The sequence below is a fragment of the Strongylocentrotus purpuratus genome, unplaced genomic scaffold, assembly GCF_000002235.5.
Source record: "Strongylocentrotus purpuratus isolate Spur 01 unplaced genomic scaffold, Spur_5.0 spur5_contig_833, whole genome shotgun sequence".
Lineage (NCBI taxonomy): Eukaryota > Metazoa > Echinodermata > Echinoidea > Camarodonta > Strongylocentrotidae > Strongylocentrotus > Strongylocentrotus purpuratus.
The window spans coordinates 1525987-1670165 of NW_022145539.1; the positions used below are offsets into that span (position 1 = coordinate 1525987).

Consider the following 144179-nt stretch of genomic DNA (forward strand, 5'->3'; position numbering starts at 1 on the left):
ATCCTGAAATCAAGTGGGAAAAATATATCGTATTTAATGAAAAGGCGCAGCTTAGAACAAAATGAGATTGTAAAACGCATCATTTTAGAATTCATTTAATTAGTGACCATTTTCTTTCTTCTTTTTTTCTGTCTCACTCTTTAAGGAGAAATCATTTCAACAATGAACCTGGAATTGCGACAATGGAAATGATTGTTTTAACTTCATTGACAAATTTACTAGCGTTGATTTCGTTCGTAATCAGATATATTTTTAAAATAAAATATACACTGTAATGTGAAGGTGACCTTATCCAGAGGTAAACTCGAGCATTGCACAATAACATCGCTCAACTCCAACCTAGATTTGCATACAATGCTCATCTATTTAGCATAGAATGGGTCGACCGGCACACAAATTCGGTTTTAGTCTCTGCCTAGCTGTAAGCTCACTATTCTGGTTTTGAAATGTAAAGCCACTTATATGAAGTTAAAATCCCTTTCACCGCCCTTTCATCGCTTTTTCTTCATTACCTCTTTTTTGTTCACTTACCTATTGAATACTCTGCATGGGAGCGAAAGTTCTTTACGTGACAGTTATAATCTTAAGAATTGTCAAAGTCAAAACACATTTAAAGACTTGACCTTTGGTCCTCCCCTTCAGCTGATCTTACGCTCGAGTACAAGCGCACGATAACAAAGATCAGTTAGTTCGTTGACATAGAGGGCTATCCAATCAGAAACGCGCTCCGTACTGATAACGACACATTCAACCAATCAGAATGGGTGATACGTAATCTCATTTGTTATCAGTGCACTCTAAGAGTTAGCAGACGACAGCGGACCGTCAATCTTTCTTTTTCTTTTCTCGAGAACACTCAATTTAACTCTACCAGCCATCATGAAGGTTTCTATGATCCTCGTTTGCTTGGCCCTTGTGCCTTTCGTCGTAGCTCAGGTAATTTTGACCTCCTTACATTGATTTTATTTGTTTCGTTCTAATTTTCTTTTCATCCCTTTCTCGTGTTTTTTTAATTGTGTCATTTATTCACAACCAGGTAGCCATGTAGTAAAAGAAGCTTTTAAACCCATTAGAAAATATTCCGACATGTACAGCGTTAAATGTTACAAGGCACTTCACAGCAAACCTTCTTTAATAAAATAGGTATTATTCTACTTCATAGGAGCCTGTAGTTATTTGTCGACACTATAGAAGATACTCGTTTAGGCAAGTACAACCGGGGACGATGTTGATCAATTTAAATGACACATTGCAAACTTCTTTATTGATTCTGTTCTGATATACGTTTCAGTATACTATCAATGAAAATTGAAGGAAGGACTCAATTTAATTAAGGAACCGTACATTACTCTTGATCTAAGGAGACACGAACGAACGAATGAAAATCTAAAATGTTCCGTTTTTGACAGTTAAGTCGGTGCGCTCTTTATTTAAGCTTAAACCAGTGTGGCACATGCAAATAGGATATATATCACTCTAAAAAACCTAGTCCATTCAATTTATAATATGAACCTACTATCTTTAGAATGATGCTGTAATCATTATTTGTTTTATCAATATTTCCTAAATCAAAGAACTAGTTATATGATATTTTATATCATTCATGTAGAATATTATGTTTCGACGCTTTATGCGTGACGCTTTTATTCTGGGAGTCTAGAACTGGATTTGTATACATTTTTCTATCATCAATTAGTAAAACCTTTGTTTCTCAGTTCATAATTTATTATGATATCGAGAAAAAAATAATTACAAAACTAGCTTAGTTGTATGTGTAATTCAAATCAACTATAAGACTGAAGTGAGAATTACTTTTAGCTGACAAGATAATTGCTTCCGAAACAGATCGGTATTGTTGTAATGACCCCCCCCCCCCCGTCCCCCACTCCGGGGTCGGAGGGACCGCATACGTGTTCCCAAAATCTCCGGTAAATGGCTACATTTCACTCAACAAAGTCCAGCCCGTAATACACAAAAATCCGGTCTGTATTACACACTGGAGATAGAGGGGTGCTCTCAAAGAGAGGGAACATGCATACGCGTACCCTATAACACTGGGTGGGGGTGGTGGGGGCGGGGGGGGGGTAATTAACATACCCTGCCATCTTTTTTGTTCTTCGTTTGTAATAGTACATGTATAGTAAATCCATGGATGTGCAGTGTATATTATTTTGGGACATCTGAGACTTATTGCAAAAGGCAACGCATTGAATGTTCGACCCTATTATATGCATCGGTTAAAGGGAAAGTCCACCCCCAAAATAAGTTTGTTCCGATAGAGGCAGAATAATAAGAAAATCAGGTGAGTGAAAGTTTGAGCAAATTCTGAATGAAAATAAGAAAGTTATGAATTATTGAAGTTGTGATCAATCAAATACAAATTGGCAACTCTGTGACTTATTATACGAGCTCTCCTTCATTTGCTTTGTGCATAATATTCCATAAAATCATGTTTTCTTCGTTATTGATGACGGAATATATTTGTTCCTTGCAGGGGGAGTATAAAAACATATTTGCAATTATTATATTTAGGGTGCATGTATGGTTGAAATTTTTCTTGAGGGAAAATGAAAATTTTAGATTTTTTTAGTACTGAGCAAATGGAAGTTGAGCTCGCATGATACGTCATAGAGTTGCCAATTTGTGTTTGATTAATCACAACTTCAAAAATCCTAACTTCCTTATTTTTAATCGGAAATTGCTCAAACTTTCACTGACTTGTTTCTCTCATTTTTCTACTCCTATTAAAACTAACTTAATTTCAGGGTGGACTTCCCCTTTAATTAGGTGTTCATCTTTAATGACATTTTGTCAGCATTCTTGATTTCCAATAACCCCAGGCAGAGCCGTGCGAAGGGGGGAGTGGTGCAGGACTCGCCGAAGAAGCTATTTTATCCAGCAGTGTTCCTAAATGTGAAGGGCAATAGTTGGTCCGTTCTAATATTCTTGAAATGGACAATGCTTCATAATTATGTATTGTTTGATAACCATTTGATAGCCAACTAACACCCGGACAATTCCCCAGGACAACTACCCCGTAGGATAGTTGTCCGGGGGGTAGGCGTCCTATAGCATGGTTGTCGTAGGGGGTAGTTGGCAGGGGGGTAGTTGTCCGGGGGTAGTCGTCCTAGAGGGTGGTTGCCCTAGGGGGTAGCTGTCGTAGAGGGTAGCTGACTGGGGTGGTTATGCGGGGGTGGATGTACGTCCAGGGGTAGGTGTCCTAGAACCGTTCATGTCATGTGCCGCTGCTATTCCGCTGTTTCAACCAACTTGTTTGTTTGTTTGTTTGTTTGTTTTTATTTCCGAAATCCATATATACATACAAGTTTAAAAAAACATACATAATAAAACACATTTCAAACGATAAGATAGTAAGTAAATGTGTAAAGTATAGACAAACGGTTGGATATGGTCCTGTTCTTCCATGGGGTCCAAAAACTAGCTATTCATAACTCTGTACTATCAATTTACTTCATAAGACGCCTCCAGCGGAGGAAGAAGCCGGCCTCTGGGAATATATCAGCGGCCTTTTCGAAACGGATCCCATCATCACCATCAAAGAAAAGGCTCAGATTGTCATCGACAACGTGAAGGATACCCACGTCAAGGTCAACGATTTTTTCACCGAACTCGAGCTCCCAACCATCCCAGGCGAAGACGAGTATCCCACCATTGAAGAGCTCGATGCCCAGATGAGGGAGCTATCCGAAAAAATTGAAAAACGCATCCAGGATGCTATTGACAGGTACAATCTATAGAACGAAGTAGAACTCGATATAATTATAACCAGTCATCTTATATGACAATCCACGGGTAACCGGGAAGCGGCATTTTTTTCTGCGGCACAGATTGGGGCTTTTTTTAAAAAGAGGTCTTGATTTAACCCTAACCCTAAACTTTCCCATAGGCTCAACACGCACCTAACCCCAATCTGTGCCGCTGGAAAAAATAACGCAACCGGGAAAAGGGGTACGTTCCCCCATCCCATCTGGTTCGTAGAGCCATAGTACTATATGAGATAATTTTTGGTCCAAAATTCTTTTCACAGTTTCCAATGAAATGTGTCATAATGATTTATGGTTTCTATCGCTTGACATTCTTTCCAGAAGTAAGAAGAAGCAACAACAAAAAAACAAACAAAAAAAACAAAAAAAACAAAAAAAACGAAACAAAGTAAAACGAAACAATGCTTAATTAAAGAAGAGAAGGATTTCGAAGTTACTACACCACCCACCCCCCCCCCCCCCCCCCCCAGTCCCTTACGTGGCAAAATTGTATATATATTTATAACGGCACCCAGTTCTTCATGTTGTCTCTATGTTCCGATGCTATAATCACATATTCTTCTCCCTGTATATGCTATCTAACTGTTCAAATTATTGCGTTATTCTATAATTTATATCGAAGTTCAACCCCATAAGTACATGGATTTCAAGATAGCAAATTACGCCTAATATAATGATGGAAAAGGATTTTCCTGAAGCCGACTGTAGATAGATTTGAACAATACAAAATATCTTTACAAAATGTTTGTGTATAATCATGATCGTGAACAAAGTAGGTAAAGTGAAATCCATATTTTATTTAGTTTGTATGGTAGGTGATAATGTATTTATTTTCTTATTCTTTCGAATCCTTTACTTGTGTTTATCTTTTTAGCATCGACTTTGACGCATTCAACCTGGACGGCGAGCCTGAAGGCGAGAGCGAGCACGAAGCCGAGCCAGAGCCAGAACCAGAGACTCCTCCCCGTGCGAAGTGGTATCAGTGGTGAACATTCAATGATATTGACCACCACAGATGAATTCCCATGAACAGTGATTCCATTCTCAAGAAGAATATCTCCAAACGCCCGAAATTTCCCGCGAAATTTACCCTGATTACACCTCCACACAATCTGATCGCGTTTATATTGCAAACTCAACAAAAATTGAGATAAACGGAGCATTCTCAAAATGCATGATGAAGAAGTATTTTCTAGTCCTCATTGTTGATATATCTGTCATAAGGAGAATAAAATGCTGTCATTTGTTATTATGACAAAACATTATGACGTCACAGGGTAGAATTCGATTAATTCAAACAACCTGTTTTTGTCTCTGTTTTATATTTCTTTTTTTCTTAATCTATTAAACGTCGTTGCATTAGCTACACGAAAAGAAGATTATTCATATGCTTATTAAATTATTGTGATAACGGTATTCGATAAAACGTGTAAATTTGTTTCTTATTGAGTAAAATGTTGTAAAATCTACCACCCTTCCATATATTTGCCTCTCTTTTGTCATTGTGATGTTATCTGAGTCACTTGTGAAAAATAACACATTCGGAAACGACATAGGAAGTGTAACCTTTCATATGACTATGACGTAATGAAAGTGCTGGATAATGGATAATTTGAAAATTGAATGCTCGCATGAATGCTAAGTAAGTTTGACATCACGCATGGTGCCGATGAACCGATTGATTTGTGAGTGGATTTGTTGATTTGTTATTCAAAATTCCATTATTAAGTTGTTTACTAATTGATTGAATGATTGTTGTTTGTTGAGACTTTTGTTGGATGGATGCTTTCCTGATCGACCCAATTGTTAACAGATAAATTAAATAGTTAATCAATTAATTTATCAATTGATTGAGTTATTATTGGTTGGTTGGTTGGTTTATTGGTTTAAATGTTGATTGATTAGTTAATTGGTTGATTGTTTGTTTGCTTGTTTGGTTGGTTATTATTAATTGTTATAGTCACTGATTATGGTTGCTTGGTTGGTTGCTTGCTTTGTTATTAAATTAGTTTAGTGATTCTTTGACTGATTGATTGAGTGAGTGGGTGAGTGAGTGAGTGGATGAGTGAGTGGGTGAGTGGGTGAGTGAGTGGGTGGGTGAATGAGTGAGTGATTGGGTGCAGTGAGTGAGTGAGTGGGTGGGTGAATGAGTGAGTGGGTGAGTGGATGAGTAAGTGGGTGAGTGAGTGAGTGGATGAGTGAGTGGGTGAGTGGGTGAGTGAGTGGGTGAGTGGGTGAGTGAGTGATTGGGTGCAGTGAGTGGGTGAATGAGTGGGTGGGTGAGTGAGCGAATGAGTGTGTAGGTGAATGAGTGAGTGAGTGAACGAGTGAATGAGTGAGTGGGTAGTTGAATGAGTGAGTGAATGTGTGAGTGGGTGAGTAAGTGAAAAGGTCTCTTCGCAAGGCAAGTAAGTTTTAGGATGAAAACTGTTTTTTGAATATGTGTAATGAACTGTTATATGATGTGATGGTGAGGGATGAGGTGAACGGTTCGGGTTGGACGTGGTGCGGATAACAGGATTAGAAGGACACATCAACGTAGATATCGTCATCATAGTATTCATTTCCATTAGCAGATTAAACACAATATCATCATTAGGTCCAAATCACAGATTTTTTTTAAAGGGAATGCCTAAATTATCTCTGCCGACAAAGACAACCAACAGTAAACCCTAAATAATATTCTTGAATGCTATGAAACCAAACCTCCAACCAGCTTGATTTGTCTGTTTATTCCCGATAGTGATTTGCCCATGCAGGCACATGATTCCGGGAAGTGAATGATCCAGAATTCATGACCCGTTAGTGGAATTGGGAGCAAAAATAATTTTTCCCGGAAACGTTATTTTTTCATCTCGCAGGAATCCCGCCGGTCATCCCGATGGTAAGGGTGTGGGGAGGAGTCATGTTTTTTTCCCTTTTCCTCAATGGGAGGGGTGGACTTTTCGTCAGTGTCTTATTCTCTCTCTCTCTCTCTCTCTCTCACACAAACACACACACACACACGCGCGCGCACACACACACACTTGCAACCATATGTATCGATCACATGGTTTTATATCCATCTTTAAGGAACTGAAACATCCCAGTCTTGTTCTTCTCTCAAATAACTCTTCAATGCACTCCCATTTAATATAGGCAATGAACAGTACGATCTAAATAAAAGTTGAACTTTTTATTAGAATTTATACAATCTCAAAATGAAAGCATTATACAAATGTATAAATGTACACGACGTAGCTGTACACATTTACCATCGACAGTACAACATTGCATTAGCACGATAATCATCAATTCCTAAATCATTGATTAGTTAGAGACAGTCAACTGTCATTTTCCTCATGATATAACGAGACACCAACACTAAATTCATTACTTTATATCCTTGTTTACAATCATCCAAGTATTTAACTGGCCAAATAAAGGTTTCCACAAATAAATTATAGCTTTTTGAAATGATATATGAAAGTAAATTTCTGTATATCGGCCTTTGCTTAGTGAGGTACAGTAAATAATGAGGTCTATGTTGCATAAATCTGGTGACTGCAAAGTCCGTAATTAGATCACTGAGATTTTCTGTGTAAAAACATCCTCAAAAGGTGATATGATTTGTTTTCTTCATGCAGACGTTCTAGATAATTGTCATTCTATATCTTATTTTGTTGCTTTGAAGCTATTGAACATATTGAATAATTATACTGAGTTAGACAGTACCACCTTTGCACTTAGATACACCTGTATAAAGCACCCTATAAATGTAATTATTATTATCATTATTCTATGATCTGGTGTTATTTAAGCACATGCCTGCCACGTCAAACGCTACTGCTAGAATACCCACAAACCCAAACATGAAAGAAAAAGCTTATAAAAGCATATAAATACCAGAAACCTTCAGAATATATCCTACGACCTGGGCCCTGTATTATTATAAAGAGTTGCGATTGATTCCAATCAACAGCAACTTGAAATTAATGGCAGCTGTATAGTACTTAGGAGAAACGAGTTGCGATTAATTTCAAGTTGCGATCGATTTGAATCAATTTTGACTTTTTATGAAATATAACAATTTCAAGACACACACACATGGGGGTGTTTCACAAAGATCCTAAGTTGAACTTATCTCTAAGTTGGATTTAACAATTATGGAAAGCCATTAGCATCTATGAAAATATTTTGTAAAAGTTATTTTAAAAAGCATAAAATATTGATTCATATATTCTAGAATCAAGGAGATTTCATGAACTTGATCTGGAATTCATAAAAAGTCTAAAATACTTGAATTTTCACTTTTGAATATATTTTATTTTAAGGCTCTAAATGGCTCTCCATAATTTTTAAGTCCAACTTACAGTTAAGATTGACTTAGGATCATTGTGAAACACCCCATGAGCTTATAGTAAGAATAACAGATGAATGAAGCTTCTAAAATATAACAAAATCATGATACTGAGAAACTCAGGATACTATCATTAAATAAAAAGAATCTAAATCAGATTAAAGATAAACTTGAGTTCTGGTAAAAAAAGAAAATGAATTCTCACAGAATCAAACGGAACTTACACTGAATGTTCAGGGTTACAAATAAATGTAATTTGCCAAACAATTTGGGTAGAAAATGTATACTGGCTGAGTAATGAGCATAGAAAGATAAGGAGATGAAGGTAAGTAGGCCCGACACCATTTGTGTAGTCCCATACATCTTTCTGTGTACAGTGCTTGTTACTTTACCAAGACTGGGTCAAATTTATTATGATTTTGATGACTCCAGAACCTTGCAGTACACACCAATACTTACATGCTACATGATCAACTTTCTCTGATCCATTCCACACCTTTTCTTTCACAATGCAATCACATGACCAGAACTCAACTTTATCTTTAACCATTATCCAGCATTCCCGCACGACTGACCTTGACAGATGTTGACAACACACAAACAAAGATCGATATTTAAAAAATATATATATGCATGAAACAAGTTGCCATGTAAAAGTCCCTGCTTGGTTACCCTAAGGGCCACGTCAAATACTGCTCATGTTAATACACATACAATCACAAGACTCAAGTGCTCTGACCGACTAAGAAACAACAGATATTCCCCCCAAAGAACTGCTTATCTATTCTCCTATTTTCTTCAACATGAATAGCACCTACAAATTCGTTCAACTCAAGGCACTTTAAAGCAAAATAGTTTCTGCTCAAACACTCGCTTTACAAGGATGCCCTCGAAGATTGATTCATTTTTGACTAAAATCTTAGCCTGAATGTCGAAACAATCAACTGAACAACACTTTGAGATGATCAACAAACAAAATTCTAAATCTAGAAGGATGCAGAGTCCTATAATGAAAAGCAAATGTTATTTTTAAATACATGACTAACATAGGGATTAGTATTTTACTTTAGTTATTAAGAGAAGATGCATTTCTTTACATACAGTTTACAACCAAATTATTCATACCCCATGTAAATTCGATGTTGTTTTTGTTTTTCGTAACACAAGAATGAAAGGTTAGGTGGACTGATTGAATTAGGACGTTTGTTGACTTCTTTTAGATATTAGCTTTAAAATGTCACATTCTCAAGAAACATAAGTCACAACGAATCCATTTTTCACATACTTGAAAAGTTACAAAACTTGGTAAGGGTATGAATAATTTGTTTAAAATTGTATGTATGTATATATATATACATAGGGAGAGGGAGAAAGAGAGAGAGAGAGAGAGAGAGAGAGAGGGAGGAGAAGAGAGAGAGAGAGAGAGGGGGAGGGGGAGAGAGAGAGAGAGAGAGAATAGAAAGAATATTAGTTGGTGAACAATTGTCCGCTTCCATCCCTCAAGTTTCCACATACAATTTAACCTTATTAAAGACCCTCCCCGAAGTGAACAATTAAATAGATGAATTATATATCAACGGAAAGCTTATAATGCCATATATAACAATAAGATCAATTATATGCTATTTTAATGTCTGAGGAGTAAACAACTCTCTCAAAACTAGAAATCTAAAGCTTTGAAAATTGAAAATTGTCAACCCCAAAACTTGATGACATCATCTAATGTGAAGTACGCATATTCAATAATGATTGTGCATTAATTAATTTCACAAACTTCTATCACTCATGGTATGAAAGAGAGTTTCATGCCCATAGAAATTCTGCGTTTACAGTAAACCTAGGTAGTATTACAAAACTCGCAAAATGCATATTTATTTCAGTAAATGTTCATATAGGTTCAGATATCCTAAATGATACAATGATATATTATTAAGAACTACATTTTGTGCTACATTTTGGGGTTAAATATATGGAAAATAGCATATAGACCTACAATTTGGGGACTAAAGGCAATATAAATATCATACAAGATTTTCTGTATCTCGTGATGAAACAAAGAAAAGTGGCTACCTGAAGTGGTCTACATGTATGTTTCTAAAACCTAAGTGGTCGAAAAAGATCTCTTTGGATTTGTTTACCCTGTTTTGAGGCAGCTTATTGTGTTAGGCCAAATAAAAAAAGAACATGTTTAGCGTCCTGTTTTTTTTTAAAATAGGAAGGAGGAGGCCCTTTTTTTTCTTTCTTTCTTTCAAAAATGGCTGCTCAAAAAGGCCGCTCGATGCATTCTCCCTGACAGTCGGGCTATTTTACAAGATGGCCGCCAATATTTTTTAAAATATTTTTTTAAAATCAGAAATAGATCCATTTTAGCAGTGTTTTTCATGTTTCTTTTCTTTTAAATTTTTTTTTTTTTTAAATAAAAAAAAAAAAAAAATAGGAGGCGGCCCCCCAAAAGGAAGCAGGCAGGGACGCTAAACATGTTTATTTTTTTTTACATGGCCTTATGTGCGATTGAGGATTCCACTGTGCTTTGGACAATTAACCAGGCCGCCGGGTCGGTACTAACAGTCAGACATTTCTTTTGCAATAATCCAAGAAAGGGACTGAGAAACATAATGGTCTAGAATTGGCAGCGATAACATCTTTACAAGCAAAGTAACAAACCCTGAGTAAAATATCCATTACAAAAATGACATTTAGAGATAGAATGTGAACAGACCATCTGTTATACACAGTACACATACCACACACCTCCATGATGTAAACCCAACCCATAATTGATTGTGGACATGAGCATGCTTTGTATGCCATTACATATTTATAGATATATAATCTAACTAGATGGAATTCGACTGCGCGCAGTCGAAAATGATGCCTCCGTTATAGAGCAATTTTACAAACCAAAACAGAAAAAAAAAATTGAATTCACGTTCAATGGTAATCCATTGACAGGTTCTCAGAATATTGTGATTACAAGCAATTTCTCATATACATATATTGTCACAAAGTGACTGGTAATTTAAGACTAGAAGATAGTGACTGGTTTTTAGACTAGGAGATAGGCATCTAGAACACAATAGAATCCCTAGCTACAGTACCTTTTCTCAATGGGAGAGCTATGTATGTGTGCTTGTGTGCTGTGTGCATGTGTGCTGCTGTTCAGGCATAGTTTGGGCTGGGCAGAGCAACTTAAGCATTGGTCAAGACGATGGGTGTGTGAGGAGTTGAGATGTGCAGCATGTAGCTACTTACTTTGGTTGGCATCTACCCTTAAATTCGGGCAGCACAGGCCAGGAGAAAACTTCTCAACAGCTCCACATCGTGTCTCTGACACCAGTAAGTGATATTTTAGCAATATTCTCTAAATTAACCCATATTTTCTTGTATCATGTAATATCGTAAATTAGGGCGTGGCACATGAATGAAGGTCATTTACATTAGGGATAATTGTCTAAGTTTGCATTTTGCCAAGAAATCATTGGAATTAATCATTTAAAATGTATCTTATATTTATGCCATGTATAATGTTATTTCCTTTCGACAGAAAGAAGTCAAGTCAGTTAAAGATAGTCAATGTGTTATGAAGAAAGAATAATGTGCCTTTACAATTGTGAAAATATGCTATAGGCTAGATAGTTAGTTTTCTTTCATAGATTTGGAAAGAAGGTGATTTAATTTACCAATTTGGGTTATTTTTAGTTAGGAAAATTGGTAAAAGGAATAGAAGACATTTTAGGAAGTTGTTGACCTTTAAATAAAGATATACTTTGAATATAGCTTTAACAGCCAACAAATGGTTTGCATTTATATTGATGATGAAATCCAGGGGCTATTTTGATGTACAGTATATATCTGATGAGTGTTATTTTCATGAATTTTGGATACTTTAAAATTCTCTTACACATGTAAAAAGCATTCATGTGTAGGCAATTATAAAGATTATTATAAACATTATGTTGTGACTTGTAGGCTGTATATATATTGTTTTAACAGCAGTCAGGCAGCTGGGTTCCACTTTGAGGTTCCAGTTTAGGTCCCATTCCGGGTCCATTCGGATTCCATTCCAGTTTCATTACGGTTCAACTCCACAAGAGATCTTCAAGGACAGATCTTCCAAAACAGATCTTCTCTAACCTCTGAGATGAGACTTTTCGTCTACTAGACGAGCTACATCATACTTCAACGCCGAATACGTCAGAAACGACGAGCTTCGGAACAGCGACTATACTCAAACAGCCAGGGTTCTTCAAGTTCGTGCGTTTGTCTACATGAGACACACCTGGAGCACAGGAAGACAATGTAAGAACGTTCCATAGGGTTGAGAACGGTCGCGGACATTTAATTCATATCAATTATTCTGTGATAAAACTCGTAGTATTTGAGTTTTTAGATATTTCTAAGAGGCACAGTTTACGTACTTGAGCTCAAGGTTTTGTACGGTTTTACATATGCAGTACTGCTTTACCAAAAAGGGGTATTGGGTTTTCTTACGGAAATTAGTGAATTACTTGTAAAATCATTTAAATAACTCAGACTGAGTGAATCATTTACATGTGAACAAGTATAGTTAATGCATATGACTGAAATATATTCATCATATTGGCATTTCAACTTTGTATCAGATATATGTAATACTCATTCTGAATACAGTGAGTGAAGAAGAATAGATGAAGAAATGTGATTAATAAATCATACTTTCAAGATTTAAATATCTACATAATGCATTGAATTTGTGTAATTATTGTTGTGTGAATTCCTAACCAACATATCTATAGTAAACAGAACAGCTTCTATCAGCCAGATATTGCCAAACAGGGCATTAATCTGACATATATGACCCTTTGATCTTTGACCTCATGACCATAAAATCTACTCAGTTCATTGGCTCTGCAAGATGTTCTGAGTTAAATAGTAATCCATCTGTCAGTTCTAATGAGAATGCGTTCACAAGCTATTTTTGCATACATAATGGGCCCATGACCTTTGACCTTTGACCTTATGAACCAAGAATCTACTCAGTTCATTGGCTCTGCAAGTAACAAACATGACCTAATTTTGGCATGAATCCATCAATCGGTTCTTGAGATAACGCGATCACAAGCTGTTTTTGCATTCATAATGTGCGCTGTGGCCTTTGACCTTTGACCTACGTGCTCCAAAATCTAATCAGATTGTCTTCCTATGGTGATACACACTATCATTAAGTTTGAAGTTTTTACATCTCCAGTGGTTCTTGAGATATCATGATAACAATCTCAATGTATGGAATTTCATAAGTTGACCTCTGTGACCCTTGACCTTTGACCTACCTGCTCCAAAATCTAATCAGATTGTTTTCCTATAGTGATACACACTATCACTAAGTTTGAAGTTTAAATCTCCAGTGGTTCTTGAGATATCATGATAACAATCTCAATGTATGGAATTTCATAAGTTGACCTCTGTGACCCTTGACCTTTGACATACGTGCTCCAAAATCTAATCAGATTGTTTTCCTATAGTGATACACACTATCACTAAGTTTGAAGTTTAAATCTCCAGTGGTTCTTGAGATATCATGATAACAATCTCAATGTATGGAATTTCATAAATTGACCTCTGTGACCCTTGACCTTTGACATACGTGCTCCAAAATCTAATCAGATCGTCTTCCTATGGTGATACGTACTATCCTTAAGTTTGAAGTTTAAATCTCAAATGGTTCTTGAGATATCGCGCTAACAAACTCAATACAAGGAATTTCATAAGTTGACCTCTGTGACCTGTGACCTTTGACCTACGTACTCCAAAATCTAATCAGATCGTCTTCCTATGGTGATAAATACTATTCCCGAGTCTTAAGTTTAAATCTTAAATGGTTCTTGAGATATTGTGATAACGGTCAAACGGGACGGACGTACGGACGGACGTACGGACGGACGGACGGACGTACGGACGGACGGACGTACGGACGGACAACCCGAAAACATGATGCCTCCGGCACCACCTTCGGTGGCGGAGGCATAAAAATACTTCTAAAAGGGGTCTTGTTAGGACAATTTCACACATTGTACCAGATTCTTGAGTTGTCTATCGAGTTTGTTTAAATGGGTCATCCCTTCCAAATGACATTCAAAGCTGAGCATATATATCAAAAGTATTAGAAATAAAATTTTCTCTTATTTAATCAAATTGGAACATACTATTAAAGACACACAGTTTTAAATGCTGTTTACATTGTTGAGCCTATGGCTTTGTGCACTCATGATGAATAAAGCTGCCTATAAAAAATTCTGAACACTGTAAAATTGTGCTTCACATGTACAACAAACAGATATTAATTGAGTAAGATTTAATAGTGGCCTTCATACCCACTCACCATCCATTAACTGCAGTTTCTTTTTTCCCTTCCCCTTTTTCTCGTTATTGTTGGTGGCTTACCACGTCAATTATGAACAAGGAAAATAGTGGAGTAATCGGTGAATACGATGTGAAATCTATTCATATTCAACAAATTCACATACCAATATATTTCTTTTGCTCATCTGTAATCTCTATTCAATCTTCAGTCAATACCCCCTCCAGATAAACTAATTCCATAAAGAGTATTTTTCAAGGATAATCTTTCCACAACCCAAGAGTTGCTATGTCATTTTCTATTTTTTTTTTAAAAATGACCATTATCACAGTAAATTTTGTCAATTCATAGAGCAGTCATATATATATATATACACAACTTGAATTTACGTCATTTTGAAACGAAAAATAAAACAGGCGGAGGGATAAGTGTAGATCTATTTTGGCACAAATAAACATCGCTGTATTTTTAACACCTTAGTCATACCAACAAGACCGACACCATACCGACAACCAACCGAACACAAAATACATTATACCGAATGGCCACAAATCTGTCAGTTCGGAGTCGGTCTGGCAATGCGACTGAGGTTTAAACCATGCAAATCAGACAACATACACGTCAGGGCGCTGTTTCACAAAACTTGTTAATCAATAACACGATTGATAGTTGTTACAAGCTACTGAAATCCTTGCATTTGATTGGCTACAGGTAAGATTTGTCATGGATCTGTGCCAGATGTAATCGATAACAAGTCTTATGAAACAGGGCCCAGACTACAACAACAAATATTTCAACATATTAAACTTAATATCTGGATTCTGGAAGCACAGTGCACTCAAAGCAGGTATAAAATCATCTTGATATTATCATCATAATAAACATTATATAATATGGACTGGCCTTGAGGGAGATACAACATATATTTCCCAAACTAGACTCATATTGCCCTGAGTCAAAGACGAGGGCAATATGGGTCTTGTGAGGGCAATATATGTGGTATTACCCGAAAGTTATTAAGCCAGTCAATATTGTTATTGTTATCCAAATCAGACATCTAAAGCAAATACATAAATCAACCATGACAATCTAATAGAACCGAAAAAACTTTGTGAAACCAGCACACAGCATCCAGTGCTTGACAAATTGTTGATACACTGCAAACAGTGTCCGTAATTTGATGTGATTATTACGTCACAATAGAGTGCGCACAAACTGCGCAGGTTCTCGTACGCATAATAGATGCGTGATGAAAATGATGAAATACGGCGCGGTGAATATGAGACTTTATATCCCTTATCGTAAGATTGTTGCATTAGGTGTGTACACAACAAGAAAAAGAATATTTTGACTGTAAAAGACGTTTCCTGCCGACTAGATCGAAATAGTACATTTTTATTGATGACGTCACGCATAGTACCTTTTTTTCCCTAGGGAAAAAAGGAACTATGCGTGACGTCACAATACAAAAACGCATATTCTTGAACTATGCGTTTTTCAAGAGAGCGCGTACATGATTTCAAATGCCTCTGCGCGGTCAACCCCCGCGGTGTCACGGCGCTAGCTCAAGCCATATGCAATTTACACTGTGCGATAACTGCACTACACTTGCGCCACAGCTAAACATTTTTTACATCCTTCAATGTTTCATTTGAGCCGTGCAATTTTCTTTATTTCTTTTCGATCTGAATGTAGATGTGAATGTGAGTATAAGGTTCATGTTATTACAGAAGTGTACAAGGAATAATACAGATGGAAGGGATATAAAACAAATATAAAATGACTCATTCTCGGAACAAGCTAAAACTATTCACACTCAGGAACATCATTAGTACTTAGAATAGTACTAGTTGATGTTCCTTCGATGCGAATAGTTTCAGCTAGATCCTCGAGTGTCATTGTATATTTGTATATTATTTCCTGCTTTTTTAAGAGGTAAAGTCCATAGGCTTTTCATGAGAAGGTAATATGGTCTCATATTTACTGATTATCTCTTTTAGGACTACAACAAGTGTATTATGATTTTGTAAAACCATTGCTCAGATGTCTGATATGGGTTATAACTATTAATATCACTGTCAATGTCAATAAAATATTCACAATCATTGTCAATCAATGATGTATGATTGCCCGATTTTTAATATATATTTTATAACGAGAAGAGCATGAATAACCCTTGCACCAAATGCTCTTGCGGTTCTTAAGTAGCAAACTATCCACCATCCACCAAATGCTATATAAGTATTCTTAATAAATAGTTTGTACATCTTGAAACAAAATTTATCATTATAATGTAAAAATTTGGCAGGAAAAGAAATAATGCTAATGCTAGTAAATTGCTTCATAATTATTTCATTTTAGCCTCGTTCCCACAAATACAGTAGACCATCTAACAAATGCCGCTAGACTTCAGCCCAGTTTCTTGCTCTTATAAAGCCCGCACACCTTACGATCCGACTACAATGCGATTTTTGAAGAATTTGTATGAGCATTTGATACAAACATTTGAACATGTAAATGACCGAGGATCAGAATAGTCATATGATTAAGAAAATCAACCTCTTTAAGGGATGTCACGCTACCTTGGAAGAGGAAAAACTAAATCGGGTCAGCATCGTAGTAACATCAGACCACCAGTGCGATTGTCTATGATTTGAAGTCGATTCGGCTTTATTCTGACTAGACGAGTTCAATGCACTAAATTTCCAGTTGTTGGTATTCTCATCATTATTTAGCAGTTAAATCAGGAAGATGATGTTTGTTTGGATTTCCTATCCAATTGATTGCCATTTCTTCCAAGATCAGATCGCAGGACTATGGTGTAGCTTAAGACGGTGGGCTTAAAACACAGGTGAGTATGCTGTTCATCCATTCTTGCACGGGCCCATCCTCTTCCCACACCACTTGCCTTTCCTTTACAGATACAGTCAAACCTGTCTATGACGACCACCCAAGGGAAACACAAAAAGTGGTCTTTGTAGACAGGTTCCTTTAGTACATGTTTCAATGAGAATCCATTTTCAAGGGAGACAATAAATATGGTCTTTATAGACATGTGACCTTTGTAGACAGGAGGTCACTAAAGCAGGTCTGACTGTAAAATCATGCTGCATTATTGTAGAGCGCTTAGAGACTTCTGATAAAGTAAGTGTTAAGCGCTATATAAGCAAGGACAATTATTATTATTACAATCCTTTCTATTTAGCGGTGGCAGTTTTCGTGAGATGGTTTACCGTGTCATGTGTCAACAAGGCTTTCAAACTCCTCTGCCCAATATCGGTGATATTCTCCAAAGCAGACTAACTTTAGTCCATGGTTTAATCCACCGACTAAGTATGGAATGCCAAGTGGCCATATGAATATGTGTCAGAATAATTTGATCTGTCACTAAATAAAAACAAAAATGTAATAACATAATTAATAAACAACAATATATCTATGATATAAATATGTTAACATGGTAATTTAGGGACATATCAAATTATCCAAAAATATATTCATATGGACACTTGGCATTCCATACTTAGTCGGTGGATTAAACCATGGACTAAAGTTAGTCCGCTTTTGAGAATACCACCCTTTAAGTTTATATAAATTTTAATTATTGCACTTGATGGCCTTGTCCATCTCTCACCGGGAGAGGATGGGCCTCGGTATTGAATACATACTTATCGAGCGATATTAAATTGGGGTCATCACTGAATATGAGGAATAAATATTTCAACGTTTCACCGAGGAAGAAGCTCTCCATCTTGTCCCTCATGTTGACGTTATCAGGGTTTTTAACGTTGCTGATGGACGAGTAGCCTCCTCCGGGTATCTTGGTGTACTTTTCGAAGCCTTGGAAGATCTTCCACGCCCACTCGCGGTAGAAGTTCTGTCCCGTGATGCGGTAGAGGTAGAAGAAGCTCTCGAGGGTCTCTGGTCGCAGCAGGTTGTGTGCGTCTGCTGGCTGTTTGACAGAAGAAAAGGAATACATAAGAAAGGTGATGAATTAATACTGAATCCTATGGACATTGAATATCATTAGATTTTAAGAGTTCTGTCCCGTGATGCAGTAGAGGCAGGGACCCGTTTCACAAAGCCTTCTTTCAATGAAAAATGACAAAAATCAGTGACAAATCTGCCAATAACCAATCAGAACCAAGGATTTCAGTAGCTTATAACAAAAACTGTCATTAGTCACTGTAACAAGTTTTGTGAAACAGGGCCCAGTGCGTCTTAAAGACTTTAAATCCTGTTTGTACTAGTTTGACCAGGGGGATTAGACCTCCCTGCATGGTCACTGAAAGGTGATTATCTCATCAAATTAGCTCTCAATTATGGCATACGAAATAGAGGATCATGGGGGACCAATGGCCACCGATTAGGCATTGTTTGCTATATAGAGGGCGCCAGTAGATATAAGTAGTGCAGTGGGGCTTTAAAGACTTAATGACTGACTGACATACCTTGATATTGAGATCCTCTTTCATACCGGGCAAGGTATTGAAGTAAGTGATTTCTGGAGCTAGGAAGGTAGGCATCTGGGCGTACATCTGAAAGCAGGTATGGGCAACCTCTTGGGCTAGCTCCAGATGAGAGTCGGGCAGGCCGTTGTGGTGGCCGAGGGCTAGTGTACCGGGAAAGAAGCACGCCAACTCATCCTAAAAAATAAACGAGAGAATAAGAGTCAAATATGAGTGCTGCAGAGGAATTGGCAAGCGATTGGTGCATACAATTATTTTCCTGGTACCCAGAATCTTGCGGGAATATCACTTATGAACTATAGACCATTACTGGCATTGTTCGTCTCTTTAAGGGAATGGCTAAAATCATGACTGCAATTCCAACCAATCAGATGGCTAGATTTCTAAAGAGAGGTATATAATGCATAATAATCATTGGTGCATATAATTAATCAGGTACATGTATCACTCATACACATAATACAAATGTTCTTCCTTCAGTTAAATTTACATTTTCCATCTTCATATCATTTCCCTAGTACGGCTGTGCAAAAAAATAAAGAAGCAATACTCCCTACCCTCATAGCTGTACCAAATCTTCATTTCATATTGCGTAACGAGATACCCCCCCCCCCCTTCCCTCAACACCAGTCTTTGACAGACGGTTCTTTACATTACCTTACTCTGAACTTCACCTCTTAAAGACATGTACACATACTGACCCCATACTTCTCTCGTTATTACTGTGAAATAACATTGCCTGCATTGATGCTGTTTCTAACCTACAAGTCAGTCAACAACAGAATTATCCATACCCCTTGTAAATTTGATGTTTTGGGGCTGTTTTTTTTTGTAACTCAAGAATGAAAAGTGGGCTGGTTGACTTAGAGCATTTGTTGAATACTTTTAGCTGTACCTTTTGATGTGCCACATTCTCAAAAAACATATATCAGGGCAAATCAATTTTTCACATAATTGAAAAATTACAAAACTTGGTAAGGGTATGAATAATTTAGTTGCTAAAGATAAAGTTGAGTTCTGGTAATGCGACTACATTGTGAAAGAAACGGTGTGGAATCGATCAGAAAAATTTGATCATGTAGCATACAAGTATTGGTGTGTTCTGCAAGGTTCTGGAGTCATCAAAATGGAAAGAAATTTGGCCCAGTCTTGGTAAAGTAACATGCACTGTAAAAAAAAAGATGTATATGGCACTACACAAACAGGTGGCATTAAAATCGGGCCTCATTTTTTAGTTGTTACTTGTCATATTTAGAATATAAAGGCATTCAAGAGCCATGCTTTTCAGGGAATATTTTTTCTCTGATGATCTTCCACACTTGCATAATAAGAATGATAACGCTCACAAATTCTTTTTCACCTCTAGATCCCCAGAACTCAACCTTCTCTTTGAAGCCCATCTGTACTAGTTTGGCAAGGAGGGGTTAGACCACCCAGCATGGTCACTGACAAGTGGCTATCTCATCAAACCAGGTCTCAATTAACATAAGAAAAAGAGGTTCATGGGGGACCAATGGGCAACGCCTAGGCATTGTTTTCTATATAGAGGAAGCAAGTAGCTACAAGTAGTACGGTGGGGCTTTAACTGTGGATGATTACCACATTCCTTGATGGAACTCACCATCTTGGGGGAGAATGTATCTCTATGAAGCTCCCCGATGAATGTCAGTTTGTTGGGTTCTGATTGTCCTAAGAGCTTCTTCTTGATGCCTTCTACTGCTTCTATGTAATCGTCATGGAAACTGAAATCAACACATTCACACAGATATATGAATACAATAGAATTAGATGCTGCTTGTAAGTATCAAGACTACACCAACGGTCCTTTTCAGGATTACACACCCTCAAGAAAGATTACAGAGAGTCCTTTTCAGGACTCCTCAATCCTCCCTCTCTCTCACATGGTGCACCCGCAAGCCTACTGTATAGAATAGAATTGTATAGATATCTTGGACTGACAGGATAGCAAAGGAAGAAGTGCTCAATAAGGCATGTGTCGATAGATTCCTCGTTAACATCATAAGGAAAAGACAATTTCAGTTTGTTGGGCATATTATGAGAAGAGAAGGCACAGAAAACAGGATACTGACAGGAAAACTTTGAGGGAAAGAGAAGCAGAGGGAGATAGCTCATCAAATACATGGATACGTTCATGAGCTGATTGGTAACAGAAGTAACTTCACATTACAAAGAAGGCACCTTGCAAGTAATATGAATAGAAACGAAGACACATTTAACAGGAAATGTTTAGGTCTGATAATGAAATATTAAAGACCGTCAATACTACTGGGCCAGAGGGGATTAGACCACCTAGCGAGGTCACTGACAGGTGGCTATCTCATTAACTCAGCTCTCAACTAACATAAGAAAAATAGGATCATGGGGGACCAACAGGCACCGATTGGGGAAGTTTCCTATATAGAGGGAGCAAGTAGCTACAAGTAGGACAGTGGGGCTTTAAGAAAAAATGGCTATTAAACAGTAAGTCAAATTTATTCATCATGCAGATACGAGTAGTGGGCTGTTCAGACAGCAAAATTATTTGTAACTAAGAACAAGTTTCATATCTCGTCAAATCCCTGAATGAGCTGTAAAATGCTTACCGTTTCTCCGACTTGCTCGTCTGCAGCCATTGTTTGAGTAGATATTCGTAGTAGCTGTCTGCTCGTGCTCCCAGGGTCAAAATGGAGTTGGGTCGAAATTGGCCAGAGTTGGCGTTGATGAAGATAGGTACCAGACCTTCCTTCTTTGGCAAATTGTGAAGATGCATCATTACCTGTGCAGAGAAAACAATAACAATCTCTTTTACTAAGGTATCAGGTAAATGGTTACATGGAAAGGAACTCTTCTTTGAATACTTAGCATTTATTTTTGTTCAATTCTGTTTACCGTATTTGCCGGCGTATAGGCCGCAGTATTTTTGGATTTAATTTTTTTTTTAATTTTTTTTTTTTAGTTTCGATTTATGGCGCTATGCCTGGCAATGTCTCCCAGCTCAGTAATCAGTGTGTTGACTCACCACTCGGAAACTACAACAACACTAAAATTTGACTGTCATCTTGGTTTGAAAGTAATCTTTCTAATAGATCTCAATATGTAGTTTATAATAATAGTTCCTCAAATTTTTTTCTATAACAAATGGTGTACCACAAGGTACACCACTGGTACCATAGGTACTTTATTGTTTTTAATTCACATTAATGATCTTACACATTCTTCTAAAAACAATATTGTTACTATTATTTGTGACAAGTTTACAAGCACAAATCAGCGCCTTTAACTGCACCTCGATGTTAAATGAAGGTCCTTCCACGCGTGGGTTTTCGGCAGCAAAAAAAAAAAAAAAAAAAAACTTTTTTTTTTTTTTTTTTTAATGTCAAAATCGGGGGTGCGGCCTATGCGGGGGTGCGGCCTTTACGCCGGCAAATACGGTAAATTCAACCATATTGTAACCTTTAAAAAAAAAATTAAAAAATTAAAAAAAATGAAATTAGTTAAAGGAACAATCAGTTTTTGGTTATGTGCGTGTGAAAATGATACCGCTGCTTGGACTAATTATGTAGTGATCTTTGCCAGTTGTTTTTGCTCAATACAAATTGGAAAAAACATCTTTTTTTTCCTTCTAATAATCGAACATAAAGTCGTGTACATGTTTACAGTCTGGTCGAACATGGGTAGTAATTTAACTCATAGAGTATAGTTGTTGTTCTATTTTAAAAACCTTCAGTGACGACACCCAGTGACACATGAATACCAAGATGAAGCATAGACCCTGTTCTTACAATGTAAACAGAAGCTCATGATCACAATTTTTCCCAAGTTGGAAAAACATTTACAGGGGTGTTTCACAAAGATCCTAAGTTGAGCTTATCTCTAAGTTGGACTTACATGTAACAATAATGGAAAGCCATTAGCCTCATTGAAAATATTTTGTAAAAGTTATTTTAAAAGGCATAAAATGTTGATTCAAATCATTCATATTTTCTATTATCAAGGAGATTTTATGTTCTTGATGTGGAATTTATAAAAAGTCTACAGTACTTTTTTTTACTTTTCAATATATTTTATTTTAAGGCTACAAACGGCTCTCCATAAGTTTTAAAGGTAAAGACCAGTATTGGAAACGCCCCAATTTCAAAAAATGAAATGGAAGCTCTTATTACCAATCATGTGAAAGAATATGTTTTGAATATTACATGATGATAAAAATGTTGACGGGAAACCGCCTACTTATTGATATGTTTGGTAAATTAGTGTATCTCTCGCCTGTTGAGAGATGAAATGCACGTGTCGTGCACGTGTGTGTAGTCCCATATACATCTTTCTGTGTACAGTGCTTCTAACTTTATGAAGACTTGGCCAAATTTCTTATCATTTTGATGATTCCAGAACCTTGCAGTACATCTATGCTAGATGATCAACCTTTTCTGATCGATTTCACAACGTTTCTTTCACAATGCAATCGCATGACCATAACTGGTCTTTAGCTTTAAGTCCAACTTAGGGTTAAGTTTAACTTGGGATCTTTGTGAAACACCCCCTAGGCCTAATTCTAACCTTATCCACGGCCTCCTTGTACTTTGGATCACCGGTAGTGAAGGAGAGATCTCGAAACTCAAGTTGAATAGTACTGACTTCGGAGACGGAGCTGTCGGGTCCCCAGCGTGGCGCGTGTGCGTTGCCCGTCTGCAGGTTGACATCCGAGAAGGGTACGGCCGTTCTACTCTGGAAACAGTTCAGCAAGCTGTCCCCAAGAGTTACCTGTTGATGACAAGAACAGGGGTTGAGAATGACCTTGATGAGGATATTGATCATGCATCAGGGGGGTGTTTCACAAAGATCTTGAGTTATCTATCTCTTAGTTGGACTTTGAAAACTGTTAGCATCATTGAAATTATTTTGTAAAACTTTTTTTGAAGGCATAAATGTTGATTCAAATCATTCATATTTTCTATTATCATGGGAGATTTCATGTTCTTGATGTGGAAGCTATGAGAAGTCTAAAATACCTGAAATGTTGCTGTTGAATATATTTCATTATAAGGCTACAAATGGCTCTCCATAATTTTTAAGCCCAACTTAAAATCTTTGTGAAACACCCCCCAGATTGGATACATTGGTGATAATCATGTGCAGTGCTCAAAATACACGGGGGCGGTGGGCGATTCGCCCCTGTGAGAACCAAAATCGCCCCCGTCAGGTTGCTCACGGGGGCGATTGCAAAATTAAAAATCGCCCCCGTGGAATTATAAAATTAAGATTATCTTTTCTGAAATAACCTTAACACAATATTGAGTATTAATTTTCAAACCTTAAACCAATGAAATGGAACTTAGATGGCGCTTTCTTTACCATCTCTACGAGTATTCCCGATAACAACGGAAGCTCGCGGTGCGGCCGTCAGCACAGTGGCTATACTGCGCTGGTAGTACCGGTGTGCACGCTGACGCCCAATATCTGCTGGAGCTGGAGATCGACAATCGCGCAAGGACTGAAACATGGAGAAGTTTTCGTTGTGATAGTTTGAATCCTCTGAAATCTGGTGATTCTTAAAGACCAGCAAATAATGTAACCCGACCAGTAAATCAATATTGAGAAGAAGAAGAAGGCATAAGATGTTGCAGGGGCGGATCTAGGCGGTTTAGGGGGTTAACCCCCCCCCCCCCCTTCTCCCCCTTGGGCTGCCAAGGAAAAATGTGATGTGCACAGAAAAATGCTATCATGTAACCAGACCTACACAGTATTAGTAGATGTCAGTAGATGCCAGGAAAACATCAATAACGGGGGTTCAAAAAAGCACAAAAAAATCGCCTCGTTGCTTTGCGGCTCGTGGACGATGATCCGCATGTTAGTAGATGCCAGGAAAACACCACTTACGGGGGTTCAAAATAGCAACAACGAAAATCGCCTCGCCGCTACGCGGCTCGTGGATGATGCTCCACATCGTATTTGGGGTACCCCCCCCCCACCCTTAGCAAAAAGCTTGATCTGCCCCTGTGTTTTGGAAGGATATGGTAAAGACTAAAAGTAAAGAAAGAATGTAAATAAGGTTGCTCCGAATAATGAGGAGGAAATTAAGTGCAGAACGGGAAGAAATGGAGAAAATGTCCTCACAGGGATAAAAGTCAATATTAAAACAGCTATCTAACAAGTAAATTTCTATAAGAGGAAACAAAACGACTTAGATAAATGATAATGATAAAATACCAAGGAGTTTCACGGGTAATAATTCAATGGAAATTTGTATTAAAATAAAAGCCCCCGTCAGCACTAAAAGCGCCCCGTGAGAAGGCTCACGGGAGCTTTTTTTTTTTTTGGAAGAGCCCCGTGGGCCAAAAATTAATTTGAGCCCTGATCATGTGCATGGGTTAAAAGGGAGGAGGGGAGATGATGAACCTGTGATCTGGAAGTAGATGGCATATAAAAGAGGAAAAGGAAGACTGCAGATTTCATGGAAAGATGTGTGGTGAAGAAAGAAAGCAGTAAGGTTGGTCTATTTACGACGAGTATGCTCAAGACAAGAAGAAGTGGAGGGAGGGAGGGAGTGTCTACATTGCGTGAGAAGTCAGTGACCCCTCATAAGATGGAAAATGCCGACTTCCACAAATGATGATGATGATGATGAAGATAAGAACATCATTATTGTTGTGGGGGTACAGGTGTGCATAGCCTAGATGATTATAGTTGAGCATCATGTCAAAATATTCATGATCAGTAAGACAGTAAGCTTACTGCAACCATTCTTGCAAGTGGTAGCAACCTAAGTGAATTTGGGTTGCAGCATCTCAGAAAGGATGGGAGCCCTTGCGTATTGATGCAGGATGATATTTATAATCAATTGACGGATCTATTAACTATTTTAGGAAATTTGTTATTTCTTTCATTATTTTTTACGTCCCTCATGCTTTGCACGACCATCCAACTGTGCTATGCCTTGGGGAATAGGCTGCTGTGTGGCATGACAAATGATCTTCTCACATGCTCCTTTTCATGTTATCTTTCCCTTCATTTCTACTCTATCTTTCCCTTATCTGTCTTGCAAGGTGTGTTACTTATATCCAGGGGGGTGTTTCACAAAGATCCTAAGTTAAACTTATCTCTAAGTTGGACTTAAAATTTATGGAAAGCCATTAGCATCTTTGAAAATATTTTGTAAAAGTTATTTTGAAAGGCATAAAATGTTGATTTAAATCATTCATAGTATCTATCATCAAGGAGACTTCATGTTCTAGATGTGGAATTCATAAAAAGTCTAAAATACTTGAATTTCTGCTTTTGAATATATTTCATTTTAAGGCTCCAATGACTGTCCATAATTTTTAAGTCCAACTTAGTGTTAAGTTCTACTTAGGATCTTTGTGAAACACCCCCCAGGGCAAGAGAATAAGTTCAATGGGATAAGGACTGTCTAGCTACTTGAAATATGTTTCCTTGTACATTTGACCTCTGCATTTACATGTTCCTTTAACATTTGTATTTGTTTTAAACCAGCCTCTTAAATGTAGCATGTATTTCATAGAAGCTAAAGACATATCTTTAAAAATCATAGAAATAGCCTGACTGCAATACACCAAGCAAAACCACTAGTTCAAAGGAGGTATGATACAAGAAATAAATTGCTAAGTACATGATTCAATTTTAATCAGCACGCTGTTAAATAGTATACAGTGAAACCTGTATATAAAGACTGCTCAAGGTAAAACATGAAAAGTGGTCTTTCTATACAGGTGGTTGTTATTCAAAGCAGGTTTCACTCTATCAATACTGAACTTACAGCTTTTTGAAGAAACATTTCATCACCGGTGAGACAGTGAGTACTGAGAAAGCTTCCTAAAATCTGTATATAAAGACCGCTCAAGGTAAAACATGAAAAATAGTCTTTATAGACAGGTGGTCTTTCTATACAGGTGGTTGCTATTAAATGCAGGTTTGACTGTATCAATATTGAACTTACTGCTTTTTGAAGGAACATTTCGTCACCGGTGAGATGGTAAGTACTGAGAAAGGCTCCTAAAACTCTAATTGTTGTTTCAAATAAGTTGACATCTTTGTTAGGAGTTACACTCATCTGTGCTATGTGATCCCGAGCCTCTTGAAACTCTGTAAAAACGGAAACAAGAACAGTGTCAATGTTCAGAAATGTGATGGGCCAACTATAACTTTCCCATTTGAGACCGATTTGATGATTTAAAATCACAATTTAATAATCTTATTCAGTTTAATGGGAGATCCGTTTCTCATGATGATGGTGAATAAGTGGCTGAACTAAAGTTTCAATACTGAAATACTGAACCCAACAATGACCAATGTAAAAAAAACAAAGCTATAAAAGGCAAGACATTGATTTTTATGTGGCTTGAAATCTGCTCTTCACAAGATAAAGGTGATGTGCAATTGCAAGTTTCATACTTCTTCAATCCCAAACATTGATTATCTTACTACAGTCAAACCTGTCTACAGCAACTGCCCAAGGGAAAAACAAAAAGTGGTCTTTGTAGACAGGTTCCTTTCGTACATGTTTCAATGAGAAACCATTTTCAGGGGAAACACAAAATGTGGTCCTTGTAGACAGGTGGTCTTAGTAGACAGGTGGCCACTAAAGCAGGTTTGACTGTAGCAAGAAATCGTGTTATATTTTTGTTAAGGACCAAATAAATATTACAAATCCTGTTCTCCTGCAATCAGGATTTGTTAGGGGACAAACTTACCATCGGTCAAGCCCATGATGACCATTGTATCAAGACTGTCCACCATAGTCATACTGAGAGTAAACCACTGATTAATTCCATTTTTTTATTTGTTAGGGGACGGACTTACCATCGGTCAAGCCCATGATGACCATTGTATCAAGACTGTCCACCATAGTCAGGCTGAGAGTGAACCATTCACTCCATTTCTTGCTGATTGGTTTGAGCTCATCGTGGCCCCAAGCATGGGCCTTGTATCCCTTCCAAGCATGCTTGAAGGCGTCTACCACCGCACGCTGCCGTTCGTTCTTAGCACCTGGAGAGAGGAAAACAAACAAAGCTTGAGATATTGAACCATCTACAAGTAATATATTTTATAATGCCCATGTGCCTCTCCACCTTAAAAAACATGAGAATCACTATGTAAAATGATGTCAGGAACAGACCGATTCAGTGATTATCTTCAAATCAATGTAAAGTGTCAGTAAGCCTTACAAATTATTTTCGCAAACTCTTTTCAAATGATAAACAGCTACAGTTTACAAATTAATTATTCTACAAAGGTCCTAATTCAACCAGTCCACCTTTCATTCTTGAGTAAAGAAAAACACAAAAAACATAAAAAAATTTAGCTGTTAACTGTATATAACAATATACGGTACTTTCGTTGCCTCTCTACACCGTCGCACATTTGCCACAGACAGGGGCGTACGCAGGATTTTTTCAAGGGGGGGGGGGATTATAAAATCGGGCCCAAAATATTTTGCTCCCGAAAATTTGAAGATCGCGCCGGCCAAAAAGTTGCTCAGTGGGGGGGGGGGGGGGGGTAAGCGACCACAAAAAACCAAAGGGTGGGGGGGGGTTAGGTTTTTTTAGGGGGGTTTACACACATTAAAAAAACCAAAGGGGGGGGGGGGGTTAACCCCCGAACCCCCCCCCCCCCCCTGCGTACGCCCCTGGCCACAGATGCAATTTTACACACAAATTACAAAACAATGGGCAGTAATGAAACAGAAGCATTTGCTTTGTGCAACACAATTGCATTGCAAAATTACCCATTTCCAGTCTTGATTATCTCCAGGACAACCCATTCAACACTGCTATAGATTAATCTTGCACTGGATCCAGTTAAATAATCCTGATCCCACAAGCAATACAAGGCTGCACAAGGGACCTTATTTGTATGGCATTTAAAGGCCGGCTGTACTAGTTCAGCCAGAAGGGATTAGACCATCCAGTGAGCCAGCGAGGTCACTGTGACAGGTGGCTATCTCATTAACTCAGCTCCCAAATAATATAAGAAAAAGAGGATCATGGGGACCAACAGGCACCAATTGGGGGATTTTTCTATAAAGAGGGAGCAAGTAGCTACCATTAGGACAGTGTGGCTTTAAGAGCTCATTCTAGCACCAAAGTCAATATCAGTCTAAGTCAATGATAATAATGATTATTATCATTTGATAACCTTGATCATTTGATTACGGTACGTTATTGACACTAGGTCAAAAGAATGAGGTCAGGGAGCCATGTCACTGAGAGACCTGTAAACAAAAAGCACAAAGTCACTTACCATACAATGATTGAGGGTCGCTATTGCCAGGGTCAGCTTTATCTTTCTCATTGTCAGGAAGAGGAAGGACCACTTCTTTCTCGTCAGCTTCCTAAAGGATTGATAGAAAAAAAAAAGTGAGTGGACAGTTGAGGTCAGAGGTGAGTTCAGTGTTTTTTTTACTACCCTTGACTTGATGAAGTTATCATGGCTTAGTATAGATTAAAGGGGAATTAACCTCAAACTACATGTTAATTACAATTTGTAGGCCATTTAAAACATTATCTGAAAATCATTCAGTTCTCCTTGCGACACCCCAGAAGCTTTGAAGAGAAATTTGGACAGAATGGCAGCTTCCTTGGAGAGCAGACGATGTCGTAAATATGGCAAAGTAGGGTCTCTTTATTTTACTTGCAAGACGATATTGTTTGGCCTACAGCAATGCTTTTTATATCAAATGAAACGTTGTTTTACTCTCTATGTCATGATAATGCTTCATAGTCGAGAGGTTAAGATATCCCTTTAAAATCACTTCACATCTACTAGAGAAAACAGATTTATATACAATAAATCAGCTAGCAGAGTATTACTTTAAAACGAAACACAGCCACCGTGATGGTGACCGAAATTGAACAGTGATTGATTAGGAATTGTCACACCATGGAAACAGTATAGGTAGGTTTTCAAAAATTCTCATAAACTGTGGTATCGCCTAACAATTTTGCTTCAAGACTTAAACATTAAACCTAAAACATTTTCTAATTATGACCCACACATTTTGAGAGAAAAAAAATTGGAAATTGTGAAAGATCAAATGTATAGCAGGTAAAAAAATATACATATTTTTATGATAAAATGTTGAAAAATATTCTATCCTAAGAAATATAAGAGTCTTCAAAGCATAATACAACATCACTAAGACATTAAAAGAGTCATCACAGAGCAATGAATAAGTGACAATATATACAATATTTTACAAAATAATTTGCTTTGAAAAAGCTATCAAATCAAACTAGAATTGGCAGAGAAAGCTGACAACTATTTGCATAATTTATAACCTAAATCAGAAATGAAGAGCTTTAAAGATACATTCCATGCATGTTTGACGAGAGATAGAGGCCAAATACCTTTGAGGAAGTACCCCTTCCAAATAAAACTGAAATCTTAAATCATGTTTAACTGTACTTAATACATGCATTAATACAGTGTACATCAGAAGGAAGAAACACCCTTCCTTCGCTGAAAAGAATGCATGCACTACTTGAGTACACCGACACGATCCTTCATGCTATACTAAGCATAATCAGCCAAAAGATAAAAGAACGATGATGGAAAGAGAGCCACAGATGCACACCAATTTTTTTGCCAACAATTTTGTGTTACCCCCGGGGCGCCTGCGGCAGCACCCACGTCCGACCGATCTATATCATATTCCTCATCATCGTCCTTGTCGTCATCGTCATCGTTCTCGGCGATCATGTACACTTCATCGTCTTTATTCCTCACCCCTTCCTTGACCACGCCCGGTGGTAGCTCGATACCCGGATGAGGCACGCCCTTCTCCTTGTCTGCGTTCTCTGTATCCTCTTCCCCCATTGGCTGGTTTCCTTCTAAGGGGTCTACATTCTCTGTATCCTGAAACCCCATTGGCTTGCCTCCTAGCAGTTTGGGTGGACCTCTCTTCCCTGGCCTACCCTGTAGTGCAAAACACAGAAAAATAATAATAATAATAATCATATTGCGCAGCAACCACATAAATTTACTCTCCCAGCTCTGGAAAAAAAAAAAAATTTAAAGGAAAAAAAGAAAAAAAAGAGACACTGGTAAAAATACAATAAAATCCATTAAAATCACTTTTGTGAAATGTTACTTTTCTTAAAAGTGCTCCCATGAACAACAACAACAACATAAGTATTTGGAAAAGATTACATATATATTGATAATGCCCCCACAACCTAAAAGATCAAATTTACCAAAGATAGATAGATATTTACCTTTAAGCTTTTGTCCTGCTTTATTTCATCTCCTGCGACTCCCATTTCATCTCCTCCAACTCCAGGATTAAAATCATCGTTGACCGGATCATGCCCCTCCTGACCTCCTCCTAGTCCCAGCCAACCTTTATTACGCCCGGCAGCATTCCTCGCAAAGGCATCGCTGTCCAACCCGCTCTTGGATTCATCGGGCACAAAATGTCTGAAGACGATGAAGCCACCGAGCGCACTGATGAGGAGTATCGCAGTGACGACCTTCCTCTGTAGGCGGGACAACCTCCTCCACAACTGCAACGGAGCGAGAAGAAAACATGCGGAAGGACTGTTTTTCATTTTGAAGATATTGCCAATTTAGGCACCGTCAAAAACAATTCCACTATTAAATCTATGGCTTGATGGTAACTCATTGGCACTCAGAATATAAGTCCGGATCCCCAAGATTTTGAAGTTTTGACATAGGGCTCCTGCATACAGATTTTTAAAAAGTTCTTTCCCTAAACGTTAACGTAGAGCCCTGTACTGTTTACTCCGATCAAATACCCAAATGACACTGATCATATTAGTAATGCATACTCTTTGACATTTGTCCTGATACTATTTATTGCTTTAGATCACAGTATCTTTACACTATCCATACAAAAGTACTGTTTAAGTTAATCTTTAATAGAATACACAGATAACACTGCTTCAGAATATCTTGACACTTGATGAGGTAATCCCTGAAGCAGCTTTTCCAAGCTATACTGGGATGGGATGTGTTGTGACAGCAGGTGAAGGTGCAGACTACAAAAGGGTGTACAATTTCTATATACAATAAAACGGTGGCGAGCTAGTAAAAATCATGCTGCTATATATTAGTTTACAGCATTCTGGAACCTACAGGAGGTTCCAACCCTCTGGTGACAGGCAGGGCGGCCATCTGGAAAGCAGCAACTGTTGGAGCAATAACTGGTCAAATGAATACTTGTAGGAATCTATTGTTGCCTCAGGAACAGAGAGCTTGAGTGTGTGGTGTCTTCTGCTGATGTATGGTTATGAGGTGAGGAAGACAAATATTGACTAGCTGTTGGTGTATTCTATAGAGCAGGGTGCTTTGATTAGCGACTGTAAGGTCATGTTTGTGATGGTGATTAAGATCACGGTCAAGCGTATCAGCTTGACAAGGACAACTCTAAGAGAAATTTACTGTTTTCTTTTTTTGAAAGGAAATGGACTTTGAAACAGGAATCCAACAGAATGAATTCTGATATCTTTTATAGGAGAATGAATGGCAGTATGCAATATCAATTAATTAAAAAGTGAAATTTTATCCCTCTTTCTGACCTAATCAAGCCAAGTTCTAGAAATCTATTGGAAAATCTGTACTCCTTGTAATATTGGAAAATTGGGGCGATGGGGCCTGATCAGTTTTCACCCATCGGCCCCAATTTTGTAGGAAATTGTGACGACTCATGCCTAACATGAACCATTTAGTGGCTTAAGAAAGTTCTCAGGAGTGTAAGAAAGCTTGCCAGCTACCTCCTAAATTTTAAGGTTTTGGTAGAAACTTAAAGGTACTACCGGTACATGTATGTCCCATTTGCAGGGTTAAATGGATAAAGGGTTAAATTCCAACGGCATTTGAAAGACAATACTTATTTAGAACTTCCCTCTAAACCAAAGGGTTTGAAAACAGCTTTTTTTTTAGAAAAACAGGGACCACTAGTTGTCGAATCAACATAAGTGATTACAATCACCTAAGTAATAGTCTGATTTTCAGACCCTTGTACTGATTGGTCATACATTTTGTGCTGCACAAAGATTCAATCAGTTTAATTTTGGCCATTACAAGTAGTGGGTTATTGATGTAGACAAATGCTCACAGGTACTTGTTACACTTTCAGCTCATTTTATGTATGTTTTTATCAAAGAAAAAAAGATGTCAGTCAGTCACTCAATAGTGTCTGACAGTTAAGTCTAGATGGTAAACAGATTGATATTGGCTGCAAAAGGGACATAGTACCTTTAAACTACATGTTATTGTAAACTGATATCACTGACCTAGATGCTGGTACCCTACTTATCAATTCCTATTAATATCTAATCCAATTAAAATGGCCAATAAAAACCTTACCCTCCAGCATGACTGCGTTCTCCGAGCTTTGCTGTTATCATAATCCCCGCTCGATGGTTTGCTTGTGAACGGCAGCATCTCGCCCTCAACGGCCCTCTGTTGGTAAACTCTCACTGATGGTGACCCTGTACATAGAGGTATTGAGAAAAAAATGTTTAAGGTTAGCAATTAGTTTAAGAAACAAGGTACAGGCATGAACTGTTTGCAGTGGTGTATTGCTAATGGAGCTAATGGAGGGCATTACTTGCCACAGCTTGAGAAACTCCAATCATTTGTCCTCACCACGATGCAGAACGCGGCACTATAAAAAATCAACAGTTCCCTCTCTTATTCTTATGCTAAATTCAATCAACTGAAATCTTGTTAGACCTTTTTACAATGTATTGTCATTATGAAAACTCTCTCTCTCTCTCCCCCTCTCTCTCTGTGTCTGTCTCTTTCTCTTTCTCCCTTTCTCTAGCCTTTTCTCTTTGATTCAGCCGAGGACGCAGGTTCGAAACTGAGTCACGTCTTTCGGATGGTGACGTTAAAGGTCGGTCCCCAGACGTAAATAATCATATCTGATGGATACACGTCTGTAAAAACCCAATTACACACACGCCTTTTCTCTCTCTTTCTCATTTCACTCCTCCCCTCTCCCACTATTTCTCTATTTCTGTCTTGTATTTCCTTTTCTCAATTTTCTGACAATGTGATAATTACTCATTATTCATTCATAATTTTCACCAATATGTATAGGTCATTGACATTCACCAATGTTAAACAGTATTATAACAATTCCATAATGGAATTCGTATTAATGTATCATTTGACACAGGCGCGGATCCAGGATTTCTTAGGGGGGGGGGCCCAAATTTGAAATTATGCGAGCCAAATATTGGTACGTAATGGTGACCAGCAGTGACGTAATGCAGGGGGATGTAGGGAGGAGCGAGTTTCCCCCCTCCCTCCTCTGCAAAGCGCGGAAGCTATATATGACGTTTCATTAAAGTATTAGAGAAAGAAGACAATTCGTTGTACCGTTCTCGACTCTTAATCCTTCTCTTAATTCAGCCCCCCCCCCTCCGCGCAGCGCGGAAGCTTTGACGTTTCATTAAACTATCATTGAAAGAAGACGATTCGTTATAGCGTTCTCGAAAATTATCCTCGTTTGAATGCAATTTCATAACCTGCACGAGTCTACAAGGTGTGAGAAAACTCTGATTCAGGAAAGAATGCAAGGGTGAAAGTAAAAGCGAAAAAAGTGGACACTCTCACATGGCTTCCATGGATGCCGTCTTTGTTCTCTTTTTGCCTTCTTCTTACTCCTTGACCGTTTTTTTTTACAAAACTGTTTAGCCATATACATACATGTATGTATAGTTCATGTGCAAGCACGTATACCCAGGGAAGAGAAGGTAATAGAAAAGGGAAAACAAAAAATACATAAGGAGAGTGCAGAGGATATGGAGAAAGAAAGACAAAGAAATACATAAGAAATACATAACGGAAGGGCTTTTAGGTACCAAATTACGCATCTAGGGACCCGCCTTAGGCCCCTTGGTTGAGTCCAGAGGGCAGAGCCCCCGAAAGCTCAAAGACTTTAGGCATTTAATTACGGCCAGATGAGCAAACAGGGCCCGCCTTAGGGCCCTTGGTGGGTTCCAGGGGGTAGAGCCCCCGGGAGCTCATGGAAAAATACTGCCATTTTAGCAATACTTGTAAATCACTGGTATCAAATTAAAAATAACCCGTGTTTAAATTGTATTGGGGAGGGGGGTTACTGCCCCCCCCCCATCAGTACGCCAGTGAAAGAGGCGGAGGTGACGGAAGGGACTACCCCCATAAAGCTGTATGATAAGTCTTATATGTAAACCCCTCACAGGTTTTTGAAGTTTTGTTGTGTCACAAAATTACATTCTTTAGCAAAACTACAGCATAAAAACAAGCAATATACTTTTTTCACGCTTCACTTTTACTTTGCCGATATCTAGTGTGCAGTCCGAAGGGCTGTAAATATTTACTAGGTAAATTTAAGTTTGACTGAGCAGGAAGGGACTTCTTAAAAGAGCAAGCTGAATATTCATTTTTGGAACACTGATCTATTTCTATAACTTTTAATCTTGTTAACATACAGTGTAACTTGTACATACGTGATACCAACAGAATACATATTTTCTTCAATATTAATGTTCACATATCAGTCCCTTTTTGGATTGCCCTCCTCCCGTCCCCCCCCCCCCCTAGAAAAAATATTATCACATTGTTACATGTGTGCACAATATATATTGATGTGTCAACCGTACGAAAGGGGTGTTTTCATAATGATTATTGACCTCCTTTAAATTTATATTTATATGGAAGACTTAAGAAGACAACTGTTTACAGTCCAACTAAGGGTGTAGAGCATGCCGTGTAGACTAAAATGTGCAATGTTGTTCAATTTCTGAATTCTTTGTTTAAAAAACTTGCTTGCTGTCAATAGTGTATACATTTTTTATACGTTTCAAATGTCTAGTCCGGTTAAAAATAGCATGTAATGATTTCATTATTTGACACGTACTTCACATTGATTTATCTTATCGATAAGCGAAACGATTTGCTTTAGTATCATATAACAAATATAACAGTAATGACAAGTATGGTTTTCCTGAAAATTGCATTATACAATGTATATTCATCGTTATGGAAAATGTTGTATAATATACAACAATTGGCATTAACATTTTCCAGACCATTGATTTAATTACGTTTAATATTGAAGCTGTTGCCCTTTGTATATATATGAACTTGAAATAATAAGTAGCCTTGAAAGTGTCGCAATAAATCATGTGTGAGTGAGCTTGAAGTTTAATGGTGTAGGTTTGTTTGAAACTGTATAGCCTATACTATGTTTTTAATGAGATATATCTCCAATCAAATCAAATCAAACTGAGTGATGTTATCGTACAACTAAACAATATCAATCTTCTGTTCTCCTAAATAAGCCTGGGAAACTTGAAAATTGCATTACAATGTGAATTCATTGTCAGTGAAAATGTAATACAATACACAACAATGGGCAAATAATTGTTTCCAGACCAATGATTTAAGTAAGAAGAACTTACATTTTATATTGAAACTGTTGCCGTTGTATATACATCAGGCACGGATCCAGGATTTCTTAGGGGGGGGGGGAAGGGGGGCAAAATTAAAAATTATGCGATTCAAATATTGGTTCGTAATGGTGACCAGCAGTGACGTAATTGGGGGTGGGTGGGTGCAGGGAGGGGCGAGTTTCCCCCTCCCTCCTCCGCGAAACGCGGAAGCTTTGACATTTCAATAAATTATTAGAGAAAGAAGACGATTTGTTGTACCGTTCCCAAAAAATAATCCTCGTCTGAATTGAGTTTTCCCCCTCCCGCGCTAAGCGGAAGCTTACGTTTCATTAAATCATTAGAGAAAGAAGACGATTTGTTGTGTCGTTATCCCCTTTTTTTTCTTTTCTTCTTCCTCTTTTTTCCTTTCTTGTATCTCCTCTTTTCCTTTTTTCTTTCCCTTTCCTTCCTTCTCTTTTATTTTTTAATTGGGGGGGGGGGGGCAACAGCCTGGGAGGCAAGTCCTTTTGCCCCCCGATCTACTTCTTCCCTCTTTTCTTTTCTTCTTCCTCTTCTTTTTTCCCTTTCTCTCCTCTTTCCCTTTCCCTTCTTTCCTTCTCTCTCTCTCCTTTTTTTTTTTTTTTTGCGGGGGGGGGGGGGGGGGGGGCCAAGGCCCGCTCGGCCCCCCCCTGGATCCGCGCCTGATTTGACATATCCGTATTATGTGCATTTTACTTTTACAATGCTTCATTAAGCTGAATCAACTCAATTCTCGTTCATTTGCTTACTTTTTGGGGGTCATAAATTGAACTCTCTTTTCTTTTTTCTCTCTTTCTCTCATCCCTCATCTTTTTTCCATGTTTTTTTTCCTTCTCTCTCTCTCTTTCAAATTTTATCTCTCTTTATCCTTACCCTCTCCCCTCTTCAACTTTTCACTCTTTCTTTCTTCTTTCTTCTCAATTCACTGACAAATTGATTATCACCATTTTATAATTTAGAATCATTTTTTTCCTTTTTTTCCCCGGACTTTAACTTCTTACTGAATTTTTAATCTATTGTTTTTAATGCATTTTTATATGATACAATGTGAGCCAGTTATTGTTAGTCTTTAACTTTTTATTTGGTATATTTTTAATAAAACCGAAATTGATTGATTGATTGAATTGTCTTACTAAGGAGTCTGAAAAAACAGGTGAATCCAGGTGAATACGCTATATTAAGCGAACTCCCTATGAGTGTGCCGGGTGCCCTTTTATACTTATCATCCTAAAATAAGTATCAGATTGAAGAAAAAAAAATTTGTGTACACCGCGTGTCTTTGCATTTCAGCTGGAACCAACATCCTGAACTCTCATAAGAGGTCAGCGTTTTTGTAATATAAATTGCACCAAATTGTCATCAGGAGCACTTGGGAGGTAAGCAAATCGCCATCACTCCACGTCTCCAGTATCATAATCTCATATACTTTTTTTTTAAACTCTTTTAAAACGTATTTCAGGGTACCGGCAATGAGAAGAAAGTGGAGTTCACTAGCAAACTCTGAATGTCTGAAGCCATTTTGCAATGTTTGTTTGGTGCAGGAAGGGATGAATTTTAGGTTTTGTTTACCTGCCTCTCCGCACAGGTCTATGGCTGGGTGCCAGTTAAAGGGGAAGTCCACCCTGAAATTAAGTTAGTTTTAATAGGAGTAGAAAAATGAGAGAAACAAGTCAGTGAAAGTTTGAGCAAATTCCGATTAAAAATAAGGAAGTTAGGATTTTTGAAGTTGTGATCAATCAAACACAAATTGGCAACTCTATGACGTATCATGCGAGCTCAACTTCCATTTGCTCAGTACTAAAAAAATCTAAAATTTTCATTTTCCCTCAAGAAAAATTTCAACCATACATGCACCCTAAATATAATAATTGCAAATATGTTTCTATACTCCCCCTGCAAGGAACAAATATATATTCCGTCATCAATAACGAAGAAAACATGATTTTATGGAATATTATGCACAAAGCAAATGAAGGAGAGCTCGTATAATAAGTCACAGAGTTGCCAATTTGTATTTGATTGATCACAACTTCAATAATTCATAACTTTCTTATTTTCATTTAGAATTTGCTCAAACTTTCACTCACCTGATTTTCTTATTATTCTGCCTCTATCGAAACAAACTTATTTTGGGGGTGGACTTTCCCTTTAAGGCTTGGTGATATCAATATCATGTTTTACATTATCACCAAACCCTTTACTAGGTAGGGCTAGGCTATTATCACCTAGGCCTAGCCTTAAATTTAATAGTTTATCTAATTTTGAGAATCTAGACAGGCCATGCAAGGCTATACTAACTAGTCCTAGCTAAGGCTTTGTAGCATTTCTCCTGTAACTTACGCCATACTGCGTGATTATAGTAATTGCAGTGCTTTGCATCAGTACAAGTTCGACCTAATTTCTTACCTTGAAATGTTGTTTCTGAAAAATTGTTTTGCATAAATAATTCAATGTTGCTTACATGTATGTGTAGTTAGAGAAAGTTTGTATTTATAATGACATAGTTTTTTTGTTTTGTTTTTCAGTCTATTTTGTTTGTTATAGTGCTTAGAGACTTTGGTGGTAAGCGCTTTATACAATATAAGTAATGTTTTTATTATTTATTATTTATTATTTGACTTTGGCCTCAAACATCGAGCACCACACTTCTTCTCTTCTCTTTTCGTCCAAGAGCACCATCATCATCATGAGCGTCACTGCGTCAGCGTCGACGTCGCATTCTTCACAGCTCTTCAGCCACGTCAATGTCAATGAAGTCGCTTTTCCGCCTTCAAGTCTCCGCATCATCATCGCGTGAGCCCCTTTCCTCATTCATCATCCGTCATTTCTACTTTCTTATAAGCTTTTTTTATTCTTATTACATTAACTCATGTCCATCTCATTTACTAGATTTAGTACATGATCATTTTATCTCTGTGCAATATTTGGATTTCTCCCTCATCATCTCATGACTTTATTCTGAGTCATTTATTTGCCTGAGCTGACTAGTCTAGTGATAGACCGAGAGCTTCAGTCTCTATCTCGTCGGTTGTTCCACTGAGACTACGTCTGGCTCTACTAGACCTCTATATCCGGAGGTCTAGTGGAGCCAGACGTAGTCTCAGTGGAACAACCGACGGGATAGAGACTGAAGCTTTCGGTCTAGTGTAGCTTATACCTCAATAAAATAAAGAAAAGGGAATACAATTTAGAGTCTATCTTTATTGTCAGTGCAACCTTGCTTCCTCGTAGATAAAATTAATAGAGTTATGTTGTGTGATCAGTGAACAAGCATTCCAATCTGCATTCACAATACAACACGCCACACTAATCTAGACTTAACTTCTAATCTATTAAAAAAAGTTAACTTGTTCTAGAGTCTACTACTAGAATCTAGCTTCTATTTGAGTATTTCTATTTGTACTGTAGACTCTGTCTAGAGCTTAAATTTCAGGAATAAATACATGAAATATGTCTTTTTAAACTGTGTGAATATAAAATATTTACTCGAAATGAAACCGACCTTTTCCAATTTTGTCAAAGAGACGATCTACCGAGGACAGAATTGGGAAGCGAACTACTTCACGTCCGCAAGCCACAGCTTCCCGGTAGGTTTCCGCCAGCAACCCGAGATCCGCCGCGCCTCCACCACTTCGGGGCAGTCCAAAAAAATAATCTTGAGCTGGTATTTACCTTCGTATTAATCTCTCAATCGAATCGACATATTATCAAGATATCCTCTTTTACAATATAGTGGGAATAATATCGTAGGCCTAAACAGAAGTCCATTATCGAATAAACAGATTTTTCTTGATCATGATGATTTTACTACGTGTACAATCAGTCATTTGATCTAGCTAGCTCATTATTAATTTTATTATCCCTTGAATTCCGCAAATCACAAGGTGGCGCTCCGCCGGTCAGCGATAGCAAGGCTTGCATATCGCATCTCAACTCTGCTCTGGACACTCCTGAAAAAAAAAGTCAGAAGTATTAACTCATGAACTTTGGTTGGTTGCCTGAAAAGAGTTAAAATATAAAGCTGACATCAGTTTTGCCTAGCGTGAAGATCTGTCATTATTTCTTGAATTTTGAAAGACACAGCTGAGCTATTTTCTACTGTTGGTAAATTAGACCTTCTCATTGTTTATTTTTGTTTTTATTTTGTTTTATTTATTAAAAAAACTTCTTGGAAAATCATGGAAATTCAATGAGTACAATCCCATGCAGAGGCGGCCCTCCCGGGGGGCAGGGGGGGGCAAAGGGACCCCCACTTTTTCAGATACCCCCAAAATGCCCCTTTTTACATAGGAAAAGTGCCCCTTTTATTTTGTAAGAATATAGTGCCCCTTTTACATAGGAAAGGTGCCCCTTTTACTTTGAAAAGTGCCCCTATTACTTAGTAAAAGTGCCCCTTTCCCCTTTTCACCTCTGACGAGTGCCCTTTTTATTTTTGACACGTGCCCCTTTTCCTTCGACATGTTCCCATTTTCCTTTGCAATAAATGTTCATTTTCCATTCTCATGAATCTTGAAATTATCTTGAATAAGTGCCCTTTTTAATCTCTAGTAAGTGCCTCTTTTCAGGTACGAGAAGTGCCCCTTTTCACTTTTAATAAGTGCCCCCTTCACCTCTGATGATTGCCCTATTCAAAACTGAGAGGTGCTCTTTTTACTTTGACAACTTCCCCTTTTTTCCTTTGTAAGAAGTGCCCCTTCTCCTTTTAATAACTACCCCTTTTTTAAACTCGGATGAGCGCACCTTTCATTTTAACATGTGCCCCTCTTATTTTCTAATAAGTGCCCCTTTTCCTTATGATAAGTTCCCCCATTAAAAAGAGAGAGCTCCTTCCCCTTCTCATAACTTCCCCTTTCCCTTTCTAATAAGTGCCCCTTTTCCTTATGATAAGTGCCCCCATTAAAAAGAGAGAGCTCCTTCCCCTTCTCATAACTTCCCCTTCCCCTTCTCATAACTGCCCCTTTTAAACATCTGAACGGTGCCCCCTTTTCATTTAACAAATGCACATTTTCCTTTATTATAAGTGCCCCTTTTACATTTTCATAAGTGCCCCTTTTCATATCTGGTCAGTGCCCCTTTGCAACTCTGATAATTCCCCTGTTAATAATGATACGTGCCCCTTTTCCTTTCTAATAAGGGACCTATCCCCTTTTCACCTCTTATAAATGACCCTATTAAAATCCGATGGGTGCCCCTTTTCCGTCAACAAATGCCTATTTCCCATTTTCGTAAACGCCTCCTTTTCATCACTGGTGAGTGCCTCTTTTCAAGTGAAAAAATGCCTCATTTTCACCTCTTATAATTATCCTTTGTACTTATACACATGCTCCTTTTCTTTTCTAATAAGTGTCTTATCCCTTTCGATAATTGTCCCCTTTTCATGTAATCCTTAAACGTGCCCCTTATCTAAAGCGACTAAGAGCAGTTTCCCCCAAAGTTCGCTCGCTGCGCTCGCTCGCATTTAAAGATTATTATGTTACTTATCAAAGGTCTTTTCAGTCTTCCGTTATGAGAATGTGCTTATAACCCCATCACGATTGGCTTTTTTCCTCTTTATAAGATGTAATTTTTCGCACTGCGACCTCACAGAGCCTTAAAAATTTTCTCGCTCGCTCGTAAATGCATATTCAGACATCACACCCAACTGTAAAGTTTGATGCTTAAGCGATATCTTGTATGATGTATGAAGAGAAACAAATATTGAAATCATCCCTGATAATGTAATCACAATGTAGGGGTATATACCAATGTCTAAAAATTGTATATTTTCGCTTTGAGATTTCCCACTGTAGGTGCCCTTTTTTCCAGAAAGTGCCCTTTTTTGTTGGTGCCCCCCCCCCCACTTTGAAAGTCACTCGGCCGCCCCTGATCCCATGCGAGTATAGCAGCTCAAGGATTATAAGATTGGTGGGGTAATCGGGGAGGAAGCGATTCTGAAATTGTTGGAGGACAAAAGTCTCAACTCCCTGATTAAACTATAACCAAAGCCTTCAAAATAAAATGAAAAATGAAAACATAAAAGAAAATCTCGAATTAAAAGAAAAAGGGAGGCCAGGTGGGGTTCTGACACTAAAATAGATGGGGGGGGGGGGAGGAGAAGAAAAAGATGATGAAGAAGAATATAGAAAGAAGGAAGAGGATGAAAAGAGGAGGAGGAGGGGGAGGAGGAGGGAGAATATGTGAAGGAGAAAAAGAAGAAGAAGAAGAAGAAGAAGAAGAAGAAGAAGAAGAAGAAGAAGAAGAAGAAGAAGAAGAAGAAGAAGAAGAAGAAGAAGAAGAAGAAGAAGAATAAGAAGAAGAAGAAGAAGAAGAAGAAGAAGAAGAAGAAGGGGAAGAAGAAGCTTTATTACTTTTAAACAGTACCATTTGACTTTTGCTATCACATTGTGAAGGATCAATCAAAATTGTTATTCGATTTTGTTTTTTGTTGGTTATTTTCTGTCAACTAAAAATCATTTTTTACTGAATTTGTCTTTTTGTATGAATGTACATGTTTTCTTGTGTAGGGCCTACCCATATACCATGCTAACTGTACACAATAAATTTCCATTGTTAAATAGACAATAAATATGAACTACTGATCCTCATATCCAGAAGCGGATCTAGAGGGGGGGGGGGGTTGGGGGGGGGGTTGCAACCCCCCCAAAAAAAAAAAATCCGGGGACCATTTTTTTAAATCTTATCTTTTTTTTAAAACTTGTAATTTTATTTTATTCTATTTCTATGTATTTATTTCATTTATTATTATCATTATTATTATTATTATTATTATTATTATTATTATTATTTCTTTTTTGGGGGGGGGGGGGGGGGGGGGGGGGTTGGGCGAACAAATGTCACAGAGTCCCTTGCCCCCCCCCCCCCCATCAGCTTTTTTGAGGACACGGGCCACCGCCGAAGTGAAAAAAAAAGAAAGAAAAAAGAACGCACGCTGGAGAGAAACCCTTTCAAGTGCAAATATTGTGAGAAGATTTTCAACTCATCTGGTAACTTAACCAAACACATGATAACTCTGGATATAACTGTGTATTTAACTGTTACTTGATTTAAAAAGACGTTATCATGCACTGCTTTTTATGGTCTCCATTGTGTTAATAGATGCCAGGAAAACATCACTTACGGGGTTCAAATAAACACCCCCAAAAAAATCGGCTCGCCGCTTCGCGGCTCGTGGACGATGCTCCGCATCGTCATTATTTTGGTCAACCCCCCCCCCTTAGCAAAAAGCTAGATCCGCCCCTGATATCTGATTTTATAGTTTCCCGAGGGCAACTTTAAATATTATGAAAATGAAACAAAGAATATTTTCTCCTACTAAACAATGTTGATGTTTCCCTTGTTTTCTCCGTACAAACTCACAAGTAATATGCAATTCAAGATAACATTAAAATGTGAATGGTACTATCTTCTTTTTCTAACATATCTCTCTCTCTTTACACAAACACACTCTCTCTCCTTCGTAACATACTGAAACTCATTGACAGTTTTGTTTACACTGTGAACAAAACATGTTTTTACTCCTTTATGTTTCAAACAAATAATATGCAATTCAACTACTATCAAATTCATGTTAAAATGTGAAAAAAATTTCCCAACATCTCTTTCTTTACACGAACACACTCTCACCTTCACAGTGTATTGAAACTCATCGACACTGAACAAAACATAGATTCCTCCTTTATGTTTCAAACAAATAATAAAAAAATCAACTACATGTACTTTCAAAATAACGTTAAAATGTAAATAGTAATACAATCTTTTTCTACCATCTCTCCCTTTACACATGGTTTCAAACACACCCTCTCCTTCACAATGCGTTAAAAATCATTGAAACATTCCACACAAGTAATACACTGTATGCAATTCAACTACCAGCAACTCCTTTCAAATTCATGAGAAATTACTACAATCATTTTCTGACATCTCTCCCTTTACACAAACACACACTCTCCTTCACATCGTATTTATATTGCAACTCTTTGACATTGTGAACAAAAACATGAAGAAATAGAAAATTACAATAATTGTTAACATTTATTATTAAATTTTCATTTACAATCATATTTACATCACTTGAAAATGAGATAAAAAGGGTGAAAAGGGAGACAAAAATAGCATGCTACTTAACCATGATACAAAATATGTGCAGAATTGTTTGGTTTGAATTGTTTTGAATAAAAAGTCACCTTTTAACTCTGGGTCAACTTATTAAATAATTTTTTTTTTGGTTTTGTAATCTTTAAAGAAATGGACCAAGCTCATCCTCTCAGTAGTATCAAACTATTTAAACATCTCATTGATAAATAATAATAATACCGTGATAAAAATAATAGTGTATTGCAGGGACGCTCATGGCGCTAGCTCAGCAATAGTTCTCTTTGATACAGGTAAAGTAAATAGTTTTGCAATATTTATATAACCAATTTTGATAATGGACTCTTTTGAAAAAAATGCATACAGCAGCAGCAAGCACTTAAGAAAACATTTTGAAAGTACTGGACCATAAGCAGTTTTACCAAAGAGAATAAAATCCACAAGATGTACATAATATACGTAACATAAAGTCATTAAATATAAAACTCTTTTCTCATATCCTAGACCTATCTTGGATTTTCTACACGATCACAATAAATCTCAAAGAAGAGTAACGATAAACAATAAACTTATTCAATGAATACAAGAAACACTGACGGTAGGTTTAAAGGAAACCAAAACCTTCATACTAAGTTACTTTTATTGTAAAGTTTAAGATGTTTGAAAAATATCAGTGAAAATTTGAACAAAATCGGGCAAGGAATAAGGAAGTAAGAGTGTGTGTGTGTGTGTTTTGGGTTTTTACAGACGTGTACCAATCAGATATGATTATTTACGTCTGGGGACCGACTTTTAACGTCACCATCCGAAAGACGTGACTCAGTTTCGAACCTGGGTCCTCGGCTGAATCAGTTTGTAACTTCCACTGTTAGCTGGATTACAGAGCTTTTTTAAATGACTAGTCACTAGAGGGCGGTATTCAATTTGATGACATCATCTGTGGACAATTCTCCATGCCTTTTGTACATCAAATTTCATGTTTTTCCTTCTTTCTTGTGATTGAGATAATGTACTCCCCTGAAAGCAAGATATAGAATGCAAAATGATATTCTACTTCACATGTTATGAAGACGGATCAAGAACACAAATAAATACGAAGAAAACAACAAAATTGTGAAATTTTACGTACAAAAGGCATGGAGAGTTGTTCACAGATAATGTCATCAAATTGAATACCGCCCTCTAGTGACTAGTCATTTCAAAAAGCCCTAACTTTCTTATTCCTTGCCCGATTTTGTTCAAATTTTCACCGATTTTATTCAAATCTTTTAAACTTTACAACAAAAGTAACTTAGTATGAAGGTTTTGGTTTCCTTTAAGATAAGCTAGAGTTCTGGTAATGATAGAAAATAATTTCTCACATAATCCAACAAAACTTACACTGAATGTTCAAGATTACAAATAAATGACATATGCCAAACAATTTTTGTAGAACATATATAGGGGCTGAGTAATGAGCATAGAAAGATGAGGAAATTACCATAAGGTAAGTAGGCCCAACACCATGTGCTTAACACAAGTGAGTTGTGGTTTTTACTGAAGATGATTTCCAGCAAGTTTTTGTGAGGTTATTTAACTGGTTCAAACAATCAATCTACTGCAGGATAATCAATCCAGAATGAATTGCTTTCTCTCCACATACGATGCTCATATATCAAAGCTCAAGTTTAGCTTTTATTCATGTACATACTGCGTTCATGTCTATGTAGTACATTACTTCCTCTTTCTCATGGTTCATTGATATACCCACTAGGCCTGTCCACATCAGCTCGAGTTTGCCAAATAACCCGCTATTTTAACTATGATCCCGATGATCCGATTGCAAATTAACCAGTTAATTTGCGTCTTCATGAGCCCGCAGTTGAGATAAACGGGAGTATTGGTCGAGAAAATATCCAGAGAAATCTTGGTCTTGTTTCCAAAATATCCCACTATTTGGGAAATACATGTAGCAGGCTTATTTGCGCCCGTCCGAGCTAGTTTGTGATGAGCGTATCGGTCTGGTGAGGCATGGTTTTGAGGTTCGGGATAATATCCCGAGTCTGAAAATAGCGGGTAATTTGGCAAACTCGAACTGATGAAGACAGGCCTGTTTTCTTCATTAGCAGTCATTATCATTGGTCAAAGCAATAAGTAAACAGATTCTTAGTTCTGGTTAAAATTCATTAATGAATGAATAGAACATTCAACATATTTCATTTTCTAAAGCACTTAGATAAACAAATTTATATTTATTCTGTTCTTGCACTATTCCACTACAAATAAACATGTACCGGTACTTAAAATCAAGAGTCAGAGGAATAGTCTGCCCTGCATATAAAAATATATCTACATTCTTTATACCGGTAGTTCTTTTCAAGTTGGTAAAAGAAGTGTAAAGAAAATATTATATATTCTAAAGCACATGGATATGAGATGAAAATTTACTCTTTTGTGTGATAAACTGGATGCTAATATCGATGGCTGGATAAAGTTTTCTTTGTATCTCTAGCTTTATTTTCAAATACAAATTCAACACATTTTGACAAAATTGATTTGTCCATGTTCTTGACTTTAAATGAATCACCATCAGATGTCCAACATAGAGGGAGACATTTTGATCTTTTTCAATTAGCATATTACCATGTATTAATACCCGATTAAAAAACAAACAAATTCATATCAAGTTATCCATTTCTTTTTTTTTATATACACAATTCCTATCACATCATTTTCAAGTTGTATAAAGCCTAAACATGAAACTTATCAGACTTACAATGCAATGCCTCATAAGTCATAATTACAAATGACATATTGTTCTCAAAAAATGATATTAATATTGCTATTTCTGAACTTTTATGTCTAATGTCCAATGAAGAAAGGGGATGATACCTGTATATTCTTTCATAACGTGAGAACCTATTGCTGATAAAAACTAAAATAAAGTGCTTCTGATAATGGACTGGATTACTTGCAAGTCACTGGTACATCAAGTACATCAAAAATACCTCTATGATTTCCAGTCTTGTCCATTGTCATCACTTAGCATTTTCTACAGAATTACTACAATCCATACAAGATAAACAACAAATAAAAAAACAAACACAGAGGAAGCAATTTCTCAAAAATGCTTAAATTTGCAGGCAATTGCAGGCAATTTCAGCCATTTTAACTGGAGATATTTACCAAACATTCATAAAGAGAGAGAACTCTAATACTGGCAATAGGTGGCACGTTTCCTTTTTCATTACCCAAATAACAATAACTTCTCTTGAAACACTTGCACGTCCCCCCCCCCCCCCCCCCACCAAAATAAAAAAAAAAAAGAAAGGAAAAATGAAAAATGAAAACGAAAAAAAGTACCTGACCAAAGGGCATCTTCATAAAACATTTGAAATGTTATCATAGTCACATGATTTAGTTGCCAATTTTCTATTGACAAATGAAACATGATATCTATGAATGTTAAAACTTTAAAAAGATCAATACAAATTTGAGTTTTAAGTAACCGTTTAATCTTGTAATTGTGCACATGAACAAAATTTACAAAAATGTCTTGGGGTTGTTGTGAACTGTGAATTCGAAGCAGGTCAAATTCTGCATCATATACATGGGAAGGCACACTTCATGAATATTCATCAAGACATTCAACTCAGAAGAGCAAGATAGTTTTACACAATAACATACATTGAATAGTCCTACCAGGGCTTTAAACTAACAAGCCCTGGTCCTACAGGGTGTATAAAAACAATTTTGAGAACAAATTCAACTGTCCTCTTCAAAGTGGTGGGATATACGTTATACTGTACATGAAATGAAACTGAAACTGAAGAATAAATAAGTAATAACGTGAACAAGTGCCAATCTTAGAAACACTCCTGTACTCATTTTGTATTTGACTACAGGTACATGCTTGTGTAAATTTCAAATAAATGTATGACATTCTTGACTCCTGACCTATGACCTACAATGCCCATTGTGTTGCTAATATGGATTGAGAATTTGAGATAAAGAGGAGATTGTTTAAAAATGCTGAAATGATAAGGCGAAGTCTAGCCTTCATACCAAGTAGTTTTTCCATTTAAGTTAAAGGAAACCTCACCCCAAAGAATAAGTATAGGTATTCTGAAAATGAGATGTATTCATGCCGTATGGTGCTATATTATTAACAATATCAGCTTTCAAGTAATACTTCTGCAAAAAGATATATAAATTTATAGATCAAATTGACTATTGGTGGTAACAGCATAAATAATGATTGATAATGTCTAGCAGTTGATACTTCTTTGCTCTTTATTGCAGTACCGCTGTACTGGTACTTTCCATTAACTACTACCTACCCAAAGATCATATGGCAGATTATCATACCCTTTTTAAAATAATAAGTCAGCCACGTGAAATTAAATGTTGGTGGTAAAATTACTTGTCAAATAAATAAATAAATGTACACCGTACAAACTCGGAAGGATATGATTTAGCTTCACTGGAAGGGCTACATGTACATGGCATTCATGTCTACATGCATCATAGTAGATCATGAATTAACAACTCTGATTGACACTTACTCAAGGACTATAACTCCATCATCATCTTCCCTATAGCTTCCTTTTGGACCATTCGACTGCTTGCTAAATGTCTTTTGGGAGAAGTTCTTACGCCCGAGGGGAAGAACCACTGGTCTTTTCGTAGTTGCAATGGTTGCAGCATTAGAGTTCCTTTTCGGTGGGATGATAGTTCTTTTCACCGCATTACCATTGGTGTACACCCGATTGAGATGCACTGGACCTGGACGTGTACTGGTCGTTGAGGGCGGTGCACTCAATTGAATTCTATGTGATGGAACACCTGGCTTTGTGGTCGTCGAGGGCGGTACACTCAATTGCATTCTAGCTGATGGAACACCTAGCTTTGTGGTTGTTGAGGCGGGTACGTTCAATTGAATTTTACGTGATGGACCACCTGGCTTTGTGGTCGTTGAGGCGGGTACGTTCAATTGAATTCTACGTGATGGACCACCTGGCTTTGTGGTCGTCGAGGGCGGTACGTTCAATTGGATTATACTTGATGGACCGTTACACTTTGCTGTAGAAGAACTTGTAGAAGGTGAATTGAAATACACTCTGGATAATGCAGTTTGGTTGGGCAAAATTGCAGTACTCAAGGAACCTACACCTACACCTGAATTTACTCCTGTTCTTTTTATTAATGCTGTTTCTCCTTTTTTTGAATTTACCGGCACTTTTTCTGTTGTACCTAATACCACTCTGACTTCCTTTCTTGTATTATTACAGGATACTGTTTCTGGTTGCCTGTGTTGAGAGGCAGGCAAAGGCTTGCTACCGGTGGTACAAGGTTGCGATAGTATCTTCTTCTTCTGGAGCATGGCTAAGCTACGACTGAGTTCACTTGGCGAGGGGACATTAACAGTGGTGGTTTCACATGGAGGCTTGAAGGAAACACCTGGTCTTACGACTTCTGTTTTCACAATTGCCTGAGAAGAATGCAAGATTTCTGTTGACTTAGACATAAGGGCTGATTTGACCTCTGTACTGCTTTGAGGTATTCCATTTACAGCTACAGATGTTCTCCCTGTTACTTGAGAATCATTGCTAGAGTTTTCAAGCTTGATCTTTTTTGCCTGAGGCGCATCATCACCACAAAGTGACTTATCTCCAAGCAGATGATTCTTAGATTCTCCTGTTTTGTTTTCGTTTGGATTGTTTGTGTCTTGACAGATTTCCATCTTTGTCACATCTGTCTCGGGACTCTTGGCCGCTGATGGCTCTGCAGATTGGCTTTCATCCGAGTCAGAAACATATTCTATCCAATCTCCTTCTTCAAGGTCATCCTCACTCCCGTCTGGATCGACCTCTGGTTCACTAGTTCTATCAAACTCTGGTTCGACCCCCGGCACATGCAACTCTCTGGCCAGATGCATGTGCTTCTCCAGTTCCTTGTCCATCATCTCCTTACTCTTGACGTCATTCTCTTCCAACCTCGTCTTCAACTCTGCATCCTCAGTTGCAGGGTCGACTGGCGTATCGAGGAAGGACGCGTACCCAGGATTGAACATGTAGTCATTGATTCTACGTTTACTCAACAGCTCCCCTACATCCTTAAACACTTCAATAGCCAGCGGACGCAGATCAAGCTCATGGATGTCTAATTTCTTCACCCGATTAGTCTGCTTGATAACAGAGAACACATCATGAAAATCTGGAAATGTACCAAGCTTGACTAGTTTCCTGATTTTAAGGTTGATCTCGGGGTACCTCGTACCCCTATAATTAACTTTCTTTTCTACACCACGTCCATTTTTCGCCTCGTGGCCCTTCAGCTTACACCATTTCTGCCAGGCTTCTACAAATCTTTTTCTAAGTTTATGCTCAATCATATGAGACGAATCATCTCTACCCATTTCCTCCAGGCTCAGTTCTTTCTCACCGTATCTACGGATCTCTTTATCTAACCTTCCCATCAGTTTCTCCATTCTTCTGATATTTTTCTGCCGTTTTGCTTTATCTACATCGCCTTCTTCCTTTTCGCCACCTCTTTCTTTGCTACATGATGGTTTCTCTTGATCAGAACTTTGAGATGCTGTCTTTGCATCTTCAGGTCCTGCCACTTTCTTTCCAACTCCATTAGGGGTGACACGGCTAACCCCTCCACTGGTAGATGCTCCATCTCTCTCTACATCTCTTGCTGACGTAACATCATTCACATCCCTAGTCCCATATACTTCAGATCTATCATGGCCGTCAGATGTTGGCTCTGTCTTTATAGTCTTTACACCCACTGTATGTGTCTCGATGCTCCCATTACTCACAATATTATCCCCGTTCCTCTTTGCCTCTGAATCTGCCTTGCTACCTTTCGTTTTTTTTTGTTTCTTGGAAGCATTCTTGAGATGAATCAATACATCGCGAACCACCGAGAAGATGGTCTGGTCTTTGATATCTGGATTCTGAAGTTCTGCAAGATACAGCTGGATAGTATTTCTGAACTCCTCCGATGAGAGGTAGTCTTCTCTCGCAGCCTTGAACACTTTTACAAGATGCTTCTTGATCTTCTCTGCTCCCTTAGCTTTGATCTTTGTCAACTGGTCATTTGAGTAGGTCACAAACTGGAAAATAAAAATCAGAAATAAACAAGTTTTAGAAGATGCTGAACCAATTCATCAGGATGGTTTACAAAACTTTACATCAGTGAAAATTCATCCTATGACACATCCCATAAGTATTTACCCGAGACAGTTTTCATTTCCAGGTACATGTCTGATTAAGATGTCTTTACAATAGGAAACAAAACTATCTCAAATCTCACATGATCTAAAGGCCCACATATTTTTTCTCTCAGCTGCCATCTCTTGTAAACTGCAGGACAATGTCTCATAAAAAAATGACAGCTAGCTGAACTTAAGATCAATGTCTTTGTTACTCCTCAAATATCATTATTTCTGAAAGATATGGATATTTTTAGTATCATTTGCAATGTTTTACAGTCATTTTGTTGCGATTTAGTCTCATCAAGTCTAAAGCAACCCTGTAAATAGGGGCTTTGATCAGATCGGAGCGACACCCTCAAACTTTATCAGTATAATTTTTTTAATGCCGAAAATGTTCAAGTTTTGAGCTATCAAATGCTAAAAAACATGCATAGCTGGGATTATTTTGTCATTTGGAGTTGTTGCAGACCATGTTTGTTGATATTTAATTATGCCTTTCCATGACTTTGAAATTAATAATATTGGTCTCTAAGAGAAGAGGTGAAATATGCGAGCCGCCATCTTGGATTTTAAGGACAATGGAAAAAAAATGTATGCCTACATTATAATCCACGGCATTAAAAAAAAAAATATAAAAAATTCTGCTGATTTTCTTCCGATCATTTTTATTGATCGGCGATCAGAAATTATTGTCCGATCATATCTGATCGGCCAACGATCGGTTACAGGGTTAATAACATATAGGGCCATGCATCTCAGATTTAACATTGTTAAACGATGCCTTTAAGAATTACGATTGAGAGGCAGTTCGATCATCATAATGGGTAAGCCATAATTGTGTGCAGAGGCGTCCCTCTCGGGGGGCAGAGTGCCCCCCCCCCCCACTTTTTCAAGCACCCAAAAAGTGCCTCTTTAACTTTTTAAGAAGTGCCCCTATTAATTTGTAAAATTGCCCCTTCCCCTTTTCAACTCTGATAAGTGCCCCTTTTATTTGGACACGTGCCCCTTTTCCTTCGACAAGTTCACATTTTCCTTTATTACAAGTGCCCCTTTTTCATTCACATAAGTGCCCTTTTAATCTCTAGTAAGTGCCCCTAGTTAGGTACGAGAAGTGCCTCTTTTCACTTTTGATAAGTGCCCCATTCACCTATGATAATTGTCTTATTTAAATCTGAGAGGTACATGCCTTTTTTACATTGACAAGGGCCCCTTTTCTTTTGTAAGAAGTGCCCTTTCCCCTAATAACGACCCCCCATTTTAACTTGGATAAGCGCACCTTATATTTTCACATGTGCCCTTTTTCCTTTCTATTTCTAATAAGTGCCCCTTTTCCTAATGACAAGTTCCCCATTTAAAAAGAGCCCCTTCCCCTTCTCATAAGTGCCCCTTCTCTGGTAAATTACCCTTTTCACGTACGAGAAGTTCCTCCTTTTCACTTCAGATCGGTGTCCCCTTCACCTCCGATAAATGTCCCTTTAAAATCTGATCGGTGCCCATTTTCTTTTAACTAATGCACATTTTCCTTTATTTCAAGTGCCCCCTTTTCATTCACATAAGTGCCCCTTTTCATCTCTGGTCATTGCCTCTTTTCACCTCTGATAATTTCCCTTTTAACAATATATAATAATATCTTATAAATACCCCTATCAAAATCTGCTCCGTCGACAAATGCCCATTTCCTATTCTCATGACTGACTTTTTTCATCCCTGGTGAGTGCCTCTTTTTGAGGGTGTAAGAAGTGCCCCATTTTCACCTCTGATAATTACTCTGGCACATGCTCCTTTTCTTTCCCGATTTCCCCCTTTTCCTCTCGTCATTTAACGCGCCCTAGCTAATTTCAAGCGAGTAAGAGCAATTTCACCCAAAGTTCGTGGAGATTTAGAAAATATTAGAGAATGTGATATTCGATCTATGATTTCTCATATTCTACACAAATTTATTTATTTCAATTAGACTAATGGTATTACCAAATGGACTGTTTTGTTTACTACTAGTTTTTTTACTACAAATTGGTTCAACTAGAAAATTTATCGTTAAAGGATTCCGGAGATATCGCGATCTAAAATTTTGATGTTCGATAGGTGTTCGCGCTGCAACTAAAAAAGTCATAAAAACAACGAGACCTTACTTCGCGCATGGGGGTTTAGAAATCTACAGCTGATTTATAAAAAAATGTGTTTCATCATAAATATTAAGGTCATTTCATAATTTCCAAGACAAGATATCATACAATCAGTCGGTACCACTTCTTACTTACAATTTTGAGGATACCAGGCTCCCAAAATGAAGATTTCCAGACTCTTAATCGGAAAGTATCCTCATTCTCTGACCAGCGCCCCTACTGTTTTAGGAACGTACGCAATTGCAAATGACTGCAAAATTTGCTGATCGTTCATCAATATTTACATAATTTCATACCTAATTCCGGAGAAAATTCTGTCAATAGTCTAGATAATTTTATGTTCCTCCTTCCATAGGTGATATCAGTCTTTCGAAATCTTACCAATTTTATGAGATAGCGAACTTAGCTTAGACCGTAGGTCTGGGATTTTTAAGTCTGACATATGTACCGGGCACAGCAGCAGCACAGCACAACAACGCGGGGACTCTTGCCATTGGTGCACGGTGAACTCTCATAGAGTTATACATGCCCCACATACGCAATTCTGTGTATTCTTTGTTATCGACTCTTTGTTTTACCTCTAATAAAAATCCTAATTTCGAATCATAATACGGAAAGTAACACCTTACCTCATCAAATAAAGATTTATAATCGATCTGCGCAGTATTTGTTGTACTTTCCTGGGCTGGTTCCTCATCACTGTCAATTATAAGGAACACCTCTTCTTCCGTTTCGTCGGGTGCTTTGTTACTGTTAGTCGCCGCCATTTTCGGGGTAGACTACACACTACATGTTGTGTAAGTGTCAAACTGCTGGTACCAAACTCCGGAAGTTGTGAATTCCAATGCTTTTAATATTAATATGCTGCGCATAATAATGCTGCGTCAGAAATCGAGCTATTTAATTAAAGGCCGTGGTCCGGGGGGGGGGGGGGGGGGGGGCACCCGGCACAGTTCGCCACCCACTTTCTCAAGTACCCCAAAGTGCCCCTTTCTGCTTCAGACAAGTGCCCCTTGCTTCTTTCTAACAAGTGCCCCTTCCCGTTTCTCATGAGTGCCCCCTTTCCAGCTTCTGATAAGTGCCCATAAATTATATTACCTCATCAAGTATCAAGTATCATATATATTAAAATCTGATAGGTTTCCCTTAATTTTACTTTGACAAGTGCCCCTGATCCTTTAATATTATTGTAATAAATGCCCAAATACCCCCAATTGTGTTTGAATCACCTCTGATGAGTGTTGCTGTGCAGGGACTATATATCTCAAGACTACTTAAGGGAGGGCCGGGCTGGAATTCCGCGTCACTTATGGCCTTTATTAATTGGCAAGACATTTTTCTACATTTGCCAAACTCGACCCAGGTAAAGTATATAGTGAATCGATACCTGCTAGGTAGAATTCACTGTTACGGTTGACGGAGCTCATGCCAGGGGGGGGGGGGGGGGTAATTACGGTCCTTTGAAAGCGCATAAAGCTGTTAAATCGTATATGCGCTTCACAAGAACGGCATATTTACTATTATCATTCAGGTGCGAGAAGTATATGTACCCCTTTTCCCCTGTAATAATTAAGTGTCCCTTTAATCAGGGAAAAAATTAATATTTATTTTTCGGGGGCTACTTTTCAAGCTTGCCTGCATGAAAATAACATTCTAAAATTTGTTTTGCATTGAACTCTATGCAAATTTACAGGGGCTCTTTTTTGATTTTTGGGGGCTCTTTTAGGCATTTCGGGGGCTAATTCGCCCCGAGCCCCCGTGTATTTTTTTTACTTTGACACGTGCCCCATTTCCTTTCTAAAAAATATCCCTTCATCCCATGTGCCTCTTTTCCTTACTTGTAAGCGCCCCTTCCCCTTAATGCCCCCTTTTCACATCTGATAAGATTATCTCTGATATTCTGACCGGCCAGCTTGTCCTTTTCCTTGGTAATAAAAGTTCCTTCCCACTCAATTGTATAAGTGCCCCCTTAAACCTCTAATGACTGGCCCCTTTTCACATGCAAAAAAGTGCCTCATCCACCTGTATACGTACCCGTTTACTTTGACACATGCCCCTTTCTCTTTTTATAAACTTCCTTTGTGCATTTCCCCCTTTTTATAAGTGCCTAATTTCATCTCGTATGACTGCGCACCATTTTAGGTTAAAAGTGCCACTTTTCATGACGTGCTAGGTGCTACGACAAAATGTATTTATCACGCCTCATCTCCCCCAAAACAATAAAGATATCGACCATGGCCTCCCTAATTCAGACTTGAAAAGCCCATGCTAGCAACTTTGAAACATTTACAATTTTCTCATTTTTGTGTCCGATTTCATTCAAACTTTGATCAGCCTGCTTTTCTGATTTTTACTGCTTTCTTCTAGAATAGGGGGAAAGGGGGAAAGTTTTTTTTTTTTGCACAACAAAAAAGTGTTCCTTCCCCCAACCACTGGACGAAATATCTTACGACGTAATTTTCCGATTTTCGAGGCCAATTTTTTTTATTTTAAATTGCTCATCTGCCTTAAAACCCCCGAGCTTCCGGGGGTTCTGTCCCCTGGATTTCACCTAGGGCCCAAAGTCAGGCAGCTGGATGCTCATCTGACGGTAATTTAATGCCTATAACCCCTGAGCTCCTGGGGGCTCCGCCCGCTGGACCCCACACCAATTAGTGTCCTGCCAGTGTCACAATATAAAAATATGTTCATCTGAACGTAATTGAATGCTTTAAACCTCTAAGTTTCCGGGGTTCCGCCCCTGCAGGCTTGTCTGACCGTTATAAAATGTCTTAAACCCCTGAGCTTCTGAGGGCTCCGCCCCTGGACCCCACGCCAATTAGTGACCTACCAGTGTCACAAATAAGGTATAAAAATATGCTCATCTGACGACAATTTAATGTATAAAACCCCTGAGCTTCTGGGGTCTCGGCCCCCTGGACCTCACGCCAATTAGTGTTCTGCCAGTGTCACAAAAAGGTATCAAAATATGTTCATCTGACCGTAATTGACTGCCTAAGACCCCTAAGTTTCCGGGGCTCCGACCTTCGACCCCACCAAAGGCCCTAAGGCGGGCCACTGCATGCGTGTCTAACCGTTAAAAAATGCCTAAAACCCCCGAGCTTCTGGGGGCTCCGCCTCCTGGACCCCAAGCCAATTAGTGACCTACCAGTGTCACAAATAAGGTATCATTATGCTCATCTGACGTAATAAAATGCCTATTAAAAGCCTTGAGCTTCCGGGGCTCTCCCCCTGAACTTAACATTAATGACCCCAAGGCAGGCCCCAGGATGCTCATCTGACCGTAATCTATTGCCTAACACCCTTGGGCCTCCGGGGGCTCCGCCTCTGGACACCACGCACATTCATGACCTGCCAGTGTCACAAATAAGGTATAAATATATGCTCATCTGACATGTATAAAACCGCTGAGCATCTGGGGGCTCCGCCCCCTGAACCCAACACCAATTTGTGTCCTGCCAGTATCACAAATAAGGTATCAAAATATGCTCATCTGACCGTAATTTATTGCCCGAAACCCCTGAGATTCCGGGGGCTCCGCCCCCTTGACCCCACGCTAATTCTTGACCTGCCAGTGTCGCAATTAAGGTATCAAAATATGCTTATGTGACAGTAATTAAATGCCTATACCCCCTGATCTTCTGGGAGCTCCAACCCTTGACCCCCGCCGAGAAACGTTCAGCGGGGCTTGCATGTAAGAGTGGGGTGATGGGGATTTTTGTTTTTGTCTATCCCCCCCCCCCCCCCAAAAAAAAAAAAAAGTTTTTGCCACTGCTGGTGTCCCCATTCCGTATCAATTTTTGGCTCGCATATTATTCCCCCCCCCTAAGAAATCCTAGATACGCGCCTGCCGACAAGTTTAACTTGAATATATAATTATTGATAGCATAAATGAAAAATTATTTGGGGTGAAAGAAAGTAGATAATGAAAAAGTTAGGTCACTAGATGGCGCTAAACCAGTTTAATTCTAGAGCCCTTTACGAGCTCTCAGAGATTTCGAGTCTGAAGACTGCATACTGTTTTGTTAAAAGATGTCATCCTCCTAAAACAATGAGCTCTTGAGATTTTTCTTCTTCAAAATTCTACTTTTCAAATAGGCCAATGGGATAATGAGGCCCTATTCATAATATGATATATAATGTAGGTTTGTTCAAATGGCGCCGAGGTAAACCGCCACAAAAACGCCCGGCTCGGGTTTATTTTTAACGTGTAAATGAATGGCAACAAAGGACTTGCGTGTAAACAGAAATGTGAAGCGTATTACACTTTACTTCATCATAATTTTTTTTTTAAGCCACAGTTTTGCCGCATCAAACAAGCTCTTATTTTTTTAATGTCATTATAATTATAGGCAAATTAAAAACATGTTAATAACGGGGGGGGGGGGGGGGGGGGGGTGTGATTTTTCAAATTTTCGAGGCCCCCCCCCCAAGAAAAAAATTAGTGCTCACTACCCCTTCTCCCCCCCCCCCCCCACACTGAGCGAATTATCGGCCGGCTGTTTCGCCGCTAAATATTTTCTCACAAATTTGGCCCCCTCCCCTGCCGCTGGCTGGATCCGCCCCTGGTTGCAGGTGTTGAACCCAAATTAGTTGCACGGCAGCAGCAGCATCATCATCATCATTCATCATCATCATCATCATCATCATCATCATCATCATCATCATCATCATCCTCATCATCATCTTCATCATTCATCATCATGATCACCCGATGACCCGGGTTCGAAACCAAGTGGGAGTGTCGTGGTCGAGTGGTTTAAGGCGCTTGACTTGGAGATGCGAAGGTCGAGGGTTCGAATCCCGACACGGCACTAATATCCTTTGGCAAGATATTAACCTGCACTTGCTACTCTCCACCCAGGTGTTAAATGGGTACCCGGTAGGATGCGACCGTCATTGTTGGTCAAACAGTTTTTGAGCGTCATGTAACGCCTGGCTGGAATGCTCCCCAGGGAGTGGAGATTGTGCACACATTGTGTGCGGGTAAGCACTGAATCCAATGACCGGGGTAATAATATATTTGTAAAGCGCTTAGAGACATTTGTATTTAGCGCTATATAAATTAAATTTATTATTATTATTATAAGTCGATGCGCTAGTGCCCTTTGGTATAATAAGGCATTAATCCTCATAACCAGGTTCATCGGAGTGGACCTAAAGCCGTCGGTCCTCTGGTTGCTTACTAATAAGCATTTACTCTTTCTTAGCAGTCACTAAATAACCGTTATCATCTTCATCATTCATCATCATCATCATCTTCCTCTCACTCGTATACTCCCATACTATTTCCCTTTTCTATATCTTTCTGCCTGTCTATCACAATGCACCCGGTTATGAGATTATAGCCCTCTCCGATTATCTGAGGGTAAAGTAACAGAGATTAGCCTCACGAAATAACACACTCTTACAAAGTGCTGGAGATTTTATCAACAAATCATAATGTTAGAGAAAAGGAATACTTGTCATATATCTTCTTTTTTTAGGGGGGGGGCGGGGTGGTGATATAATAGACAAGGTCTACTTTTTGGCTTATTTCAGTATGTCGCCAGCTACTGCTAACCTCGCTGTCGTTATTGATTATGCTACCAAAATTGAGCTGGCCCTGGGACCCAAAGATTATTTTTTCTTTTCTCTTTGGGGTCAATGAAGCGTACAGTTCAGTGGTAGTTGCTATCATACAATTTTTCATTCAGCTATATAGGCTATATTTTATTTGCATAAGAGCGACAGTGATGTGCGTGATGAAAGCAATTTCAGTACCTATACAGTGGCAGTTTGTAAAATTGACTAGTATCAAGCGGTGGATGTATAATATCTCTTATTCGCGCTATCATCAATAAACTGGGCTATTTCATATCTCGTGGAAGTTTGAATGTTGGAGAGAAAAAAAAAGAACGTCGGATAAGCAATTCAACCTTGGTTGAATTAGTTGCAAACTGATACTACTAGTACTACACGTATATTAGCGCTCAAAGGATTTAGCATTCTAGGCAATCGGTGATTTTGAAGTGTGCGCGTCGTGTTCTTGTGATTAAGATTTAGCACGTTATTATGGTTTTGCCAGCGCCAGAGTACAACATAACCGAGCTCAAACGTCCTCTGCTGGAAAAACTTATTTCATCTGTAACATCGTCTTTATCCTGCTATGGCAATGCTGATAAGGTAAGCCCTTCGAAGATGGAAGAATTACCGAAAGCTTTCGTCAGTTCTCTGAGGGTGTTGTTTGAGATTTTAGACGAGGACTCCGACGGTTATGTGGAACTTGCGGAGATTGAAAAGAGGTGGCAGGGGAATTCCGTCACCGGGCTACCCGCGGGAGTTGTGGACTCTCTGAGAGGCATCGCACCGAAGGACGGGCGACTGTCCTTTGACCGGTTCTGTACAGGACTCAAAATCACCCTCGAGAAGAACCGATCCATCAGCAAAGCAAGGCAAGTACAGGTCAGAGGATCTAGAAACTCAAAAGATGAAAAACAGCCGACCACTGCAACTGTGCGACCTAATAATGTCGTTCATCCAATGAGGGCAAAAAGTGCTCCACAACTTCAGGATGTTCCTACAAAACCGATTAGACAAATGAGGAACTCTCGGTCATCTACTTCAGCACTTCCAGATGAAAAGAAAACGTCTAACCCACCTAACTATGCTGCACACATGCAGAAAACTAAAGAAAAGTCACGGAAGTTCAGTGATAAATCTGATGACTTGTATTCCAAACACCAATCCCACATAGATGGTCCGGCCAATCCCACCTTGGCAGATAAGAAGCGTGTAGAAGCTACAATTAAAAGCTGGAAACAAGAAAAACAACAAGGCTCCTCTCAATTCCAAAGACAACCAGATCTTATTTATGGCAGGAAACAAGAAACCAGTGTGTATACTAAACCTCCACAAAGCTTTCCTGGTGAGTAGATCCAAATATGTGTTGAGTATTTTATTCACAATTCTTTTTAATTTTACATTTCTTTTTTTTTGTTGAAAAAGCTCATTTCATTGTCGTAAAGTAAAGGTTCGCAGGAATCGCAGTACTCTATCACAAGAAAAAAAGATGGGTCTTACTGATTTATATTTTAAAGTCAATGTTTCATTGTCTGTATTATGGAAATTTGTAATATTTACATGAAATTAACAAAAGGAATACCTTGAATACCAAAGCTTCTGGAAGAAAGCCGTCTCCATGAATATAATCGAACAAGACACCAAGCAAATAGACAATAAATGAATAATGCATGAACTATAGAATTAGAAATTCTGTAGGCTGAATGTTAGATTGAGAAAATATTCACTACTAAATGAAATATGTCAGGAATTTAAAAAAAGAAAGATTAAATGGGTGCTTTATAAAGAAATGATGACAATGTCATTGATAAAGTTATTCTTCTTCTTCTTTATATCATCGTTATCAATCGTCATTAATCTTATTGTTATTATTCATGTTATTATTAATACATCATTTGTAATAGACCCATAGAATAAAATAATTGAGAATTGATACCCTTGAAAGTACACTATAATGACTGTATGCATGTTCTAATTTGAAATTAAACAAAGCTGATAAGTTAGGGGAATACAACCAAATAAATGTTGGATTTGGAATGCACTTAGCAGTCATGTTACTGTGCATTGTAAGTGTTCATTATTTCACAATGCTGCGTATGCGGTAACATGATGGTGATATTAATATTGATATTATTTTACATGTATACATAAAGAGCCATTTCCATTATGCAATAATTATATGCTCAATGCCATGCTGATGACAATGTACAGTAGTTGCAATATTTGCACTTGTGGGTATGTCCCCACCCTTAAAACTGTCATCATTTTCAGTGATCCGGTTTTTTAATTCCCTGATTCCTTGGAGCTAGCACAAAGAGAAATATTTAAAGCTTTGCGTGTTAGGCTTCATTGTCTTTTTATTTCTCCTCTAAAGTTTTTTTCTTCACATTCCTCTGTTGATACTCTGCACCTTTGCAAATGATAGGCTTCTAAACTTTAAAGAAAATATATTTTCAGAGTCTCTTCTGAACAATGCTCAATTCTAGTAGACAAATGAAAACTCTAAACCCAAACCACCAGCTAATAAAAGGTTCACAGGTCCAAATAATCAATGAATAGCTACTGGAAAAGTCTAAGAGCCCTTGAAAAGTACACCAAAGGTGTTTGAAAAGGCTTGTAATGAGTGGTAAGTTCATTGAGCATTGTGTAGATCCAACACTTCGTTACCGTTACGCACTGTTGAGCACAGAGCTCCATCGCAATCCAAAAGGACCCCTGTACACTGTACATGTACCTGTATATGGCTTCTTGTGAAAGCTGCTTTAAAAATAAATGAAAACTGCTGTTCCTTATCCGAAAGATAATCTTCTTCAATTTAGAACCATTCAAGAAAATGATTTTAAAGAATAATTGCTTCATTATTTTATAAGTGTAGATAACAATTTTGTAAGAAATTTTTGAAATGACTTGACTTAAAAGTGAAATCAGTTTTGGTACTTCAAAGTATTACATGTAATACATACGTTGTTTTATCAATAATCTAGTTTCATTCAGCCAAAAAAGCATGCAATTCAAGACTAACCTACCTGTATTTATAGTTGTAGCCCAAACAATAGAGATTTTCATGCCAAACAAATCCTTGTTTCTTTTTATTTCAAATTGAAAGAATGCACTGCCACATGCGGTTTGTACTTACTTTCTTTTAATGGAAGGAGAGGGTTGCAAGACAAACTGACCATGAATAGGAGAGGTGCCAATTTGTTCAACTTTGTTGACAGAGGCGTGCTCCGCTTTCTATGAATGGGCGACAGAGAGGCTGTTCACACCGGCAGAGATAGCGCGCGCCAGACCGCGCTATCTCCGCGGTATGGAAGGTACAACGTCGTTTCGGTCCGCCCAACAGCGAGCCACGGCGAGCCAACACTGGAGCACCTCTTGGGGGTGGTCCACGAGAGATAGCGCGGGCTAGCGCGCGCTAGAAAAAAGGGGGTGCTACGATAGACCGCGCTATCTCATTGCGGTGTGAACAGCCTCAGAGAGAGTTGCTTTTATGATTAAAATGAGGTGGCTCTTGGTCAAACACCAATGCTCCAACATGTCTGGCATCACACATCATTGCCCTTTGCTGTCATGTGGACAATGAGCTCTGATTTAAATTGGGAGAACATTTCCTTAAAGCCCCACTGGCCACTGCGCTACTTTATCTACTTGCACCATCTACATATAGCAAACAATGCCTAATTGGTGCCTGTTGGTCCCCCCATAATCCCCTTTTTCTTATGTTAATTGAGAGCTGATTTGATTTTGATGAGATAACCACCTGTCAGTGACCTTGCAGAAAGGTGTAATCCCCCCTGGCCTAACTAGTGCAGACAGGCTTTAAAGGACCTAAAGAGCCACCATTTTCAAGATTGTATCAATTCAATCAAATTATTGCAATGTCTATTGTCTATCATTGTTCTAGATAATTGTAAGTCTGCTCTGGTAGGGGGCAGGAGGGGGGGGGGGGTGAGGGGAGGGTCATGAGATGATAGGAGAAAATTTGAAGGTTTTGTATTTGCTATTAAAGGGCACTTTTATTTTAGTGTAAAATCCAGCTTCAGATCCAGGTAAATCCAGGTTCGTAGGCTTGCATAGCATAGGGCTTGAACTGACAGACTACAGAGGAGAGACTGCAGTGCACTGTACCCCATTGACCCTGTTACTTACTAGTGTATTAAAGGTAGCTACCTGGCTCTGATCATGGACCTACTAGTTACAAAGTAGGTCCATGCTCTGACATACTACATGTATTATACCATTAGAAAGTTGAGTTAGGCTTCAATTGAGATACAATTAAATTTTAATTAAAGTATGAAATCAATGCTTGTCCTTCAGACGAGAGGAGAATGTACCTTGAGATACCGGTACATGAGAAGCTGACTGAGAACAGTCCCATGTACGATGTTTGTAATTCTAAACCTTATCCTCTCCCCCAGTGCTCCTTTTTTTGTTGAATTAATCGCCAAATTAGCCATTCATACTTTGATTTAATGTAGATTTACCTGGTTCTTTTTGAATGGCATAATTGTATTCTTGAATAATTATTTGTGACTATCTTAAAAAAAACACAATAATAGCAATTTTCTGTGCTACACCTGTACATGCAATAGTAAAAATAATAATACTAACATACATGTATATTCAAATTTTATGCCTGCTTTTTAAACAAAGGTTACTCTTGACACCTTGAAAGCCTGTCCAAGGTTTGCCCAACATAACAACAAGTAATGTATGCAGACTGGATTCCAAGTATGGTATTGTAGTTCATTCGTTTAAATGGGTTAATGGAATAACTCATCACTAGGTCCCCAGGAAAGAAACATCCATAAATTTCTTATAAAATAAGATAAATTAATAATAATAATAATAGCTAGATCTTATAGCACTTTTCAGGACAGGGTGCCCATTCAACACCTGGGTGGAGAGTGGGAAATGTAGATCAATGTCTTGGCAAATTGACATTAGTGCCGCGGTGGGACTTGAACCGTGGCCCATGTGATCCTCAGTCCGTTGACATATCCACTTGTCCACGACACCTCTTTATAATACATTGTCACTCTACACTTTATTTCAGGAGATATATCCAAACACCCTGCAGAGTCGTCCCATTACGAGAAGGCGGTGAGGAGGACGAGTGAGAGTACTCAGAAAGCTGGAGGAAGGAGGAAAAAGGATGAACCTCGTAGACACACCCTCTCAAATGGCATCGATTATAATATGGTAAGAACTTCCAAGTTATTTCTGAATAATCTGAGGGTGAAGGTAAACATGTTCGAGGAAGTTGAAGATATTATTATGAGATGACATTGTTTATAGTAAATGTCTGTGTGGGCATTAAATATATATTGATATAAATATGAGAAAATTAATTCACAGCGCTACATGTACATGGAATATGCAAGGAGCATGGGTTAAACTTCACAAGCGCTTTCGAGTTATTCTCATCAGGCGAAGTGAGCATTTCATTGTTTTACATGGCTATATATATACAATGTATATATATATATAGATAAAAGTATGGTTACACAGTTTTCAAATGAGCGCTTATGAATTATAATCCATGCTTCTTGTGTATAATTCCATCTAGCTTTGTGAATCAATATATTTTCTACTATTTTCACCTCGTTTGCATCTCGTTGGACCCTTGTTTCTCTAAGCACTTTCAATATTCTAAAGTGAAAATAGAAGGAAGATTGATCTGTAATGATTTATGCTTATATTACCCATCAATCAGCTTTTAAGAGCATTATGCAAGATTGAAGTGAAAACAAGATACACTTGTAGAAAAAATACAATTCTCAAATATCAAAGGCTTTGTAGCTAGTACAAACAAAAAAGAACCTATGATTATAATATTCAATTTCAAGGCCAGTATCCTGACTTTGTATGCTCTTGTGACATTGTGGCAAGGCTATTGTTAATGTGTGTGGAAAATGAGGTGCCCTTGATAGTTACATGTACATGTAATTGAAATATGATTTACATAGATTAGCATTTTACACATGTACATGTACAATGTACACTGTATGAACATGTTGGCTGCCTCTCTGTATCACAGACTCCCAGGCCAGTGATACTACAGGTAGTTTGAAAAGAGCGGGAGAAAATGAAACCAAACATGTAATTCCTGAGTCAACTTTTCTACGTCTTTTGTGTTTAAAATGACAAATATTTGGTGAGTTATTCATGGGTGACCTGAGAAAAAGTTGAGGTTAGGTCAAGTTGTCTAAGCAACCTTGTTAGAACAGGGAGAACCTTTGTATTAAATGGTAGGAATGATGAATGAGATCCTAAACATGTGTCTGGCATCAAACCGATCAAAGGCTCTCCTTAAACTATGGTAGTCTGTTACCATACACAACAACAAGACCAGATAGCTTACGGTATCTGTATGAAGTTATTTATATTTTGTCAGATTGTATTGATTGTTTGGTCTAATAATGCCCATTCTGTCTACTATCCATGAATTCCATAATCCATATGGTCTAATAATCATTTAATCATAAGCAATAATATTCATTAAATGATTACCGGTATTAGACCTTTTGGATAGTACTTGTAGACGAAATGGGCATTAGACGAACTGGGAATGAGACTGACTGGCAATTGGACTAAATGAGCAAAGCCAATAGACCAAATGGGTCATAGACTTATTGGAGATTAGACCAAATGGAAATTAGACCAAATGACTATTAGCTCGAATGGTAATTAGACCAAACGATTAGTCAAAAAATGGATAGTAGACAGGCTGGGTGTTGTACATACAGGAATAGACCAATTGGGTAGTAGACGAACTGGTTGTATACCAAATGGCTTCGAACCTCTACTTGCACCAAGGAGGTAGGATTGTCTATAAAGCTCCTTGGTTGCACCAAAAAAAAAAAAAAAAAAAATTCTTTTCTTCTACAAATCTCTGACCTTTGTCAATACTGTGGTTAACCATTTTCCATCAGCTGTACAAAGAGAGTTGACAAAGAAGTTGAAAAAGACATGTTCTATTAAAGGTAAAGACCAGTTATGGTCATGCGATTGCATTGTGAAAGAAACGTTGTGGAATCGATCAGAAAAGGTTGATCATCTAGCATCTAGCATCTGCAAGGTTCTGGAATCATCAAAATGATAAGAAATTTGGCCAATTCTTCGTAAAGTTACAAGCACTATACAAAGAAAGATGTATATGGGACTACCCTATATCTCTCACAGACCATGAGAGAAACAAATTTACCAAATATATGAATTAGTAGGCGGTTTCCCGGCAATTTTTTTTATCATCATGTATTAGTCAAAACATATTCTTTCACATGATTGGTAATGAGAGCTTCCATTTCATTTTTTAAAATTGGGGCGTTACCAATACTGGTCTTTACCTTTAATAAAATTCCTTATCATTTGTTTGGGTTTGTCCTTTTATTAACTAGCATGGAAGGGTTTTATATCCTTTAATTATTTACATGAGAATGAGTCATGGTCCTATTAGCAGCCACTGCTCAGTGATAACATCATAGAACTGTGAGTGATTCAGAAGGTGGGCAATCCCTTGTTCTCTTTTGAGCTATTTTTGTTTGCTAGAGGGTTTGTGTTTACCTGGATTTTGGTGTTGTTGATAGATTTTATGTGATGGTGCAAAAGTGGGAAAGAGTAAATATAATTAAAGAAAAATAGCGGGGAAATGTATTTTCCTGCTGCAGTTTGGCATCTGATCCTTGTTGTAGGCCTGATTAATGATTTCGCTTGTCCTACATGTACTGTAGTTTCTTCTTAATAAATGGGGTATAACTTTGTGTGCTGAATTACTTTCTTTACTGATACTTGAGCAATATCACTCGATACTGATACTAAGAAGCAATATCAATTGATACTGATAATGACTCTAGGCAATTGGATACTAATTTGTTATGAATCCACCCTCCATGTACCTGTTTTTATGCATCATATACATACAAGAGCCCAGTCTTATTAAGTTATAAAGAGTTTAGAATTGATCCAAATCAATAAGTCCTCCAATCAATCGCAAGTTTGCAGTCTCCTATCTCTTATGTACATGTTGCAATTGACATCAACTCTTTATAAGACGGGGGCCCAGATCTACAAATGTATACCGTATAATCCCTGCCCTGACTTATATGAGGTTGACAATTATCCTTAGTAAGTCCATGCTAAAACTACTAAATTTGACAATGACACACTAACCCCTTATATTCATTAACCTGTATTCAACTATTTGATGTTAACAAACAATTAACGAGTGATACCTAGATTGTTCTAGTTGAGTATCTTAGTGATTGTACAGGTGTTGTGTACACACCTCTCCGGACTAACCGAGCAACAAACACATTTCTAGACTTACATGTATCCTAAAAGTGAGAGAGGCCCCAAATCCCTCCCAATCTCTATATTGAATGATGTCAATTGGCAGAAAGAGTCAAAGATTTAAAGTCGGCGGGATGTCTTAAGACCAGCTTTACGTGATAATTGTAGATAGAAAAAATAAATCTTCGAATAATGGGAATTGGGGCAAAGCAGTAGACTTTTGAATGCAACACAAAGTGCGGAATGTACGTGTGTTTGAATACCTTTTTGAGCTGTTGCATACATGTATATTGCTATAGACCTGACTTTAAGAGAATTATTAACCTGGCGACTACTGCATTTTCTCTTTCCAATGGATTTAGTACAGGAACTACCAGGTTCCCATAGCCAATGGGTTAATTAATCACTCACCATTCATCGCCTACTTTTCATCATGACAAAGTGTGTGGAAGAGGACATTTTTAGTGCCTCAGTTTCCCATATATATATTTTTCAATTGTCAGAATGGAAATAAGACGAAATGTGCAATAGACCAAATGGGAGGTATACTAATATGAAATGATTATTAGACCATGTGGAATTATGGATATTATCAGCATCAGTTTCTCCTAGAGTCATTTCACATGTGAAATATCATTATCATGACGGTATAGCTTTCAAAGTTGTAATGGCTGTTGTTATATTATGCACTCTTTCTTTCTCTAAAAGTAGCTCACAACTAATCCTGACCAGTGTCCACGCACGTTAGGACCCGAGGTCGACTTGTTAAGGTCAATCATTACAGACAATTATCATATTATCTATCCTCCCACAATAACACCGATTACGACCAACAAGGAATTTGACAATAGTGAATAGTAGAGGCTACACAACCACAGCTAATGTGTCTGATGTAAGGCCATGTAAAATTGATTACATGTTGATCGTCCGGATTTTTTGAAAAAGAGGAGGAGGGTGTACCATGTTATTTGATATTTGATATTTCAAAATGGCCGCTCAAAATGGCCGCTCGGTACATTTTCCCTGACAGTCGAGGCTATTTTTTTTCAAGATGGCCGCCGACAATTTAAAAAAAAAAAAAAATCAGAAATAGAGCCATTTTAGCAGTGTTTTTCATGTTTTTTTTCTTTCAAAAAAAAAAAAAAAAATCAAAAAAAATTTCAAAAAAAAAAAATAACAAAAATAACAAAAATAACAAATAACAAAAAATAGGAGGCGGCGCCCAAAAAGGAAGCGGGCGGGGACGATCAACATGAAATCAATTTTACATGGCCTAACAGCCTTCTATGTACAATCAGGCCGTCTGTCTGTACTCTGTAGACATGTTTTTCTTTTTTATTTGATGAAGGCTGATGAGGATCTGTTTAATCTCCCCTCTAATGAGCCTTGATCAGGTTCATGCGGATAATCTAGGTGTAAACGAACCATGCACTGATTTCAGATGAGCTTACCAGACCAGGCTTCAAAGTGTTCAACAAATTAGTGACTCAAGCTAACTTTTAAAGTCAAGAAGACCTACACTATAAGGCGAAACATTAAGATCAAAAGATTATTCAGTTTTGTTTTGAAATGGAAAGAGAAAGCTAGGTTCCACAGCCCACTTGTTGCCATTACTATAAAATGAAATAATGTTTTATCTAGTTCCGATGGGTAGACACTAGACAGAGCCTGTCAGAGGTAGTACATGTAATTACTATTTCTATTCCACTTTTCACAGACACCTCTTCCAAATGAAGTAAGTAAAGATTTTTTTTGCTTGTGTATTAAAATCTCTGGTTTACCAGAAGATATTTTTGTCTGTATTGTTTTGCAAATTATTTCTGTATATTTGATGTGTTGTTTGAACACTATTATTAGCCCTATAGCCATATGATGATTTTGTAAATGGGTATTTGACTGAAGGTTTTCGCTTGTGAGGGCATGCTCCCTGTAAGTGGTGCTGTGTGTTGTGATATTTTGTTGATCATAAATAGTGGAAACTCAAGTACAAATGCAAAGTAAACAACTGTTTACTTCCTTCCGAGACAAGTTTCTAGGTACATGTACAGTGTTCCTATTTCACAGTACTTTGTGCCTATTATGATAATATGAATGATACTTGTTTGTTTGAACATACAGTACAGTGTATGTAGCACTCATAAATGGTTTATATTTACAAACACAAGTAGCTTGTGGATGTCGTATGGTTTTCTTTTCATGCACAATATTTCCTCCCCTGCGATGAAACCTCATTCAGCTCTCTATATACCTGGTATATGAAAGTTCATAGAAGGTTCAACAAATCAAAACAAGTCAGTTTTTCCTTTTGAAATTTTCAGGATTGATTGAAGTGCAATTTACTGGGATATTCCACATCAGTAAATCTTCTTCTTTGTAAGCTTGTCAGGAATTCTTCCGTTCTAGCATAATCCTGATGAAAAGGAAGACTTGTTTATTTCTTCCATGCAGTCACTATATACTGCTACTCAGTCGTGTGTTGGAAAGTTTTGATTGTTATTTGTAGGCCTACGTTGAATTGAATTGAATTGAATTGAATCGAATTGAATAGGCCATTTTCGTAATGTAACCAAATTTAATGCATACGTCTTTGTAAAGTGCCTCAATACAAATGATTTTATTCACCTGATGAGAATAATAGTATTTCAATAGACAGAATCCGAACTGCATACATTAGTTGTTGCCAGGTTGGACAAACATTATGGCTTGACCTACCTAGCAACACTTAATATATGCAGTTGCATTCCGACTATTGAAATACTATTAATCCTATCAGGTGAATGAAATAATTTGTATTGAGGCACTTCACAAAGACTTATGCATTACATTTGGTTACATTACGAAAATGGCCTATTGCCATCTATCGTCCATTCAGACATTTTTTTTCCCACTGGTTTTACAATCAGGTGATTAGGAATATACAGTGTACATTCTGTCACTTCCAGCATTTCATTGCATAACTGTACGACGTATATGATGTGTTGTACTCCATATGCTAAGAATTTGATCTAAACCAAGGTACTAGTAATACCGTAGTTCAAATATAGCTCAAAATTTGTTTAGACAATGTAAAAAGACAATGAGGAACAAACATATCAAGTGCTTCAAGGATCAGTATGAATATTTTGATTTTTTTTTCTTCAAATATGCCATAAAATAGGAAATTTACATTGTGTCTTTTAGTGAGGTTTCAATTGACATATAGTACAAAATGAAGAACTACACCAGCTTCTCTGACCTCAGATGTTTCATCTCTTGGTTAAGGCTTGTATATTTAGCATTAACTCAAATTTATTTTATGGGGGGGGGGGGGGGTAGACTGATACAAAGAGACTTATTGTATGAAGGATATCCCTCCTAAAACATATAGATCTGCAAGGCAGTGCATGCCTTCAATAAAAAAATGGTATTCATAATTCTACTACAGTAGCTCCTCCTACAAAAAAAGCATGACTGTTGAGGTTTTTTTTATTGAGAAATCCAGTGATGCTCTCGAAGAATGAAATTTCAATTTAGCAATAATTATGATACCGCCCCGGGTTGCTCCGCTCCATGATGGCTTTAACCTTCTTAAGTGAACTCTATTGAAAGAAAGCAGACAATGGATTCCTGTGTTGTCGATGATGAAATTTGTTCGATTGTAATATCTTCCTGTACCTGGAGGCTTTCTGAACTTTTTTTCCTCTTCATCTGTCCTGTAAATGCTGATTTCATTTCGTTGCTGAACTCTAGAATTGGGGTTTGGGTAATAATTTTATCTCCATTGTATTGGCACAGTTTTGAGCTAAAGTACATCTGTATTTTATGGGCCATAGATAATAGCAATGCAAAATGGAAAGAATAGGCCTTACAAGTATATAGGAAACGATGATAACAATCTGGATTTATATAGCGCTTAATATGAAATACCGTCTCTAAGCGCTTTACAGATACAGTATTATTACCCCAGTTATCATTTTCATTCACGCACAATGTGCACCATCTCCATTCCCTGAGGAGTATTCCTACCATTTGGTAACTGTGAGGGCATTACTAACACAAAGGCTTGAATCGTCATCCTACCAGGTCCCCATTTATCTCCTGGGTATGGAGTGGCAAATGTAGATTGATGCCTTGCCAAAATACATACAACTGTAGTGCCATATTCTGGATCAAACCCATTACCTTTGCATTTCAAGTCAAGTGCTTAAACCACTCGACTATGAAATTGCCAATTTCAGACGTTTTTAGAGGACCTACATATGTACAATGTATAATGATCCATAATATATTTTGAGTAGTGTCCCAGCGAGAAGATACATGTATGGGACTCTTTCAATTAACAAAAAAATGAATTCCCTTTTATTGTAAATTGTGTGTGATTGCCACTTCAGACACATTTTAAGAAGGAAGTAAGAGGAAGGATATATAATTTGTTTTGGGTGTGCATTACAAATGGAGATTTGGCTCAAATTATATCACACACTGACTGTTCACAGACAGATAAGTTGCTCATTGAAGTTATCATGCATATAATGCTATTGATTAAATCTACACAACTTAACAAATTGATGGCCTCCACAGTTTAATACTCCTTTGAGACACATTCTTCTTTGTATAAAGGATACAGGAGCGATGATGTCTCAGTCTGGGCTTTCAGGGAACAAGGCCCTGTCTTATATTGATCCAAATCGAAATCATTCAATCGTAAAGTTAAAATTGTCTAGCTATTTTATATGAACAACATTGCAACTGATAAATAAATATCAATTTGAGTTGGGATTGATGTGGCTCAACTGCAATTCTTGATCTATAGGACAGGTAGCCCAGGTCGAGCATATACAGTGTGTATAGCCATTTCTTCATGTGTATTGTTTCTCTCTATATATCAGGCATGTGCAAAGCCAAAGGTGCGGTTGAGGATTGTCCTCAGAACACTCCTATGTTTACCATCCACCAAACTCAGGTCATCTTCCTTTCTATGTACACTAAAGCTTGAGCTGCCTGTGGATGTGTACAACAGGGGCTCAGTATATAAAGTACCGGGTATGAGAAAAATGGGCATGTAAAAGAGTTGGAAACAGTGAAAATAGAATAGAATAGTGAAAATAAATGTACTGGTAGGTTTTTAATCAAAGATCCTAGCCTAGAGGACATTACCTGTACGCACAAACTTCCAAACTGTCACACCAAGACCCCAAGAAACAAAAGTTTGTGTGAAGCCTAATTCAGCCATGCTAACTAAACACACACCTACACATTCCCTTCATGTATTTGCTCATTCTTCTTCTAAACAATTTTTCCCAGGACTACACTCTGATAATTAGTATTTAATGTAATATTGATGGGAATTATATGACCTCCCATTACTTCTCTATCAATGGGTTTGTAAACAATGAAGTTCCCACGGGTCGATGTGATTGCTTCAAACATGTATCCTTTTCAGGTCAAACAGTTTATGTGCTAAGATGGTGAAGAATAAACCATTTAAAATATCAATATATTTTTCGGTGGGTTGAACAGGGGTTATTGTTGAATTAACAGTATGCATAAAGGAGCTTGTGAATGGGCCAGTGTTGACATCCAGACTTTGTGAAAAATGAGACTTTGTTCCATACTTTCTTCATCTTTTATTCTCTGTAGTATTTGCTCATAACATCAATAGAACAGAAGTGGAATGCGAGGTCGGTATACTTCAATCACAGAGACTACTGGGATAATCTTGGGAATCCTTCCCATCAATGATATTCACGAAGACCAATAAGTGCACATGGATGCATGATTCACCGATTCATAAAATAGTAGTAATTGACGGATTCTTTCAAATAAAAAAGAATTTGCAATGTCAAATCGACCTGAAGGAAAGTCTCTGTTAGAAAAATAATCTCTGGTAGTCAAATTTTAAATTTCATGAGCAAAGAGCATTTTTATTGATATTTTTGGAGTTTTCTATTGAGATACATTTACATGTATAGCCTGATTAGGAGATAAAAATTTGATTTCAGACGTTTTGAGTCGTTTGTTGCATTTTTGCAAGGCAGTTTGTTAAAAAATTCTGTATGATTCTTCATTTGGGCTTTTTATTGATTCATAGTGTGTGCGAATCTGGGAGTAAAATACAAATTGTATTTATAGAATATACATTGTAGGGAGAAGCTCTATGAGCTGAATCAAAACATATGACATCATTATGATGCACAACTAATTCTAGGTGCACAGCTGGATGTGAATAGCCTTGGTAAAGATTCACATCATCCTGGTATTAATTTATAAAATTTGGATAAACAATGCAGCATTGAGAACTGGGTAGTATTATATGTTTTTTCTTTGCTGATAAGTTAATTAAGAAACCATGTAAGCACCATGAGCTTGCATGATACTTCCATCAAGAACCCATGAATAAATCATGAGAGTGGATCGAGCTAGCTGTTCGTCACAGCTTGCTGGTAACCAAGCCAGCCATGCAGTAAATAACCAGGTGTAAATCCCTGCCCGAACCCACTCCACAGACCCCCGACAGGAAACATCAATAGAAACTCTTTAATTGAGCGCAGTGTGCCTGATCAATATTAAACAACAATGCCTGCCTTCTTGGAATTATAAAGGAACTCTGCGTGGGGACAACATGCTGTCTTGCTATTCACGTTAGTAGGGGCGTTCGATCTGGTGTTTGTAATCTGAAAGTTGCTTGACTCCCCCATGCAGGCACTAATTGCTCCCCGATGTATTAGGAAGTTATTAGAAACAAGTACCAGTACATATTTTCACCTGAGGCCTGCTTGTAAACAAGTTTAGACATGTGATGTTTAGACCCGGCACTCTGTAAGAAATAAAAGAGCGTTTTATTTGCTGGAAATATAGACCATAAAAAGCAGTGCCTCAACAAAAGTGGTATAAATGCCATATATTTTTCCTTATTATCATGAAGTGCCGATAGAACACATTTTTTTAATGGAATAAATAAAGTAGAACAAAAAATGTTGAGATTGACCTTAATTTGCTTAAATAAGTTAAAGTAAGAACATTTTTAGATGTTCATGTGGGTATTCAAAATTAGATGCCTTTTTCAATACATGAGCTAATTGTTTACTACTGGACTATTTCCTTCCACCATTGACTTTACAGAGAAAATTATTACGTCTATTAGCTACCGGTATATTCAAGGAATAGGAAAGATGGCATAAATTAAATCCTGGTGGGCAAGACTTTTGTCTCCGGGTACTTTCTATGAGGGATAAGGATTTTATATAAGTCTAGCACTGAACAGTGAGTATATGGTTTATTGTTTAATTTTTGTTGTAAAAAATGCAAACAGATGATATGTGATAGGTGGATATTTCATTTTTTTTAAATATCTGCATTTTATTTGGATGCTTTTAAGTCACTGTGTACATTGTAAGGACCTCTCATATATTATCAACCAATTCTTTGAAAAGTCACTAAATACATACGGTACATGTATGTAGTATGATGGTCAGCATAACAAACTGGACAGAGCGATTCTGTGTTTACGAGAGAACAGTGGCTACCCATGCAAGCACTGAAAGGGGATGAGACAAAGATTTAAGAGGAAGACACAACAATACTATTGATTGCATCATTGCAGTCGTTCATAAGAATGGTAGAATATATATAAAGGGTTTATCTGTTCTGGGATTCAAAGTGCATCACCCCTTCATCCAATCTTTCCTTCTGTACACTATCACAGAGTCGGCTTGAGAAGATGAAGCCTTGTTCGTACGATGCGCTAAACTGGGTTAAAAAACCTCCAACGGCAAAATAGAATGACATTTGGTGCTCCTCACGTTTCTGTTACCAATGAGCGCGCCTGAGGGCTTTGTTGGGCAAAGATACAAGAACCTTTTTCTCACCCCACTTGGCATTCATCTATTAAATGAAAGGCAGGTAGGGATCAATGAAAGAAATACATGGGGGCTCGGGGCGAAATAGCCCCCAAAAGAGCCCCTGTAAATTTGCATAGAGTTCAAACTAAAACAAATTTTACAGTGTTAATTTCATGCAGGCAATCTTGAAAAGTAGCCCCCGAAAAATAAATGTTAATTTTTTCCCTGGTAGGGATTTAAAAGTAGCTGGGTGCAACAAAGGTCCTATGTGTACTCAATTTAAAAATCTGTGCCTTTTATTGTTAGATATGAAAAGGTGAAGTGCAGAACACTTTAAAAAAAAAAAAAGGATTTAATTGCAGCGGTACACCACAGCATACACAAACAAGTCTTTATAAAGTTGTAAGCATGTTATCATCAAACAGAAGGGCATTACATGTGTATTTAGTCAATGATTACAAGTTAATTCCATTATGACTCTTTAATTAAAACACGATATGAAGTTCAAACTTGAATCAGACTCGTCTTAATCCCATATCCCCCCATCAGAAATTTCTGAAGCAGTGGCAAGTATACGGTACATTGATTTCAAGGAGCAATTATCTCTTTAAAGTTTAAACCCTTTCACGAATTCCTTTGATGGGTGTCAGTGAACTTTGCATCGGGACATGATACCGGTCTCTTAGGGGTCTCTTAGGGGTAACAGACTCCTCTCCTCCCTTTCAGAGACAGCTTCTTAAGGTGGCTGACCAGTTAGTGAACAGAGGCCAATGTTTGTACTAGTGGTGTCTTTAGACTGTTAAAGGTAAATGACTCCTTTGGTCAATTGTGAAATAATACTAAGGTAGATGACCAGCTCCTGGTCAGAGGAGACCAATGTCTTTTGAGGTAAATGACTCCATTGATCATTGTAACTGACCGCCCAGGAAGGTAGCTGACCAGTTAGTGACCAGGGGAGAAGGTGTCCACAATAGACCGTCCTGGATGACTAGTCTTTACTACCAGACTTGATATTTTTCATACCATGTTACGATTTCTTTTGAAATTGATTACCAGCTTTGTTTACAGATGGTGCAGACATAATGTCTTAAGTGGTGGGGAAGGGGTAACATAATGGGTGTCACATTTGCAGAGCCACATACTCTAAAACATGAATAGATCTAGATGCCTTGCCCATTCTCTATGTCTTGCCAGCTAGTTGCAAAGGCCAACTCTGTCAACACTTCTAAACAATGGTCCATTCACATCACTGCTTTTCTCCCCTGAAAATCAATGCAGGGACCTAACACAAAAGTGTGTCACATTTGCAGAACCACATGTAAGTGGCTACTCTGAAACATGAATAGATGCCTTGCCCATTATCTAACCTAAGTCTTGCCAGTTGCAAAGACCAACTCTTGAGTCTTGTCAACGCTTCTAAACAATGGTCCGCCCACATCACTGCTTTTCTCTCCTGAACATCAAAGCATGGACCTAACACAAAAACGTGCTCCCCCTCAACGAACACAGACTCAGCTGTGTTCTGGATGTATAATCCTCCTGAATAATTGACGATGACAAGAGCTACGTATTGATTTCTGATTCAAGATCAGCACCGTTCGACAATGGGGGCAACGTTATTGATTGCCCCAGTGTCTGGGCTTTGTGGAACGCTTTTTAACAAAAAAGTCATTGCTCCAAGTAATGATAATCTCTGTGGATAAGCTGACCCAATGTCATAACACTTTACATACATGTACATGATGTTTGCAAACTTGTATTTAGATTAAGATAATTACTAGTTTATACAAGTGATAAGATTTCTGTTTATTTTGTGCAAAGGGGTACTTCATCATTTGTAGACATGTACAGGTACACTTGAAGAACTGTTTGGTTATTCACAGTGCTGGTTCATATACACTGTACATTGTCTGCTTGATATTATATACCGGTACTTTCTCATGTACCTTAACTAAAGATATTGTAACTTGCAAGTCAGGACACGTTTCCATCTTTCCCGTGCTTAAATTTTTGTGAAAAATAGGTATACATGCTGTTACTCTAATTTTAATGTTACAACTATGGTAGGTATTTGTGAAAAATGAGTGTACATGCATGCTCTTACTCTAATTTCAGTGTTACAACTAGATATTTGTTAAAAAAAATAGGTGTACATGCTCTAATACTCTAATTTCAGTCTTACAACTAAGTATTTGTGCATAATGCAGCCTTGATTCATTAATTTTTCCAAGTAATCTCTGTGTAATCAACTACATGTACAAGGACTTTGATTCATACAATATTTGGTTTAAAATTGAAGCAAAGCAAACCAATTCTTGTAGAACCTTTTTACTTGCACTGTACACTCGGCACTTGACAAACACAAGGTACGATAATACGCCAACGGCGGACTGTACTATACTGGAAGAAGAAGAAGAAGTATTTAATCAGTTTTCCCCCCATCATGTTATACACAATCCATTCATTTTCATTGAATAAATATGACTCTTCATTGAAGATGTCATTTTATTTGATCTATCGGCAGGTCCATAGCCAAGTAGATCGATCTATAAACGTAACACAATTGTATATATTAAAAATGGAATATATGATTTCAACTTTATATGTTCATAACAGTTCATTTAATGTAATTAAAGGTGTGTGGGACAAAAGTATTTCATGAGACATAATACCATGTACTTCTCTTGGTGAACTGCATGAAGCTACAATTGTATATATTAAAAATGGAATATGATTTCAACTTATGTTCATTTAAAGTAATTGATAGTGTGTGGGACATAAGTATTTCATGAAACATAAACTTTGGACTTCTCTTGGTGAACTGGATGAAGCAATTTAATTTTTATTTTATTATTATTTTATTTTTAAAAATTATTTTGTAATATTGTTTTTCTATAGCTGAAGCGTATGAAGCAACTGGAGCAAGAGAGAGACATCTTCCTGCAGGGCTTGGAGGCTCTAGAGCTAGCCAGGGATTGGTATCGACAACAACTATCTAGCGTCAGGGACAGGCAGGACAGAATCAACAAGGCACAAGTTGACTTCACAGAGGTATGACGTTCTAAAGAAAAAAATAAAGATGTAAAGAAAAAAATTAAATACACAAGCTTTCTTTTCTTCAATTTCAATTTCAATTTCAATTTATTTATGTTTCCAACAAAACATTACAAATCAATAATAAATATTTACAGCAAATGTAGAAATACATATTGGAAACAGAGGGGTCCACTAAAAAGCAATGCTTGTACAAGTGTGAACACCTCAAATGATATTTAGAAATAATGAGTAATTAAATTAACAAAATACATGTAGGTGAAAAAAGGGGGATGCCAACAGAGACGAGAACGGGACAAGACAGTAATTTTACATGACAGGCTAGTAAAAGCTTAGGAAAGATCGATCTATAGAAAATCCAAAAGGAGCTGTGAATTTTTATTTATTTTGTAGTGGGAGAAAGGGGTGCGTAAAGGAAAGGGTATTCATTATCTTCAATAAACTGATATGTTTAAATAACTTATTTGATGATTGTTCAGACGTACATTAAAAAAAAAGTTAATCAGATAAGCATGTATGTGAAATTGTGAATGTTATCCAGTTTTATCAACTGACAACAGTATTGCATAATACAGTGATGCCATTCCTAAACCTGCTGTGCTGTATTCTCAGAATAGATTTTAAAATAAATATTTCTTAGAATATATGTTGTTTCTTTTTACATCATATCATCATCAGTATTATCACTAGGTATACTAAATATGATTTTTAAGAATAGCAGATAATAAACAGAAATGAAGGGCTATAGCTGCTGATGTCTGTTTACAGACCTTGTACTTGATGATAATGATGATGATGACATATGGTTGATGGATTTTGGAAAATATGAATTTTTAAAATTGAGTTTCCCTACTTGGGGGGGGGGGGGGGATGTGTTTTTACATTTGCATTTCACAAAACTGTATTTAGAATTTCCTTTTCTCTTTCTTTAATCCTTCAGGACATTGATCATCAGGACATGGTTGTATACAGGACAACGCGTATCACCGAACTGAACAGGCAACTCAGGGCACTCATAGCTACTCCGGAAAAGGTAAGCCAATCTGAAGCTCTCTCCTCAATTCAATTACGACCGAGATATCATCTTCTCCTTGCCTCAAGGCGTTGCTTTCAGATAGCACCGAGGTTGTAAAGAGAAGTCATGTTCACCTTGTTTGTGAGCGCAGAGGAACAAGATGATTGAATAGATACAAAAGGCCTGTTTTCATCAGCTAGAGTTTGCCAAATAACCCGGATTTTAACTATCCCGATCGCGAATTAACCAGTTAATTTGCGGCTTCATCAGCCCGCAGTTGCAATTAGCTGGATATTTGGTTGAGAAAATATCCTGAGAAATCTTGGTCTTGTTTTCCGAAATATCCCAGGATTTGGGAAATAGCGGGCTAATTTGCGCCTGTCTGAGTTAGTTTGTGATGAGTGTATCCGTCTGGTGAGGACGCAATTTCGAGCTTTGGGATAATATACCGAGTCTGAAAATAGCGGGTTATTTGGCAAACTCGAGCTGATGAGGACAGGCCTAGAGGAACAAGATTATTGGATAGATACAATGACCGATTCAAGGATGCAGATAAAAAGTGCACATCTGATTGCTCTCCTAGCGTAACAGAAGGCCATATTGAGCTTGTTCATGTTGTAAAGAATAATGATTTTTCGATTAATTTCAAATTCAGATTTAAATTCAAATTGTAAAGTTAGTAGACAGATTTCGATTGTATTGTTGGCTAATTTTGTATTCAGCAGATGATAAAGATTTTGAGCTTTTTATCTTCCACTGATCAGATTGAAACCCCAAGAATGAATCAAAAGCAAAATAAACAAAATATAAACAGGAACCAAAGTGAATATATGGATATTGGAACAGGGCATGAACATGCATTTTATGGATGGCAAGCAAATGAAAAGAAAATTCATACGGCGGAATCGTTTTAGAAAGAACATTAGAAGGAGAGGTTCTGGTCATATTGGCTCCCTGAGTCACTACTAGTATTAGATTGCACATAAATGCATCATGGATCTCAAGCAATTATTATTCTGGGGTCGTGGTGGTGATGACATTTGAAACGGTTTGCCCTTTGAAAAATAGGAACTGTAACAATCATCGTATTGTCAGAAAGTGAGCAGCTGCCTGTGATAGCCCGTTGATATTGATCGTATTGTTAATTGAGGTCATATGAATTCTGCATGCTTTGCTGCATTTCAATAGTGTCTGAGGCTGTCAAAAGTCATTGTGAATTAATGTGACCGTGAGCTCCCATTTCATGTTAATTAGTCCTTAATTAGCATTTTCTTTATAGGAGTAGTAGTTATAGTAGTAGTGGTAGTGGTAGTGGTAGTGGTAGTGGTAGTGGTAGTAGTAGTGGTAGTGGTAGTGGTAGTGGTAGTGGCAGTAGTAGTAGTAGTGGCAGTAGTAGTGGTAGTGGTAGTGGTAGTGGTAGTGGTAGTGGTAGTAGTAGTTGGAGAGGTAGTGGTAGTGGTAATGGTAGTGGTAGTGGTAGTGGTAGTGGTAGTGGTAGTGGTAGTAGTGGTAGTGGTAGTGGCAGTAGTAGTGGGAGTGGAAGTAGTTGTAGTAGCAGTTGTAGAAATCATAGTAATAGAAGTAGTAGTAATAGAAGTAGTAGTCATCGTCATCATAGTAGTAGTAGTAGTAGTAGTAGTAGTAGTAGTAGTAGTAGTAGTAGTAGTAGTAGTAGTAGTAGTAGTAGTAGTAGTAGTAGTAGTAGTAGTAGTAGTAGTAGTAGTAGTAGTAGTAGTAGTAGTAGTAGTAGTAGTAGTAGTAGTAGTAGTAGTAGTAGTAGTAGTAGTAGTAGTAGTAGTAGTAGTAGTAGTAGTAGTAGTAGTAGTAGTAGTAGTAGTAGTAGTAGTAGTAGTAGTAGTAGTAGTAGTAGTAGTAGTAGTAGTAGTAGTAGAAGTAGTAGTAGTAGCATAAAAACTAATAATTTACTTTTTGAAAATATCATTAAATAAAAATTAGGAACAAGCAATGGGAATCATTTCTTAAGTGCTTACAAAAAAGTATATATTTTCCTTCATAGCAAAAGTTTGAAGTTCTGAAAAGCAAGTCTATAGACAAGCCTACTACATTGTACATGTACATGTCCCTTTTTAAAATAAAAATACAGTTTCACAATTCTATCCATCATTTTTTGACACAGTGTCACAATTCTGAAAGTATTACATACCCTCATGGATAACTGAGTAATAAGAAAATCCCTCCAAAATGATATGAAAGAAGGAAATCAAATGATCCATGAGCAGTGTTCAATTTGAACTCTTATCACTTTTTAACTTGTCTATTGTCTCGTACTGAATGGACTCACATATTTGTGTGGGAGTCTTGGAATGGTATGCTGGTAATGATCTAGGTCAGCATGTTTAAAGCTTTATATCATCCCCAGAATGTAGTTTGTTGATTTTGTGTGATTGGTTCAAACATGCTCAAACATGCGTCATGCAATAATGGCAAGTTTGGTACTTGCTGCGTTAAAGGGAAAGTCCACCCCCCAAAATAAGTTTGTTTCGATAGAGGCAGAATAATAAGAAAATCAGGTGAGTGAAAGTTTGAGCAAATTCTGAATGAAAATAAGAAAGTTATGAATTATTGAAGTTGTGATCAATCAAATACAAATTGGCAACTCTGTGACTTATTATACGAGCTCTCCTTCATTTGCTTTGTGCATAATATTCCATAAAATCATGTTTTCTTCGTTATTGATGACGGAATATATATTTGTTCCTTGCAGGGGGAGTATAGAAACATATTTGCAATTATTATATTTAGGGTGCATGTATGGTTGAAATTTTTCTTGAGGGAAAATGAAAATTTTAGATTTTTTTAGTACTGAGCAAATGGAAGTTGAGCTCGCATGATACGTCATAGAGTTGCCAATTTGTGTTTGATTGATCACAACTTAAAAAATCCTAACTTCCTTATTTTTAATCGGAATTTGCTAAAACTTTCACTGACTCGTTTCTCTCATTTTTCTACTCCTATTAAAACTAACTTAATTTCAGGGTGGACTTCCCCTTTAAGTTTCGTCCTCGAATGTGAAAGTTAAAGCTAAACTCGAGCTCTGGTATGGGAATCGTTTTTCGAGAGAACATGGCTATAATTCATTCTGGATTGTTTATCCTGCTGTAGATTGATTGTTTGAACCAGTCGATTAAAAACAAACTCACAAAAACTTGCTGGAAAACATCTTCAATAAAAACCACAACTCTCGATAGCACATATTGACCTGTGTTATTAAAGCACATAGTGTTGGGCCTACATGTATATACTTACCTGGATTTCCATATCTTTCTATGCTCATTACTCAGCCACTATACATTTTTAACCAAAATCATGTTGCACATGTCATTTTTATTTGTAATCTTGAATATTCAGTGTAATTTTTGTTTGTTTCTGTAAGAATTTATTCTCTATCATTACCAGAACACAAGCTTATCTTTAAATTAAGTTATAATGCTGATAAAGTGTGTGGTGTGTATTTTATAGGTTTATATTATTTGCATTAAAACATACAAACAAAACTAATTATTTTGAAACCAATGTTGCTATGGAGACAAGAGATTCATCAACAGTGTATAAGCACTTTAACAAGTCTGTCTGAGAAATGTACACTATAGCATTTACTCAATCGTTTACGGTATTCATTTCAAGTAAAAAAATAAAATACATATGTACAAATATATACGTACAATACATCATGAAATACATACAGGAAATGATATACATTTTAAATAAGTATCTTAGACTTGGAAAGAATAAAAAGAAGTGAATATGGGAGATCTAAAAAAAAGCCATACATGTATAGGGCCATGACTGTTGGAATTCAAGGGAATACCAACATGCTCTCACATGCAAAGCCTGTTGTTATAGTCTTATGTTGTGTTTCTGCTAGGATCTCTTCATCCATCAACGCCTATGATCCCTCCCATCTCTGTTTGTTTCTCTTTGTCTGTCCATCTGCGTGTCTGTTTGTTTCCCTTTGTCTGTCCATCTGTGTCTCTGTTTGCTTGGCAGGCTGTTAGTTAAATGTTTTCCTTGTCTAGTTCTTTTGTCTGTTGCCAGCTTCTACCTTGAAGGCTTTATTGGATGTTTTAAGGATTTTGTGAAAGGCGGTGGGGACAGATTAACTTAAAGGAGAGGTCTATCCTGATACTGAATTGGTTTTGATAGAAGCAGAAAAAAGAGAGAAACAAATTAGTGAAAGTTTGAACAATGTCCCATTAAAAGTAGGAAAGTTATGAATTTTTAAAGTTGTGACCATATCAAACACACATGATGCTGTGACGAGGTACTCTCTGGAAGACCACTACCAGTACTTATTTGTGAATGGGCTAGAAGATTAGATTAGAAATAAATAAATAAAAAAGTCTCCAAATTGCTCTGTATTAAAAAATGTCATGAACTCGTATTCTCAGGAGAAAAAAAATGCCTTCTGAGTCATACTACAGTGAAACCTGTCTATAAAGACCACCCAAGGGAAACAAGAAAAGTGGTATTTTAAGGCAGGTGGGCTTTATGTACAGGTTCCTTTAGTGCATATGTTTCAATGAGGAACAAAAAATGTGGTCTTTGTAGACAAATGGTCACTAAAATAGGTTTGACTGTATTATTGATATTATTACATGATTATTTCAACTTGTTATTTGTACTTTTTTCTTGCAGGGTTTTCCGAACCACATGAACCTCGCTATCAACCACCAGTATGGGAAGTCTACCGGTAGTCAGCTGGACATTGGCGCACCCCTCATGGTGGGCAAACTCAAACAGCAGAATAAACAATTAACAGAGGTAGGTAACAAAGGAACAAATACTGAGGCAAAGAAGACAAAGGAAGAGATGGGAAAGTGACATCCTTGTAGGCGGTATCTTCCAGAAGGCATATAGAATTGCTCAAGATAGGGAAAAATGGTTTAAATATGTTTGTGGAGCCAACATCCTGCCAGGTACTTGTTTACATCACCCAGTTGAGTGTGGCAAATGTAGATGACGTCTTGCCAAAGGACAAGAGTGCTACGGCGAGACTTGAACCGCGGACCTTGTGATCCACAGTCCGGTGAAGTATCCACTCAACCACAACATCTCTACAATTCAAAGTTTAACATAAAAAATGTTTTGCAGATACTGGTAAATGGAAAAGACAGTATCACTGGAACAGGCTATTTGCTTATTGTGTGTTAGGAGTACTAGTAACAACACAGATCTCTTTATAAGAAGATATATGTGGCTTACCATCAAAGCCAATATCACTTATTTAATAGACCATGAAGTTAGTTTTATCCCCCACTTTTCAAAGTAATTTTTGTTTGCGTAAAAGAGAGATTACGTTGTTCATGCTATTGGACAAGTTTTATCCCTCACCCCGGCACCCCTACTTTCCAAAAGGTTTTTTTTTAGCTTAAAAAAAAGAGATTATGTTGTTCATTCAAAAAGAAAAGTTGGTTTAATGATGAGCAGTTTCATCAATAAAGAATAGTTTATGCTAAAAAGAGAGATTACATTGTTTTGGTCTGGTGAATAAGTTGGGTTATTGATGAGCAGTTTCATTTATCCTTTTGGAGACAGTTAGATTTCAATTGAATAGGTATTGTTGATGGGTTTAGTCCAAGGCCATTGCAAACTTAATCTCCAATGGATAAGTAAAATGAAAGAAGTCTTCTGTGGAAGGGAAAAGGGTATAATAGATTGAATATTATAAATCTTTAAAAACATTTCAGAGTCAAAATATTATTTGCTAGGATATTTCATGAACCTTCAATGACTTGAATTTTGCAAGCTCAACCAATAGTCTGTTCTTCAGACTGCTGAATATTTCTTGTGTAAGAATAAGAGATGTACAGTATGCGTACCAAAAATTAGAGACACTTGTTTAATACCAAAGTATTTTAAGTGTAATCTTGATTCTTGATGCCTTTTCAACAATGATATTAATAAAAAATAGAATTAAAAACAGGCCTACGTGATAGTATAGTATTAATGACTGCTTTGAGAGAAATAGTTGTTTTATTACGCTCAAGGGAAGGTTAGAATTGTGCTATTCCCCGAGGCTTGCCGAGGGGAATAGCCCAATTGTAACCTTCCCGAGAGCGTATGAAAACAACTATTTCTCGAATATTAAAGCAGTCATTAATACTTTTATATGCCGAAAAAAAATAGACTAAAAAATGAAAAATTAAAAATATCTATCATTTTTGTCGAAGACGGGATTCGAACTCTTGCGTACAACAAGAGGTGTACCGAAAACCAACGCTTAGACCACTCGGCTATGGCCCGCCGTTAAAATGCTTGGCAGTTTTCTCCAATATATACATGTACATTAAAATGGATTGAAACCGGCTTCGCGTGTGATGAATGCTTCGCAAAAGCTCCATATACGGACTCTTCTTTTACTTTTGCAATGCATATTGGCACGAACTTAGATCAAGATCTATCGGCAGATGTTGTTTTTTTGTTTTTGGAAGTTTATTTTCGTCTTCATGTCAACAATGCAAGATAAAATTGTCGGTAAGATCGATCGAGATTCAATTGTATTGAAATTACCGACCAATCCTTCGCACACATACGGCATCCTCCGTCGCTCAAACCATTTTTTAACATGTAAACCTATGGGGTAACCATGGAGGCTGACCAACTTTTTTTAATAACCATGGTTATTAAAAATATTGAAATGTTTTATGCATGGTTACCGAGAATTTTACAGGAACAGTTGAAGTTTGTGAATGCAATTCGACCAATCAGATGGCTGGATTTCTTAAGTGAGGTATATAAATGATATTGGATGTCTTAATTAATTAGGCCCAATACAGGAAATAGTGAACTCGATATGCAAAAGATATTGAATTTGTTTATTAAAGACTTGACTTGTCTGTTATTATTGCAAAGCTCATCCAAAATTTCATTGCATTAACCTCAAGACAATCTGATATTGTTTTATTTTATTGATGGTTTATTAGAATAGATACATTCATTTTGTATTTGATAGTTGACATAATTATTGGTTTTGGGGTTGCTATTCATGCTCACAATTGATACATTTCATTGAATTTGTCCCAAAATGAAATTTTGATACTGAAATATATGTTTCAATTTATAAAACCATAACTTCAAGTCATTTAGGCTCTGATATTCACACAGAATTTTTTTCCCACTTATCTGCATTTCAGGAGGTTTCATCAAAGAGTGACCGGATCTCCAAACTGGAACAAGAGAAGGCTGCCCTCATAAGGCAGTTGTTTGAAGCCAGGGGTCGTAATAGAGATCTACCTGATAATACCACATTCCTCTGAACGATGAAAAGCGGGACTAGCACAAACTACAATTTAGAAGTCAACTTCATAAAATGAATTATGCACATGTTGCTTTTACTGATGAAAGAAAGGCTACCTCTCTGTAACACGAAACACTACATGCATATCATCGAAGGCAAGAATTTGCAGGTTAGGATCAGGAATTGATCTTGAAAATGATTCAGGGCATCGTCTCATCAACAGTCACGATTAATCGCAACTTATTTGCAATGGAAATCAATCGTAACTATATACATATTAGAGATAGGAGAGACTGCAAAGTTGCGATTGATTGGAGGACTCCGAGAGATCCAAATCAATCTCAACTCTTTTATACATGTAAGACAGGGCCCTAGTGTCCAGTCAAACATGTATAGAACGACCACTAGAGTTAGACAAGGAAGTGTCAATTTTATCAAAATAATGTGATATGATAAATAAAAAATGACATTATGTAAACTCCTGTGGAAGTGCATAGGGACATTATATCATGATGTGATAAGTCTGGGCCCTGTCATATAAAGAATAGATATCAATCGCAACTATGTACATAAGAGATAGGAGACTGCAAACTTGTGATTGATTGGAGGACTTACGATTGATTTGGATCAATCGTAACTCTTTATAAGGCGGTGCCCAGATGTGTGATTTAGCCATCCTCTGACGAACACAGACGTCAAACATGGCCGCATTGATGATTTCACATCCGAGAGTTCATCAACTACATACATGTATCCGTCCTTGGTGTAAACAACACTCTCTCCTACACATTGACGTTTGATATATCTTCATGTGATGATTTACATGGGACTTTCAGTGTGTAAAAAAGAAGAGATCACATGTCGTGCTTCCTGTCTTTAAGTTTGATCATGAGAAGCTTAATTGATACCTACATGCAGCTAATAATATCATGTTCAAGGAAACTTTAGATTCAATTTTTGAAACTCCTGTTAAAGCCAATTTCATATCTGCATTGTAGATACCCGGTAGGTTGCGGAGCAGGTAGCCAAATTAATTTCACAATGATGTAGCCTTTTTTTTTGTAGAAGAGGAGTACGTTGTCAAATTTAATTTACTTTTGTTGTAAGACTAACAATACATGTAGATAAAGTTTGAAAATGTGCAGAAAAATATGTTGACATTTTGGTCATCATTTGATGGAGTTTGTACATAGAATCAGCAATGATGAAACAAAATCCTGCATTTGTATCCAATTTAATTTGAAAATCTAGTCAGCTAGTCCTTTTCATACATGTATATTGTAGATAAAACTATTTATTATGGGGTGTATTTTTTAGCAATCTGTACATGTATACATGTGAAGGGAGTGGATTACATAACTATCAACTGAAACATATTTCAGACATTTTATAACCTTGTTTAAGAGCCTAAATGTTTGGTGTATTTGTATCTATATACAAGCATTCCAAATTGGTTGTAAATTACAAAATATGCATGTATCCTCAGTCATTTTATCTTGTTGATGTTGTTTGCTACAAGTGTAGAAACCTATTTATGATTTTTTTTTTTAAACAAAATGTTGACTTTCTAGCTCAAAGCATGTATCTTTATATCTAATTTCTGATTTTCTGTTGTATTTAATGTTTGCCAACTTCTGCAGTACTTGTATTTGAACAAACCTTGATTATCTTGTAACACTTCATTTCACGCATGTCAAGGGGAAGGCCACCCTGATAATTAGCTGATATAATAGAAGCACAAATTTTGTTCTGCTTCTATTAAAACCAACTTGATATCAGGGTGGACTTCCCCTGTAAGATAAAATTAGGCAGTTTCTAGTCATCTTATAACTGAAAGGTGACACCGACTATATGTTTAAGCTGGTATAGGAGCATATTCTTCTTTTCTTCATTATTAAACGTAATCAAGTTTTGTCTTCCATAATGAACCCAGTCGCTGGTAGATTTGTTTACAATGTAACATGATATGATGTCAGGAAAAGAGTTTTGTTTTTTTTCTTCTCACGCAGCAGATATTTACCCTTTTTCTTTCTTCCCCGAGTTCACCTGTGAGTTGTGTATATTCATGGCTCTCGAAAGGCTTGCATGATAACTTTTTAGAAATTTGGGATAAATGTTAACATCTTACCCTCTCTTTGGACCCCCCCCCCCCCCCCCCCATATTTTGAAATGAAGGGACTTTCCTTGAGAAAGAAATCCAGGATGCATTTAGAGGTCAGCTTGGGCCATTTCAAGATTTATCATTTTAGGGTAGGGATAAACTGTTCACTATCTGAGTAGTGACAGAAACAGAGAAAGAGATAAAAGGGACGTAATGGTCAGTTTGGGGGTATTTTCAGTACTTGATGTTCTGGTTAACAAAGTGCTATTAAGTATTTACCTATTGTGTTTTGTGCATTAGTGGAAATGGTAGGACTACATGTGATGACATAATGCCACTCAACACAGCAGGGATAGGAAGTCTTTAATAGTGCCTGGACACTCGAGAAGTAAATTGTAGCTGCTAAATTATGCATGAGATCGTGGGTGATTCAGTATCAAACCTTATCACACAAAGGCACTTATCCTTGATGACTGGTCGCACCAGGATGCAAATTACTTGACCTTCCTTTATGTCTTTGCCACAATCACAATGTTATTGATCTGCAAAGCACGGTCACTACCATTAGTCTAGGGGCATTGATCATTCCATTGTATTGAGAGCGCCAAGATGTTTGATGATGCATCTTGATATTGATATAAAGGTTTTAATGATTGGACCAATGCGTTGCAAGAATGTGGATATTGGGGGATGAGTGAAGGATGGGGACGGTGGCATTTTGTGCATCTGTTTTTTCCCTCTCACTATTTTGAATGTTATTGGGGGCAGGGGAGAGGCTGAGTCTGAATTCTGAATCAAACCTACCCTTTGAGGAAGCCCCACTGCACTTCTTATAGCTACTTGCGCCCTCTATATAGCAAACAATGCCTACACGGTGCCTGTTGGTCCCCCATGATCCCCTTTTTCTCATGTTAATTGAGAGCTGATTTGATGAGATAACCACCTGTCAGTCACCTTACAGGGAGGTCTAATCCTCCCTGGCCAAACTAGTGCAGACAGGCTTGAAAGGGCATTTCACACTACCTGCTTGTCTCAGAAAACTTATAGGTTAGGGTAATCATAACATGTAGTTTTTACCAACCTTAACATTTAGTTGGCAAGCTTTCATCCTTTCCCATGGACTTACTAAAGCCAAGTGATTATTCAAACAGCACCTTGCTGTCTGCTGCCTCGAGATCACTGGAGCAAAGATTTGTGACAATGATTAGCCAGAGTCCCTATTCAGTGAGCGATTAATCCTTTTTATGCAAATGTATGTACCTGCATGTCTTTACTATTTAACATAGGTGTTATGTTGACAAAGTATTTTAAGCACATGATTTCTTACAGTTTAATAATGTTATTGTTATCTAGATCATGTTACCTCTGATGATACAGTTTATTCTGGGTATCTTTAGTCAGTATAATTTTGGGGAAATTGTTGTGATTTTGTCAGCTATTGTTTAGAATTCTCAACAAAAAATGTTATAGTGGGGAGATATATACCGGTACTCTTTCAACTCTTTTTGTTTGGTCCACTGCAATTGCTAGTGAAGTAGATTTGCTCTATGAATGTTTAATCATAGCATGGTGAACAAAAGTACTGGAACAGCTAGTGTGATATTATATATCTTGAATGTGATAAATATGCCAAAGAAAAACAAGAGAAAGAGGTATATGGCTCTTTTGTTGTTGATTAGTCAAGTAATTTGGTTTATTTTATGTTACTGATCTAACTGCACGATCTCCTTGTCTTTGTTTTAAATTTGATTGTTTAATTTTACTGTATGTGTAGTGAATTTTGAAAGAACAATTTAAACACCGAACATAGGCAATGCATTTTTAAAGAATTACTTCAACTTTACATCAACAAAAATGCATTTATGAACAATTGTAGAGCTGAATTTATGACTACGAACAATATTTTGTTAATATTCAAAGAGAAAGAGGACTATTCTAGGTACAGTCACATTTATTAAGAATGTCTTGAATCATGTAGGTTGTTAGTAATGCTAATGTTGATGATATTTTGGTTACATGCTAGTGTCGATCATATTCTAATTATGTTTTATAGAATGATGTCACTCTACATGCATGAAACAGAAGCTACGTCATTTACTGTTTACAGTTATCAACTAAATTATTCATACTCCTTGTAAATTAGATGTTCTTTATGTTTTTTTTATAACTCAGAATGAAAGGTGGACTGGTTGAATTAGGGCTTTTGTTCTTATAATGGCAATTAGAGAATTACACATTTAAATCATGAGCTTTTTGTTATCTTTACAAGCTTTTATGAGTGGTCATCTCTGTTTCCTGAGAAATATCTTTTATATGTGATATGATGTCAAGTTAAATGACAACAAATGAATCATGTGATATGAGTCTGACTAGATAAAATGTTTTATAAATTTAAAATGATATTAATCATGTGTAAATCCATCCAATTTGTCCAGCCAAATTCTGAATTCCATTATCATGTATCCTGGTAATGACTATGAATTAATAGGCAATAAACTCGCTTATATCTGATATTTCTGATTTTTTAAAACATTTTTTAGTACAAAACAAATTTGGAGGGGACCTCACAAGATACGTCACAGAGTTGTCAATCTGATTAGTTATATATTTTACAAATTTAAGATGATATAAATCATGTGAATTAAGTAATCCATCCAATTTTTCCAGCCAAACTCTGACTTTCAGTATCATGGTCATGACCATAATTAAGCAATAAACTCTAAATTCTTAAATCAGTTCAAATATATTAGTAAGAATTGTAAGAAGTCTAATCATGTGAACAAAGTAATGACTATTGCATGACTATATCTATGTCAAGTATCTATTAGGTTTGTCAGTAATTGTGATCATAAAATCATGTTTGTATATCAAGATTATTTACTACGGAGGATTACTTTTATGGAAATTTATTTTATAGTGTAAACTGTAAACTATTTTAATTTGTTTCATTCATTGAAAAGTGAAGAGGTACGCAACCCCTTGCTCATGGGGAGAGGTCCCTGTCTAGTCAGTCATGCATTGGATATATTGTTTTCACGTTTATAATTCAGAGAAAGACCCTCTACAAACATTGTTGGTCATATCTCCACTGCTAGCAAACTTGAATTGGGTTTGAGATTAAAATGATATTTTACCTTATCCTTTTTTTTCCAGATATGTAGTAAAACTGTACATAAGCAATGGATTTGTTTAGCTGAGTAATGCTTTCATTGTAAAGTAATACCTCTGTTTACATGATTTGTTAGGAATACTTTTGCTCAATTTTTCTTGTAAAGCCTTTTGTTTGTGATTTATAGATAATAAGACTGTGCCGAAGATTACCAGTTTAAAGCAGGCTTTGGCACCAATGATGGTTACATCAATTCTGTTGTCTTTCTAGATGCATACATAAAGACTACTAATAGCAAGTTATTTTTACATGTCAGATCGAAATGACTATTGAAACAAGTCTAGAGATGATCAACATAAAAATGTCTCATGTTGCTGTAGAATATTCAATGGAGGATACAATGCAATGCCAAAGAAGTCAGTTCATTTTGTGTTGTCTCAGCTACAGCTGACAATAAGTACTTTCATGTCTGATCCGCTCATACTATGCACTAGCTGTAACCATGTTTCATCTATTTTCCACATTTTCAAAGTACAAGATGTTGGCACAATGGCAGTGCACTTGTTAAATAAGAGTTATCGTTAAAATGTATTTTAAGTACTTTTTAACAATTTTACTTGGGGAAGGCTGTGATGTTATTCTAGCTGTCCTATGAAAAAAAAGGTATTGATTTTACTTCTTTTGTTCTCTTTTATGTTAAATGCATGTATTTTAAAACTGTATAAAAATGATTTCATTTGTAAAGTATACCCCACTTCAAGATCTATAGAAACCCATAGCTTTCATTTTGTTTTCTTTCTTGTTTAATCTTCATATTAATGAATAATGATGCTCTATGCTTGTCATGTACATTTTTTATATCTCAATGCCATGTCTGTTTTCTATTTATATTTCTAATGACAATTGTGAATATTGGAGTGAATAATAAAAAAAATAAAAAAAGGCCACTGTAAAGTCAGGGTCTTTAACTTTGTGACATAAGCAATAATGTCTGATACTTTAATTCCTTTATTTGATTGTGTCAGAATATTGAAAGGATGCAAGTTTAATGAAAGGTAGTTATGGAGTCTTTACGGTGATTCTGTGCAGTGTAGGATATTTGATGTTTATGTATTCCATACATCAACAACATACAGTCAAACCTGCTTTAGTGACCACCCGTCTACAAAGGCCGCATTTTTGTTTCCCTCGAAAATGGTTTCTCATTGAATCACTAAAAGCATCAGTCTACAAAGACCACCTGTCTACATAGACCACTTTTTGTGTTTCCCTTGGGCTGTCGCTATAGACAGGTTTGACTGTATATACATTTACAATCTTATAAATTTAGATGTATATGACTGTATTATACAGAAAAAGGGTTGTCTTAAGCATAAGCTTGAAATGACGTTCTCTAGACATGACATTTATCCATTTATTTCATCCACAAATTGAAATATCTTGATGTGACTATTAGCTAGTTGTTCTTTTTGCTATCACTAACATTATTAAATAGTCATAACAAGATATTATTCATTTTTAGATGAAATAAATGGAAAATAAAGACATATGTAGTATGGGATTTGTTGAATTGCATGGAATTGACAAGGTAAACCCGACACATCTTACATGAAGTGCCATTTAAATACTTAAGTATCACACAAAAACATAATACAAGTCATAATACAAGTCATACAGTTAATGAAATTTGAAGTTATTTTTTATTTATTCATTTTGTTTTTTAATACAGACATTGAATACAACCAGGCATTCAACAACAATGCATGCATTTATATTGCATAGGAATCAGAAAGGTCCAACACACAGCATCACATAACAGTATTGTAATTATGCACAGATTTAAAACACATACCAGTATTCAATTAAACAATGAAAAATAACCTAAAATGTCATAAGATGATCGAAACAGCTGATCAGCGAGAATGCAGAGCAATTCAAAATTATTCTGCGCAAACTTGTCCATAAGACACAAATCTTACATCCATTTATATCATCCTAAAAATATAAATCTCTTGTACATTTAACAACTAAATTCCTCATACCCTTTGTAATTTTTTTTTTTTTTTTTGTAACTCAAGAATGAAAAGTGGACTGGTTGTATTATGATCGTTGTTGAATACTTTTAGATGTAAGCTTTAATATGTCACATCTCAAAAAATCAATTTCTCTCATACTTGAAAAATTACAAAACTTTGCAAGGGTATCAATAATTTAGTTGTTAACTGTTCAACCATTCACAGATGATTCTTTATGGTATTGCTATCGTTAGTCAATGGTCATATCAAAAGATTTTTTTATATTTTTGAATGGGATAAAAATGGCTGAATCGATCTGTTGCAGAGAACACATAGCACAGAATCACCATGCGGAAACATGAATAAGACTGCTTGCAGAATTCTGCTAAAGGTATCATTTTTATTTCTTCAGAATCTGATGCTTTTCTCACACTAATGAAATATTTTTTAGATCATAATAAAGCTGCTACTGGATATCGGTTTGCCTTTGGTAAACACACAAAAGTAGATTCACCTGTTTGTGGTTGTTCCGGTCTAGACTCTGAGCATAGACTCAAATCATATGTGCATGACAACCATCGCAATACAAAGTCAGTGGCGCGAATCAAGGATAATACAACAGCTTTCTGAGACAATGATCTTATCACTTAATCCATGGTTCAATAATTACAGTGCCATTGACTTTACAAAGCTACTTGGCAATTTATATCAAGGTAGAAGTACAAGGAAATGTATTAATTTGGGAAGTCTACTCTATTTTCTGGTGTTATTGACTACATTTATGTCTCTTGCATATCTGATCATTGTATTCATTTTCAGAAGTCTCCCATGGTTGGTATGCTATGTACAATGACAATGCAAACTGGTCGCAATAATTGAACAGAACAAAGTAAACAAAGAATTGCTGTTGAAAGCTATCAATAATAAGTAGTAATATATGTGGTGTCTTTGACTATTTTCATAAGAACAAACAATTACTGTAGTGTAGCAAATGGATTCTGAAAATTCAAGTTAGTTCCCATAATAAGAAATAAGAAAGCATACTTATTGCACATGATAATGGTTGATTATATATATACAGATAGATTAAAACATTCATATAATGACCATGCTATAGAAAAGGGAAACTATATAAACAATTAAATACAAGCAGAACTTCTCCATTAAATCAGTAGTAACCTTAGTTACAGTTCTCACAAGAAAGGCGAGGTTTGTGACACCTAGACATAACTATTCTAAATAATCAACAACCTGGGTCAAACATTAGGAGTCGATATTCATGGAACTATAGTCCATGGTGAATAGATAATACTGCTCAAAATAATATAAAATTGAAATGAATACTGGTTAATAAAAGCGACTGTTATACTAAATTAGATACCAAATTTTACAATTGTGCGTGGCCAAAACTCAAATTGCATCAATATTTCTGAATTTTCCACATACCGTATCTTTAAAAAAAACATTTTTCCTTAGAATTTTCACAATTGGATAGTTGGTCATAACTAAATATGAAATAAAAAGTATACAGAAATTGCAAGAAAGACCCTGTTATGAATGAAAGCCTATAAACATACAGAGGGAGAAATTATTATGTTGAATGTTGTAGGAAAAAAAACACACATTGGTATATACCCGAGGGATATCATATAACCAAAATTTAAGTAAATATTTGCTTCATCAAACTTACGGATGATTTCCAAAAAAGGAATAATGGGGAAAAAATGTAAGTCCTATACCGCATGAGCACTGTAAAATTTTGTGTTCCATATTTTTTAGCAAATAGAAAGAATAAAAACAGCTCTAAAGTTTGCTACTAGATTAACCTACCAAATATGGCACAATAAAACATGGCAAGTTTACACGTGGCATGAAAACAGTTAATCATTATGGCAGTGATTATATGTCCACAGTGAGTCTCTAAATCTATTCAAGTGAGTGCAAAATTACAAAGTATTATGTTTTGTATCACTCTTTTGACAGTTTATTGTTAATAACAGGAATATACATTGTCCATGTATGTTGTATAGGAATGACACATTACTTCTTGAGATATTTTAGGATATATTCTTTTTTGGAATGGAGAGATATCGTTTAATGTATTCTGCTCTTTTTTATAATTGTTATATAATTTGTTTTAAATGACTATCATTATGATTATTGGATTTAAATAATTTCTCAGGCTAATAATGCATGAATTGGATTAAGACATGTATTCCTTTTGATAAGTAGCATTTTGAAAACATGCTCGATTCAGCTTTCATGTTTTGAAATTTCAATTCAAACCTTAAAAATCAGTCATGGAACACTGGGGCACTGTCTTATCGCAAGTCCTCCAATTAATCGCAAGTTTGCAGTCTCCTATCTCTTATTTACATAGTTGCGATTGATAAGTTGCGATCAATATAAACTCTTTATAAGATGGGGTCCAGGCCACTATAGGTGTGATGTTTAAACTCTACTACATAACCGATACATTAACACCTCATTTTCAGCAACAACAAAAAATAACTTAACGTGGTCCACAGCGAGTAAACTAGCGTTGCAGCATCACAGGGGATGGTTAGGGAAAGATTGTTACGGACTGTCTGCACTAGTTTGGCCAGGAGGGATTAGACCTCCCTGCGTGGTCACTGGCAGGTGGTTATCTCATCAAAACAGCTCTCAATTAACATAAGAAAAAGGAGACCATGGGGGATTAAGGGGATTAGGCATAGTTGGCTATGTAGAGTGCACAAGTAGCTACAAGTAGTGCAGTCCCGCTTTTAAGTATTTTGGAGCTTGAAGATGCAATCACAAATATACATGCCCTTGTCAATACCCATATCTCGAAGGATTTATCTCTGATGTTTCTCTCTCTGAAATCCACCGCACTTGGCAATATAGCTCAAAGTGAGTAATGAATGCATCGGCAGGTAATTATCATATTGATTACCGCAAGGATGTTCGCTTTCCGTCGGAATTACCTTGCTCCTCAAAACACTCAGCTTACTCAGCTTGCGTTCAATTTTTGATTGATGATGGTGCCATACTCTCTGGCCAAGGAATAGATGTCTTCTGAAAGCTCGGGTATAGAGGAGTATCTGCACCGTTTTAACGAGAAGATGTCTCTGCAAAATTGCGTAACTTGTTCCTGCACATATACAGAGAAAAAGAAATAAAGGTTGTAATTATTATTTGATTTGTAATGATTATGTAATATCCTTCTTACTAATTTCCTTTGTTGATTAAATTGATGATCCTATTTTATTATAATTTTTACATTGTAAACATTGTGCAATTAGTCCCTGGACTAAAACTTTGATTTTTAAATAAACCACATTGAATTGAATTAAATTGAATTGATACTGGATCACAGACTCAGGCTGCTTCTGGAGGAAAATCTTGATGGCTCAAAGCTAGCAAAGCCATAATTTGAGCCTTCACTTTGAAGAGGATTTGACAGTTCACTTCCCAAAAGAGTTAATGTACAATATATGCCATAGATCAAGGCCATTGGATATGTGAATGAGTATGTTGGTGTAATTCTTGGGCCATATCAATTGATTTTCCAATGAAAAAAAAAAAAAACACTTCATGATATCGCTTTATTGCGAGGTGCCATTGTACAACAATTTCGAATCTCTCAATTTGTTGCCAATTTAGGGATTTAAAAAACTTACTTTCATTTCTAAAATTCCTGGCATCAAAACACAATATAGTGATGAAACAAAATGGATGCAGTGTGCAGAAAGTTTAGCCCTTTCCACTCATGCATCTGGCACATCTATTTTAGGTCTCTGGATCGAATGTTATTGAGTGGAATGATTGTTCTTGGGAGTGTTTCACAAAGATCTTAAGTTGAACTTATCTCTTAGTTGGACTTAACAATTATGGAAAGCCGTTGGCATCTATGAAAATATTTTGTAAAATTCATTTTAAAAGGCATAAAATGTTGATTCAACTCATTCATATTTTCTATTATCGAGGAGATTTCATGTTCTTGATGTGGAATGTATAAAAAGTCTAAAATACTTGAATTTGCTCTTTTGAATATATTTCATTTTAAGGCTACAAATGGCTCTCCATAATTTTTAAGTCCAACTTAGAGTTGAGTTCGACTTAGGATCTTTGTGAAACACCCCCCCCCCCCAGAAAGGGTTAGGTATACATACCTTGAAGCAGATCATGAGTGTCTTCAACTCCTCGTTAGTACCCATGAACCCCCATGCTAATGCTGGAGTCATGCTATGTGATATACTGTACATCTTAGCTAGGAAGCCGTTAGGATTCTGAAATATAACCAAATTTGTAGAAGAATTTTGCACGGTGAAAATAATGGTGGGCATATTGTTGAAAGAAATATATTCTTCACTAAAGGTATTACAAAGTTTTGGTATGGGTTCATGAATTTGGTTCAAATGAACATATTGGAAACATATGCGATCCTACAATATTCATTGATCGTTGTCGCTCCCTCTCAAGGTCAAGATAATAATTTAGCTATGAAACAATGTTTCTTGACTAAAATCGACCGATTGGCTATTCCTGTTTGGAAATTATATATCACAACTACATATTCTGAGATTTTATGGTCGCAGCTATCATTGTATGGCCGTAGTCCTATTTGAAAAATAACAAAATTTACTGGGAGCACCGGTAAATTTTTATATTAAATTTTACTTAAAAGCAGAAGTGTTTTAAGGGCTAAATTTTCTAGTCAATTTCAAAAATTCCCCAAAACTTTGTAATACCTTTAAATACATAATTGGTTTGAGTTAGTGTGGTTCAATTCAATTTTCTTAAATTCAGCTGTGATTTCCAATAACTAAGCTTCAAAAAGCAATTGGCAATCACAAAATAGCTGTTGATTCACAACGTTACATTCACGGAAATGTTGAAATTCCCACAGGACAGTAAGTTTAATAATAAAAGTTTTTTTTTAAATAGATATTTTGATTTTGACTCTGATAATGATATATGACCTTGTTTCATTTAACCCTTATGCCAGGGCTAACGGTACATAACAGTACAGTTTTTTAGGCCTTGAGTGTGTACTTAAAAATAGCTTGCAATAGTGTAAGCCGTAACAAAATACTGCATTTTTCATTGGTGCCAATTCATATACACTGATTTTGGTAATACAACTGCAAAATTTGATATTCATGAGATAAAATATTACAAATGCTTAGCCAGGCCTTGTGGAAGTCATTACCTGAAGCATTCTTCTTTTTGCCGCTAGCACGGACCAAACAGCTGTAGCAAGAGCCTGAAAAGAAAAACAGTGAAAATAAAGCAAGTACATGCCACATTAAAGAGAAATATGTACTGCACTTTAAGGAGTAAAAAAAAGATGTTGTATTGCCCTTTGCGACCAACCCAATAATCTTAAAATCTATAGTCGGCTTTTTAATAAAGTTTTTTTTTAAAGAAAAAAATGTTTAGTAAATAAACAAAAATAAGTTTTTTAAATTTTTAATTCCCAAATTCTCACTTGTCTTCTGCCATAGTTTAAAAATCCTGTTAGCGTAAACAAGTAGACCCGGCCTCGTGTACAGGTATATACCATGCACTGCACCAGCTAGAAACCAGCGAGATTTGAGCGACGTTCCCGATTATTAGTTTTTTTGGCAAAATGTTGCTGTTTTGATATCCAACCGATCGATCGAGAGAGAAAGGACGCCAGAAGAAATATGAACAGATAGATGGAAAAATAGATAGACAGAAGAACTTACTGTTTCCTTGACTCCATCTGACAGCCATCTGTTTTGAATGACAGTTAGAATGGACGAGGGTGGGTTGGCCAAGTCATCAAAGGCGTCCAGAAGAAAGAAGTCCAGCACAATGTCATAGAACGAAAGGAATTTCACCTGAAAACATCAATCAAATTAAATCAAATTAAAACAATTAGACGTAGCTTTTTCATCAGTATTTCTGCTTTACAAACTGCATTTGAAATAAGTATTTTACAGCTTGAACTAAAAAAAGCTTAAAGCTGTGGGTCCCCTGGTTGTTTACTTACAAGCAGTCATGCTTTCTTAGTAGTCAGATAAAACAATCAAATAAACAACAACATAAATTAATTAAATATAGACTGGCCTTAAAAAAAAGGGTTTATTGTTTAGTGTGACCTATGTAAATGTCCATATGTGAACGACTCCCCTACCTTCCTCCCATTAAGCTCCTGTTCAATGTCTTTCCAGCTGCTCTGGTCTTTCACATATGACATCATCTCATCGTAAGCCTTGATAAATCCTTGAGTGTCCTGAAAGAAAGAAATGATGCAATATATCACCGGTATGAATTATATCAGTCACCACTTTTCTGTTCCACGCTTCATTTAATGTCTTCTCTCTGTTCATATTTTTCACTGATGTTTAGAGTCTACCGGTATGTTGTTGGCATGATAAGCTACAATAATTCAATCAGCAAAGTGTAATGAAATACCGCATGTATCCACGAATACAATATCTGCAATCTGGATTGTTACACAATATAGAAGAAAGATGTGAGTCAGTTCAACTTCGTAGTCACAGTTGTGGGGCAATATATACCAACAATACAATGCAAACAAATGGCAGAGAAACAAGGAAGAGAGAGTGTGATACAAAAAGTGTATGAGAGAGAAAGAGAGGAAGAGAACCTTCATACAACACCAACAGTGTGAGTATTGGGAGAAAGTAGGGTCCAGGACCCTGTCTCATAAAAATTGTTATCAATAACCAATGCTAAATTTCTATGGCAGATTTTCCCTCTGCCAATCTAATGTCACGATTTCAGTAGCTTATAAAAGTTATTGTAACTTGATATTGATAACAATTCTTATGAAACGGGACCCAGGTTTGTTACTTTCAAAATGGAGTTGCACATATCCTTAATACATGAATACTGATAAAATCACAGGCTAAAAGGAAGGAGACGGTGTCTAGAAAAGATATGAGACTTACATAGTTTGCGTGCCACAAAAGATCAGCAGTCAGTTGCAGGCCGACGTCTGAAAAGTAGTCTTTGACGCTGCTATCTTGGAACAGAACTATGGTGGCTTGGCGAATACAATGTAGCTTAGCAAGGAAGTCCTCATCACTGGAACACTGCAAAACCTCAGTTCTAATGAGAGAATACAATGTGATAGCTGTGAAATTCTCTGAAGTTTAGTTACATTACAATGTGGGTTCCTACGACTGCATCAACTATGGTCAAAACATGTCTTAGTGGCCAACTCTCTAGAAAACGAGCAATATTGATTTACAAAATAACATTTGAATAAATACCGGTACTGGAATTAGTACACTTAAAACACATAGAGCAAACTGTTTTTTGTTGTTGTTGACTGGTCACACTCATCTGTCTATTCAATAACAACAAGGAGGAGAAAACTGTAGATGCGTTACTGACTTACAGTTAACAACTGCGTTATTCATACCGCTTGTAAATTTGATGTTTTTGTTTTTTTTTTGTACCTCAAGAATGAAAGGTGGACTGGTTGAATTAGGGCTTTTGTTGAATACTTTTAGATTTAAAGAGGAGGTTGAGTTCTGGGAAGAGGTGAAAAATAATTTGTGAGCATTATCATTCTTATTATGCAAGTGTGGAAGAACATCATATAAGACATGTTCCCTGAAAAGCATGGCTCTTCAGATGCCTTCATATTCTAAATATGTCATGTAAAATTGTAAAACTCCGGGGTAGGATTTTTACGCCACATGTTCGTGTAGTCCCATATACATCTTTCTGTGTACAGTGTTTGTAACTTTACCAAGACTTGGCCAAATTTCTTATCATTTTGATGATTCCAGAACCTTGCAATACACACAAATTCTTATATGCTAGATGATCAACCTTTTCTGGTCGATTCCACACCGTTTTTTTCACAATGCAATCACATGACCAGAACTAAACTTCATCTTTAAGCTTTAGTATGTCACATTCTCAAGCAACATAAATCGGGACAAATCAAATTTTTCACAAACTTATAAAATTACAAAACTTGGTAAGGGTATGAATAATTTAATTGTACTTTGACAAAAATCATACCTGAGTCTTCTTGCTTGAACACCGCCCTCTTTGACCACCCTCAGAGCTCGGATATACAGCTCTGGAGAGCTCTCATCTCCAGAGAAGAAGTTCAGCTCACTGGTGAGTGATGAAAGGTCTCCAAGCTGAGGTTGACAGGGAGACAAACAAAGAAAGACTTCATGAACTAGTCGACCAACACAAACCAATTACAATTAACAATGTTAAATCTGAGATGCATGGCCCTACATGTTATCAGTGTCTGTAATATGGTGTAATATTGAAGCCTTAAAAAAGATTGCGCTTCAAAATGATCATGAAGTGCCTCAAAAAAGTAAACATCTTTGAGTGACCGGTTTTACCATACTCATTTTCCCAACAGACTGTAGTGTAATATAATCCGTTAGGAAAACAGAATCTTGATAGTCAGACAGGCGATCGGCTTGTAAAAGTCATGGGGTTCCTGACTGACCTAAAGGTTTATAATTATCATTGCAGCATGAGCTAAATCCAAGATTTTGTTTTAACATATGAGACAAAGATACCCAATCCCTTTAATGACATAAGAAGCTCCATATTCTTACCTCTGCTGCCGATACAAAAGAGTCTGAGTCCGAGGCACTGTCACCACTCTTGATACTACGAGAGAAATCCCTATCCCATGATGCATTGCTAACGTGACTGATGTCTAGGGATAGGTCACCGAGATTAGAAGCCGATAACCTGTTAGCTGTATCATCCATCTCGGGACGGAGGCTGTCTACAGCTTCTACTAACTTCTCGAGCTGACTGATGAAATTGGAGTCGACTGGCTCCTGTACATAGAATACAAAACAGAAACAATTTATTTTTAGGGCTAAATTGATTAAATATAGTTTTTCATCTTGACATTATTATTTTTCTTTTACCACTCAATGATAGAATAAAAGCAATATACATGTACATGGGCAAGAATTACTGATGAAAAGTTTTCAAAACAAAACAATAATTTTCAATTTCTCAACGTGTTGCCAACTTAAGGATTTTAATTTTAATTTTCCTTTTTAGAATTCCTAGCATCAAATGAAATATACTCATGAAACAAACAGGGTTACAGTGTATGCAGAAATGTTTGCCGTTTCTATTGTGCATCTGATATTATCTTTTAGGGCTCTTAATCAAAATTATTGAGCCAAACCACATTATGTGGAATAATTTGTGCGAAACGGTTAATGGAATTTTTCCCCAAAAAATCTTGAAACTATGACACGCTCCCAATTTAATTTGCAGAATATGAAATAAAATTGTTTCCTACCTGTATCTGTCCATCTATTTCAGTTTGTGATTGGTGTTGCACATGAAGAGCAGTTCTCCAGTAGCTGATAGCCCTCTCAAATGCCTCTTTACCTGTGGGTAAACAAAGAGTACAATGAGTATCTGTTTGACGAGAAGAATGGGCTACTAGAATGTGCCAATGAAAGATTGAAAACAAACAGTTCAAGAAAAATTGTGATGGCTCAGTGGTAGAGCAGTAGTCTACTGGGTATGATACAAGAACTAAAGACCGAAATAGGAAGATTTATTCTATCACACCTCTTTACACTATGAACATGACAGACAAAGAAAGCGGACAAAATATACAGTTCCTCAGGTAGACAAAGGAACATCCCTTCACTGCTATTATGTAAAAATGTGTAGAACAGGTGTCACATGCATATTCACCGTTTTACATAATAGCAGTGAAGGGATGTTACTTTGTCTACCTAAGGAACTGTATATTTTGTCCGCTTTCTTTGTTTGTCATGTTCATAGTTTTAGCTTCTGGTCAGTAAGAGTAAGCTGGGAACTTTTAGATTGATATAAGAAATCAGAGAGAGAGAGAGAGAGATAGACAGAGAGAGAGGAGAGAAAGAGACAGATAGAGAGAGACAGTGGGAGAGGGACGGAGGGAAAGAGAAAAAGAGAGAGAAAAAGAGAGAGCGAGCAAACAAGAGAGAATACAGTAATTAAGTGTTTCAAATCAATAGAATAGAGTAGTAACACCACAAACCTAGATTGAACATTCCTTCCACCGTCATCATATCCGACGTGTTGATCGGCGTCAGAGCTCCGCTACCACCACCAGCCCCTCCGCTGCGCAGAGTACTAACGCTCGACAGAGAGCTGATGGAGCTGGCTTTACTCGCCCGGGCACTCGAGATGGACTGTGGCCTCATTGGTGGCACTTTCTGTCTGGGGGCCGCCTTGGGGGAACTGGTCAACTGACGAGAGTAGGGACGAGGCTGCTGGTTGCTGCTAGCTGTATCTGAGGAATAGACCATTCTTACATTATCATTCTTGTAATGTAATCAAATTTAATGCATAAATCTTTGTTAAGAGCCACATTACAATTGTTTCATTCACCTGTTAAGAATAATTGTATTTCAATAGTCAAACTGTACATTGCATCCATTAACTGTTACTACATGTAGGTAGCACAGACACTATGGCTTGTCCTACCTTGCAACACAGAATTATGCAATTCGCAAATACTATTGAAATACAATTATTCTTAACATGTGAATGAAATAATTTGTGCGTTAAATTTGATTACATTATGAAATCCAAAACTATTGAGTTTGTCTCTAAGACTTGTTTACATTGAGCTACATTTAAGAATCAAAGACAAAAGTCTGTTTTGGGACAAAAGAACCAATACATTTAAATTCAATCTACCGGTATGTATCTTCCACACTCCTCGAATGAGAACAGCTTTCACACAAAAGACAATTATTTACACCAGTCCAGTAAATTGGAATAACATAGATCCATCTTTTAAACAAAGTATTAGTCTATGCATTTTTAAAAAAAGTTAAAGACTAAACTTTAGACACATATAGATGTACATGATAGAATCTCGGTTTGTTTGACTCTCGACTCAATCTCTTTCTCAATCTCCCTTTTCTAGAGCTTTTGTTTTTGTCTTCTACTATTTTCCTCCATTCATCTTTTTTTTCTTTTCTTTCCTTTTTCTTCCTCATTTTTTTCTTCTTTTTTTTCCTTCTTCCTAGCTACATATTGTCTATTTATTGATCTATAAGCATACTTTGTTCATGTTTTATTGTAAAATTTGCATCTGAGGAACTAACACTTCAACAAGCTCTGCTTCAAGTTAGTTCCTCTTTTCTCGTGCTATTTCCACTATACATTATTTATCGTTTCATTACATATTTGTTGTGATATAATTATTTTTGTATTATGTTTTGCATGAGAAATAAAAATCAATCATTTCAATTAATAACTGATGAAGAACAAAATATCTTATGGTCCAAGATGTTATAAAGCAAGAACCTTTTTTTGATACCCTGTTCACCTTTTTCTGACCCTTAATAACGGAATGAGCGTCCGTTTAAGATACATGTCCGATTCATCTACTTATAGTCCAAAATACTCTGGCCTTTATTCAACTAAAGTTTAAACCCGACAATTGGTTAAGACTTTTGTTCAAATTCAGGACAGACAAGGAAGTTAGTCTGAGGAATGATTTTTTTCTTTTGTTACACTTGATTTAAATCCAGGATTAGGTTCAACTAAATTGTTGGGGTTTACTGATAAAAGTTAGCCAATGTTACAAATTTGGGCTTACCTTACCAGTGTTTATAGTTATTAAGTATATCAAATGTTAATTGGTCAATAAACAATCATAATTTGTTTCTTTTCTCCTGATTGTTGCCAATTACTATTCACAAATTGTGTATGTAGGTAATGTTCGTACGATTGCTTTCTCAGATAATACCTTTAGAATTGAAGATTGGATGAAAATTAACATTGAAGCAATGTGCACATTACACACCGACACTAAGAGGACTTAGGGACGGAAGATGGAACTTGGATGACAGATAAACCTGCAAATCTTGACATTTTTTCAATACATCCAATAACAAGGTAATAATGAACACCCCCCTGTACATACCGGACCGGTACATCTATTGAAGTCACAGTAGGTGCAAAATATGCAGTGAATTATTGAGTGCTTGGAACTTACCTGCATTAGAAAAAACATTAGTTATAGGTCTGACCATGGTCCTGGGTTGCTTACGACGTTTGCGTCTTCTAAGCAGACTGGCCGTGACCATCAAACCGGTGACAGTGACAGAGAATGCCACTGCCAGCATCACCTTAGTCTTGTTTGTGAGTGGCATGACTTCTAGATCTGGAAAGAAAAATTAGACCGGTTTATTTATATATTCTAATTTTATGCATACTTTTTATATAAAGGTTGTTCTTGACATCCTGAAAGCTTGCCTGAGGCTTGCCCGACTTAGCAACAAGTAATGTTTGCAGGCTGGATTCCAAGTATTGTAGTTTATTCACTGATAAGGGGTTAATGGAATAAATCATCACAAGGTCCCCATGAAAGAAAAATCTATACATTTGATGATGTTAGCAATTTGCAAACATAGCTCAGCAGATATTAAATAGATGTGTTTTGAAGGTGCCACATTTAGAATACCCGACCTTAGCATCATAGGGCAGAGATAAAACAATTGTTTTTTCTCTAGTCTATGGCTTTTGAGAAGTTGTAACATGTGGTAAAGTTTATTTTTTCACGTTTGAATTTGAATAATGGAGCATGGTTTCTACTTTCTTATTGTCCGATTAATTTTTCACTTGGCTTCTACACTAAGAAGTAAGATAAGATATTCACAAACATAGAAAGGCAGAAAGGCAAGTGCATTCTCTTATAAGCCCCACATGCATATGGCAGAGTACTGAAAAAACTTAATTTCAGAAACTTTTGGAGCATTTAATATTAATTATGAGCATAAACTTGAAGCCATTATGGCATGAATGGAATGTTTGTAAATATTTCTATTGGCAAGATTTGCGAAACTTCCATGTAGTCAAATACTGACACAACAATGAATGGATGTAGGTACGTGACTATCCGCGCATCTACGGTGCATCAATTTGGTACCGCGCTCTTAATTCACGATCAATTTCAAATGCACCGACAGGGCTCTATTCAAATTGCTTTAGCGCTTACATCATGAATATGGTATCGATCGAGATAAGGGGGAAATTCCACTTGGTATCGTTCTTCAACTTTGTGTGTGCGATGAACAGAACCGGAGCTACGTGCAAACAAAGATTGACTAAATATTCAAAGCATCAGATTTCAACGAAAGAACTTAAGTATGGTTTTGAATTTTATATCTTTCAAAAGCATATTTATTTATTTACCTGCATATAAAATATCTAGGTGATTTGACTATTAACTATTTTAGATGTAGATCTAGATCTATTTTTCATCCTCTTTCAAAATGCTACTTTTTTTATTAAGGTAAGGAGATGCAATGCCAATGAATTCTATTTTTTTGTTCACATAGATCTAGATCTATCTAATTCACGCAATAGACTCTAGACCTCTAGATCTATCATGAAAATGGCTCTCCTATACAAATCGCGCTTGTTTCTGGTTTTAAAGAGAAAATGCCTGCGTCTTCTCTCTTGACATGATCACCATGAGACAGTCAATTTAAAGAATGCAAAGACCCGCCTTCAAATACCCCATCAATTTCAACATGCGGGACTAAACAAGTCCAAACTGCAAGCAGGGATCTACAACACAACTCAACTGCACACACAATTCACCACCTCACGAAAGACATATTTCACATAATCGTACACTCTTAATACCTGAAAAATCATTTGAATATAAAGAACTTACTTTAAGACTCCTTGTTAACTTGTAGCTATACGTTAAAGTGGGTTAAACTACTAAAAAATGATGGAAATTTGGATGCTTATCGGCGCGGCGGCAACTTCACTTTAGAAGTAGTACGGTATCTTTGAAAAACAAGAATAATTGATTGCAAGAGCTTCTGCTTTGAAATGCTCGCGCTTTTTTCTCTCCATCTTGATCCTGGAGAAACTGCCTGTCTCTAATTCCGCTGCCTGGCGACCACACCCATCCCCACATGCTCTGGCAATGTTCTTTAAAGGTTATTGAAATTTGCCATTGTTTAAAAGATTGCCGGTTGCTGTATTATCGAAAAACGAATTGATTCGATCTGCATCAATCGTGCGTCTGTTTCACTGCCCCATTCTATGACCGCATTCATCTAGAGCATTGACAGTACAAATTAAAACTATTATATTCTTTATTGAACGTACTTGTACCATTCTGAATAGCTGATTCAGTATGCCCAAAGCTGTATTATGATATGTTACATGACATAAGCTGTTCGCACACAGTTCCGATACAGTTTAATATCATTTCAGTATATCTTAAAATCATCCAAGACTTTGAAATTCAGATTTACATGAAAAGGGAAATTATAATCTTCCTGGCATGCATCTTCGTCATATTGGATAGCATAGTTGCATGTACTTGTATTTAATTATCAAAATTGCTGGGTACTATAGTATTAGACGTAAATCAGGAGGAGAATAAATCCAGCATTAATCAAATAGTGCCCGTTATACTACAGGGTGGGGAAAACGGACTAGCATCCAGGAGGGGGAGGGGGGGGGGGGGGGGGTACCCACATATTATGAAGACATACGGGGATGTAACGCTCGAATGGGTCGCTTTTGAACACAAAAAATTCCCCAAACATGGGTCCCGTTTTTTTTACAAAAATATCACTAAACATGGGTTTGTTTCCCCAACACCCGAAAATTGTGAAATATTGTTCTATATTTCGAGAAAAATCGCTAAAAACTGAAAACCTTTTCTGCCAAAATGACCCCGGGACTAGCATACTTCCGGTAATGTGGATACAATTTCACTTAAAGGCCCACCAGTAAATGACCGGAAGGTCAGTGTTTAGAAGGAAACTGATACCAAATTTTTAAAAGACGCTGCATGGTTTGTGGCAGCGTTGAAAACATCCATTTGACCATTTTCATCTATACCTTGCGTCACAATGCTTCCTAAAACAAAACATCTTCCAAATTTACCAATTAATTTGCATGCGAAAAGTTTCCTTGTTTTTAATATGTCCGATGTCATTCTGTCAAGAACGAGAGATCCTCTAGGCAGGCACGTAGCCACGGGGGGGGGGGGGGGGGGCGGGGGGGGGGCACGTGCCCCCTAAAACTTCCAAGATCGGTTGAATTTTTTTAGACCCCTTTTTTTTTTTTTTACCTAGATCGATTACTGTATGTGCCCCCCCCCCCCTCCCCCAAACATCGAACTCTGGCTACGTCCCTGCCTATAGGGCTGTTCAGTGGATGAGAATAATCATTTTGTTCAAAGGAAACTTTTACATAATTTACATCAAACACAAAAATAGAACAGAAACATGCACTGGATATATCGACGGACAGACATTGCTTAACCCTAAAAAGGCCGGGGTATTTGAAGTCTTAGTACGGCCGGGGGGGGGGGGGGATTATGAAACAGCCGATCTCCGCGAAAATTTGCACGCATGTCAAATGAAGTGTATAGAATAATAAAGTAATTTCAATTTTTTGAAAAATTCACTCATTTGCATGTTTATGGTAATTTATGCAAATAAGGTCATAAAATCACATTTTTATTCACGGGACCTTGTAACTGTAGGTCCGATTTTCAATTTTTTTTCTTAAAGATGCGCAAGACTCAAAAGAAAAAAAGTCAGCGAGCGGCGGGGCGCCATCCCTATGCGTTCCCGAACAATCAGAAAAATCATGGAGGGGGGGGGGGGGCATAATGCCCCTCCGGCCTTATTATAGGGTTAAGATCTATTGGAGGGAGAAGAGGGGCGTCTTTATAGGAAATATAAATGGGTCTCTCTCTCTCTCTCTCTCTCTCTCTCTCTCTCTCTCTCTCTCTAAGTGCCATATCGATTGACTTTGGCGATCATGCTGTTCAACAACCCTCGGTTCCTAGCCTTCTGTATTAGTACCACTCCCAGTTCTTTCACTCCTCTCCCTCTCTCTTCCAACAATTTCTGCAGACTGTCCATCCAAAGTATCCTCCTTCTTCTCCTACTCCTTCTTCCCACAATAGTTTCCCTGTCAAAGCAAGATTTTCTAGGCCTTCTTTACGTGTAATGTGACCCATGAACTTCAACTGCCTAATCAACATCTCACGTATCATTTTCCTTTGCACTCCAGCTCGTGTAAGAACTTCCTCATTACTAACTCTGTCAGTCCAGGGGATTTCATCATTCTTCTTAAGAACCACATTTCGCAACTTTCCAAACGCTTTAATTAGTATCAGAGGCTAAAGTCCACGTTTCACTACCATACATAATTACTGGGTATAATAATTCAATACTCTTATTCTGGTCCTCATACTCATTGTTCGATTTGTCAGAATTTTGCCTAGCTTTGAAAATACAGATTTAGCGAGAGCTATCCTTCTCTTGATCTCTGTCTCACATCTGGCATCCTCGGTGATCATGCTGCCGAGGTAGTTAAATGAGGAGACTTGTTTAATAATCTGTTCTTTCAGTTTCAAGTTACATTTTGGACTGCTCTTCTTAGAGACCACCAGGCACTTTGTCTTGGTATAGTTGATCTCTAGTCCCATTCTCTCACTTTCTGTTACAACTACATTCAGGAGTCTCTGGAGATCTTTCTCTGATTCAGAAAACAAAACAGTGTCATCAGCATATCTAATATTTGTGATTGAATGGCCACCCACTTGTATCCCATTTTCATCTTCCAATTCTCTTAGAATGATTTCACTATACATATTGAACAGGTCCGGCGACATAACACAACCATGTCTGACTCCCCGTCTGATGTTAATATTCACTACACTCTCCTTCTACCCTGATGCATGCAAACTGATTCTAATATAGCCTTTGTATAAATGGGTATTGAAATGGAACTGGAGGAGATTTTTTCGAAAACAGTTTTATTGTGTTCAAAGTGGAAAGTCTGTCTTCATTTGGGTAAAGAGCATTGCTTTATTTGTTTATCTTCTTCTGAATTGCATCATTTCCCGATATCAAGACATGCTTTTTTATGAAACAACATGCACGTGGGGGGGGGGGGGAGCAGGGGGCAGAGTGCCCATCCGCTTTTTTCAAGTATCCCAAAAGTGCCCCTTCTAATTCAGATAAGCCCCCCCCTTCTTTATGATAATTGCTCTAATAAGTGTCCCTATTCAAATCTGATGTGTACCCCTTTTTACTATAAAAAATACCCCCTCCCATTCTTATAAATGCGCCTTTTCACCTCTGATAATTGCTCTTTTTACTTTAACACAATCATGTCCCTTTGTCTGTTTAATAAGTGAACTATTCCCTGTTGATGAGCGCTACATTTCCTCGGGTAATAAGTGTCATTCTCCTTTTTTTTAATTTTTTATTTTTTATATAAGTTACCCCTTTTCACCTCTGAAAAGTGCCCCTATCAAAATCTGAAATAGCCCCTTTAATTTAACTTTGACAAAAAGTGCAATAGAATCTTTCGCGTTCTAATAAGTGCTTCTTTTTTTTACCTCAGACAGTTTTTGTTAGCCCTTTTAACCTCCGATAAGTGACTCATTTACTTTGAAACGTGAACCTTTTCGTTTCTAATAAGTACCGTTTTTCCTGCCGATAAATACCCCTTTTCGCATCTAATACGTGCCCTGTTCATACAGACCTGCGATCTTTCCCTTAATTGTTGCTTTTGTTTCTTATTTACTTAAATTTCCCACGTTCGCTTAATTACGAAGTGTGCTCTTTTGCGGTCATTTAAAGAACCAATCATTATGTTGTTTCAAAGAATCAGAGCAGGTTTATGTATAATAAACAAGTACCTCATTTCTATACCACCACCAGTGGCGTACGCAGGATTTTTTTCAAGGGGGGGGGGGTTTAAAATAAAAAAAAGGGGGGGGGGGTTTCCAAAAAACATACATAAAACATACACATAAAAAGAACTCGAGGGGGGGGGGGGTTCAACCCCAAAACCACCCCCTGCGTACGCGCCTGACCACCACCATAAAAGGCTTTTGAGCTAAGGGAGGCTTCAGGGGGCGACGCCCTAAATTTCAGAACGAAACAAGACATAGTTTTTAGAAAGATTACCGCGCTCGTTTTCAAAATAAATAAGTGTGCTCTTTTTGCAATAAAGCGATTGCCCCTGTAAACTATAAACCATGACATATTTTACTCCACCGCTATAAAGGCATTTTTAAAACCAAATGCCCTTTTGAATTATAGACTACCAGGCAATCACTAACTCGTTCAAGAATATAAAGGTTTAGAAATTGAAGGAGTTTTCAAACTCAAGGCAACTGCATTTACATTACCAGATATCATTCATGTAATAGACCTGAGTATTAGTGCTATAACAAGCGCTTTAAAAAAAATATATGCTTCATATATCTCGATCCCCTATAGATTTCTCAAAGCCCGGCCTTCTAACATGTGCAACTCATTAAACCGACTGAGAGCATTATCTTCCCTCGAATTTCCCCTCAAAACTCCCTCGCTCGCATTTGTAAGTCAGTCTCATCAAGTAACGTTATCAAAGGTCATATTCATGCTGTCATTATGAGATTGTACTTAATAAACATGTGATCGGTTGCAGTGCAACCTAAAAAATCTTGAATATTTTGCTTGCTCGCAAATAAAACCACAAGCTCAACTGCAAAATACGCCCGGAAAATACGTTTTGAATCAGTATCTCATGATCTTGGATTTAATACGTAGGTAAAGAGAAAATCTTGAAAGTCATCCCTGATAATGTATTACAATGAAGGGATATGGCAATGTCTAAAAATAATAGTTTAAAAAAAAAAATCGCTATGAGCTTCCCCTTTGTAGAGCCCCTTTTTGTTGTGCCCCCTCTCCACTTTTAAAGACGCTCCGCCGCCCCTGAAGACAAGTAATAAAGTACTCAGGATCTGACAAAATCATGGAGTGTACGAGTTGCGCATGGAGTTGCGTAATCTACGGAGATTTAAAGAGCGCCATCTATGTACTCATATCTAAAAGATAAACAAGATTCTCTTTTGCGATTGATTCGATCGCAAGTATTTTCAGTACGACGTGAGCACCCGACGATTACGACCGCGGAATCCGAAACTCTGCCTTATAATCCCGACATATACCATCTAGTTGGCAAAAGTTCAAACCCCTTCTAGTTTTGGGTCTACAAAAAGGCAGAATTACTGTAACCATGGCTCTTCGATTACTCTCAAGACAAATTCGAGTAAGTTTCAAACTAATGTTGTGAGATCGAGAGTGAGGCTGAGTGATGGATGCTCGTGTGTCATTGACATTGATAATGATAGCTGCACTAGCGTATCAGCGCAGCTCCGGTGACATAATGGAGCTGGAGTGCCCTTGAAAATGTCAATGACAAAGTTGTTAAAGAGTTTAAATTGGATTTTGTTTAACAGGGCGAGTCTGTCCCATTCGGAATTTTAATTGAATAAATAGGGAAGAATTAAAAAGACCTAATGGTAAAAGTTTCATCTAAATTGGATGAAAAACAAGAAAGTTATGGAATTTTAAAGTTTTGCTTAAAGTTTTTGGTTTTGCATAATTAATAATTTCATGAAACGTACACTGAAGAAAGGGCTTTGCATGAGAAGAAAGAAAGAGTCCACTAAGCACTACTATAGTACTCTACTAGCAACAACGAAGCCAGTGTGAAGTGTTCGTCGGTATAGTGATTAACCCGGCCAGTCCCAGGCCACACCCCTGCATGAAGAGGCAGGTAAACAAACGCTACAAAGTACAATAAATGATGTGTTCGTCAATAACAAATATCTTCCTTTTCGTTTACTTTATGTTTTAAGGATGTCAATCATGTCATCATGTATTTTTACTGTTAATGTATTTTGAATTGAGCCCGCTCTCTTCTTTTCTTCGTCTCATAATATCTCACTGTTTATGTGCAGGGCATTGGTGTTTGCGGAACGCGAGGCCTTTCTTCTGTCAGTAGTCCCGCAGAAGCAGCAACCGAAGGAAAGTCATCAGGTCTATCTTTTGGTAAGTATCGGTATACATGTAATCATGCGCTGTGAGTAAACGTGCCCCTCCCCTTGTTTCATAGACGCAGGTTATGTTAAGTGGAAAACACTCCGTCCCTCGGATAGGACGTTAAATGGAGGCCCCGAGTACCGGAGACTATGGAGTCTCCATCCTTGCATGTTAAGAATCCACTGCACTATTCGTAAACCTCGGTGAAGTGGTCCACCTGCACACCCCAATTAGGCCAAGTATATACGGCATCTGCAAGAATCTTTAGTAGCCTATTTAAGGAGGCAGATTATCTTGAAGAAGAAGAGAAGAGTACAGTGGAACCTGTCTTTAAATTGTAAAAACCACTCAAGGGAAATGAAAAAAATGGCCTTTTATAGACGGGTGGTCTTTATATACAGGTGGTGGCTATTAAAAGCAGGTTCGACTGTAGATAGCTCTTAACGAAGCAGAGGTGTGGTTGGTCCACAACTCGTCTTGTGATTGCGGGGATCAGAATTAGCATTGTATAGATATTTCACTCCCGTTTCTTTTTTAATGGTTAGTTTGGTCATATGGTCACATTTCCACCTGGAAACTATAAATCCTTAAGATCTTGCTGATCTTACCCTCAAATGTCACAATAAGTACCCTTTGGCTTTAAGTACCCTGCAACAAGTACCCTTTCAATTATCAAAATGGTCAATAAATACAAAATAGAACTTGAACCTGCTCATGTGCCATATATATATGTAATGAAAGGAGCTGCAGGTATGTGATCTATTAACAAAAATAAGCATAAGGCCATTAAAGCTGGAACAAATTGAATTTACAACTTAGGGGTTAAAAAAGAAGAAGAAGACAAAAAAAAAAAGAGTTTCATTAATGACATTGTTTTATTTACAGTACTTTGTACTTGAATGTATTTCCTGTACAAACTGAATCATACTTGGGTGAACATGCCCTATATTGCATTTAGGAGTCCACACTTAAAGTATCATTCTGATATGATGAAAAGAACTTCTGTGATCCTTTTTTTTTAAATAATGATGCAAATGTAATATGCCTCACATTTCTGTACCTTACAGAACTTAAGTGAATACTCGTTGAACCTTCATTGTGTGCAGTTTCCATTTATTTTCACAGTGGTAAAAAACAAAAAAACTTGTGATTTACCACTTCATACCTGAACGAGCCTTAACTGTATTTCACAGCTTAAAGCCCATCTGTACTAGTATACAGGAGGGATTAGACCACCCTGCAAGGTCACTGGACAGGTGGTCATCTCATCAAATCAGCTCTCAATTAACATAAGAAAAAGAGGATCATGGGGGACCAATGGTCACCGATTAGGCACTGTTTGTTGTATAGAGGGCGCAACTTAGCTATAAGTAGTGCAGTGGGGCTTTAAAGCAACTCCTTATTTAGTGTGTGGAGCCCCACATTAATTTAATGAAAGAGTTGCATTGTATCCATGGCTTATAATCTCTTTTGAACAGCTCTCTCCGAGGAGCAGCTGCAGTACCAGGACCTGACAAGAAAGTTTACTGCGGAAGAGATCATCCCAAAGGCTGCAGAGCTTGACAGATCTGGAGAGGTAATTTATATCTTATTAATTGTTATGTCATTGTCTGGTCTGTTCTATTGTATGGAGCAGACACATAGATGATTATGGAAAAGAAAATCACGTCATTTAAAAATGATGTGAATTTCAATAAAATTTGAACGGCAGGAATTCACTTAATTCTTTTAAATGTGTGTAAATATTAATATAAATTCCGAAATGTATCAAAACTTGACTTCTCAAGTAGTACAGATAGTCGAGGCATGTTTTGTGTTTAGGTTATCACTTCAAATCATTCACACTAGGTTCATATACAGTGTAGAGCTTTTACATATGTACGTGCCAAGAAGGGACTTTTAACCGCCAAATTTTCACGATTCAAGATTGTTTGCTCTATATAAAAATATATCACAATTGTTTGAGCTGAATCAGCTGAAAATCAATGTGATGGGATATATTTAGAACTGATAATTTCATATCATCATTTCATACATAAGATAAGAATTGACTTTAACCCATATTATGAAAACAATCGTCTGCTACAAGATATAGAAATTAATGTGATGGGATATATTTAGAACTGAGTATTTCATATCATCATTTCATGCATAAGATAAGAATTGACTTTAACACACTTTGAGAACAATCGTAGTCTGCTACAAGATATCATGGAAATCAATGTGATGGGATATATTTAGAACTGTTAATCTCATATCATCATTTCATGCATAAGATAAGAATCAACTTAACCCATATATATTATTAGAACAATCGTAGTCTGCCACAAGATATCATGGAAATTAATGTGATGGGATATATTTAGAACTGAGTATTTCATATCATCATTTCATGCATAAGATAAGAATCATCTTAACCCATATATATTATTAGAACAGTTGTAGTCTGCTACAAGATATCATGAAAATCAATGTGATCGGATGTATTTAGAACTGATAATTTCATATCATCATTTTATGCATAAGATAAGAATTAACTTTAACCCATATTATTAGAACAATCGTAGCCTGCTACAAGATATCATGAAAATCAATGTGATGGGATATATTTAGAACTGGTAATTTCATATCAAAGTACAAAATGTCACAAGAATCAATGGCTGATAAAAATGTAAAAGTGCATGTATTGTATAGTGTATGCAGTAATTTACAGCAGCCTAAAAAATGTACAAGCATGGCATGTTGAAAAAATGTAATACAACAAGCATGATATGCGAATGGCTGTTTAGTTGCCAAAAATAGAACAGTGAGTATTGACATGGTATGCATCGAATAAACGTGTAGAAATGCAAGAGCATAAAAACATTCGATAAAAAATCCAGAATGAATACATTTTATAAAACATTGTTAAATCCAACAAGTCAGGGAATAATATAATCGTACAACAAAGCTTCCAAGTAAACGCGGGGTCACCACTTTAGAGATAAAATTGGTGAACGTACTACATCATGACATAAAATGGTAAATGGACATTATTGAATGAATGTAACGACATATATAAAAGCTTACGACTGAAAAGAAATGTAAACATCAAGCCGATGGTGAATTAAGACGGAGCAGTGAGTCGCTCGAGAAATGTTGAGATGAGCTGCGGTAAATTGTCTGAGCTTGAGAGTGGAAAGAGCTACCGGAACGAAGAAACTGGCAGCTCCCAGCGGAGAGTCAGGCGCCATGTCGGTGCTGACTATAACGTTCCACTGGGAGACTGCAGCCCGATGAACATGGCAGAGAAAAAGAAGATGTGCCGTTAATAGACGACAGGCACTGAAGAATGAAGCCTGGAGAGGAAATTATGGAGACGTCTTGACTCGACCAAGGTGAAAGCGGGAGTGAAGAAAAACCTCGTGGCGTTGAAAATACGCGGGTGAACGGGTGCGCGGAACCACGGTGCTCGATTGGAAGGATAAACTCACGTGGTCCGAATAATGCATATAAATAAGTAGCGTGATGGAAAAATGATGGAGAAATACTGTGAACATGAATGTATGATAAAAGTAGGGCGAATGTAAGAGCCGCTACACATGCATAAGATCAACTAAACCCATATTTATTATTAGAACAATCGCTGTCTGCCACAAGATATCATGAAAATCAATGTGATGGGATATATTTAGAACTGACAATTTCATATCATCATTTCATGCATAAGATAAGAATCAACTTAACCCATTTATATTATTAGAACAATCGTAGTCTGCCACAAGATATCATGGAAATTAATGTGATGGGATATATTTAGAACTGACAATTTCATCATTTTGTGGATAAGATAAGAATCAAATTAACCCATATACTAATAAGAACAGTTGCAGTCTGCTACAAGATATCATGTAAATTAATGTATGAGTGGCCATATTATGTAGTGGTTCTACATCTATAAGAAAAAAATTAAAGTACATGTTTTTGTCAAATACACGATAGAGCTTCTTCTCACTTCCAGCCTGTGGCACATTACAAAAAGGGTCGCAATTAAATAGTGGAGTCATGCACTGGGAGACAATAATGCAACTCTTTTATCAGTAAGCAAACTTGGATAAGATGATATACATTGTGTACAGTGTAAATGCAGACACAAGTTTGCTTTATATCAATTAAGGATTCACACATATACATTGTACGTGACATCACGAAATGACACCGCTCTTATGTTACCATTGTCTATGAAATATTGGAGTGGTTCAGACTCAAAGTTCTCTGTGCTCAGTCCTTGCCATTAGACCTCATTCAATTATCACGTGAGCTTTAATGTATTTTGGGCAGTATGTCATGTAGGTTGTACATACATAGACACATAAAAATAGCCTTATATAACAAATTTGAATACAATAATTGTAAGCTGAAAATATTCTACTTATACAAAAGGCCATTAAAAAAAATATACATGTTTAGCGTCCCCTCCCGCTTCCTTTTTGGGGGCCGCCTCCTATTTTTTTATTTATTTATTTATTTTTTATTTTTTTAAAGAAAAAAACATGAAAAATGCTGCTAAAATAGATCTATTTCTGATAAAAAAAAAGAAAAGAAAAAAAGGGCCTCCTCCCTATTTTTCGAAAAAAACAGGACGCTAAACATGTTTTTTTTTTAATTTGGCCTAAAGGGTGCTCCAACATTATATGCCCTGGCAACAGTTGCTTTAGGGGTGTTATTTGTCAGAGATGTAGGTTAAGGGTTAGGGAAGTCTGTAGGCACATGCTCTAATTTGACATTTTATCACTAATCCTAAAGCCTTGACTAGAGCCTAACACTGTCAGTCTCCGGCTATGTACCCCGTTGCCCCCCCCCCCCCCCTGCACAAAACTTACCACTGATGGTAATTCCTGTGACATTACTATTTACTACCATGGCAACGTCACTCAACAGCCCATCACATCAAGGTTTCCATGGCTGTTACTATTAATGGCAAAGTTACCACCAACAGTTTAAGTTTTATGCAACAGAGCAGCTTAGGTAAAAAAAGCCTATGGAGAAATGCTGTCAGCCTAGTCTCGCAGTGCAGACAGTGTTACGCACAGTGAATGACAAGGGCTTGTGCCTGCAAACTAGGGTAAGGGTCACACATAGCTACATTACTACCCTGGCTGTGTATTAAAACCTGTTCTATTGGTTCTCAACATTTCAAACACCACTGTACAAAACTCAACTGATTCACTCAAAATCGGTACTTAAGTGACAATTGATGACACCTAAATAGCAGTAAAATACAATTTTTTCAACTTACTGATGTTAAAAAGAATGATTTAAAAATTCAAATTGTAAGTCTAGTGGCAAATTTGCCGATCATCCACATCAGCATGATTGTGTGCATTTGTGTGTTATAAGTGTATTGACTATTCATGTGTGCAAATGCTGCCTATTAGCACATAGTGCAGCGCTAGAGTTCAATACGCATGTAAGCGTTGACTCTCTATGCTTTGCTGGAGTGGTAAGGGTTAGGTATTGATGAAGTGTTTGTCTATTGGTCTGCGGCTGAAGTTCAGCAGTTGGTTTCGTGTTGAAAAAGCCATCTTCAAGCAATTCGTCACAATGGTTGCCATACAGCCATGTAAGGTCAAAGAAATGGATGCATGGTCAAGACATCAAAGGACTTGAGTTTTCCATTGATTTTTACACTTTTTGCACATGTACAATTTTTCAGAGCATTAATTCTGGATCAAAAGATCAAAAGGTCACTAAAAAGGTGACACTAAACTGCTACATTGGATATTGCACTATTAAACTGGGCGTCGACTTGACTAATAATCAGAATTATCTATCGCCATGTGTACATTGTGATAATAAGGACTTGTCTATTACACCCTGGTCCGTGACATTGACCTCGACTGTCTACCGATTACGGCTAAGTACTTTAGATACAATGTCCGTCACTTGTAGCGTAGATAAGATGCATTCTGATATGAAACCCAAACATATTCTTCAAATTCAGATTACATTGTAATTACAGTTATTAAATAGACATAAGCTTATCTTTATTTACAGATACACACCCAGATGATTTCAACCAATGACTTGTCCAAAATTTTGATTTGTTACAAGAATTTTTGTCTGAAGTTAAATTAGTTAATGCATGTACATACCTTTTTTTAAATACCACCTTAGCTTTCAGAGTTTTTACTCAGTCAAGATGACATGGTTATTGATATTTTGTCTATGAATAGTATTCATAGGAAGTTATCACATCACAACGTGCATCGAGACAGTGGCCTTGGAAAGAAAAGAAACAATATACCGGTACTTTCAAGGTCAGACCCCCTTCTTCTGCAAATCCCCCGCATCAATTCGAAGAAGGGTCAACAAAATATAATTTTTTCTGGTCCCACTAATTGGAAAAGTCTCCCTTTAAGCATTCGTTCTTGCACCTCAGTCGCATTATTTAAGAAACATTTAAAAACTCATTTGTTTTCTTTGTAATTGTCATTTTTTAGAGTGTAATGCACTTGGAGAGTATATAACTATTATGTTTGTATTTTAAAATGTAAAGCGCCTTGAGCATGTTCATGTAAAGGCGCTAAATAAATACCAATATGTATGTATGTATGTATGTACTTGTACATATGTATATATCATAGACTGCAAAAGGATATCAGAATCAGTAATGCACATTTCCTAGGATTTTAATGTAGATTCATTTAATGTTTGTGTGTTATATTTGTTCAATATGGCCTTCTAGTACAGGAAGGGGAAACGAAATACATGTATGCCAGACTGCTTTTGAATATAGGGAAATGGGAGGATAAAAGGAAAAAAAAGAGTACTGGTAAGATACATGTAGTGGGAGAGAGAGAGAGAGAGGGAGAGGAAGAGGAAGAGGAGAGGGAAAGAGAAGAGAAGAGATGACCAAGGGAGCGGATTGAGGAATGGAGAGAGAGAGAGAGAGAGAGAGAGAGAGAGGGGAGGGGAGGAAGAGGTGCAGGGGGGGGGGGGAGTGGGGGAGGGGAGAGAAAGAAGAAGAGGGGGAGAGAAGCCAGAGAGAAGCCAGAGAGGAAGAGGAAAGAGACGGTATAACTCCAAATGGAGCAAAATATCAATTACAGAAATCCATAATGTACACTTTTAGTAGTTCAAAGTAATAGGCAAAAAACGAATTGTCTTGGAACCTCGCAAGATACGTCACAGTGTTGCCAATTTGTGTATGATTGATCTGAATCATAATTTTCTCATATTTGAAATCGGGGTGGGCTTTGCCCTTTAAGTTATGTATTTGCCGGATTTTTAATTTTTTTAAATCTAATCATTCTTATTTTTTTCTTTCATATTTCCAGTACCCATGGGAAATCATCAAGAAAGCATGGGAGCTTGGACTGATGAACACACATCTCCCGCAAGATATTGGTGAGTTTTAAATCAACATTTATTCTTTCAACCATTGCATCAATCGTCACTTAAAATTATGCCCAACTGTGTACTTTGATAGGAAATTCGATTAATTTTAATCAATCACAACTCTTTACAAGACAGCCCCTGTTATGTCTTTTTTTCAGTAGATGCTGACCAAGTCTATTTTTAAGATGAATATATGATAAGAAGCAAACACGCACAAATTTGACATAAATTTTCAATTTGATTTGTGGATATAAGATAGACTTTTTGTATATGTACATACACTGTACATATTATACAAGTTTTATGTTTCAAGTTTATTGATACAAATCCACAAGGTCTGATTATCATTGTGATCTAGGAGTACCCTTTATTTTTTAGGGGGGGGGGGAGGGACGGAGATTGTCCAGTGAGGGGTAGTAGAACAGTCCAAGGGGTACGGTCCACAGGGTAGTCCCTCATGTAGTTGACCCAGAGTGACCGTACATGTATATCGATATAGTGTTTCTGTGAATACTACATCACAGTGGATTGATCTTTTGTGTCCCATGTTTTCATATCTGTGTTGGATTTCTGTTAATTTCTAATGAAGAATGATGATAATAATTAATGATAATAATGTTAGATGTAATGCAAAGTTTCTGGAAATTTTGAAAGTTGGTTGGATAGTAATTCTTTACAATTTTGATATATTTGGATGCCCCTTTGGATGTATTATAAGCACTAGAAAATTTAGCCCCAAAAATACTTCTGCTTTTGAGAAATTGAATAATCCAAAATTTACTGGTGCTTCCAGTAAATTTCAAATATTTAAAATAGCGCCTAAGGCCATTCCATGGTACATGTAGCTGCGACCATGAAACTCTCAGAATACCCGGTATGCAGTTCTGATATATAATTTCCAAAAGGGAATAGCACATCGGTCAATTGTAGTCAAGAAACATTGTTTTAATGCTAAAATAATATAATATGCTAAAGCGCTATACAACCCGAAGAGTTTATTATTTACAATTTCATCACTCTAAACTCAGTTTCAACCACGACAACGATCATTGAAAATATGCTTCCATACCGGTATGTTCATTTGAACCAAATTCATGACCCCATACCAAAACTGTGTATTACCTTTAATAATAAAACAGTGTTTATAACGATGCCCATGATTTATACTAACAGGTGGACCTGGTCTAGGCATCCTTGACACGTGCATCATCACAGAGGAGCTGGCCTATGGCTGCACAGGAGTTCAGACCGCCATTGAAGCATGCTCATTAGGGGTGAGTCATAGTTCAAAGGTCACGTTAAGACCATACAACCTTAACGTTGACTGGATTTTGATCGAGATTCAATCAGGATTAGATAAGGAATTTCAGAGATGTGTATTGCAGGGCGCGACAAACCCGCTTGCCCGACGTCCCGGGGCAACCAAATTGAGCCGTCGGGCAAGTAAATCAAATTATCACTTGCCCGATTCGGGCAAGTGATACTTTTACAGTAATTTCCTAGTGTCCAAGAACTCTACCATTCACCCGTCAACTTCTTACCCGTCGTCAAAATCCAGAAGCAAAAAAGCGATCGTTCCGATTTCGAAAAAACTTCACAGACAGCTAGCCAGCTCAGCTAGCTCAGCGCGCATGCAACAGTGACACTTCAAGCCATGAATGCCGCTCCGCCTCCACGCACGGCCGGCCGTGAGCTTAGCTAGAGACAGCTAGCGCGATCGTACCAGCTGCGAGCTTATTCGCGCTCTCTCTCTCTAGCTCTGCAGGCCGCACCGACAGGCCTTTGCTATTCTCTGATTGCCGATTGGTTGAATCACGCCAAATATGACGTCATTATTCTAGGGAAATGAACACGTGCGAATCGGAATGGAATAAACAACAGGGATTTTCTAGTAAGTACAAAAAGTCAAATGTTTGATATTTATTCATAATGACTGTTAATGATTGTGAACATATTATTTAAAACTCGCTGCTCATATAAATCAGATGAATGTTTTTGTCTCGTTTTCAATTTATTACTGCGGTCTCAAGATCCGACCGAGCGAGTCATTTTGATAATAGTATCGAGACCCCCAGAATATAAGCCGTTGTTGTTTTGTTTTCATGGTTTTAGCGACGTTGTTTAGTCTAGTTTTCGCATACTTGTCCGAGATTTATCGTAAAATATCTTCAATATTATTATTTAGTAAGAATTTACAAATTTTGGCATGATATTTATAGCAGTGAATGATGAAATAAAAATGTCCGTACTTTATTTAAAATAGTTGATTACCCATTATTTACATGACGTTTCTTGATGGAAGAGTTGACCCAAATTATTAACAGCTGAAAATTAGCCTACGTTTCCAAATGACAGCGGCTTGCACAGACACACATGTGATGTTGCACCATGGTACATGTGGCTACCATTAATGACATGTTTGTATCATATTTTTTACAACAGGGTCATTATGCTTTTTTACATGACTGAATATTAAAAACTTAAACCTGCTTGAACCATTCTACCTTGCCGAGATTCATGTGAATCTGATTATTTATGGAGAATCAATAAAATGCGTTTTTTAAACCTTCAACCATCCTTTGTTGACCATTTTCTTTGACATATTAGGTTATTATTCAGTACAGTTACACTGTACATGTATGTGCATTAATTTGCTATCTAAAACACTAACTTATCATTACGAGATAATAAATGCTTTAACCTCGAGTCCTTTTTCGCTTTAAAGTTTTGGGCAAGTGGAAATATTGTTTGGGCAAGTAAATTGAAAACCCACTTGCCCGACAGGGCAAGTGGTGAAAAAAATTCTTGTAGCACCCTGTATTGTTCTTGATTAAGGTCCTGAGTTGTCATATGAGTAGAAATAATGAAATAGCAGTGTTGAGAGCAGAGCTCCACACACACTATTTTGTTATAGTGCATGGTCTGGATTGACATTTTTAGGGTCTGTCAGAGCTGCCAACTAGTACGGATTTCCCGTAATGGATACAGAAATTAATGATCATTACGGCAGTACGGAATGTTGTCTAAAATATTTATTTTGGTTTTTTTTTGTTGTGCCTAAATATGATTTATCGTAGCGAGTGCTGTGCAGTATGGCGACCATCCAACACTCGCTGAAAAAGACGGAAAAGTATCAAGTATTCTCTTAATAGAAGCCAATTTTCTTTTTCATGGAAAACTGATGTGTTGTGATGCCCTGAAAATCAATATTTAGCAACTTTGTGTTAGCAAAATCACCAAAAATGAATACATGCTATTAGATAAATTTATCAGTTTTTATTTGACAAGAATGCAATTTGACTTTTATATTCCAGAGTTAGGATCATAGTTTTATCATTTCTTCCTTGATGTAGTCAGCACCAGTGATACTTGCAGGCAACCCGGAACAACAGAAGAAATATCTTGGCTGGCTTGTGGATGAACCTATAGTTTGTGTAAGAATGATCTTTTACTTTCATTGAATTGGAGGATTTTAAAGGCTATCTGCACTAGTTTGGACAGGAGGGATTTGACCTCCCTGCATGGTCACTGATGGGTGGTTATCTCATCAAATCAGCTCTCAATTAACATACAAAAAAGGGGACCACGGAGGACCAATGGTCACCGCTTAGGCATTGTTTGCTATAGAGGGCGCAAGTTGCTTTAAGTAGTGCAGTGGGAGCTTTAAACAATCCATGCTGTACCAAAACCTATACCCTGTTTCATGAAACTTATTATCAATTACAAGTCACAATCAGCTTCATAAGCTACTAAAATTGGGGCATTTGATTGGCTGAGAGCAAATTTGCCATACAAATTTAGCATTTGTTACTGATAACAAGTTTAAAGATAAAGACCAGTTATGTCATGTGATTGCATTGTGGAAGAAACGTTGTGAAATCGATCAGAAAAGGTTGATCATCTAGCATAGATGTACTGCAAGGTTCTGGAATCATCAAAATGAAAAGTTATAAGTTACAAGCACTTCACACAGAAAGATGTATATGGGACTACGCACACTTGCGCGACACATGCATTTTTATCTCTCACACACCAATAGATAAACTAATTTACCAAATATATCAATTAGCAGGCGGTTTCCGGGCAAAATTTGTATAATCATCATGTATTATTCAAAACATATTCTTTCACATGATTGGTAATAAGAGCTTCCATTTCACTTTTTGAAATTGGGGCGTTTCCAGTACTGGTCTTTACCTCTAATGAAAAAGGGGCCCTGATTAAAGCAGATGGAGGTGTTGTGGTATAGTGGTTCATTCACTTGACCCTCAATCCAAGGGTTGAGGGTTCAAATACAAGCCCAGCACTACCATCCTTTGGCAAGACATTAATTCACATTTGCCACTCTCCACCCAGGTGTAAATGGTTACCTGGCAATTGCTGGGGTATTAGCAATTTTATTGGCCTCACACAGAACAGCATTGATGCTGAGGAGGCTTCCCTGTGGTAAACAAACTAATCATTGTTATTTTTAAATTATTTTATTGTTAATGATATTGTTATTACTAATATTGTTGTTGTTGTTGCTATCATTATTATTTCTCTATAGTCCTTTATGTAAAAAGTAAAATTTCTCAAGTTAGATTAACTTGTACCGATCACCTTAAACTGATTTGTGTATACCAGAATAAGAATGCATAAAATTAACAAATTTCAAGTGCTCTTGTTAGAGCTAGCTGGTTGTACTAAAACCAACATGCCAAAAATATGACATTTGCTTGTACACTATTTCAGGCATACTGTGTAACGGAACCAGGAGCTGGGTCCGATGTCGCTGGAATCAAGACCAAGGCTGTCCGTAAGGGCGACGACTACGTCCTGAACGGGTCCAAGATGTGGATCACCAACGGTGGCCATGCCAGCTGGTACTTTGTGCTCGCAAGGACCGACCTGGACCCCAAGGCATCGGCTAGCCGCGCTTTCACCGGGTTCATCGTCGAGAGGGACACAGAAGGAGTTACTGTTGGAAAAAAGGTAAGCAAATGTCATTGTGCAGAATACAGAGCTTGAAATTCCTTTTTTTTGCCATCATGGTTCCCTTTTTTGGTCGCACAAGGTTGGCAGCTCTGAGAATATCTGTTTAATTAATAGTGGATAATACGTTCCATTTTTCTAGTCAGGGAAAAGTCTTGGAATTAGAGAAATATTACTCAAATATAAAAAAAAAGAGGCTCAAATCAAGGAAAAACCCCCACTGAAATCAAGGAAAATTGGGGAATTTCATTCACCCAAAAGGAAAGCAGTCTCTCTCTCCTATATTTTGTCTCTTGTTCTAGTAGCATATCCACAGGATGAGGACATATTAAACTGGAAAGAGGTCTAAAATATTACCTGGAATTTTGAAACCATATCAGGGAAAACAGAGAATTGTAATTTTGTTTTTGTAATGGATGAATCCGCCTTTAAACAAACGGATTTATTCAGTGACATGATGTTAGGTATGATTGATCAGTTATCCACATGAGGGGAAACGTACTTTGAACATAATTGTTATAAGGCTGCATATTTGCTGAAGACTTTACCAGTGTCCCTCAGTTTTGGGGGCTAATGACAAAGCCAGAGCAAATGAGAAGAGACGGCACCAAATATAGTGGAACAATAAGTTCTGCATCTTCTAAGGCCTACCCCTGCATCCGCTGTGGGACTGTGGCACAATGTGTTTATCCCGCATCGGGTTCGCAGTCACCAGCAGGCATGAACGGACTGAGAAATACTGCATGTCATGTTTTAATTGAGTGCAGAATAAGTGTGCTGGTACACTGATTATGTACTTATGCATACAGTACCAGTATGTTTGAACGGTGGAGGTTATGGACTTCCATTAGCACTTACCGGTATTTGGCTATGTTTATTGGTTATGAGATTATGTGGACTATACAACTGATATAACGTATCTGAATAATTTGGCATATAATTAATTTATATGTCATATTTGTATGTTATGTCTTTCTTTTGTTCCTTGTTTATAATAATGATATTTAATTTTTATATAGCGCTTAATACAAATGTCTCTAGACTATTACCCCGGTCATTGGATTCAGTGCTTGCCCGTACACACTGTGTGCACAATCTCCACTCCCTGGGGAGCATTCCAGTCGGGCGTTACTTGACCGCTCACAAGCTGTTTGACCAACAATGACGGCCGCATCCTACCGGGAATAGTGCAGATGGTTTTATGTTATCTCTTTGCGCAATATAATTCTCACATATTCATTTAATTTAACTTCCATTTTCCATTTTCCATTTCCTTTTCTAATTCCAATTCCAATAAAAGTTCCAACTCCAATTCCAATTCCAATTTCTATTTGCATTTTCCAATCCCATTCCCATTCCCATTCCAATTTAAATTTCCAATTCCAATTCCGAATCGAATCCCAATCCCAATTCCAATTCCATAATTTCAAGAGTACATTGTACACTGTATATCATTGTGACAATAACTGCACATTTGATACATTTGTAATCGACAACAAGAGAGTTAATACACTTTATCCCCCTCCCCCACCTTGTAGGAATGGAACATGGGCCAGAGAGCTTCAGACACCCGAGCAGTCAACTTTGAAGACGTGGTCGTCCCCAAAGAGAACGTCTTGTTAGGAGAAGGTCAGGGGTTCAAGATCGCCATGGGAGCCTTCGACAAGACCAGACCCCCGGTAAGACGACCTTCAATTTGTCTTGTCTGATATTTGTTTCTTCTAATTAAAAAAAAAAAGAAGATGGATTGATGGATTGATGGGTGCATGGATAGTTGGTTGGGTGGGTTGGTGAGTGGGTGGATGGGTTGATTGATTGATTGATTTTTTTTTTTTTTTTCTTGATTGTTTTTTTTTTCAGTAATGATAATCAATTTTAAGTGAAACCATAATGGGGTCTTTGTTGTTGTTTTTAAGGTTTTAACTGTAGTATTTATTCAATATGACAGGGCTCCATACTTTTTTTCTTCATAGGAGGTCTACTTTGAGAGTTTTAAGATCTGTATGCATGAGCCCCTTGTTAAAATTAAAAAATGTGGGTCCTGAATTTGGGTGCCCATGTGTTCCAGGCACCTATTATTTGCGAACCCTGAGTATGGATATCAGCCAGACATCAGCCTGTAGTCTTTGATAAGGCAGATTTAATTATTCATTAAAATTTATTGCTGATGATCTTATGACAGGTCGCTGCTGGAGCTACAGGCCTGGCCAAGAGAGCCTTGGATGAGGCTCTCAAGTACTCAATGGAGAGACAGACCTTTGGCAGGACCATTGCAAATGTAAGTGATAAGTCGCGGGACTTGCTGATAGCGTTGGTTGTAGGTTGGAGGATTTGTTGTTCAATTCGTTTAACGCTACCGCGATAATGAACTGGTGATGCTCCATCTATTTACAAAGTAATATTGGAAGCTCATATTTTGAATACAGTTTGCTTGCATAGAACCCAAGGAGACCTCAGAGATTTGATTTAACAGAATCACCCTCCAATGTGTCGAAATCTGGAGATTAATGCAGTATCAGGTTCCCTACATAAGTTGCTTGTCAATGACTTACTCACTAGCGCTGCATTGTGCTTCACTTACATGTATCACGGCCGCCTATTGTAATGTGTAGTGAGTATCAGCAATGACTATCAATGAACAAATTGTGTGAGTCTTTGATCGGGCTCTCAAAAAAACAAAAAAACTTCGACATATCAAGCTAAAGGTACTAGTACTGTTCTAGCACTGTTAGTTCGCAAACAGATCAAAGTTTTGGCATGGATTATGTAAATATTCTCAGTAAATAGCTGTAAATCTTATCAGGTCACTGATCTGACAGCTTCTTTGTCACACTGAAAGTTTATATTTTTGTCATGGTCGGCAATTCGTAAAAATTTCATGCCACAATAAAGGCTGTCAGCTCTAATTCGTGAAAAATTCATTTATGCAAAAGTTTCGGGTTTTGACAGTGTTCTTCTATTATCTTGACCCTTATACAGCACCAGGCAGTGGCCTTCCTGCTTGCTGACATGGCCGTAGGTGTGGAGGCAGCGCGTCTCTTGACCCATCGGTCAGCCTGGGAGATTGACCAGGGCAGGAGGAACACCTACTATGCCTCTCTGGCCAAGTGCTACGCGGCCGACGTGGCCAACAAGAATGCCTCAGACGCTGTCCAGGTCTTCGGAGGAAACGGATTCAACAGCGAGTACCCCGTCGAGAAGCTGATGCGAGATGCTAAAATCTTTCAGGTTAGATCGCAGATAGTAATGATCATAGTACAGACACATTTGGGGGGTGTCTCACAAAGATTTTAAGTTGAACTTAACTCTAAGTTGGACTTAACAATTATGGAAAGCCATTAGCATCTTTGAAAATATTTTTTTTTAAGGCATAAAATGTTGATTAAAACTCATATTTTTTGTTAATTAAGGAGATTTCATGTTTTTGATGTGGAATTTATGGAAATTTTAAAATACTTGAATGTTTGCATTTTAAGTTTTATTTTAAGGCTACAAATGGCTCTCCATAATTTTTAAGTCCGCCTCACAACTGGGAGGTCGTGGGTTCGAACCCCGGCCGCGTCATACCAAAAGACGTTAAAAGATGGGAGTTGTTGCTACCTTGTTTGGCGTTCAACATTAAAGGGGAAGTTACGTTCGACTTAGGATCTTTGTGAAACATTCCCCTGCTGTGGTAATGGCCTGTATAGCAAAGGCCACCTGTCTGTAAAGACCACATCTCTTTTGTTTCCTTTGAAAACAGTTCTCATTGAAACCTGTAGCGAAGGAACCTGTACATTTCATTTCATTTCATTTCATTTATTGGTTCAACTATTAAAAAAACAAAAAAACATTCAAATTACAAACAATGTTTAAAAGATATATACAAAACATATTTGACATACAAAGTAAAAAAATGAACAGAACCTGCCTATAGAGACCACTTTTACTGTCTTCCATACAGGTTTCACTGTATTCAGTTATTGACTGATTTGAGAGACATAGTTAAAACTACTCCCTGAAAGGGTTTTGAAATGGCTGTGCTGGTACACTCTCTAGATCACTAAAAGGCTATAGACTTAAGCTGTGACCAGAAAAGTAAGCAGTCAATAATTGTATTGCAAGTGGATTGTTGAATTTGGTATATTTTGATAAAAATATGCCTGTCAAGTTGTATTTTAACGCATAAACGAATGGCAACTGCGTGCAACAAAAGGACTTGCACACATTCACTGAGCTCTGTTAATACATACAGAAGTGTTGAGGTTATTACACTGAACATCATCATAAAAAACTGCTGCGGATCTGCCGCATCGTATCTGAATAAGGCTCAACTCATGCTCTCTCCATCTTTTTGTCCTTTTCAGATTTACGAAGGTACGGCTCAGATCCAGAGGGTCATCATCTCCCGCGAACTGCTCGCCAGGGCAGGCCAGACCACAATGTGAAAGCAGCCAGTATCAGACTATAACCTCTTTCACACATGAAACACGTGAAGAGGTAAACCACATTTTTAAAAACGCTGTTGGGCAATAAAAGACATTTTCAGAGTGAATAAATGGCTAGTGAGGATTACAAATGGTAGATGTCTTCAAAAAGGACCCTACAAGCACTTACTCATCTTATTAAAGGATGCAGAAATCTGAAGTTTTCTATGTTTACATAATTTTATTTTGTTGTGTCAGTTAATTTTAAGCAGTTTTATGTGAACAAAGCTAAAAGGCAATTTATCCTTATTGATGTAAGGAAAGGCAGCAATAAAGATAAATGGATGGTTGAAAGTTTTTTTTTTTTTCACCAGCATATAAGTTTTTTATTACATGTTGAAAGTTTTTTACCAAGTGTTGACCTGTTTTGTATTTTATAAAAAAGAAAGAGGAAGACACAAAAAAAGTATTTAGGAGCCAAAATTAATGCAGAAATATCTTCTCTTTTTGGCTGGTTTAGCCTCTCTTGTGTGGAAGGGCTTAAAAACAAAATATGAAAATAGAAGATACCTGTATACTGAAAATATAAAAAAGGGGAATGCCAAACAAAACCATCTTCTATTACTTCCCTCAGCTGAAACATAGGCCTACATTTAAAAGAATATAAACAAGTAATCAAGCATTTGTATATTTTTGGTTATATAAACTGGATAAGAAGAAGTCAGAAATTTAATGGTTGTGGGTAATATGCAAGTGACATGTACATGAACATGTTAACTTGTTTCAATACTGAAGTAAATGGTGATATGGAACCAGCTGAAATATTTACGGGAAAACTGTTAATTAACTTTTAAGATAACTACACCTACCTGTATATGTGATTGCAATAACATTTCTGATTTGTATATGCTATGTGACATTTGTACTTCATGTATTTTTGGTGAACAAAACAAAAACACAGAAAGTGATGACTGAGAGAAAACGTTAACTTGCTTGCAGTGTCTCAGGTTAGGGGTTAGAGTGGATGTGCCCCACTCCCTCGAAAAAATGTAATCTTCTTATTTTTGTTGTTTTTTGTTTTGTGTTTGTTTTGTGATTTTTTAAGAGGGGGGTGGAATTTTTCGTTGTTGTAGATGTTTCTGCATTTATTGATAATTCAAATACAAAACAGTCAAATAACAATAGTATATGATATTATTGATTTACATAAAGATTGACAACTGAAATACACGCACATGAAAATGCATATATATATATAATTGAAAACTTGAAAGTATGGAGTTCAGTCAAAGAATCAAAATAAATGCAGAGGCCAACTCTCATACGCATGAATGCTTGATTTACAAATATTTTTGAGCTAACTTGTTAGCAACTGTATTCTGATGCCCATATTCAAAAGAGAAAGTGAATACGCCTGTTGAGGGTGAGATTATGGAAGATATACATATATGTATAAGTGTATTGCATGTCATAAAGTGTAATTTGTATATGAATCTAATGGGAAATGAATTGGTAGAGCTTCCTCACAGGTAAATTGGAGTGAACATAGTGGCCCAAATTCACAAAGGAGGTTTAAATTTAAGCCATGGTTTAAACCCTCATTTACATAATAGTAGAGTCAAAGTGTGTAGACCCCGCTGATATTTTTCGGGGACAAAGGTTTTTAAGTGTTTTTGAGTTGTTTGGAGGTCAATGATTAAAATTAGCTTGGGTAGTCCCCTCCTAACCCCCGGCAACTCTTGTAGGGGTCAAAATAAGGTCAAAATGGGGTCAATAGGGGGTCAATTTTTTTAAATGCCCTGATTATGTTAAAAGACATGTCAAATTGTTTGTCTCATCATACTGAACAAAAAAGTGTACATGATCATATACCCCTGACCTCCCGTTAAGAAGTTATGGCCGGAAAAGTCAAAAGGTCAACAAACTTTCATTTGAGGGCAAAATACACTAAAAGTGTTAGGATCGATCAACTTTCATGTTTTTTGTGTCTATTTATATGTATTTTGATTTAGAAATTTGAATGAGACAATTTCTACTTAAGAAGACCGTATTCAAAAGATATAAGGGGTCAAAATAAGGTCATTTGGGGTCAAATGAGCTCCTTTGGGATCAAAATACACTAACAGACTTAGGAGTTATTTGTGTCAAATTATGTGTAAATTGATGAATAATAGTGAATGAATTTTTTTTTTTTTTTTTAAATTTAGAAAACCATATTCAATTGATGTAAGGAGTCATTATAAGGCCAAAATGGGGTCATTTGGGGTCAAAAATGTTTAATTGACCTAAATTGTGCTGTAATGCACTCTCACACTGAATGAGAAAGAGCAGTTTCATTCTAGGGTTAAAATACGATAGGAATGACAACAAAGCCATGTTCATTTTTTTTAAGTGTCACAATGCAGTTTACATGTAATTTAACTGGTGACCACAATGTCAAATTAGCTTGATTGTTTTTATCTGCCCATCAGTTACATACACAACCCTGCGCTCTCTTACTAGGTATGGTAAATGTCTTAATTTGTTGCAACATACCTTTAAGGACGGATAGATGTGACAAATCAGAGGTTCTACGCATAGTCGGAATCTTCAGAGACAGAGTCTTGATCATTATCGATATCCGAATCGGAGTCAGACTGTGGAGATTGGTCATCTGCTGGTATTAGGTTGGTCAAACGTGTAGGCAATGCAGGCTTGGTGTATCGAAGTGGGATGCAGTTGCCATCTTTCATGTGCCATCCATGGTGGAGAGGTGATGGAGGAGCATCTGGACTCCTGAAGTTCAGGAAGATGTATGCCTGATAGTTGGCTCGTCTGACCTTCATCTGATGTGAGTCGCAATCAGGTGGCATTCTCTGTGTTGCTTTTTTCTTCATACTCTCCCACTTCTTTGCTCTTGCCTTTGCTAAACTTGTACTAGTTTTGTCTTTGTAGATGAACTTAATTGTGAATTGCTCCATGTCGATTTGGGTGTCTTCTGATACAGGCAGCTGTTTCCCAAGTCCTTGGAGCAAACTCCTTCCTTCCTCTGACTTCATTGCCGATTCAAAGATGGATGGTTTGCCATGGCCATAGAAGCCAGAGACAGCGTCTGCACCAGTATGAACATGAAAGGGGACAATGACATCTGCCACTGGACTGCAAAGCTTCTTACAGTCATAGACGAAGCCCTTCCTCTTGATGCCTAATGGTCAATCTGATGGGCTGCGTATGCTGCTAGAACCATAACATCTGTGTCTTCTGCATCGATAACAACAGTGTCTTCCACACCTGACTGTCTTAGTTGGTAATACACATAGAGAAGGATGGTGTCCGCTTCTGTGTGTTGGCATTTGAATTGCTCTAATTCTGTGCCCTTCTGCAGATCTGAGCAACGATCTCTCACTGAGTATATATAAGTCGTCTCTGGGTGTTCTAATGACATGATCTTGAACTCTGCATTCAGAAACTGTTGGAGCCGAACTTTGTTGCCTGGATTTTTGAACATATCATCGAACAGCCTGGATGTTGGCAGTGGATCATCTCTTCTCATAAATACATTTCGGCTACCTCCTACATAAGTAACGCCTGTACGCCTCTGATGTTCACTATCCTTGATACTCTTATCTAGGTCATAGGCATCATTCACAAAGAAAATTGTGGTCGCCTTTCTGTGACGACCTGCAACTATGTTGTAAATCTTGTTTGCATTATCTGGACTAGTATCTGTTTACTGAGGTGTTTTAAGTTTAGTGCTACAATAATTATCTGCCATTATAGAAACGACTTATATATACTCAGTGAGAGATCGTTGCTCAGATCTGCAGAAGGGCACAGAATTAGAGCAATTCAAATGCCAACACACAGAAGCGGACACCATCCTTCTCTATGTGTATTACCAACTAAGACAGTCAGGTGTGGAAGACACTGTTGTTATCGATGCAGAAGACACAGATGTTATGGTTCTAGCAGCATACGCAGCCCATCAGATTGAAGGACCATTAGGCATCAAGAGGAAGGGCTTCGTCTATGACTGTAAGAAGCTTTGCAGTCCTGAAGTGGCAGATGTCATTGTCCCCTTTCATGTTCATACTGGTGCAGACGCTGTCTCTGGCTTCTATGGCCATGGCAAACCATCCATCTTTGAATCGGCAATGAAGTCAGAGGAAGGAAGGAGTTTGCTCCAAGGACTTGGGAAACAGCTGCTTGTATCAGAAGACACCCAAATCGACATGGAGCAATTCACAATTAAGTTCATCTACAAAGACAAAACTAGTACAAGTTTAGCAAAGGCAAGAGCAAAGAAGTGGGAGAGTATGAAGAAAAAAGCAACACAGAGAATGCCACCTGATTGCGACTCACATCAGATGAAGGTCAGACGAGCCAACTATCAGGCATACATCTTCCTGAACTTCAGGAGTCCAGATGCTCCTCCATCACCTCTCCACCATGGATGGCACATGAAAGATGGCAACTGCATCCCACTTCGATACACCAAGCCTGCATTGCCTACACGTTTGACCAACCTAATACCAGCAGATGACCAATCTCCACAGTCTGACTCCGATTCGGATATCGATAATGATCAAGACTCTGTCTCTGAAGATTCCGACTATGCGTAGAACCTCTGATTTGTCACATCTATCCGTCCTTAAAGGTATGTTGCAACAAATTAAGACATTTACCATACCTAGTAAGAGAGCGCAGGGTTGTGTATGTAACTGATGGGCAGATAAAAACAATCAAGCTAATTTGACATTGTGGTCACCAGTTAAATTACATGTAAACTGCATTGTGACACTTAAAAAAAATGAACATGGCTTTGTTGTCATTCCTATCGTATTTTAACCCTAGATGGAACTGCTCTTTCTCATTCAGTGTGAGAGTGCATTACAGCACAATTTAGGTCAATTAAACATTTTTGACCCCAAATGACCCCATTTAGGCCTTATAATGACTCCTTACATCAATTGAATATGGTTTTCTAAATTAAAAAAAAAAAAAAAAAAAATTCATTCACTATTATTCATCAATTTACACATAATTTGACACAAATAACTCCTAAGTCTGTTAGTGTATTTTGATCCCAAAGGAGCTCATTTGACCCCAAATGACCTTATTTTGACCCCTTATATCTTTTGAATACGGTCTTCTTAAGTAGAAATTGTCTCATTCAAATTTCTAAATCAAAATACATATAAATAGACACAAAAAACATGAAAGTTGATCGATCCTAACACTTTTAGTGTATTTTGCCCTCAAATGAAAGTTTGTTGACCTTTTGACTTTTCCGGCCATAACTTCTTAACGGGAGGTCAGGGGTATATGATCATGTACACTTTTTTGTTCAGTATGATGAGACAAACAATTTGACATGTCTTTTAACATAATCAGGGCATTTAAAAAAATTGACCCCCTATTGACCCCATTTTGACCTTATTTTGACCCCTACAAGAGTTGCCGGGGGTTAGGAGGGGACTACCCAAGCTAATTTTAATCATTGACCTCCAAACAACTCAAAAACACTTAAAAACCTTTGTCCCCGAAAAATATCAGCGGGGTCTACACACTTTGACTCTACTATAACCCATGGTTTAAAATTAGCGCAAATTAAGCATACCTTGCCTTGCCTGCGTCTAATATCGGACCTCTGACTGTGCCACGCTTAATTTGTGCTAATTTTAGACCGTGGGTTATCTAAAAATAAGATTTAAACCATGGGTTAAATTTAAACCTCCTTTGTGAATTCGGTAAGACTACCGGTATAGTATATCCATATTTCCTCTCTCTCTCTCTCAAAAAAAATTAATAAAGAAAAGTATCTTGTTATGCCTGGTATTAAAGATTATGGCACACATGGAATGCAATAAGACTATTAAACTGCCTCATCGTCTTGCAAAATTGTAAATATTATTGATTATATTTCTATAGCAAATCTATAATAGTATTTTTGTTATGGTGGTTTGTGTAGAATTATTCTGGGGGTTGTAGTCTTCTGACGCTTTACAATATTTTGAGGTAATTGGGGCATGTGAAAATAGATTTTTTTTTTCTTCTGAATTATTATAATCTGCTGTCACACAGAGTATTGAGTTTGGTACAGTTCCTATGGATGCTCGATTCTGAATATTCAATGTGGCCAATAGAGGGGGTGCCCCAGCAAGCTGACAGACAACCCACAAGGCTGACAGAGAGCAGGGGGGGGGGGGGGGGAAGACTTCCAATGATTGTTTTCAATTAAATTGCTCTTATTCATGAATTGCACAATGCACTGCAACAGGAATGGACTATAATTTTCCATAAACTTTTGCACTCTCTGCGCACATATAATTTTTTAATTCAGAGCATTCTGGATCCAAAGAAGAAAAAAAAAAAAAAAACTAACCCCCCACTAAATTGCTGTTGGTTAAAAGCGCTTTGATATGATTTGAGTTGAATTTCCTCAGCTTACATTCCTTATTATTTTAGTCTTTTTATGTATTCTGCAAAATAAGGGAACATACATGTATTGTAACTCATTTGAATGTAGGCCCTATATCCAGTTTGAATTTTCAATAGCTGGGATAAAGCATGGGAATTGATTTACACACTGTGTACATTATTGACTTAATTCATCTGTTTCTTGGTTAATTCCTTTGACAGAGCCATCTGGTATTTTGTGAAAAATATAAAATAAATTTCTCATGAGAATGCATTTAAAAAAATCATTGTCTAATGTCTATGTTCATTCTTTTTGTTATTGATTGACTTTGTTACTTAAATTGTTTTATGATATATTTATTGATTTTTGGTTGACTTATTTCATGGTTGGTTTGTAGCATACGAATTAGGAAAGTTTTAAGGTTATACTTTTATTTCAAGAATAGCTGAAAACTTTTCACAAATAGCCTGATTTCATTTATTACACCTGAGAAGGATTTTGGTTGAATAAAAGCTGAAATCTATACCCGATAACCAGGTTTCATATCGTTCCTGAAAAAGATTTTAGCAAATTCATAGCAGAAAATATTCATAAATTATTATATTGTATTCGGATGTATTTTTTCTTCACATTTCAATCATGCTGAAAATAGTAGCAAAAAGAGGCAGATTTATGAAAAGATTTCAGCTAAAGAATATCAAATTGAGGAAAAAAGTTGCAAGCAAAAGCTCATGAAAAGCTTTCAGCAGATTTCATGTATCATTTATTAAAAAATAGATTGACAGGAGCTTGTTTACTGGATTGATTAATCCATTAAGTTTGTGAATAAATGAATGAATGAATGAACAGGGCCCCATTTCACAAAACTTGTCATCAGTGACAGATGACAGTTTTTGTTATAAGCTACTGAAATCCTTGCTTCTGATTGGATATTAGCAGATTTGTCACTGATTTTTGTCATTTGTCGTTGAAAAAAAGCTTTGTGAAATGGGTCCCTGGTGAATGATGGAGTGGTTAGTTGATAGTGGAAAATATGAAAAATAGCACTCTTGCTGATAAGGGTGTTCCATCCCACAACTAAGTGGTAGATAGATAAATAAAATTGATTGATTGATTGATTGATTGATTGATTGATTGAGTAACTGACTGATTGTTTAATGATTTATTGATTGATTGGTTGATTGATTGGTAGGGTGGGTTTTCAAGAGGTTCTTTACAGCGATAACTGATGGGTCAGTGGGAAAAAAAAGACTGAAAATATATCTTCATCATGTCAATAAAGATTTGCATTTAAATTATTAGATCAAGAAATAATATGAAGTTATCACATGAAAATACCTAAAGTTCAGGTTTAGTGATATTTTAAAATGCAAATAAAATGACCACAAACCGCCCGATTTCTAATCAAGTTTTAGGCGTATTAAATCTCAGAATGAAATGGATCAATATCTAGAAAATGATTAGAAATTCCTATGGAGGACAGATTAAACCGGGCATGGTGGCTCAGTCGTTAGAGCGCCCGCCTCATGAACGGGAGGTCGTGGGTTCGAACCCCGGCCGAGTCATACCAAAGACTTATAACAATGGGACCTTCTGCCTTCTAGCTAGGCGCTCAGCATATTAGATTGGAGAAGGGTAGTAATAACATATTATGTTATGCAGGGCCCGCTGGAAGAACAGTTTCATAACTGAAGTGGCTACCCTGGGTAAATAAAAGTTATTATTATTATTATTATTATATCGACATCAATAGTAAAACCAAGTAAGATTATTTTCACACATTCGTATTGTGCTGTTTGGAATTTACCACTTTGTACAGAAGTTGAAGAAGCAAGTCTTCTTTCATGCAGAGCCATCTATACACAGAGTTTGGCCAACTGGTTTCACTTGGTCATTACATGGCTTATAAATGTGCTTGTCCAATTCATCCGGATTAGCCAAACTCTCAATGGCACTGTCTTCATTTTTAATATAGCGCCCCCTCTGGTGAAGCTGTGCTTCCTCAAACCACAAAAGCCACACAGACATTAAACTTTTTCTGCTTGGCATCTCTCTATTTTTTTCTGCACTTGCGTAGACTTTCATTTTGTACGGGGGAGGGAGAGGTGACATATAAAATAACCTATAAACACTTAAAGTAGGGTAGGGTTAATGTTGTTAAAGTCTAGACCCCTAAACTTACAACCTAAAACCTAATTATGACTGCACTGACACTATAATATACGTCTACATTATGTCATTGGAGCTATTGCTTCACCGCGCACATTAATTGCTGTAATGTCTGGCAAGCCTCTCGCGAGCTTCCGGGTCGTCAAGAACAAATTTTGTTTAAGAATTTCACCCAAATTTTTTGAAAACATTGTAAAACAGATCATTTAGGCATATGCACTAGATTAATTGCGACATCGGTAAACAGGTCGCTTCGGCCTGCACTTTTATTCTAGATTAATTGCGACACAGCAGTTTAAAAAACTAGGGAATTCTTCATAAATTCAGGCCCTGTCGCGTGTTATTCCCTTCAATAAATAAAGAAGTTGTAATCTTATGTATTTATATGCTTTTACAGACGCGTTTCCGTCTCATTACTTTGAAAAGGAAGTTGCGGTATAGGTTTTAGTAAGTCTTGTTTTCGAAGCTTATTTATATGTATTGGCCAAGTCATGTGACCCTACCAAATCATTGACCTCTAATTGTGTGAGAGCGATATAAATAATTATGTAGAGTGTAATAACCTCTAGCTGCTTTAAAGGTAATACAAAGTTTTGGTATGGGCTCATGAATTTGGTTCAAATGAAGATATTGGAAGCATATGCGATCCAACAATATTCAGTGATCCTTGTCGCGGTTGAAATCGAGTCTAAAGTGATGAAATTGTAAATTATAAACTCTTTATGTCGTATAGCGCCCTCTCAAGGTCAATATATTAATTTAGCTTTAAAACAATGTTCTTTGAATAAAATCGACCAATTTGCTATTACCGTTTGGAATATATATATCACAACTACATATTCTGAGATTTTCATGGTACCATCGTATGGTCGTATAGGCGCTATTTGAAATTTATCAAAATTTACCGGGAGCATCGGTAAATTTGTATATTCAAGTTTCCTCGAAAGCAGAAGTGTTTTAGGGGCTAAATTTGTTAGTGATTATAACACATCCATAATGGCATCCAGATATATCAAAATTGTAAAGAATCACTATCCAGCCAGTTTTCAAAATTTACCGAAACTTTGTAATACCTTTAAAGATGCATCGTCATAATGATACCTAATGACAATAATATAGCAATAGTAATTGTAATGATGATGATAATAATAATATGATAATGATGATAATAATAATCATAATAATGATAATGATGATAATAGTAATGAATGAATTGATAAATTCATGATAATAAGTTCTCACTTAGTAGGCCTATGTAATGAATTATTTGTGGATAACTTCGGGCCAAGATCGTATTCTATATCGTATAATTTCACGAGGAAATCCTATCTTATGTCAATAGTCTATTCAGCATAATCTGGATTTTGAGGAAGAAATCATTATCATGTTACCGAACCATTATCAACCGTTATATGCCAAGCTTTAAGTTGAATAAATTCCATGCCATTCGGGATATTTCAAATTATTATTTTTGATGGTTAACAATCTATAAGCATTTATGAGCTATGTGGTTTGCATGTTTAACTACAATGTATATACAAATTTGCTTCATTTAACTGAATTTTAGATATTTCTTTTTGTATACACATGTTTAGTCCTGCATAAGCTCAAGCAGACAGGCATGACCCTACAACATTTCAAACATTTTAAGAAACCTGTCGTGTCGGGTCTTTAGCTATATACACTTCGATAATGCCTGCGTGCCTGTATTATAATTATTAGGGTGTGAGCTGAACGCAGAGCTATAGGTCTTTAACGAATAAATATTGCACATCCTACCAGTGATTTGACAAAATTGGGACGGTAACAACACGCTCAAAAGGCATCTCGTGACCTAGCCCTCTTGCAGGAAATTTCACTTAGGCTATATGGCGCTTGAAAAAAAAGAAGTTAAAGGCACAATCGAGCCGGGTTATGCTCAATGTCGATAGCGTCTAGCTATGAAAAAGGGCTTTCATGGGGGGGGGGGGGGGGGGGGGTGGCATGAAAAAAGGCGAGAATTACAATACCAATTGTTATGTTATTGTTATGTTTTTTCTTCATTTTTATTTTATTGTTATTATTGTTATTGAGTTGAGTTTGAGTTGAGTTTCTTTTATTTCACATGAAAAAACACACAATACATTTAACAAAACATAGCATATTTACACAAAATGATAAACAATATAGATATCTACACAACATAAGTTTGTATTGCATTTACACTAAATAATTTCGAAATTAAATGTGAAAAAAGGAACTTAATAACAAGAATACAGTTGTAGATATTAAGTTCCTCAAAATAACTTTGACACAGTGTCATTAATATAATAAGGTATTATTATCATCATCGTCATTGTTATTGTTGTTACAGTATTATTATTCTCATTATTCTTATTGTCATCATTATTATTATATAACAAGTCCACCGATTAGGGGATGTTGGGGGCCCAATTATCTTCTTTTCACAATCCACATCCCAATTTATATACCCCTTTCTCTATCTCTCTTTCTCTCTCTGTCTCTCTCTTTCTCTCTCTGTCTCTCTCTGTCTGTCTCTCTCTCTCTCTCTCTCTCTCTCATTGTCCGTCTGTCTGTCTGTCTCTCTTCTCTTTTCTTCATCTCTGTTTTTTGTTTCATTTTCTCTTATCTTCACTTCTTTTCTCGCTTCTCTTTTTATCGTTTGCGTCATTCGATTGGGGGAGCACGTGCCCTCTCCTCGTATAGTTACACAGCGTTTGCTATGCCTACCGGTTGTTGCCAACATGGGGTGATAATTAAGGGCCAAGCTCTTTAAAGACTTTATAAAGAAAAAAATGGGGGTAGTTTTCCGGGGGATGATTGTCCGGGGGTAATTTTCCTGATACGCTTACAAGTTTTTTTAAAAATACAAATTTAAGTTAAAGTAGGTTTAGCATTTTTAAGCTTTATGTGCCGATCAAATTTGTTGATATTTGCGATTTTATGTTTTCTCACGTTTCTCAGGCTATTCACAAAATGATATAAATTCAAAAATTATTGGTTGAATTACGGAGTGACATCGTATGGTGATTATAACAGAAACGGAATGGTAAATTTCTTTCCGAGCATATAAACATCTTTCGAAATAAAAATAGGGAAACGATCAAGACGATAGTGCCTGATGCGCCCGTCACACCAACAAGACCGACAACAAACCGACAGCAGACCACCAAGCATTACTCTGAATTGCCAAGAATCGGCCGGCTTGGAATAGGATTTGGCAGTGTGACTGAGGGTGTCAATATCAATAATTAATACGCTTCAATATTATTTATAATCAGTCATTATAATTATACCTGCATTTTCAAAACGCTCGATGAGAATGGGGTAATAATTTCCAAAGCTCTTTGGAAGCGCGTAGAGACGTTAAGAACCGAATATTTTAAGTGAAATATACAGTTTGTCAAATCAAATCTTCTGTGTTTTATCCTATACTATGTGACTTGAAGTAATCCGCCAAAGACAAGATGAAAATTGACATTTTGTCTTTGTCGTATAGACAGGAAATTCGAGGCCAAGTTCGAGCACTATGTATGTGATTTATTTAAACTGAAAAGAAGTGACAACCGCTCAAAACGTTTGATTAAGTCATGAAAAAGTTGACCTTTTACAGAATGAGAAAAAAGGGTTTTTTATCAAGAAACTGGGGGATATGGAAACGAAAAATCAAGAACGGCGACAAAGAAAACTTTAGAAAAGTGAACAAAATGGGAAGAGAAATAAAACGGTTCGGGAAATTGCAATATGGAGCAAGGCAAAGGGACTAAGGGGGAAATCTATACATGCATGGAATCTGTTTTTAGGAGAGTCATAATGGGATCACTTTGCTTCGTTTTTTGAGAGGAATCCACGCAAAAAATAGTGGAATCAATTCACCTACTGCTTTTATTTAGAGTGAAGTCCGCTACAATTTGGAGTGGATTCAGTTTCAACGGAAGTGATCCTTGTTTCCAAAACGGAAGATTTTTATCGCTCTGCATAAATGTCACATAAATAATCTCCCTGTGCCACACGGTTGTCATGGAGATAAGCAATACCGGAAATGGATAATTTTGTAAACCCATTGTGTTGCACAAAATAATCCTGAAGCTTCGTTCATTGGTGCTAGTATTGTTTCGTGCAAAATTGCACTTTTAGAATACGAGCGATAGTGCAAACAGGCGAAGAAGGTAACCAAAGTATATAACAAAAAACAATTCACCTGATTGGAATATTTTGTTGGGAAAAATAACCTAAACAGGGACATAAAAACCGAGCAGGAGAGGAACTGGACAAGTTATTCTGTTAATTGTTTTGCAATAATGTTCATTTTGTAACTTTATATTATTTCATATCCAATAAAAAGACAATAGTAGGAACTATATACTACAGTAGTAGTATGAAAGAAGTTAAGAACATAACATAATATAATCTAAGCAGGCAGTAAGTAATTCAAGCGTACTTAAAGAGAAATATTAAATTATAGTTTGATTGAAATTTTCTGTATCATTCTTTTTTTGTTTATTTAAGTTTGCAACTTTTTTTCTTCATAATGCTGATTTTTGGCAAGATATAATTCATTTTTAACTTTATCTTATTATCATTCATCAACATAGCTAGCGTAATTCTAAAAATTGAAGCAAAATAAATTTACGACAAATTTTCCCGGAGTGCACCTTTAAGAAGAAACTTTTGGTAATGGCAGGCGCTCGTCTTTGGTCGGCTCAACGCCTTAAAAGTTTGTATCCGACCCGAGTGGCTTGCTAATTATAGTGAACTTGCGCTAGCTGTCCCTGGCTTTGAAAGCCCGTGTCGTATGCCGAAAAAAAATTCTCACTCAAGTCCACATAAACTATATACATTGAGAGCTGCAGTTAACTAAGAAGGGGGAACCATGAACCGTCGAGATCAGAGATTTTACATTGCCTTTTGTCGGCCTGCTCCAAGATATGGCCAAAGAGGACTGCCGACTCTTCGTAAGTTGACCT

General features: G+C 37.1%; 7 protein-coding genes across 8 annotated transcripts in view; 4 read left to right on the forward strand and 3 right to left on the reverse strand.

Annotated features, from left to right (window-relative positions):
- The first annotated feature begins 818 nt into the window (after positions 1 to 818).
- Positions 819 to 5254, forward strand: LOC582117. Its single transcript, XM_795067.5, has 3 exons — positions 819 to 936; positions 3480 to 3745; positions 4660 to 5254. The coding sequence occupies exons 1-3, from the start codon at positions 880 to 882 to the stop codon at positions 4772 to 4774; spliced, it is 438 nt and encodes a 145-aa protein (XP_800160.1). The 5' UTR covers positions 819 to 879; the 3' UTR covers positions 4775 to 5254.
- A 12733-nt stretch (positions 5255 to 17987) lies between these two features.
- On the reverse strand, positions 17988 to 40033 carry LOC592701 (endoplasmic reticulum mannosyl-oligosaccharide 1,2-alpha-mannosidase). The gene is made up of 12 exons (XM_030984497.1): positions 39871 to 40033; positions 33274 to 33398; positions 31161 to 31448; positions 30673 to 30861; positions 29188 to 29278; positions 27748 to 27933; positions 26885 to 27030; positions 23488 to 23691; positions 21534 to 21706; positions 20552 to 20672; positions 18913 to 19107; positions 17988 to 18413 (listed from the first exon to the last, which is right to left on the reverse strand). The coding sequence occupies exons 2-12, from the start codon at positions 33349 to 33351 to the stop codon at positions 18063 to 18065; spliced, it is 2022 nt and encodes a 673-aa protein (XP_030840357.1). The 5' UTR covers positions 33352 to 33398; positions 39871 to 40033; the 3' UTR covers positions 17988 to 18062.
- Positions 40034 to 48173: 8140 nt separating this feature from the next.
- LOC115918594 (death domain-associated protein 6-like) lies at positions 48174 to 54585 on the reverse strand. The gene is made up of 2 exons (XM_030984504.1): positions 54416 to 54585; positions 48174 to 51561 (listed from the first exon to the last, which is right to left on the reverse strand). The coding sequence occupies exons 1-2, from the start codon at positions 54551 to 54553 to the stop codon at positions 49000 to 49002; spliced, it is 2700 nt and encodes an 899-aa protein (XP_030840364.1). The 5' UTR covers positions 54554 to 54585; the 3' UTR covers positions 48174 to 48999.
- A 5250-nt stretch (positions 54586 to 59835) lies between these two features.
- LOC755496 (suppressor APC domain-containing protein 2) lies at positions 59836 to 86999 on the forward strand. The gene is made up of 6 exons (XM_030984511.1): positions 59836 to 60693; positions 64405 to 64550; positions 78359 to 78511; positions 79455 to 79547; positions 84186 to 84311; positions 86684 to 86999. The coding sequence occupies exons 1-6, from the start codon at positions 59841 to 59843 to the stop codon at positions 86804 to 86806; spliced, it is 1494 nt and encodes a 497-aa protein (XP_030840371.1). The 5' UTR covers positions 59836 to 59840; the 3' UTR covers positions 86807 to 86999.
- Positions 87000 to 95692: 8693 nt separating this feature from the next.
- Positions 95693 to 107799, reverse strand: LOC588219 (mitoguardin 2). 2 transcript variants are annotated; one of them, XM_030984522.1, is made up of 12 exons: positions 107694 to 107799; positions 106008 to 106175; positions 104034 to 104282; positions 103299 to 103390; positions 102589 to 102819; positions 102026 to 102150; positions 100939 to 101098; positions 100158 to 100256; positions 99727 to 99861; positions 99207 to 99260; positions 98167 to 98283; positions 95693 to 97145 (listed from the first exon to the last, which is right to left on the reverse strand). In XM_030984522.1, exons 2-12 carry the CDS (start codon positions 106162 to 106164, stop codon positions 97005 to 97007), a joined length of 1560 nt encoding a protein of 519 aa, XP_030840382.1. In that variant the 5' UTR covers positions 106165 to 106175; positions 107694 to 107799; the 3' UTR covers positions 95693 to 97004. The 2 variants fall into 2 exon arrangements, with proteins under 2 accessions (XP_030840382.1, XP_030840378.1); XM_030984518.1 differs by having other exon boundaries at positions 104034 to 104288.
- Positions 107800 to 112919: 5120 nt separating this feature from the next.
- On the forward strand, positions 112920 to 131874 carry LOC105444714 (probable medium-chain specific acyl-CoA dehydrogenase, mitochondrial). The gene is made up of 11 exons (XM_030984530.1): positions 112920 to 113107; positions 113802 to 113892; positions 115362 to 115459; positions 121203 to 121272; positions 122437 to 122537; positions 124617 to 124697; positions 125998 to 126237; positions 127776 to 127916; positions 128420 to 128515; positions 129217 to 129465; positions 130584 to 131874. Exons 1-11 carry the CDS (start codon positions 113075 to 113077, stop codon positions 130662 to 130664), a joined length of 1281 nt encoding a protein of 426 aa, XP_030840390.1. The 5' UTR covers positions 112920 to 113074; the 3' UTR covers positions 130665 to 131874.
- A 12154-nt stretch (positions 131875 to 144028) lies between these two features.
- Positions 144029 to 144179, forward strand: part of LOC115923566 (dual specificity mitogen-activated protein kinase kinase 7-like) — a 13118-nt gene continuing 12967 nt past the window's right edge. Inside the window, exon 1 of the mRNA XM_030984546.1 lies at positions 144029 to 144167. Coding sequence (XP_030840406.1) covers positions 144086 to 144167 — 82 coding nt within the window. The 5' untranslated portion in view covers positions 144029 to 144085. The remainder of the gene's footprint in view (positions 144168 to 144179) is intronic.

What these genes read in the sequence shown, in the direction of transcription:
- LOC588219 (XM_030984518.1), bottom strand. Translation starts at nt 106,164, where the DNA reads ATGCCACTCACAAACAAGACTAAGGTGATGCTGGCAGTGGCATTCTCT. An exon ending in AAATAGATGGACAGATACAG is followed by an intron (nt 102,820 to 103,298) that starts GTAGGAAACAAT and finishes TTCTATGTACAG; the next exon opens with GAGCCAGTCGACTCCAATTT. An exon ending in GTTCAAGCAAGAAGACTCAG is followed by an intron (nt 101,099 to 102,025) that starts GTATGATTTTTG and finishes TTCTCTCATTAG; the next exon opens with AACTGAGGTTTTGCAGTGTT.
- LOC592701 (XM_030984497.1), bottom strand. Translation starts at nt 33,351, where the DNA reads ATGCTGCCGTTCACAAGCAAACCATCGAGCGGGGATTATGATAACAGC. An exon ending in GAACGCAGTCATGCTGGAGG is followed by an intron (nt 31,449 to 33,273) that starts GTAAGGTTTTTA and finishes GCTCCGTTGCAG; the next exon opens with TTGTGGAGGAGGTTGTCCCG. An exon ending in ACGAGCAAGTCGGAGAAACG is followed by an intron (nt 20,673 to 21,533) that starts GTAAGCATTTTA and finishes TGTTGATTTCAG; the next exon opens with TTTCCATGACGATTACATAG.
- LOC755496 (XM_030984511.1), top strand. Translation starts at nt 59,841, where the DNA reads ATGGTTTTGCCAGCGCCAGAGTACAACATAACCGAGCTCAAACGTCCT. An exon ending in ACCTCCACAAAGCTTTCCTG is followed by an intron (nt 60,694 to 64,404) that starts GTGAGTAGATCC and finishes ACTTTATTTCAG; the next exon opens with GAGATATATCCAAACACCCT. An exon ending in CACAAGTTGACTTCACAGAG is followed by an intron (nt 78,512 to 79,454) that starts GTATGACGTTCT and finishes TTAATCCTTCAG; the next exon opens with GACATTGATCATCAGGACAT.
- LOC115918594 (XM_030984504.1), bottom strand. Translation starts at nt 54,553, where the DNA reads ATGGCGGCGACTAACAGTAACAAAGCACCCGACGAAACGGAAGAAGAG. An exon ending in ATAAATCTTTATTTGATGAG is followed by an intron (nt 51,562 to 54,415) that starts GTAAGGTGTTAC and finishes TTTATTTTCCAG; the next exon opens with TTTGTGACCTACTCAAATGA.
- LOC105444714 (XM_030984530.1), top strand. Translation starts at nt 113,075, where the DNA reads ATGGCTCTTCGATTACTCTCAAGACAAATTCGA. An exon ending in TGGATGAACCTATAGTTTGT is followed by an intron (nt 124,698 to 125,997) that starts GTAAGAATGATC and finishes ACACTATTTCAG; the next exon opens with GCATACTGTGTAACGGAACC. An exon ending in TCGACAAGACCAGACCCCCG is followed by an intron (nt 127,917 to 128,419) that starts GTAAGACGACCT and finishes ATCTTATGACAG; the next exon opens with GTCGCTGCTGGAGCTACAGG.
- LOC582117 (XM_795067.5), top strand. Translation starts at nt 880, where the DNA reads ATGAAGGTTTCTATGATCCTCGTTTGCTTGGCCCTTGTGCCTTTCGTC. An exon ending in TGCCTTTCGTCGTAGCTCAG is followed by an intron (nt 937 to 3,479) that starts GTAATTTTGACC and finishes TTACTTCATAAG; the next exon opens with ACGCCTCCAGCGGAGGAAGA. An exon ending in ATCCAGGATGCTATTGACAG is followed by an intron (nt 3,746 to 4,659) that starts GTACAATCTATA and finishes TTATCTTTTTAG; the next exon opens with CATCGACTTTGACGCATTCA.